Source organism: Anguilla rostrata, chromosome 6, assembly GCF_018555375.3.
Source record: "Anguilla rostrata isolate EN2019 chromosome 6, ASM1855537v3, whole genome shotgun sequence".
NCBI lineage: Eukaryota > Metazoa > Chordata > Actinopteri > Anguilliformes > Anguillidae > Anguilla > Anguilla rostrata.
Window position 1 is genome coordinate 50,787,475 of NC_057938.1, and position 134,477 is coordinate 50,921,951.

The window sequence follows — 134,477 nt, forward strand, 5'->3', positions numbered from 1 at the left end:
ACATCTCACATGCTGTAAAACGTGGATGAGTACAAGAGAGAAGATCACCCACTCTGATTATCTTTAACAAACACAGAACCGGTTTCATGTATGTCTTTAGACGAGGCTTTTTCTGTGTGCTCCCTCAGTGCAATATGATAAATAAACATCAGAGCAATCCACGAGGAAAAAAAAAAAAACAACTTTCCACTGGTCTCCAAGCAACAAGAGCCATTGAAAATGAATACTCTATTCTGGGCCTTTGAAACTGACAGTGTCCTGGTAGCTATCCTGAATGTAATTGCAAGCCTGAAGGTATCAGGGTAAGCTGTATATGGTCCTCCAAATGTTTAGAGTCTGTTCCAAAAAAAAAAAAAAACTTTATTATCAGTATCTCCTCCATCCATTTGACCTTGTGTCCCTTAACTCACAAAAATATATTTTTATAGCCTAAGGCAAAAAAACAATTTAACATACTGCAATGCATTAAGTTGCTAACTTTGAGAAGCATATAGAAGCAGGTTTTTAAATTCTTAGACAACATCCAAAATGCAAATGATGTTGTGTCCAGACAAAAAAATGAGGTACAAAACTATAATTCCTCAAACCATTTTTAAAACTCCCCCCAAATACCCCCCCCCCCGCCCCACACACACACACACCTACAATAACTTTAATTTTGTATTCATGGTTAACCTTTTAAAAGTTTAATCACAGGAAGCATACATATCGCTGAGAAGCAGCCTACATACACGCATACTAAATATCCAGAATTATCTTGGGTTTAGGTGGCCGTATTTCAATATGCAGAAATCTGCATTAGCCACCAGAGAGGGGGGTGGGGGGGGGTGATTTTTTTCAATAATTATTATTTTCATGGACTTGACAAGCGAATCTTAAATTCCATTAACAGAAGTAGGTCAAGGAGCCATGGTATGGGATCATTAGTTGTACTATTCTGTGCACCTGCTCTGCATTTAAAGTTCCTAGCTAATCATTCAGGGATCCAACTTCATGGTGGCGTATAAACAACGAACTACATTTGTGTCGTCGTGTCATGCACCGTTTCTTTTCTACTATTACACATACACACAGTCCTATTTGCGCTTAGCAATTTGATTTGCTTCAGCCAAAAGGCTAACACATTATTTATTTATTAATTCATTGATTTATTTATATTCTTACTAATTTTCCTGCGACTGTGCATTTGAAAGCTTACATCAATTGTACCACCAGACAGAAATGCCAGAAAGCTGTTTGGATAACAAGCTTTGATATTTCCACAGTGTTTAGATACCTAGCTGACGAGAAAACTGACAGTCTAACCAGCAATGCATGAGTCAATCATTCGAGCTTAATTTTGAAATGATTTACAAAGATCCTCAATGCCTATCTCTTTGCCTTACTGGATCAGTGTCGAACTATGCAAAACAAATCTAATGTAATCTAATGCCTTGCCATTTGATGCTATCAAAAACGAATCTAATGCCTTGCATCACATGCTTCTAAAAAAATATTGTTCAAAATCTGAGAAGTGTGGTGCTGAGAAAGGGTGGAGGTAGCCTTTATTATTCAGATACTGAAAACGAACAAGTTCTCTCATCCCATGCGGAGCACTGACTGCAGTCCACTCCATGCCTTCAAACACTAAAAAGAGCATAAGGAATTTGGGCAATGTAGTGATGAGACACGGCAGAGTAAATGGATACAGGACAAGGCAAGTAACATATCGAGTGAACTAGACCATCGAAAACAGATTCCAAATGTCTAAATAAATAAATGAAACATTGGACGTGCTTAGATTAAATTTATGACCACTGTCAGGCAAACCTCAAACTGACATGTAACGCCGTAAAGATGTCATGTTGATTTGTAGGTTTAAAAAATTTCATTCAATTTTGTTTCGTTTTTATTAATTTAGTTGGCAGGCACTGCGTCAATGGCAACTTGCAGCCACCGAACAAAATAGCAGAATATCGACAGCAAACAAACAAATGCAGAGCAATCAGCAAGTCTAACAGAAGATGAGATATACTGTAACTCCCATTATAATCTGTGCTTTGGCATGGAACCCCACATTCATTCCAAAGGTGGCAAACTGGTGAGGTTTGTTTTCAGAGCTGAAAGCCTGTAACTGGGCCACAATGCTCATACAGGACAAGTGAAGCAAATTCCCTTTGCGTCAGCCAGACCTCTTCCAAGCCACTCGTCTGAAGTCCTCACTGATCCTTTCAAAACTTAGCATTTCTGTACTTAGATGCCAATTGCACTTCTATACTTTCATCTCCCCAAATAGCTACAAGGCAATCCATTTTTCTTTCCCTGCATGATGGTGCCCTGCTTGCTTTATCAGTTTTTCCCATTTGTTTTCTCCACTCAGACAACTCGCCCTCCAGTGCACAAATAAATATATAGCTTATTTCTCACAGGGACAAGCCCACAATCCTTTGCATGTTCAGCTCATGGGGAGCACTTCCCACCCGGTATCAAATTACATGAGCCAGCTTAACTTGGACTCCGGACCATCTCAGCCGCGTGCTGAAGTTGGTTTGCAGCGTGGTTTTGGTTTCACATAATGCCACATAATGTTTAATAGGCAAAATTGTATTGTCACCATGTTATATCCAACAAAAAAAAAAAAAGATGAAAAAAAGAATATGTAAAGCCTAGACAATACAAACAATTGTGATGCTGATTCCTAGAGTATATTTAATTTTAAATTATTCAAGTATTCAAATGTTCAATATTAATGAGAAAGAGGCTCAGTGGCAACTGCAGGGTGCCATTTAGAAGTAAAAGACATTTAATGCACATTCATATTGTACATGCATATTTGCTTGGCATATATATTGGTTTGATATGCATATACATTTGATAGTCTGGCTCACACTGGATCATATCCTGTGGAAGCCTATTAATTACTTATCACTCTCCTGGGTCTTAAATCATGCTAAATATGCTATATATTAGGTCATGTCAACCAGAGACATGCAGTGTCTGAAATGGTGTATGTAAATACATTCTAGCTAGATAATTTTATTTATTTATTTAGTTTGATAAAGGAGTAAATTAGTCGCATTATGCCAAAGCTCTTTCAAATATACTCTGATTTCTAGTGATTCTCAAGATACCCAGAACTATAGAGTTGAGAGACTGGAATATTAAATGCCAATTAAAAGAGGGCATCACACATCCAGTTTGTCAGCTGCAAAAATGTATTGAATTATTTTGTGACGGGATACTGCTTTTTTAAATTAAATATAGTTGCTCAGTGAACAGTTCGTATGTTTTAATTGCATTCCCATGAGACATCCCTGGATATTAGGAAATGGCCGTCTAGAATATCCAAGGGAAGCTGAAAGAATGCTCTAGATAGATATCTCCCATTTTGCCCAGTGTTAGTATACATTTGGAATGAAATGCAGAGACCATACATGCTACACGAGACGTTTCTGTAACTTCTTAATATTTAATCTTTGAAAGCATATATCATGCAGTTTGTTATGATGGAGTTCATTCTGTGCACAGGTCTCTGGTAGGTGCTTTGCAACTTTGATGCGTGTCGCTAAGCTCGAGTAAGGAGATTAAAGACTTCTTCTGCTTTAAATTTTACCAGAGCAATAATTAGCTTCATCTCAGCTGCTTGATTAGAGCAGTGTGGGCTGCCCTCTCATACTTACCCCTCGTCTCTCACACGTTGCCAAGCAACTGCAGTAGAACATCATGACAAATGTTTACAGCAACAAAACTTATGGGATGACTCACTTCTCTCTCTCTCTCTCTCTCTCTCTCTCTCACACACATCAAATAACAGGTGAAAGGCATTGCTTTAGGATACTTGAGTTGTTTATACACTGGCCAGTTGTTTATACAATGCCCTTCCTACTTAGGGGCAGTAAATAACTGTGGATTTCTATTGTAGAGGTAAATATGCAGAAGGCACAAAAGTAAATTTGCATCCGACATGCAATTCATTCAAGCAACTAAAATGCGAGCTACCAGACATGCATTCTGCCATTGGATATAACTGCTTAAATATAAGCAGGGTCCAGAGCAGGGTACAAAAATGTATACTGCAAGGGTGAAATCAGATAGTAGCATAATTTCAGCAAATGCTAATGTTTATTCCTATAGTATTATGTTCAGAAAAGAAAGCAGTGTCTGTTTTGATTCATTTGCTTTAATAGCAACATAAACAATTTATACGGGGGTACTATGTGCCCTTTAAATCTGATGAATGTGTCACACTGTACATCCTAACCCAGGCCATGTTTACTGACTGTCTCAGGGGCTATATATAGAAAAACACACAGCTCCTGAAATGTACAAGCCAGCAGGCACGTAGGCCTAGCTCTCACAGATATATCTTTTTTATCGTCTGTGCACACGTGCCAGGGGTTGAAAGGTCAGCCCGCATTTGCAAGGTCAGCAAAACAACTTTTTTTTCATGCTCTGTCGAAATATCGGGAGTAGTTTGAGGAAACAAATGAGTGAAATGGATGTTCAGTCGCGCTGTTGTAGTAATCACGAAGTGTTCCCTCGCAATGTTGTTTGGGCTTATGATAAGTCCGTGTGTAAAGCATGAGCGGGTGGGAATTCTGCAACTGCCAGATGTAGGATAGGGCCTGGGGGAATATTTTAAAAGTTGCATGCTTGTCACTGTGCTTTTTTTTTTGCTCATTCATGAATGGCCATCTTTCATGTTGATCAGGGGTCAAAATTGAATGGAGACATTTTAGAATTCACATTTAAAAAATACAGTTGGCAGTTGAGAGCAGTTAAGGGTTTGCATTCAATGCTGCCTATATAAGAAGTTATGTTATTCTGAAAAGGAAACACTACCATAAAAGTGGACGGCATCTATTTACTTTGGTAACATTACCGTTATTATTATTTGCTGTACATCATTAGTAATTGAATACGGTTACGCAGCACTGCTTGGAATCATTTTAAATGTAATTTGCTTTATTTACATTTATATACAAAACTAAATCATGAAGAATTAATTTATCTATTGACTTTATTGAACAAGGCAACTACTGGCAATGAGCACTCGGTATAAGTCTTCTTTTCAGTCAATTATTTACCATTGGAGTCTACTGGTCATCCATCATGTTTAAAAATGAGGTCTAGTCTAATTAAATCCAATAAAAATTTAAATTAAAGCTATTGATTGAATAAGATGCTATTATGTCTTCAAGAAAAAGATAGTTCCATAGTTATAGATACAGCTCACAGGGTATATAAACCTTTGTGACTTTTCACTGTAATTGAACACTTTAAAAGGAGTCTGACATTAACTCCTTTTGGGCTATTAACAGAGTTGGGTATGGGGTCAAGTGCTAGCAACCACCGAGGTCACAGCTTTTTACCATACCTTCCTCTCAAATCTGTTTCTCCTCAAAATGGCAACAGGCCCCCCCCATCCCCTTCTCTTTTCAGAGTCATTTTGACATCTCAGCATGGCATTCTCACAGTCTCCTTGCAGAAAAAACAGTCCTCAAAGGGGGCTCTTTTTTTTTTTTTTTGTTTGGGTAAGATAGCCCCCCGTGCTCCTGCTGTTCAGACCCATATTTGGAAAGGGCTGTTAATTTGGCAGGATTTTACACCCCCGGACCCAGACAAAGCCCTAAAAAAAGAGGTGCTACACCTTTAACCAGGCCCGGGCAGCTGTCTGGCTCCCGTGCACAGTGCTAAAAGGAAGGGGGGGGGGCAGGGAGCTCTGCTGACTCTTGCGGTTCTCGCTCCAGCGTTTTTCTGGCGGAGGCTGCCCTCGTGTCAATCGCATGCCAGCGTCCGAGGCGAAGATCGGCGGGGATCCTCCTCCAGCCAATAGCGCAACCTTGTTTTCACCGTGGCTTGTTTTTCATTCGCCGGATTTCTCTCTTCTGCATTTTTTGACATTTTTTTGCAAAAAGCCTCTCCTCTTCATAAAAGCAACAGCAGAAACACAAGCATTGAAAAACACGACTACTACCCCCCACCATAGATAGACGCAGATCACGGAGGGACTTGGTGGCATGAAAAAAAAACAAAAAAAAAAACAGCATGCAGGCCCACGTGATGTGTTTATCACCTTTGTACCCTAAAAGGATGTCTGTCTCACGAGGAACAACGCAGCAAAGGTCACTCTGCCCAGTTGCTTCTAGACTTTGGCTCAGGCCAATCCTTGGCAGATGGGTCCACCCTTGTTATGAAACTGGTAATGTTTCCACTCTTCCGATTGGCTTACTGATCTCTGCCCTCGGTCCTGCAAACGCTAATCGCATTTTGAATATTGAATCCGTATGTCCGGTCGCTAGCACACCCATGACCCTGCAATACAAATATTTTTCTGCAGAATTCAAAAACACCCCGCTGCTTAGCGGAGATTAGCTGCTGGAAATGCTAGAGACAGCAAATTACTTCTGTAAATTGGCTTTTGTAAAGTAGACTGGAGCAAATTAGAGGTGATTAATAAATATTTATAAAACTATGATGCCAAATGAGTGTTTAAAAAAACCTTAAAAGATGGAGTACTTAGGCAGTTAATAATTAATAGCTATCCTCCCAGAACTGCGTAGTGTAAGGCAGCTCATCTGTGTATCAGTGAGACAGCACTGGTCTTGATCCCTAGGATTGACTTCTATCATTATCAACTGTGACTTTTGAAGGCACTGCTTCAATAATCTGGACAATCCATACAATTTGAATTCACATTCAAAGAGACTTTTCTGGAAGGTTAAATAAATATTTAGTATGTATTTGTCTTAAGCTGTGTTCATATTTATGCAAACATTCTCTTCTATCGTCAACCTTTGGCCTCTCAGTTGTGTTTTTATTTTACTCTCACTGTGCTCAAATTAATTTGCCAAAAGTAAATTTGCCCTTACAGCAAATTTTTTTTTTTTTACATCATTTGCAAAACTAGTATAATTTAAATGAGTTTTCGTGTGAATAACTGTAAATAGACGAAACCAACAGAATCAGATTAGAATGAAACTACATACAAATTTGCATAATTGCAATGCTTTACATACACTATTTCAGCTTTTCACACAACGTTTAAAATGCAAGCTATATAAACATAAGGGCACCTGTTCAGCTCATATATCAATATAAGATGTAGAGTGATTATAATAAATTTATTTCAGTTGATTAATAAGTATATTATTTGGCTGTGTTACCATATTTCAGTTAGACTTACACGTGCGCCTGTGTTTGCCTATTTGGACATTCGAAACAGCCAGTTCATTCAAACCCTAATAATTCCAGGCGTTTTATACAGAAGAGAGCCATTGAATCGCAGCACGTATTGATCAAACATGATTTAGTTTACCCTGAACAATGACATCAATGCTGCGGCTCAAAAGCTCCAGTAGTGATGCGTATCGTCACTGAGCACTGATCACATAAGACACTGACACACATAAATACAATTTGCAGCATTTGCTTGGAGCTGAGTAAGAGAAAACAAACGGGTAAAGAAGCCTGCCTTCTGCACATGCCATTCTGTCCACTGAGCTATGAAATGTACCGAACAGACAAATGCTCAAAGACTATAACAGCTTTGTTGGCCTTTTTACACTCGGGCGATTGCTTTCGTTACCGTAGAATCCACTCGGTCAGTGAGTGAGCGAGTGAGTGAGTTAGTCAGCGGTCAGTGTCCCAAGTTCCCAGCCCATCATTTGTCTTTCCCTTGGTTATTTTGCCTGGTCTTACACTGATTTTAGGAGCCGGATGTACCATTTTAGTGGGCAATCTTATCCACAGCACTCTGATGAATGGAAGACATGGCAGCCCTCCCAGCCATTTTCTCTCTAACTGAGTCTGTAAAAAAATGTAATGTATCATTACATTACTTGTACTATGCTACTGAGTCTGTAAAAAGTACATAAAATACTTGTTTCTAATATAACAATGACACTGTGAACCAAAAGAAGTTCCCTTAAGATTGTCAGATAGTTGTAGAGATTGTGGAGTAGCATTTCTACAATAAGACATTCTAATCAAGTGCTTGAACACAATAGTTATTTTATATGTCAGGCTAGTTTTAACCAATACTTTGAATGTTTGGTCTTTATATGGTGATAAATATTTAATTTAGCTCTCCCACTTGTTTTTCTCCTCTAACTAGTCCTACTGCCACAAGAGAACAAAAGTAATATGTGTTAATTATTTCAAATTAAAATGCCATTGGATTATTGGTACAGCTTCTCCATTTGTCATTTGTGTGTGTGTGTGTGTGTGTGTGTGCGTGCGTAGGGTTGCATTTGTTTCTTGTGCAACTGGATCTATGTAACCACATAAAAAATAAACTAATAACACGCATACATGCAGACACACACACACACGTACACACACACATTTATATACAAATTCATACTGAGCTCACCACATAAATGTTTGTAAAGAAGAAAAAAAAAGACAGTGAGAAAAGGACTGTATGAAAAACTTTAAAAAGTTGAAATGCAGCATCATACATGATCTAATTGTACCAATTCACAGACCATTTCTTATAGTTTTTTTTACAGGTTTTCTTTTGGTTTTGTTTTTGCACACTTTCTCCTATTGGTGATTTTGGCGGCTTGAAAAAACACTTAGGAGGCTCGTCTAAGACATTTTAATGCAGGAAAGCCCTGGGGAGGTTAAGGAACACTGCAAGTTAAGCGATTTAAGTGATTTTCATATACAAGCCTAAATGATAAAAAAATAAAAAATTCCGTCAACTGTTTCCATGATTTGCATAAGCATCCATGGAATGGAACTTCCTGATGAATACAAGAATACAATTCTGGTGAGTATATCCCAGGCTAAATGCTTTATGCATCATCCTATGCTCACTGCCTAATATAGTCGAGTATGGACTCAGTGATGTCACTAAAATATAACATTAAGTACTGTATGTACTACAATGGTGTAGTAAATGACACAGAAGCATACTGCAATGACTGAAGGGCACTTCAGTTTTAAAAGCTGCATTCAACAATCATAGCTCAAACAAACAATAACAATTATCTCCTGTTAAAACCTACCAGGGAAGAAAAACATGGTTTTCCTACCACTTAATTCCAAACAAAACCACTTCATTTTGTTTTTCCTGTTCCCTGTGTTCTGAACATTTTCTGTCATTTACTGCCAATTTGAACAAAACTGAAATAAGGGTAAATTAAGCAAATTTAACAAATGTGTTCAAACATGATGCCATTTGACAAAAGACACCATGAACAGTGCAGTGCGACATGTAACTTTCCATTACGTGTGCTACTGAGATATCACAACTGAGGCCTTTCCCAATAGCTTTACGTACTTACATTACTTTTGTTGTGCATATAAAGCATTATTCATTTACAAGTGATGCAGAGGACTTGTGTTTTCAATTCACGAGACTGAGAGTCTCTACTACAGGGCTGCCCAACCCTGTTCCTTGAGATCTAGCGTCCTGTAGGTTTTCACTTCAACCCTAATTTGGCACACCTGAATCTACTAATTAGCAGCACGGTGAGATCTCTAGCTGTTGAATGAGGTGTGCTTTGCTTGGGTTTGAGTGATCCTGGTCTACGACAATACATCTTCCTGCTTTAATTGGGCGATAGAACTTGTTCTCTGTCTCAATGTGGAATTCAGCTGATGAAATATTCCTTGTGCCACATGACCACTGTCGCGAGCATAAAATTCCCAGCCGTGTTGTTTGATAAATTAAACTACACTGAAATGGAGGAGGGGCCTGTCTTTGTGATTTTTGAGTAGAGAGAGACAGATCACCTGCAGATATTTCACAGCTCCTCGTACAGTTTGCCTGACTGACTTCAGTGAGGGCTATTGTTTTGCAGGTAAAAATCCTGTTCAGAATCAAAAGATATTTGCCTAGTTCATATGCTAAGGGTTATATTCTACACCTTTAGGTTAGAAATGTGTTAAATTTGAAATGTGTTCTTTCCAGCATCCAGTTTTTGAAAATAATACAGTATAACCATGAGCCTAAGAGTTATGGACTGAACCATCTATAAAACCAAAAATAGCACACACAATTATGCATTATAAACTGCTTTATTATCACTGATGGAAAAGTGCAATTCAAATTAAACAAAAACAAATGCACAATTTCTATTAATAATAAGACCAGAATATCACCAAATTGTACCAAGGGGCATGTTTTTGCACTACTGCTGAAGAATACAATGTGGGAAAGTCAACAGTGCTTGAGGGGGAGAACAAAACGGAGCTGTTTGCAAGAGAGAGACCAAAGACCGCGGGTCACTGAAAATTTACAATCGTATTTGAGAGACACTGTGACACTGAATCTGGACCTACTGAGGCTTCACAAATTTGGATTTGTTAACTCACTGAAAGCATTCTTGGGAGTTTTGGTAATCTGATGGGGATCAAGGGAAGAAATGACTCACTGCTAACAGGCAGACTATCAACACAGATGCGGTAATTTGTAAGGAATTATTTGGACATGAAAGTTCGACTTATTGTTAAGTTGTATTCCATTGTATGAAAATGTATAACTGGGAATATTTTTTATTTATTTTTAAAAAGTCTATGAAAACATCAAGCAGCAATTTGGCAATTTGCCTGAACCAGCTCAAATCCCACTTACAACCAGTTATTTAAAATGTGAATAATTAACATGGCCTCTTATCTTTCATACAATCATCAATATGTATATTGTAAGTCACTCTTGATAAGAGTGGTTGCTCGGTTAGTGTAATGCGATGTAAAAAATAAAAAAAATAAAAAAAATAAAAAAAACTGTATTGACACAATTTAAGAATGATTTCAAAGTTGGCAAAGCGATAGATGTAGGCACTTGAAAAAGCACTGCCATGGCCACTTCTCAGCACTCAGTAGAGTGATCTTGAAGAAACTCAACTTATTTTTCATCACTTCCTCCTGCTGAATATGAGATGTCTCTCTTTGCACTGGAAAAGAAGGAGAAACGAAGTATGATGTGCAGCTTGTTTGATTTAATTCTGCTTCAATGTACACACACACTCAGAAACGCACACAGTGCACACTCGCGGGGTGTCACGAGGGAAGATTTCTACGATGAAATGAAAAATAAACTGTGCTGTGCTGCCTTTCGTTAAGCCTCTTTGCATACTGAAGGGCCCTATTAATAGTTAATTTCGGCTCCTCGTAGCATTGACTTATTGCAACTGAAGCTGAAGTGGGGACACACTCAAGGTTCCCTGTGACGCACAATTCCGCACAACGTGCCAAAAATCTTAAGAGGCAAAATTAAGGAGGGCAGACGAAAGGAGGCTGTATCAATAGAGCGGGCCTTGTGTCTGAAACAGAGAGTCAATTAGCGGTGCAATGAAGGTCATAGCAAGAAGGTGCACTTGTATCTGATTTCTCGGACCAGCCAATGGAAAAGAAACAGATGAAGGGGCCTGTTCTCATTTTTTTATGCCGTGTTCCAAGTTTCTAATGGCTGATTACAGATTGGATGCTTCAGTGGATTTCTCAGGCACCTATTTGCTCTCACCGTAGACTTTTTCCCATCTCGTAGTTACAATATGCGATCTGTAGATCGTGCAATTATGTTTATCAGATGGATCCCTCTTTTGGTCTCGGCATTTGTGTTTGGACTTTACTCCCTAAGCCAAAGCATTTTGTTCCTGACACAACATCGACTTTTTATCTTTTCTCTAAAAGATATCTCTCGATTAAGTGTCAGAAGCAAACAATCTGCGCAATGTGTTATTGATTGTGGGGGAGGGAGTGGGGTGGGCGGGGGGGGGGCCAAATGAAGCACTGTATTATTGCTGGTAAATGGAATCCGGAGAGATGGGCAGACAAGGATGAATGCATGAGAACACGCCAAGCACCAGCAAACCTTCTTGCGTCTCCTTAAAATAGACTGGACTGAATTATTTCTTGAAAACTTTGTCAGCATAAGGACTCCAGGCTTCCTGAGGCAAATGGCGTATTTGTGAAGGGCCGATGCGATGCCAGAATGAAGTGAGCGGCGAATAATCACGCCTGAGAATAATATCGAGAGCTGGCACGGTACCGTGACATCATTGATTTCAGATTGTCACAACAGTCCCCAAAACGACGGCTTTCTGCACCGCTGGAAAGCCACCAGATGGATCGCAACATATCTGCATTGATGTTTCCAAGAGGCGCAACCCCAAATATTCTTCTGTTATGAAAATGATGGTTAAGCAACAGTCAGACTCAAAATCAGTCACCCTTTGAACACCTCATGAAAATGGTAGAAATAAAGTGTGCCAACAGTTAAATGAATTGCATATATTCCCCGTGCAACGACACCTCAATTGTATGTCAGCGTGTCCATTTGCCAGCAAGGCTGAAGATTAGAATGTCTTTGAGTGATGCAGTTTTTTAAATTTGTTGATGAGTCATATATAGATATAAAAATCCAGCCAGAGAAAATATTACTGGCTTCTGGCCTGCTCCTTCAAATGAATGTCAATGAGTTGGATGACACCTGCCGTTTAATGGACAGCATATAAACTAACCTCAGTCGCTTTGGTTGGTCAGCAAAGCATGAAGTCAGCTAATTTCTTTCTTTCATATGAAAAATTCACGTGTTGGGCCTCTGTCTTGAAGCCAACCAAAATGTAACCTGCAGGGAAAACATTTTGAGATGACCAAAACTGAACACTGCCATTATGACCTTTTTGTCATATACCCACAAATTGTTTGTTTTGTGTTGCCTTTTTTCCCCAAAGTTCACACCTTTACAGCATGTTGACAGGTTGTACAGAACGCAAACAAAGTGGAAGAACTCAAGACTGGCTGCTAGTCTATATATATCCACATGTACCAGCCAACACAATTTGGAAGCAGAGTGTGCACTTTTAGGCTGGTATTTTACTAATATAACATTGGATTTCAGGCTTTGTAATTTGGAATTTCTCATCTGAATGTTTATCCACTAGGGGGCCCAGCCTCCAAGACAAATCACAAAAATATATGGAATAACATTTCAAAGCACCAGATGGTGTTTTTGTTGTGAAGCCGACACATGATTATGTTTATCAATCTCTAAAAATGTAGTACAGCACTCACAATCCGGACATCACAGGAGAGCCTGGATTGCACCACTGCACAAAGAACCACAGTCCATGAAAACAATCAACTTTGTTGAGCTCAGATTTTTAGGCCTGGGTACAGGTCTATTTTGGCTTAGCATCATGGTGAAAAATAGAGTCTGAGGGAGAGGGTGAAGCCACTTTGATAGACAGGTAAGGACAGTTGCAACAGATCGCGACATCAACTGCCTATACGTAGCATCATAACTACGTAACCTTGAGTACAAACTTTGTTTTGTTTATAAAACCATTCTTTAGAAAAAAGTAAGGAAAAGAAAAAAAAAAACTCCATCAAAGAGAAAATGAAGGCCCAACAAAACAGGTAATTAGGTGAGTATTGACATTCTGGAACGTCTGGCCGAAAGCTCTAAAAGATTTGCAGTAAAGCCTCATAAAAGCGCAGTTGATATAGCCGCCGTGGTTCTCACTTGCGAGACGCTCCCACTGGAATACTGCAATGATTCTTATCATTTCTTTATTGGAAGATGATTTTGCCTCTGCATGGATGAGTGATTTCATCTGACGACACAACAAATCAACTGGACTGCTATCTGGAGACTGGGAGTTTGGAATGATGAGTGCTGAGATAAAATCCATAAAATCAAAAAGGAAAACATTCGAAAGTACAAATCCTGCAGGATTTTAAATGAAAGGAGGGCTGAATCACCAATTGAATCGCTCCACTACAATGCTTGCTCTTTTGATTGTTCCCTGTTAAATACACAAAGGGAAAATAAAACCTTGAATTTGGATCTTTCGGCTCGTGACATCATCGGCGATGATTACGTCAGCACTGTCTGGAAGCTAGAAGTAGAACATCGCCAAATTTCTTTCCAACTGCCCTTATGCCTTTGATTAATATTCTATCCATTACAGCATTAAGCCGATTATGAAGGAAGTGAGATATCATAAATTCATGGCTCATTGAAATACAGCTTTAATTTTCTTTTCACCTTCATGTAACTTATGTGTGGCCTTCACTTTCGACTGATACCATGGGTGAAATACCCAAGATGCAACAGTGTGACTCCATTAGACAATTATCATTTTTTGTGAATACGGTTTATTATATACTATGTTACCAGCCAGCTTCACTAAATGCTTCCCAAGCTAATTTTCACTCAAATGGTAACATAAAATAGTAACATTATCTAAAAATACATTGTTTTGTGTACATGTTTGCATGCAATGCTATCCCAGTATAAGATTGTGTATCTTCACAAATCAATTTTTATGCCTAATAATGACACATTTCCACAGTATTCCGCATCCCATATGCTACTGATTTTATTTTCATTTCTCCCTCTGTTTTTGCATTAAGCCCAAGTGTTATCTCCTGTGTAGCATTTTCTTAGAGCTGCAGATGCCCAAAAACATACACATTATTGCTTCTACAGGCACTTTGTAACCTGATGCACCCTCATGTGCTCAAGCTGTCTCCTTATCTAGATTGGAGGTGGGGATGGGGTGGGGGGGTGGGGGGAGGTTATAAACAGAGCTGCAGCAGAGCAGCTGGTGGGGGAGGGGCAGTATGTGTTGGGAGAGAGGGGAGGTGTGAAATATCTGAGCCCATCTCTCAGCTGCATGGTAACATGTAATACAATTCTGAACAACAAAAGTATAAAAAAAGAAAGAAAAAAACAGTGAAAGTTCATGTTTTCTTTCTCCAGACAAAATTACATTCCCCTTCAGAAAGTCATTACACCTGGCAGGCCACTCCTGAGTAAACCTGGAAAAAAGACCTTCAGAAGAATAGATTCAAGACATCAAGGTGAGATGTACCTTCTTTATATTATTCTGACTAGCACATCATTTAAAGTACAAGTACACAGAATCTCACCTTTTGTATAGTCTGTACTCTAGCAGTATAGTCATCGATAAAAAAACTAAACATAAAAGTGACAGAAATATTAATGGTAATGTGAAAATACGCTGTTTGAAAAAATTAAGTCAGTGCGAGATTTGTGATACCTTGAATAAGATGGCATCTGGTTCTTACTGTAGGTCAAGCATCTACCTTTAAGCTACAGGAGCTAACTTCACTTTGGTCTCTGCAATAAACTTCCACTTGCTTACCAGATAGGGGGGGCGCATGTTCCAAAAGAAATTCATGAAAAATAAAAAAGAGACCACAAACTCAGCATGATTGTTCCTTAAAATATGGAGAGGAATGCTTGTTCATACATTACAATTATTGTTACCCCCATACAATCAACTGTAAGCCCAATTAATTTTGGTCTTTTTCCTTCCAGATTTGGAATGGCCAATTATGCCACTCAAGTCACTGCTGTTCCTCCCACTCCTGATGACAACCGGTCGCCTGGAAACCTAAGAAACCCTGTTTGATGTAAACCCGCCCTGCTCATAGGGAGAATTTTCCCCGGTAGAGCTGGTCGGGAGTTCAGTGTGAGACTTTTTTTTTTGTTGTTGTAAATTTCCAAGGTTCCTATGCTCTGTTTCTTTACAACAACTGAGGGACTGACAAAAGCCAATGATAAAATAGCCATTCAATAAAAAAATGGTTTTCTGTAAACTGTCAGTGTATCCTGTACGCTCCAAGCTCAAGATGATCTCAGTCAAAACACAAGACGAAAGACATTACCATTACATTACAGGATAGCAGTTACCCAGACATTACCAACACAAGCACTTACATTGTATCCATTTATACAGCTGATATATCTAAAGCAAAGTTATACCTTGCTCAAGACAACGGCATGTCACGGAATCGAATGATCTAAGTGCAGTCTACCAGTGCACACGCCGAAAAAAAGCAAACAGAATTATGAGCAGACAGAAGGTTTTATGTAATCTGTCCGCAAACATCTCCCATCTACCAAACTACCATCCACCAAACAATGGAAACATGATAAGTGGAAAGGAATACCTGGAGAGCTTTATAGACCTTGAGTTTTGCTGTTTTTTAAAAAAAATCTTACATGGCTGCAGCAGAGACAGATTGGTAGCACTACATGGCTTTGAAATTCTTGCCAAGAGGGACACATTGCATCCCCAATCTTATAAGCTGTAGATGATCATTCCTATAAATTTAGATTCCCTAGTTTCATAAATCTTTGACGATTATTCCTATAAATTATGATTTTATATTTGTGTGCCTCAGATTCCATCAGCATATACATAAAACCCCACCATTGTGAAATTAAACCAAGATCATTTTCAGATGAATTTTATATGTGGTTTGTAAAGCTATTGTAGAGAACAATGAATGCTATTAGCTACCAGTGTTACAAATCAGACAAAACTGGCTTCATTCCAGAGAGTGTCTCTCCACAATTGATGAGAAAAGTTGCATAATTATTACCACTTCATCACTACATGTTAAGTAAGCTACAGTGCATAGCTTTAAATAATAGTGTTTCCCTTGTTCTGTTTGTTCATTTTAAATCATTGCTGTTTGTAATTGTTCCATAGATGGTGTTTAAACAAGCAGCAAAATTACATTGCTCAAACTTGCCTTTAAAAAAAAAAAGATGTAGTGTATATCCATCTCAGATGTACCGTTCATGACTATTGGATAAACATCAAAAATGCCTCTGCCTCCAGCTGATAACTTATGTGCCACAGGTTTTCAGTTACATCATTGATTTTCATTTCTCATTTGTGTGTATGAGGCGCTGTTTGTGAGAATTATCGACTCCTTCTCACATTTAAAGACTGCTCAAAAAGAACAGCGCGCATTGGAGAGGGCTTTCCAGGCTGCGTCACATCGAACAAATACACGGCTATTTTGCTCTTTCGCTTACGGAAAAGGAAGGTGCACGCGCACATACACACTTTGCCATGATGACAGGAAGAGAGAGAAAGGGAAAGAGAGAGGGGGGGGGGGTCTGAAACCGGGCCTTTAAGCAATGAAACAAATCCAATAATTCAGTGCAAAGAAGTCCTGCGTTAAGGTGACTGCATTGTTGAGGACGGATAAAAAAAAAAAAATGATTCAGGCGTAGTTTAATTTTCTGTCCATCAGTGGGTGCCGCGGCGTGCTTACGAGCTACCGGGGGCGTCTGGAGCACTGACTACACTTTCAAGGCCGGTGAGCCTGGCGCCAGCAGTACTGGCGACTGAGTGCTGGATCCAACCTTGGCTGGTTCAGTCAGATCCGTGGGGTGAAGGGCTTGTGCTGGGCAGCAGGACCAGAGGAGGTGCCTCAGGGGGGCACTTATGCAGCCCGTCTTGGCTAAGCAGAATATATCTGAATATAAGTGCAGAAAATAAGTGCCGCAGCAAAGTCGTGACTGGGTTATAAATTTTGGGTTTAAATTTAAGCAAGCCTTGTGTTGTCACTTTTTGTTGATTATACCAGTGCATAGAGATAATTTTTTTTGTGTATCTGATGTATTTATTTTGTTTTTCTCACATTCTTTTGACGGCTGACCCTGAAAGAGAGCCATACTGTGAAAAGCGCTTGGACACAAAAGCGCATTCGATGTACTTTTTTATTCAGTTTTTTTTTTTTTAGCAAAAATATACAATGCCTGGAGCTTTCTGGGTTGTTCAAAGGCAGCTGTGAAGAAGGAGCTGTGAAGACGGATCTGGACACCGAAGTTCACCTGGAGAGTGTCTGGAACCGTTAAGAGGCACGGCGATGGAAAAGCCGTTAGGGTGAAATACATGGTAGTAAATAAAGCCTCATAAAAAAAGTAGAAACACATGGTTAAAGTAAACGTGCCCCCTAAAAAAATGTCTGACGCGCGTACTTTGGGATTCCCAGAGAAGTCCTTCCTGAAGAAACCCGTCCTCCTTTGGAATTTTTTCCGTCATTACGCGCTGCTTGCACGCCGCTGCTCCTCCGTGGATGCCACGGGCTCTGGAGTCTTGCTCCATTGAACATTTTCCTCATTCCAAAAAAAATAAATAAAAAAAAACATAAAAAAATAACGGTGTTGGTCTTTCAGTGACAACGTGTGTGATTTGCATTTGATCTCACTGTGAAAACAATGAGATAACTCCATTCTGACTGATGTGGAATCCATGTCATTGATGGTGAAAGGCTATGTTTTCTCTGAGTTTCAGGTATTCTTGGCTTCTGTGCGGTTTGGGAGAGGCTGCTGCGAGAATACCATACTGAATACCATAAAGCTTCTATTAGTGGCCCTAGAATTTAATTGGTTGCAGCCCAAGCAAACCTGGAGTCTTGGAGACCGGCTGTTGTTGGAGACTGGCGCTCTAGTGTTTGTTGTTCACAGCTACACAACGTCATAAAAGTCCTGCTTTTGAAACTACCAACGCTGGTCTTCAGATTTTCACGGTCATGCAGCACAAAATTTTAACTGGGTGATCAAAGTGAGAAAAAGATGAGGAGGACTGAAAATATGTATTGCTAGCCTATGGGCTTCTTATTGAACTACACATATCAGGAGAATCACTGTGAGGCCACAATCATAAAAACCTGCGTATCTCACTTTCAATACTGTTTTAGTTGCTGGAGCTATGGAATATTTTGTAACTTTCATTTTTGCCTTTCTCATTACACATTCACTTGGGGTATATTCAAAAGTAGCCCTGCTGCTACATCTCCAGAATTTTCCTTGAGATACTTGAAATAGCGTCTAATTTGAATTTCATATCAAAATGCCTGTGCCGTACCAGTAATGTATATAAGACATCTAGCCATCGTATGTTAACTGCGCTGCTGTGGGAAATTGGCAAACAGCTTGCCTGTAACCATGGTGATGTGTTTGTGTCCAGATATATAAAAAAAGTGGCCCCTGTTGGAAACTTTGCCTCTAAGAGTTTACAGCAAGTCTTCAAATTAAAGAGAGCTGTGCTACATAACTGCAGGCTTGTCCCGCTCTCCCACATGCCTAAAAATAAACCACCTTTTAATATTTTCCTTTGTGTGTTAATATTAGTTCCTTTATTTGCCACATTTCAGTGATATATATATCTGACTTTTTCTAGGTGAGGCTTACTTCTTCTCTCCTGGAGTTCTCCAGTGCTCGTACGAATGAAGCCGTTTGACACAATAGTGTTGCAATTTTAATGCCTGGCATTTAGCTCTGTCAGCAGGAAGAAGCTGTGTAGGGTTACAACCTTTGAAATGCAAATAGAAGTCTCCCCTCCCCCCACGCCACCAGAAAAAGAGGGATATTTGCTCCAGAGGCTTCCTGACAGAATCTACCCCATCATACGTTATAACACGAGACACGGGCATATTTTATGATTGGGTGTATATCAACGCAGTTTGCCATGCCTGTTTGACTGTTCAACACACCGCCTCGCTCTAAACCCTCCCTCGAATGTAAAATTTCTGCAAGGCTTGTGCTTGAAGGATCTAGACGAGCAGCCATAATAACAGAAATAATGTCCTCTAATGTGTTATTTGGAAAAAAAAAAGAAAAAAAAAACAATTACTGGTTTGGTTAGGAAGTCACTGCACCACTGAGCTGCAATAATGTTGCTGTCCACTGTTAAAACTTTGCTGTAATTGAGACAATTCCAGCTGTTTGGTGAGAAAAAATAATGTGTGGAATGTGGAGATGATAGTTTTTTTTATTTTTTATTTTAAGACCTGGTTGTAAATGCTAAGCTATGGGCTGTCATCTGTCTTTGAAATTCTCAAAGCAAGCAAAATCAGGGCCAGTTGTTAAATCTCATAACACACAATGTGATTTTTGAAAATAATAAGCCAAATACCTGCCACAGAGTACAATTTGGCTATGGATGCATTTCTCGTGGGAATTGCCAGAGATGGGAGTGACATAGCCTATCATAGTCTTGGTGTTCGTCATCGTCTGTAATCAATATTATAGTATGTGTCATGATTTCCTAGCATTGTGGTGTGCTGACCAAAAGAGGTTCCAATAAACTAGGTTTCTCACCACAGACCGCATCAGATTCTCTTCCACATCAGTCCAAGGTGTGGTGCTCATGCATTGTTGTCTCTATGTCTTTTTTCCATTTACTGTTAGGTTGTTTCTTGGTTCTACAGCTCACTCAAAAATGGTTAATTTTCCATTAGCTGTTAGCAGTTGTTGTTCTAACCGCTGTTACTTGAAGTTCAATATCATTCCAGAGAAAGGTTTTTTTGGGGGAGCATTGCAGCTTGTAGGTGATTATAAGTGCAATTACTATTCGCTCAAAAGCACTTGAAAAAGCAGCACAATCTGTGCTGTTAAGGCGGTGCAACGTGTTAGGCGTGTGCATGTTATGTTTCAGCGACAATCATAGCAAACACATTGCTCATTTGTAACAGCTATTGTTTTGCCTGAATTGAGGCTAAAATTGTGTGCCGTGTTCCAGGCTTAAAGGACCAATGACTGAGCAATTGCCAAGACAACAGCCACAGCAGCTGCCCTTGACAATTAGAGGCAGAGTGAAATATTTGTTCAATGAAAGGCAGACACTCCGGGGAGGGTAGCTGTGAAGCACCCAGGAGATTCACAGACAGGGGTCCTTTAGAAGCCTTATCCAGTCCTGAAGATGACATAAACCTATTTATCCGGGCTGATATCTCCTTGTGCAGTAAGACTCACAGAAGATCTGACTGACAAGAAAATGCCCTGCACTGTTGTGGATTCTGAATCAAACAATACAGCAGAGCCTTTGTGATACACTACAAATCCTTGCCCCATAGAGGTTATAGACTGGCAGTGATCTAGCAGGTGGAGTGAGAAATCAACAATGAAGAATTAAATTTGTGCAATTATAACATAAAGAAATGAGGCCTTCAGAAATGTACTACCTAAAACGAATCGCTTAGAAAGTGCGATACCGCGTATACTAGCATGTGCTGTCATAAGAAGATACATAGATACAAAAATATCATAAAATATTATCTTATTTTGCATGTTTTATGTATCTTTCATCTTACTGCTTTTGTAGCTGATATACTTAAATAGTAAACAGATTGTGTCCATAAGATAGTATAAATGTCTTGAATGTTTGATCCTCTAATTTCATTTAATGCATGATGTACCATACAGGGCTCACTTGTAAACGTATAACAACATTAGCCTCAAGGGGTTTCAGGCGGTTATATGATTGCATTAAAATAAGTAACCTAAACTTCATGTGTACCTGATGACCACATTTTATTAGTCTTATGGAGTGCTATCAATAATGGATCGTTGGAATTTTAATGAAAATATATGAAAATATTAGTAGATTTTATTGTAGCGCTCCTTTTTTCAAGCACACCGTAACTTTGATGGGTTTTTCTACTGCCTCTCCTCACATTGAATATAAAAAACATAACATTCTATAATTTGACTTTACCCATGTCGCTCATTATGTGACACATAACCATTTATAACCCTGTTGTGTGGTTGCAAAAATAGTGTAAATAAACTTACCAGGCCTGTTTTCCGAGGCCAATGCTGCACTGTACAATGAAATCTGTACATGAATCAAAAATGCTTTCAGCACTGCAAAAAAATAAATAAATTAAATAAATTAAAACTACAAGAGGGAGTTGGGAACGATTTATGTTTATCCTTGGTTTCCTGCCCATAATGCAGCTTTGTTGGCACATCTAGAAAGGAAGAGGCAAATAGCAATATCTTCTTATAAAATGTGATAAACATGAAATAGTTATCATTTAAATTTGGTCATGCTGCTTTGTGTACTCCAGAAAAAAACAAACCCTGAAGAAAATGAAACCTCTTGTAGTTATGCCGTCAGTAATCGCTGTGCTTTCTTAATTCTGCTGGCCTCCATGGGTACATCTCCAATAGTCTGTTTTAATTTACATGCTATAATGCCCTTGTGCAGATAGCAGTTTGGATTTAATTATAGAATCCTAGTTATAAAAAAAAAATCAAAGCACCAGAAAATGTTACCATTATGTCTGTCAGCCATTATATTGCCTATCAATCCAACATAATGAGTTCAGTATTTCAGTATTTTCATCTCACGCTGTCTTGTTCAGTAGCTGCCATGCCTGCACCAGCTCAATGTGATGCACCAAATGGTCAGCCATTTGACTTCAGGCATGACCAGATCTACCCAGTCCTAATCTGACGAATGATCCTATCAATCCAGCTCCAACCCAACTCCAAAACCAGATTATAAAGAGACCAATGTGTCTCAAAGTCATATAGATGCCATCAGAAAGTTGAAGAAAATGTTTTAAAGATCTGGATGTTGATTAAAAAATATCAATAATCAATCCCTCTCTAAATTTAAGAGTAGATGGGCTTCCTGAAAACTTTATTATGGCATTGGATCCACATGAGCTATCCAGATATCACACAATTGAGAACTCACTAAACATGTTTTGTTCTCCCTGGTTGTTTATAGCTGACCCCAGTGGATGTTCAAAGCCAAAAACTATATAGAAAGAAGGTTACAATAAAAAAACAAACAAAAAAAAAAAACAATGTATCCACATACACCCATTAACTGCCATAATCCACAAGAAACCCAGTAAAGAACAAGTGCAGAAACCCATGAACCCTAAACAGAAAAACTATTTTCTTATACTTTAATGTTTATAATGTAAAATTTACCTTGCTCTGCTCTAGAAGTTGCAATACAATGACACAATGTCACATAAGAGGCCAGCTTTCAGCATTGATGAAATGCCAAAATCAATTCTTTTGATCAGAGCTATTCAATGTCTGAGGCAGCATGTTACATTCGAAAATGATATTTCCACAGCAAGAATAGTTGTTCAATGTGTGTTAAAATGCATCACACGTTCGAAAACTGTAATAACGCAGTATATTTAAAAATAATATTTGCACATTGTTTTGATGTGTGTTTCTTTTTACTAGAAAACAATACCCCGAGGTAGCAATTTAGAATTCACATTGATACGTCGTCTTGAGATATAGAGACAAGTCAATGTGAAAGAAAAATAAAGTTTTCGTCTTGCCACTTCCCCTTCCCACTTTAACATTCGCAGTTTGTTTCTCCTGCGTGAGTATACTGTAGGATATGTATTATGTTCAGGGGACTGATAAATAGATGGACACGTACAAGAGTAGGTGTACTTCCTGCCGTCGCCAACTGTGCTGATGTTGGGACGCCCTCCGTGGGGCCGGTGCATTGGTGTCTCTCCGCTCGTGGCGAGTCTTGAAGCCGCCGCTCCCTTTTCATGTCATTCGGAAGACAGAGCCGCTCAAGTCTCTGTGCACCGTGGAGAAGGCTTGCCTCTAACAAGCTGTTGAACTCCTTTTCCGATGCTGTCAGATTTGACTGTACACCGCAACGGCTGAGGACAACCACCCCAAGAGGAAAGCCTTGTTATCTTCTGACAAAATGGCAAGAGTGCATGTTCCCCATTATTAAATATTATCTTTGTACGCATTCACAGCTGACAAAGATTGACAGGTATGTCAGTTTTCTGTCGCTGTATTAGGTGAGTTTGCTGTTTTAACCCAAGGATGAATGAATGTAGTTTCTGTTGTTGTTGTTGTTGGTGTCTGTGGTGTGGTATTGTTGTGGCATGGTCGGGCTCCTTTTCTTTGAGAGAATGGCAGGAAAACAAGAGAACATTTTGCCCCATTGACTTGGAGAAAAGCACCCCACGAGCCAATGAATGAGGTGATCGACTGGCTCCGGAAAAGACCAGAGGAAATTTTCATTCCCTCGGGCAAGGGACGGTCTATCCAATAATCAGAGCCACAATGCTGCGGAATAAGGTCAAGCTGTGTGGAGGCATTGTGGCAGAAATGAGGTTCGCGCCTTCTTCTCCCCGCCAGAAACCGCCATCCCTCCCAGTGTTCGCGGAAAGCGGAATAATAATATCACACAGCAATCTTCATCAGTCAGTGAAAAATTATCTCTGAGACATGCTGGGCCAATAGGCTATGGCATCGTGCCACCAACAAATAAATACATATCAATTTCATCCCACTTCTGACACAACAAGAGTAATTAGAAAGGGCAAAGCTGAGATAAATTGACAGCTAATTGCTAATTGTTCCTTTGTATGGGCATTACAGATGGCTTGACAAATGTGCACGCCACCCCAGTGAGGAATAATCCATTTCTAGTTTCCTCTTGTCTTTTGCTGAAGTGGCTTCTGACAGATATAAGCGCTGAGCTGAGCGGAAGAGATACAGAGAAATGCCCCAGAGGACCGAGGCAGGACCATACCATCAGTCAGCTGCAGAATTAAGATTATATTGTCATAAAAAATAGTACTGAATGCTATTCTTAGCTGTGCCATTGCTAGCCCAGGATTTGACTGATTGCAGTCTCTGCTCCGAATGCATCATTCATTAAACTGAAGTATACATCTCGAAAGCTGGCAGTTGTTTAATGTTCAGAATTTACAGAAGGCATAACTGTCGGATATGGAATGGGGGGGGGGGGATGCGGAGACATTTGTTTGATGGTACAAGTACGCCTGATGTGAATCTGAACACTTATAGTTAGACATTGACAGACGTTTTATATTTTTGGTAAACAAGTTTTGGTTATTTTTTTACATGATGTTTTAAAATATGATTAAAAACATGTGATTATGATGAATATGTTATCATAATACTGGAATAAGGGATTCAAAGGAAGTATATTTGTGTGGATATATGTGTATGTATGTGTGTGGATGGCAGGCTCTTTAAATACATAAATGAGTCCTACTCTACACAGGGGAATAGGATGTTCATGTTTGACTGGAATAAACATGACTAGAACCTTTTCTGAACACTGAGTATACCTAGTAGGCCCTTTCATTGGTTAAACTCTGAGTTATAGATCTGAGACAGGGGCTCAGATTCTTGTAAACATACAATATGATATGAGACACGTTGAAAAGAATGTATACTAGTAATGTGTTTCTGATCCAAACTGCCTTCTCCAAAGATTAATCACAGGTACAGTTGACATTATCACTCAAGAGAGAGTAATTCAAAAAACCTTTCTGTCCATCACACATTTCAACAATTCACCCAGGAAGAAAGTATCTATTAAACAAGGAATTCACCTGTGAATGAAAAAAATTTGCCAATTTATCACAAGAAAGGTCCAGAGTTGAATCAACTCTGACACAGCACATTTTACAGAGCGCATTCTATTCACATAGAGTACATGTGATCCCCATTGAACTCCCATAAGCTCTGTCAGAGTTTCTTTAACAAGCAACCTTTTACTGTGTTGTCAGGCAACACAGTGTTCATTGCCACTTCAAAGTGTCCTTCCGCAGAAAGGAAAAAAAGCACACAAATAACACATCATACATAAGCAAACCCAACCACTGAATCTGCAAGAAGCAGACAGTTAGCATAGCAGCGCCTTTGGCCTGGTGCTCTGGGGGTTGATCGCAGTCACCGACTGATTCATGCGTAAGAGAAGCATTCCAGAGTCTTGCAGCAGTGCGTTTAAAAAACCCAGGAGCGAGGCTCTCCATAAACAATGCTCCGGCCAACCTTATTGTTGCTCTTCTGAAAACTGGGTCATCGCATGCCAGTTTAAAAAAGATTCTTGGCTGGTTATCCTTGACTGTTTTTTAAAGGCATTACATGAATATATTAAGATCCCCCCCCCCACCTCTCCCACCCCCCCTTGCCTGTTGATAGAGTGGCAGTGGCTGCGTTAAGTCGATTCCCAGGAGCTCAGACCACCGCTGCTGAAAAATCTGCAGGAAGACAGAACATTTTCTGAGCAGATATGGCTGAGGCAGAAAAAAAAAGAAGAAAAAAACTGCTCAGGGCCAACAATATGTGCAAGAACTGCCATGCTATGAGCATTCTGAGAGCAGACACAGTGAGTCAAATCCTTACATGAGTTCACAGCAAGGCATCCATCCTGCTTCTGAAACCAGTCATTCAGTACTGTTGTCAGTGTATTATATGTCCTTAAGTCTTTTCTTAGATCTTAAGTCCATATCAGACTGAATCAGTGTTTTCACAAACATTATACCCCTGAAAAACATAATCAGTATATTCACAAAAAATATATTACCAGTACAAATACACCCATATTTCTTTGTGAATATATACTGATTATATCACTGATTATATTTTAAGTAGTATATTTTTATGTACTGATTGTGTGAACACACAAGTGTATGTATTTTTATACCATTGTCTTTTTGAGGGGTTGCTTTCATAGAGCCTTAAAATGTTCAAACATAAAACTTCTGAATATATTATTTAGACTCTGCCATTTGCTGAAAGAAACCAAAGATTTAAGTGCTGCTGGGTGGTGAAAAAAAGGATTGAATAGAAAGCATTGAATACATTTAGACAATGTACTGCATATTAACATAAAAGTAGATTAAAGGCTTTTCCCTCCGAGAATGTACTTTACTTTCCAAAGCTGAATGTGGGCTACATCTTCAAAAACATCAGTTTTACATCTTAAATTACCATACAGGATTACCAATTAGAACTACTGTTTCATATTAAGCAGTCCACTTTAGGAAAGAAAACAGACTTTAAAAAATAGACTCATATATTATGAAAAATACTGTAATTCATGTATGGAACAGTATTTATATAGTGGGAAACACAATTTGTATCCAAACACAGAGTGTTGTTTTTTCAATCAACAGATTATGTGCGAAAATCAGATGTTTCACATATACTTCCCATGCAGCAGTGCTATTTTATTGGTACTTAAACAGTGTTATTGTTTCTTCCACATAATTATGTGTCTGGAATACAGGTTTTTCCTTACTTCAGGCAACTGTCTGCAATACATTAAAATTCAGTGGAAAACATAAACAGAGATCTCATGGGAGGAGGAACACTAGGCAGATGTCAGTCATTTGTGACTACTTCTACTACTACCTTTTCTGACCAGTTCTAATATGGTATTTAATCCACTGCTGTTTCATTAAATATAATTACACTTACTGCTCTTTAAATATCCATAAATACTCTGTAATTACTATATCTCTACTATATATATCAAAAGTATCTGGACACCCCCTGGTCTGTTTTTCATGGTTTGGGCTAGACCCCTCAGTTCTAGTGGAGGCAAATCATAGTGCAATGACTTGTGCTTCCAACTTTGAGGCAAAAGTCTGGGAACGGCCCTTTCCTGTTTCAGTATGACAATACCTCCAGGAACACAACAACGTCCATATAGAAATAGTCCTGTCTAGATCAGCGTTGAAGAACTTGACTGTCCACCTCACTAAAGCCAATGGCATGTATATATATATTCTGATTTATGACATACTATGAGCTCCAGTCAAGGCAAACTGTCAAACGCCAGCTTTAACTCAAGGTGCTGGGGAATTATGGTGCGTCCAATTCAATTTCGGTAATTTCGGCATACCAAGCATTAGCACAACTATGGCGCAGTTGTAAAAGGGGCCAGTTGAATTGGAATGAATTAGCTGTGGGTGTCATGGGGGTTTGGTTTCATTATTGCCAGTCAGATCGGCCCATTTCTTCCTCTTTAAAAACTGTGTGTTAGTGCCACAACCAACTGCTAATTTCGTCATGGCTGAAGGGCAGGCACATTATGAGAGGCTCCGTTATGAGCCACTCTACGAACCATTACTCGTGATATCAAAACAAAGGTGAGACTGAGTAGTTTAATTTTCATATTTATTTCCCTCAAACAAAATCTATTTTCCATTTATACAAAGTGCGTCTGTTTCTTTACTATCAGTTCTTGCTCAATATCCATCCATCCATCCATCCATTATGTGTTAATGCATTCATATGTGTGCCGCATTAATCACACCACCAAAATATCTAAATCTGGCAGCGTTTGCATTCAAAGCAGTTCTGGTTTTGTTTAAAATGCAAACACATTATTGACCACCAAACTTTCAAAGTGCTGAACTCTTCTGCTGACACGTCTCCTATTGCAGTGCCCGACCCATGTTGGCACAAAAAAAAGTTTACTGCAGACCTCTCAACTACCAAATCTGGCGCGGGCGACAAATATTCGATTCACGAAAACTAGCAACTCCACTAGCGCCCAGGCAAGCTTGTGCTTACGTCGCCATAAAAATAGGGCGCAATGTGTCAAGGGCTAGAGATCTTTACAACTCTACCCTATCTTTAAAGCAATCAAGCATCATTAACAGTGATTACCTTGAAATCATATTTCTAAATAACTGTGTTCTGTCAGCTCGTGTTCATTACCGACCTTTAGAAACACTGGAGGCAGTCTCAAAATCTCAAAAGCCTGTCCTACTTTTTGAGGAAGCCTTGTGTTGGTGCAGACTTCTGCAATTCACTTAGTCTGCAGACACGAGTCCCGGCGCATCTGTCATTATCTGCTGTGCTCTTCTTTCAAACAAAATGCTCATAGAGTCCCTCAAAACCTTTTACAGAACACATCTATTCACAGAACATTAGATTAATGACTGCTGTTTGTCTGCACTCGTTTCTATTGGCGTGTATCATTCTAGCATCTCCAGAAGGCTTCGGTTTATGGAAAGGCACGGGTTGCCCATTGCCTGTCTGCCTTTAATTTGTTAGACTCTTAGAAAAATCAGACCTTGAGTAAACAGCATCAATAATGGATTGCTGATGGCAGGGCCACTCTGTGCTTGTAAGAGCGAGATGAGTGATCCCTATCATCATATTGAAATGCTACTCCTAGCGTTCAGCAGGAAAAGGCTCGCAGGGGGTCAAGCCCATTGAAAATTCTTCCTCGCTCTCCGTAAGCACTTTACAGCAGGGGTGTATGTTTGCTCACAGACGTCACCGTTCGCGGTGTTTCATTACACAGGGGTGCTTAGTTTTCACATGCATATTTTTCAGCCTCTTTAAAATAACAAGCTATTTTTGGCATGTGCACACACACACACACACACGCGCGCGTGTGCATGTGCGCGTGCGCGCATGCTCATGTTAATGCATGCATGTATACATGCACACGGCTGTTCTGCTATCCCCCCCTCTCTCGACTGCAAACATTAATCATTGGATGTTTCTTCACAGGTTTCAATCCCTTTTCCTGTAGGTTAGGGGCTGTTCAATTAGTGCAACTATAGAGTGAATGACTGAGGCACTGTGATTAGCTATTATAAATAATGCTTTGCCCAGAAACAAGGTCTGACGGAGAGCCAAGGACATTAGCCCAATGAGATATGCGTAATCAAATCAAGTATGATCCATTTAAATGTTTCCCAGTAATTTCAGGTTCCTATCTCTGTGTTTCATAACCAGTTTGCTCCAAGGCATGAATACACTGTACCCTCTGCTCATAAGAGTGAATTGCTTTAAGCCATAGAGAACTGGACTAATATCTGATCTTACATTCAAATGCACTGTGCTTCTAGATTCTTTTTATGCCACCTGAGTTATTTAGCTGGATAGGTTGTTCAGAAAATGAACAACAGCTGCAAACAGCAAGATTATAACGTTAAATAAAATGTTGATTCAGCAGATATTTTTATTAATGTTTTAATATATTCATATCGATCATTTCTACTATATTAAACTGTGTGAATTGGTATGTAATGCATATACAAACTTTTACAAACACATATAAAATAAGATTTTCTCATTTGTGTTCTCAGTTATAGCTTACAGCTCATGTAAATAGCTTTGAAACTGAATTATGATAAAGATAAATTACAGTTAAGTTATTGCTAAAATCCTATTATTCAACATTATTCCTGTTACTATTATTTATGCTGTCATAATTTGATTTTATTTGCACTAATCTCGATTACATGAGTCAACTTGGGCTCCGATGTATCCCACAAGCACCAAGCTGGGAATGGAATCCCAGGCAATGTAATCACAAAAGCACAAAGCAACCATTCGCTTGCCAAGCTAACGATCCAAGTCCCAGGAACGAAGAACCAGGCTGGCTTCCTTCCTGAGACACAGAGATGATGTCACCCTCTGCGGCGGCTTCGCATAGCGGTCTGAGCTTGGCCCACGACTGCGTCCGCGGTGAAAAGGCATTTGGGGACTCTCAGCGACAGCTCTGTTCAAATCTGGTCCCGGCGTTCGGTCTCCCTTCACTTTCCTGGAGCTCTCTCGCACATCCAACAAGGCTGCCCACATGCACGGAAGAATCTGGAACACACCTCAGGCAACAAACACCAGTGGGAGAAAAATAATGCCTGGCAGACAGATAGAAAAGCGCTCTAAAAGTTCACATATACATTTTGCTTTTTTATGTTGTTGTTATTCACAGATTTGTAATGTCTGTGACTATTCAATATACACACAAAAAGTAGCTGCCAGTAAATAAATGAAGAAATTAACGAATACGTGCAGGCACACTGTCTTGCATGCGACTCAAGAGTCTTCTTGGATACGATACTGACAAAAGCTCTCTAAGACTAGTCATGACTAAGTGAGTACCAAGTACCAAGTAAACTATTTGTGAGGTTGGTTTACTCTTGAAAGAAAATGTGGAAAAAAAAGAAAAGTATAATTTTTGACAGTTTCTGTTCTGCATATGTGAAAGGCAAACACGTCATCCAAACACAGAATTGGTGCAGTCAATAGCATAATAATGCCATATCCACAACACTCCAACAGGAGCCTCTCCTCATATATCATCATAACATGAAAAGCCACTTTTGATGAGTATTCTCCACATAGACTCTTTCAAGACATTACCCATATGTCCAAAAAGGTCCTAGTATGATTCTGATTCAGCTCTCATAATACACCAGGATATTTGTTGTTTTTCATATTAAGTAGGTGTAAAGAGTGTTATGTAGAGAGCATAACCACCCTTTATTCTGTTTGAAAATAAATAAATAAAAAAACAAGAAAATGACACTGGTATGTTTTTTTTTTTTTTACAGCTATAAACTAATGATAATGCCAATGATGATGATGATGATGATTATACCCACCATAACCATTTCCTAGCCTTCCAGTTACACTCTCCCTCAGATCCAATTTGAACAATTTGATTTGGAAAAACAAATAAAGGAGGAACTGGACAAACACGTTTTTTTCCCTCAGTATTATTAGGATCTTTTACCAAGGGGAAGCATTTATACCATCTCCTTCTGCTGCCCCAAGTGAAAAATGTCTGCATTTTTATCTCTGGCCTATGATATACGACTCAATAGCTGTGATATGTGCTTTGTTGCGGCTATGTTATCCACTAAATATCATAGATGTTGTAAACTCCTGCCTCTGGTTCATTCCCCATTATGTTTGTAATGTATTGCCTTTTATGCGCACATTCTATTGTATTTCAATTTCTGAGGTAGACTTGCTTGCAAGTCCTTTCTGTTCTGCTAAGAGATGCGATTTACCATTTATGAATAGATCCTCAGGTTTTATTTTTTCGCCTCAGCGCACTACAGTTAAATGCAGTTGTCACTATGTGAAAATAATTATCCCAAAACTCTAAAAGACTATTGTTATTTCCTGAACTGAACTCAATGTAGGTTTAAATGTTATAAGCTCTGCCAGGGAGGCTTGGTTCTTGTGCCTTTGGATCACATGGGGGTTGAGCCAACTTGTCCATTAATATGCTTCAAAAACTTGGAGACGGCATCTCTCTAGGTATTCAGTCCTATTAGCAGAACCTGTGGAACTCAGCAAACTGACACTGAGCATCCCCACCCTCCCCTGCTGGAGTCTCTCCCCACTGCTGACCTCCGTGCTACAGACAGGAAACAGGAAGTAATGAGCATTTATCTGCAGCTGCTGATTGTCGAGTCAAGGTGCTCTCCCATGGATAACAGTCCAGTGTAAATTACTTTAAGATTCATTAATTTGAGACTTAATACATTGTTATACATTTAAAAATAATTTAGCTAATAATGGATTTAGGATATTTGATAATAGAATGTTTTTTTGTGAACAGTATATCACTATATGAAGTATAAAAATGAAATGAGAGTATACATATATCATGTGCCCAATTTTAGTATAAATGCAGAATGAGGAATAGTGTGTCTCAAATTTGGTATTTTAATGGAATATATGTAAGATGGCAGGTGACACCTCTGTGATGAGATTTCTTTAAACAAGCAGTTTGACACATCCTTGTTTTGTTCATGTTTGTTGGAGGACAACAGTGCTGTCTACTTTTTTCCTCATGCTCAAATGCTCAAAACTACTTGACCTATCCATACTTCTGAAACAAATACTGAAAACTACAAAAGCCTTTGACAAAAACAAAACACACCGCCGACAGTTGAGAATTGAAATGGGTACAATGCATTGCAGTTGTCCCCTACCAGCCACCCATTCAGCTGCTGATCCCTCTGATAATCTTTTGGACGGATAAAGCTGACCATGAAGAAGGAGTTAAGCAGACCCCAGGATAACTGGAAAGCATGTGTAATTCGCGGACACAGTTCACGCGAGCGCCGACAGAACAAACCATCTTATGGTTCACATAAATGACATCACTCAGTTATGTAATCGCTGGCACACTTGCTACGACAAGAAAAGATAAGGAGGTAAATTGGATCCAAGATCCTCTGCAAGGGATCTTGAAGCTGAAGATAATAATGGCAAGTATCCTGACCATTAGGGAAACAAGACTAGTCATTCTGAAATTTTAAGATTTCAAACAATACTTTTTTCCCATGTTTCTTTTCCCAGTGGGTGCTTAATTCTCATCACAGGCAAATGTTTTTTTTTTCTTTTTTGAATGGCAGACGTTCTCCCCTGGAGCCCACCCATCCACCCACACTCCCTTACAGTACATGCCACTATGCTCTGTAGCATGCAACATTGTGTTTTTTAAACTGATTCCTATGTTCCTTCCCTGTGAGGTTATAAACAGATGCTCAAAATGGACGTTTGCCAAACCGCATATAGGAAGGACATGGGGTGAAAGATGAGGTTATGAGAAATTATCTCAGTTAATGCACATGTATACCAGCATCCTTACTACAGGCCTTGTGGAATTACCATGGGCCATTATGTGGCAGAGCCCTGCTTAGATATAGCCTTGTTTCTTTTTAGATTATTTATCATAGCATATGACATCACATTTACTTTTAGAAATGTAAGGCTTCCTTATGTTCATATATTGTGGTAGACATCATACATATGCAGTATGTACAATGCTTATTTTGTTCCACATCTGTAAACCATTGACAAAATTATGTTAAATGTTAACGTGTAAAACAAATTATTTCTGTGTTGATAAAAATATATACTAGCATATACAAAATACTTATTATTCAGGCATTCCACAGTTTTTAATAGATTTAGTTCACGCCAGCACTTCACTGTATTTTACAAACATAGGCAGCATTTCATTTCGCAGCAACTTTTTACAGAACATAGAACCTATCAACCTATCAAGAAAAAGCAATATATAAAAAATTACATCTGTTATTAAAAATGAAAGAACATATTTGTTCCATTGCATGTCCTTAGTTTATGCAGCATAGTCTATAGCAAAATGGATGTATAACACAACGTGACCTTTAAGGATTAACTTTGATAAGGAAGTAGGTCATTTTAGCAGAACTGTTTAGTCTGTTCCCAATGCTATACCTAATATTATATAACACAATCACAAAATTGCAGAAATGCAAGCATACTCGCCTGGACTAAACTTTTCACATCTCTGGAGACTTTTCAGGCCCATAGTTCATTCAGAAGAAAAATCTTTCTAAGCCTTGCAACATAGGTATATGTTATATCAGTGACAAGTGTTATTGTAAAGCATCTGAAATAACATTACTTGCTGCTGGTTACAACTGAGATCTCTAGTTTGCTTTGTGGAGTGCTAAAAATGTTTATTTTTTCATGGAAATAACATTCAATCCAGATGTTTGTTTAGATTTGCAAGACCAATATGTTCAGGACTGATACGGAGACACCAGCTGTTATCATGCATGAGGTTTAGTGTATCTACATTACCACTGCCTTTTATCAGTTTGCCTAGTGCATACATGATCAGACATACAGTGAAAATTACAGAATGCATATATCTGCCAGCTGACTGTTGAAACATTACGTTACTCACACATACAAAGCACTGCCTATAGGTAATTCATTCAAACTGGCAGAATCTAGGCCTGCCATTAAAATTATTGAGATCAAACAATGTAGGCTATCTTGCCTCACCTAAATTAAAGAAGCTATATTCCAAAGCAATGCTACCCAATGTTTCCTAAATTGCTTCAAGTCACTTGGCCCTGTGTGTACAAGCGTACAGTATGGTAACAGGGCAAACAATGTGTGGATAGGTTTGTAAGAGTCAAGATTGATTTAATACGCCTCAATATGTCCAATTTGTATGTCTATGTATGTATTTAGCTGCCCAGTCTTTCTGTTGTGTGAATGATTGTATGTTGCTTGGTATAAATGTCTATTTGTAAATGTGAATATTACATGCTGCGAGGGAAATATCCCCATGGGGATAATGAAGTATTCTATGAATGTATGTACAATACTTCTTTTACATTCAGTATTTATTGTAAGTATATACGTTGTGTATAATAACGTTACGTTAATGGGGATGATGATACGTTTCAGTTTCACCGAAAACTACAGTTTAACCCATATGGTAAAGTGACTTTGAATAGCTGTTGCTAGAAAGCGCATATCTTTACAACTTTACGACATCTTTCGTTGGCATACGCGAGCAGTTGTCGCACAGACACGATCTCCAGTCGTATAGCTACCCTACTCTCGTCTCCTCCGATCTTCATCGTTTTGATTTAGGCCTATTTGATGAAGGCTGTCCTCGGTGCTTTCTTCCTGATGCCCCGCTTCTGGCTCGAATCGAAAAGGCTGAACAGAAGACATTCAATGCCGCTCAATTGACAACAGCAACAGACCCACGGACTGTAGAATGGACCGGAGACCCCAGCAACCCTTTGACGTCACTACCCAGAGAGCATCGCTAAGGTAACAACAAGGGGGAACTCCGAGTTGAAGGATTTAAAAATGTATTTAAATAACTAAAATCTTTCATGTCGTTTCTATCACATATTTATAGGATTGAAGGCATTTACACCGTATTAAGGCCGACAAACAGGCGGGGTTCCCTTTGAAATAAGAAAAGCGGCTACGTTTGTCATCATCACTTTGGCGAGCGTGTGAGCTAGTGTTTGCTGTCCCCAATCTTGCATAATGAGCACGTTCACCGGGAGAAAATGTTTGTAGGCTATGTATGTACATGCATGATGTTTTTTTTTTTTGTATTTTTAAAAAATTGGGCTGTTTATTTTTCAAGACTGGGCGGGTTCACAATTTTCAACTCTGCCAACATGTCCACTCATCTAAGGCAGCAACCACTTGGTTAATTTAGCCAGCTAGCTCCTCCAGTCGCTGTTGTAATTCGAAGGAGAATTTGTGAACATAAGCACCTATACGATTTTATTATGTTTTTTGACTGAGTAAAACCGTAATGTTTGGGAAATATTTTGAGGTTCTACATGTGTAATCCAACAGTTACAGTTTAAAGTGGTTGGTTAAAGTGTACATTTTTATAGGCTACATTTTGGTTTCACCATGTAGAATTTACAGTGCTTTTTATTCAGGGCACCATAAATTTTGGGGCAGATTACTTCACAGGTGTTTTGGATTAGTCAGGTGCGTTCAGTGAATTCCTTAGTGCAGGTATGTGAGAGCTTTCAGAATTTAGTCTTGATTCTAGGCTTTTGAAGGCCACTGGATTCTGTTATTGCTGTCTGTCAACATAAGGACCAGAGTTGTGCCAATGAAAGCGAAGGAAGCCATTATGAGGCTGAAAAATAAGGAGAAAAAAAGTCAGAGAGATAGGTTTACCAAATTCAGCTGTTTAAAACATCATTAATTCTTGACTGGCCAAGTCATTCATCAGATTTTAATCCAATTGAACATGCATTTACTATGCTGAAGCGAAAACTTTAGGAAAATTACCCCCAAAACAAGCAGGAGCTGATGATGGCTGCAGTAAAGGCCTGGCAGAGCATCACCAGAGAAGAGACTTGTCATGCGCCTTTGCGTAAAACATTGTGGAGCTCATTGTATGTGATCATAAGAGATAGCCTATATACATCTGTGTGCCTGTGCTGATGGTTGACGCAGGGCCAACTGACTTCATTCTAGGTGAGCCGAGGTTTGCTGCTGATGCAAAAAAAAAAAAAAAAAAAAAAGAATGACTGATGAGATATTGTTGAGGAAATGCAATGTGGCATTACTGGGACAACATTGACTACTCAAAGATTAGCAATTAGCAGTTGCTTGACTGGAGCAGAGTGAACAGTGTGCTGGACTTGGTCCACCAATATCCAACAGATGAACAGTCCGGTCATGCTTCCAGGATAATGATGAATGACTGACTGATTTAAATTGAATCAAGATAAAGTTTCTTGCCTGGCAAATCTAGGGTATGCAGGTATTGGTGTGTGGGTTGACTTTCTACATCTACAGTTCAATAGAAAACACAGTGCTAAAGTGGTCAAAATGTCATACTAAGCATTTCAATGCATATACCCTATAGTGATGGGCGGGGCATTGGAAGTGACAGGATGAGAGTCAAATAGTGAGTAATTGCAGCAGCCTGTGTAATTTGAGGTGTAACGGCCCCACTTTGACATTTTTCCACGTAAACAACTGTTAACTGGGGATGACAAATCCCTAGCATGGAGGGGGAGACAGCCTGGAGACACATCCTTTGAGAAAACTCTCTCCTCCTGCAACCAGTGCTGCATATCTAAGCAGGAGCCCTGACATGCACACACAAAAGAGCTGAATTTAACACTTACTCTCACTGTATATACAGTGCAGTCCGTAAGGACTTTTGGTCCCCTAAAACGTGGGGCCTAGGTATAAAAAGGCAAAAAAGAATTTTCCTAACCAGTTCACCCAATATGGATAGAAATATTTCTAATTAAATCTGACATTCTGTGCCATTTATATATATATATATATATATATATATATATCAGATTTTTGGGCCACCAATAGTCTCTTGTCTACACAGGGCAGATTGGGTGGAAAGATGGAAATGGTGATGGAATGAGAAAACATTCTGGCTAAAAACGGTCCATTTGGCGCACCACGGTAATCCCCGGTGTTGGATGCTCCCCCTAACATGTAATCAATACGTCAGTATCTGCCAGTACCTGATAACAGACGGGGGGGGGCTATCCTTCCACACTGCACGGCTCAACACCTCTGGGTAAATTGTGGCATGCCAGTGGTCTCATCCATTTATAGTGGGGATCCAGCAACGGGAAAATCCTCTCGTAGAAAGCGCTGGGACCAAATTAGTCTTGGTTTCTTGTTGTGCTGGGTAACTGCTGCTATTGATCTCCAACATGCAGCAGACTTCATCCCGGTCTTGAGATGCCTTATTGGGTAATGAAATCATGTGACTGCATTGTTGGGTTTGACTTCTTTCACAAGAGCACATTAACTGTAAGTGGCAGTCATGTGCCTGAGAGGATGATCAGCAACTGTGAAACTAATGTTTAAAGTCAATTAACCAGAAGGTTACCAGCATAATCAGGATGAGCATTGTAACTGAGTAAGCTCATTAGGAATGATATTATGTTTGACAACTCTGTAGAACGTCCAGTTGTGTTTTAACAGTAAGACAGTGGTGACAGTGTCTTTTATAGATTAATGAACAGAGCACAGTACAGGTAAAAAAAAAAAATTACATCCTCCATTTGCGGAGATTGAAGTAAATCCAGTTTTGACAACATATCCCCAAGCCAGTAAGTTGCCAGGTCACAAATAACAAATTCAGTGATTCAAAATGATGGGTTGCGTGCAGTGACCAAACTGGGCATACATTGAGAGGTGGGGGTGGTGAGTTAATTTCATCATTGTTTTACTGGCTATTCTCTGTCTTGTCCCTCCTGAAACATCCATTTAATGAAATGAAAATGGATGAAGGGCCTTGTAAGTCACTTTAAATAGGAATGTTTGTTAAATAAACAAATTAGTGAATTAATGGATAAATAAATAAATGGCCACATGAACAGTCTGGGAATTGGTGTCATAAATATGACACAAGGCACAGATTTTCAGGCAAGCACAGGGATATTTGGAAATGTGATGCGCTCGCTATAAACGTAAAAAAAAAGAGTTTTACTGCAGGAAACTGCAGTAACAATACAGTTGTGTCAAGGACTTCAAGGAGAGAGGCCACTTCAAGTCACATTGAACCTCGAGTTGAAAAACTCTGTGAAGTGCTGCCGTAACTGACAACACATGTGACATATGCCACATAAGAGCATGGTTTGTGGCACTCCACCCTGCTCCGTATTCCGTAAGTTCTTAGATGTAACACGACTATTGAGGCATGCAGTTCTGATTACTGCGAGCCTTCCACCCCCCCCCCCCCCTTTTCAGAGATGACTCACGCACAAGAACAGCGCCGAGCCCGGTGCGTGACGTCACACTGCCATGGTAACGGCAAACCATGCCTGAGATATATGTACATGTAGAGTACTGCATGCATTCAAAAAATGTACATGCAGTGTGAGGAGCGAGAAGGTGGTTTGGCTCAGAACCACACTTTCTGTGTCTATTAACTACTAAGTATTTCTTTGTAATTTTTATTTTGTGACAATTGAACATTTATATTTACATTTATATATAAATATTTTAACATACTGTAAAAAATAATATAGAACGAGAATAGGTAGGTGTGTGATGTCATAGATAAAGAAAAGTAAATTAGTCCCTTACTCAAGCCCATTTACACTTTAGATTTAGGTATTTAGCTTCTATTTAGAGACACTTATAAGGTATTTAGAGACACTAGTGTGACTTAAAAAAGGTGAAACTCCAGTATCATACAGCACAATCCGAGTATCCTATTCCAGGATACATATTCATTTACAATGATATTGCCATAATTTGTGGACTTAATTTGTGCTTGTTGGTGCTTATACACAGTGAAATGTTCAGTGTTAAATCAACTCTTACATAGTTCATATGAGTCCGCTATGGCCAGAGTGGACTTACATAAACTCTGTTAGAGTTGAATTAACACTGGACATTTTACTGTGAATTTAAAAACTACTGGACATATTTCAGAACTTACATACAGTCTGTAGATCATCCAGGCTTAGCTCAGACCTCCCTGTAAACTCTGAGCTTTATACTGAATTTTATCATTTACTCCAGGGCTGCCCAACTCTGGTCCTGGAGATCTACTGTCCTCCATGTTTTCATTTCGACCTTAATTTGACACACCTACTAATTTGCAAGCCAATGAGATCTCTAGGTGTTGAATGAGGTGTGCTTTGTTATGGTTTGAGCGAACACCTACAGGAAAGTAGATCCCCAGGAATAGGGTTGGGCAGCCCTGGTCTAATACAAACATTCTTTACAATATAAAAAAACTTGGTCAGATGCACCATGTCATAGTTGCCAGTCTACCTCCTTAAAAAGCTGGAGGGTGTCTTTTCCTTCTTGGCTCACGCACGATGCAGAAATAAATGATAACCCTCTCAATGTTAGACTTTTATAGAGATAGGACATTTAAACTGCATTCCTCTGGGACACTCAGACAATTATCAGCCAGTCCTCTATATTTGAAACATGTCACACTCTTGAGTTTAATCTGGAAGTGTCTGTACATGTTTGCTATCGATAATCCATCTAGTTCAAAGCGCAAGAGATTAATAATAGGACGAGTGAGTGAACTATACAGAAATAGTGAGACAGAAAGTGAAAGCTAAAATGCAAAACAGTGAACCTTATCAATGAGTACAAAACGTAATATTTCTATATTATTTGTATATTATCGTAGCATATTTATTTGTCCCTACAGCTTTGCAAATATCCTACAGTAGAGCACTGTTCACTCTGGCATATGTTACATAACAGGATATATAAAATGTACACACAGCATTGAACATGAAGGAAAAAAAAACAACTGCCTTTGTTTGACTATCTTAAAATGTGAGGGAAAAAAAAAGCAAGTCAACAGAGAAGCACGCGTGCGTTACATCACACGCTCCAGTGGCCCAACGGTGTATGCAGTGCACTATTATGGTACATAATGAAGTGAATAGGAACAGAATGTCTTTTAGTAGGTAGGGGGGTGCATGGTCTTATAGCAGCAAATCTTTGACATTCAAAGGGCACCAGTGGCCTGTGATGCGGCTCTAAAAAGACTGCGGATCAAGGGGGCCTTTGAAACGGCAGGGACTCCAAGATGGATAAATTGAGCGGGAGCATGTTTCCCAAACATTTGGGTAAAAGGAAAAAGAGGGCACCTTCATAAATTGTATTTTTGATTTAATGTTTATGCATAAAGAAATGTCAGATGAATAAATAATAAATAAAAAAATTGAGTACTGACCTTTCCATTAGCCTGTTTGATCAAAATCATGGGAAACAGAATGGAGAATTTATTTAAAGATGTGGTGGAAGCGTTTATCCTAATTCGCATTTGTCATCCTGTGTGACTCTATGTATCTAGACCTCAGTTTTTTTACATGGTATGATTGCAGCAAGAAAAGGGTTCTTGGTATCCAGTCTGCGTTTGCTTGTTGCTTTATAAGGTTGCCATAAGCTAGTAATTCGGAAATGCAATTTCAACTAGCCTATTCTTCCTCTAAGGACTACTTTTCAGCTTTTTAACCTCTGGATCTCGGTTCATTTGTCCCCAACTTAAGAAAACATTTTTGTGGCCCTGCTGACACAATTATGTTAATGAACTGTAAGACAATAGAAAAGTCTCCCTCAATTGCCGCAACATGCCAACCTTTACAGTATCCTGCTGTGGTCAAATTAACATGTTTATAATTCATACAGTTTGCCCATGTAAATTTAAATACATAAAATCATTTGCAAATATAATTGTTGGTGATTGTTGGCACTTTCTACTGATGACTACAATCATCAGGAGGAAATCAGTTGTACTTTCTGTATATTATAAAATGTAATGTTTAGTTCTGCAAAACACCTGCAACACACACCCACGTTAAAACAATTGACCCATTATTAGCTTTTTGATTGCTAGCTCACTGCTCATGATAGCTACTTATTTTCATTGAAATTGTTGCAAATTGTTGCTAACATTAACTTTCCAATTGTTAGTTAAATTCTAATTTAAAAAAATGCTGAAACGGTGCACATGGAACATTTGTAAGTGTGGCTACAGGTATGCTTACAGCTTAATTAAATGTTATATCTCAGCTGTCTGGGGGAACTGCAGTTTAAAGCTTTGAAATAAATGTGTACACTGGAAAAAGGAAAAAACAAATGTCTCCACTTTGTAATCAGGCTTGCTTGCTGTTCAAAGAAATATATTGCGCATCAGATAAGAAATCTATTGGAATGATTGCAAGAAAACCCTCTATATCAATCCTATACCTCACCATCTCAATGTGACCTTTCTTGGCAATGAGTCAAGACTAGATATCTCCGTCCACACAACTGGAAGGCTTCCAATTGATTTCTACAGATCAATTAAACTAATCAACGAAAAGACCAACTGATTAAGCTAAAATGCAAATAAACTACATTAATTAACCATTTGTCGATGTATCACTATACTCTGCCCTACTGTTTCTTATTCGTTTGTCATTTAAAAAAAAAAAACTCTTTATGCTTGAAATTGAGTATGAGTGTGAGCTTACAGAAAGAAAGAATATGCATAAATCTATCCATCCATCTTTTGAAAAGATGCAAACTATTCATCTACTGATTGATTTCGGTTATTTTTCATTGATTCTGAGTGAATGCTTCAAAATCCTAAAAAGCAGGTATCTATGGGAAAAATTGTCTGCAATGAAAGCACTAAATGGAGAAAATTTACTTATTTACTTTATTTACTTACTACATTACTTATTCGCTCAGTGGTGAGCACATTTAGTCACATATGTTTGGTATTGAAGTGAGCTTTTTTATTATTTGTCTGTAGAAATATGGTTACATCAACTACCTTAATGGCATTACTGACTGGCAGGTGGCAGGAATGGAATTGCAGGACTACATAGGGGTCGGGGTTCATGAGATTTCTGACCAGTGATTTTAATCTGATATGTCCCTCCAGTACATTTATTTATTTATTTATTTTTTATTATTGTGACCGTTGCCAGTAATTCTGCTGCAAACTGTTGTAACAAACTGGTGACCACAAATATAATATGGATCTGGAATGAATCAATATGTGACCTTAACATAGAGTCACGAGAAAATGCAATTATAACCTGTTATCGTCAAATTTTGAAGCAGATATTCAACTACAAGGTAACAGTACTGCTCTTTTGTAATGTGCTTATCATCCAGTATGAGTCTTATGCCTTAAAGATAAAATGCAGCATTGATTTCACTCAGGACTTCTTAAAATGCTTGTTTGCTTTTATTGTAGTGATTTTATGGTTTTTATGACCATCCTCATAAATCCTTAGATTACTTAAATTATCACCCATTTCACCCAGTAAATATGTTTTTAAAAGCGAATAAGTCAAAAGATAAAATTCTAATAGAATAAGCCAAAAAATATAAGTAAGTAGTGTTTTAATAAGGGTTTTGTTAAATGCTTTGGACTACTTTATCGTCATAATTTAGTAATTTACTCATCCTGAAATATACTACCCCTTTTATCGCTACTGATAACTTAAATAAATGCTTTCAACAAAACCGAGGTTTATAGAACCATAAAGCTTATGTGTGTGTTTTCATTCTGCACTGCAGTAAGACCGTCATTAATACAACAAGCAATGTGCACATACTAAATACTTTGCATGTGCACATTTAAAAATGCATTTCAATGAACATATATGCAATTGAAAAAAAAAAAAAAATATATATATATCTTATGGTTCTAGGTATCTGTCACTATCCATACCTAACCCAGAAATACAAATGCCTTGTAGTCCATAGGCCATTCGTCACAACTGTTCAGCAAGCATCAAAATACTTGCTCATTATTGTATGCAATTGCAGTATTTCTGGTTTCCAGGTCATGTTCTCTTTATCTTCCAGATGCAGATTTGTTGAGCAGAAGCCATGATAAGTGTACATTTCAGAAGCGCTACTACAGTAATGGCAGGTACTACTGTAGTATTAAAACATCCAGTACATTTTCCAGAAGCATTAAGACCTATACCGCCAGTCTCAAACCCCACAAATGGCAGAGAAGCCCGGAAATGTATGACTGTCATAACAGAAATGGTAGGACTATTACATCGGTGAGAAGTGTTCATTTTCAAAATGGCATCCTCCATATCTTTTATTTCCTACACCCCGAGATGCCGCGTGATGCCTTTTTTTTTTTTTTTTTTTTTGTAGAGCTGTGTTGAAACTTGCGCAGGGAACACGACTACATTAAGTGACATTAATCTCATGGCAGAGATGCATTGGTAATCTTAATAGTCTGTGAAGAGGGAGCTGACAAAAAATGCACACGGGGGTAATGACATGGCAATCATCTGCCTATCGGGCGTTCGGAGGGAGGAGGACGCTCAAAATGGCCACCGGCGTTGGCTGTGAAAAGGCCCTTTCCCGCTCACGGCAGCATAATTACACTGGTCGCCTTGACACTAATTATTGCGCTATTTATCAATGCGGCAATTACTGTGGAAATTGTACTTCAAACAAGCAAGAGTCGTAGCAGGTGTCCCAAGAAGAGATGTCACCAGCGCTTTGTGTTCTCCGCGCTCCTCAGAGGCGGGCTACCTCCTCGTTCATCCAGAGTGCAAACAGTGATGAGTTAATGGGCTCAGTTTTTTAATGAGACGTCAGACAGTCACATTTGTTATATCGCTATGTATACAGCGAAAGATAGCGTGATGGAGCCGACCGTGCGAGTGATTTTTGAACACTGCGGCAACGGCGTCCCTCCCTCCTCTGTGAACCTTGGTTCCAGGCGCCGTCGAGCTTTACAAGGCACCTTGAAGGTTTTCTTTTTCTGAGAGGAAATGATTGGATGTTTTCAGTTGAATATATCAGGTGTATAAATCAACAGTGAAAGGGTCACATACTGTTGTGTGTGCTTGTGATGTCTAAACAAACACGTTCCTGGTTTTTTAAAAAAACTTTTTAATTTATTAACTTTCATTTGCAGAAATGTCTGTGTTGAGAGATTCATATAGTGAATGATATTTAGGACTTTGCAATTTCAATTAAATCTTCTTATTTTTGTTACAATTTAAACCATTAAAATCATTTTATTTCCAAGTTTACATTTTTGTTCATCTTTATTATATACTTTATTGTTTTATTATAGGTTTATAGTCTCAACAAAGGATAAGGTTAAATAATTAGTCTACCAAGCTGCAAATGTGCATGGTTATTTAAAAACTTTAATCCGTCTAGATATTTGACATTAAGAAATGGAAATGGGTAGAAATCTCCCTGTACAGTTCTTGCTAGCTGTATTTTAAAATAATAATTTACAATGTTTCTGCCCACTCTGGGGTATTCTCGTCCAAGACTCCTCATGCATAACTCTCGATATTTTGTAGAACTATCAATTTCCACGTTTTTCCTCAGATGCAGTTCTGTTACTATCTATTTTAAATGTATTATGGATCAGCATCCACACACTTGAACAGTCGCTTAACAGAATGAGCCACCAGGGCCCTCACTATTATTTTCCAAAATAATATTCTGGGGTAAGTCAGAATTCATTTGTTCTCTTATCGTAAATTTCTCGAAAATAGTTTCAAGATGAATGCTACTTTAGTTTATGTCACCTGTCATTAAGTGTAAATACCTCTGCTTGTTATTATTATTATTATTATTATTTTTCTAACATGAATCTTTAAGACCATGGCCAAATTCCAAAATGCTTATATGCAGTGGCATTGTGGTACTGATTTATTTTTCTCACATTTTCAAGCCAAACCAATCAGAGACCTTTGTGCAGAGAAAATAAGTTGTTTGGCTTTCTGGCAGAGAGAGCGACTGACTTCCAGCAATGCAGAGAGAGAGAGAGAGAGTGCAGTGACATCGTCAGGGCTGGGAGCCAACGTTGCATTTCCTGCATCCGAGTAATGACTTTATAAATATCCATATATCCACGCACGCCATAAATCACAGGGTCACCAGAGTACCCCTTTAATTACTGCAGTGCTTTGGCTTCATTTGGATCAGTAGATTTATGGGAGATATGGCAACAAAAAATGTCTAATAAAGAATATGAGGAGCTGACTAACTGGCTTTGGCAATAAGATATTGTCAGTTTGTTCTTTACGGCTGCAGCCCCCTGCCAAACCCTCAACCCAGATGGGTAAACACATAACCCTCCCAAAAGGCTTTGTCACGCCTTTCTTCATCCCTGCAGCGGTTTTCTATAGCACTAAGCCTCAAAGGTTTCCCAAGGGTCAGAGCTGTGAGAAAGTGCCCAATAATGGGGTGACCGGATTGCCCTGCGGCCAGTGCTCAATAGCACCTCTGCTGGATATATTGGGGAACTTCAGCAACGTGATATCGTTATGTTGCTATCGCACTGTAAAATGTTCATTGTCAGTCCTGCTCTAAAACAGTTTGTATGAGTCCAACAGGGATCATGTTTACTCTGTTGAAGGTAAACACGCTCTCCCAGTGTTGACTTAACAGTAACCCGGTAACTGAGAAATTTGGCCACATTAGCTTCATTGGGCCTGAATGTGCTTGAAAAATAACATTTTCTGTGTTATTTACCTGAAAGTGCAAATTAAGTTACGGTTCTTTGAAAAGACACGAGGCCATGTAAAGACATGCTTATGAATTGAATCGATTTCATTTGATTTCATTTGATTTTAATGCTATAAACAAACAATTAAGAAGAGTCATTCAGTTTTTCCCCTGAGAAAAAACAGTGAACAGTTTGCACATTTATGTTTTCCACTTTGTGAGATGACCAATCTCTGGCATTTGAAGTGCAATAGGTTTTCCAGTGGGTGAACGCTCGACTGCATCCTTGCAAAGTAAAGCATTCATTATTCTAAAATGACTTTGTGATTTATCTTCAGCATGACTAACCATCTGGTTTAAACGCTTTGATTTAATATGCATTTTCATGTTCTTGTTACTCGGAAGAGAACAAAACTTGCTAGCTAACATCTGTCCTTTAAATAATACTGTCTGCTGTTCACACAGGTCACAAAGTAATTGGACTTTTAAATAATGCAGCAGCTACATTGTATGTTTTAGGGGTAGAAATACATTAACAAAAAAAACAGGCCCATATTCTCCCAGTCAATTTTCCAGTCTCAAATGACTAAATCAATAAAAGCAGTGTTTAGCACATTGTGCATGCTTCTGTATGTCATTATGGCCATTAGATTTTGCTTTGAAAAGCACATTAGTGGAATGGATGGCAGAACAGAAAGTTTCAGTATAATCCATGTATTGCATTACATTCATTTGTCAGATGCTCTTATCCAGAGTGATTTACAGTGTAAGAGAATGTAAGTGCATTCAAAGTAACACAAGCAACAGTGCCAGATCTGGCTACCAACATTCCCAGACCAGCGAGTGAATAATATAACATTGCTTATGGGCTAAGGCAAGTTACCTATGCTAACTATGCTATTCATACAGTATTTGATTCAGAATAATTATTCAGGGACCAGTCAGACAATATAAGTTAAAAAAAGTTATATTTTGACTAATTAAGCAGTTGCATATAATTAAGACTTTTTGGTATTTGCTTTTGAATCTACATTTTAATGTATCATGGATTGTTAGTCAAATCTAATTTTTTTTTGTAATGCCTTACATGGACAATTCCCACTGTGGGCTGGACAGCAGAGACAGTGGCCATCTTCAGACTAAAGACCGACCCGCCTCAGATTGTATTTTGCTTCTTTCCCCAACCCCAACCTAACCCTCCTACCTCTTGTAATTAGTTCGGGCTGTATTGTTATTTATTTATTTATTTATTTATTTATTTTTTTTTATTATGGCTTGCTATGGACAGATGTTATCTGTTTGTGTTGGCAATGTGTGTTCTGGTGCAAAGTGAGCACTGTTAGCATACATTTAGTGGATTAGCGATGTTGCATACTCACTCACTGGTCTGAGAATTATGTTAGCCAAGTCCAGCACTACTGCTCACTGTCACTCTGGATAGCAGCATCTGCTAAATGAATTCAATGTAATATGGTTCCATTCATCATCCAAAATGTTGATTCGTACTCTTGCTATTTCTGCCAGTTTTAGTATATTGACCTGTCCACCTGATCAGCACTAATCATCACTGTAGAAAGACATCCTGTTTAAATTCTACATACTGCACCAGGGGTGTAGCTAGGAATTCTGGGCCCCCTGAAAGAATATTTCTCTGGGCCCCTCCCTTTTTTAATGAAAAAAATTGATTTGTTTTTAGCTGTGGGGCCCCCCGAGCTGTGCCCCACCCCAAACTGTGGGCCCCTATAATCATCAAGAGCTTTCACTCCACTAGCGACAGCCCTGGCTACACTGCATGCTGAAAATGTAGCAAGGTGTACTACCCCCAACAAACATACTGTGTCACAACTGGCCTAGAACCACCTCACTGCTTCACATAATGAAAATATTGTGAATTGGCTTATCCAAAATTATTCATTCAATTTATGTAAAATGTAACTCTTTATTAATTATCGTCTGTTTAATACATATTTAGTGTAAATATAAATTATGTGCCTTGCCCTAAATTGAGCAACATATGGTAAATTCACACGCACAACAAATGGTGAAGAACCTCATTAACACATTTCTAAAATAGTACTGAGAACTTGTCCAGCTATATGTACCCAAAGTACACAGAGAGCAACTTCCATAGGTCTGAACAGAGTTTCAATTTAAAGCAAGAAGAAAGCTGCTGGTGTACATATTTAAATCTATTTTAGCCTGAGAGCTATTTTCTTTGGAGAATGAAAGATGAAGATCATTTCAAAAATACATCCCAATCTGCATTCAGACGCAAAGAATTGAGCTCGCTAGTCTCAAACAATTCTCACCAAGACAGATAATTTTAGCATTTATACATTTTTTATAGGGAGAAGAAATGAGGTCCCAGTGAAGTCAGCGGAGGTGAGACCTTTGACAACAACATGTGACGATATGGGGGCTGTTCCAGGGAACTGCATGAACTCAAAGATCAAAGAAAAGCCGTAAGTACTCGAAATAAAGCGTGCTGCTGTCTGGGAAGGTGTGCATTTTGAAAACCTAAGACTGAATGATGGAAATGTGTATGTTGTTTGGGGGGGTGTGGGGGTGGGAAGGGGGAGTTGTGGAAAATTGGGGATAACTTGAAAGATATTTTAAATGTCCAAATATCTATACTGCTTGCTTGCAAATGTCCAGTATGTTTTATAATCATAAAAAAAAATAGATATAGCATCATGACTGGTTATATCTACTGCCGCTTCTGTGGAATCACAAGAAATCTGAGAGGGTGAGACTTGCCATGTATACATTTTCAAGGACCAGACATAAGTGCATTTTTATGCAGTGAACCACTGACAGTTCAGGGTGCTGTGAAGATGTGAAAAAGACTGGAAATATTTCTGTTTGACACAAATTTCCAACAAATTTCCAGCTCTATTTTAATAAAGAAGGGGAAAGTGGAATGATATCGTTAGAATATTTCCTTGATTTTCATTTGAACAGAGAACCAACCACAGTGAAGAAAGGTAGCCATTTTTGTAAATCCTTCTTTGTATTTATATACCAACCGAGATGACATCTTTACAGATGGAAAAATTATACTTCCAAATTTCAGTACCCAAACATATGGAGGCTTAAGGGAGTATTGAAAGAGGGAGCAAATTGCGAATGTATGATGCGTTGTATACAATGCAGAATATACGAGAGAATATAATGCATGTTCTGGCAAACAAATGTACACATTTCTCCATGGCTGTGCATCCAATTCCCAGTAAAATGTCGTCAGCTGCCTGTCACAAGAGAGGGCACTTGATGGTAATTTCAGAGGCAAAATGTAATCTTTGTTCATGAAAACTTGGCCGCTGTGCTATATTTGAACTCGGTAATTGACCAGTAATGACATTTTGTGTGTGTGTGTGTGTGTGTGTGTGTGTGTGTGTGTGTGTGCAAACGTGCATAGTGGGGGGAAGGGAGTATGCAGTGCATAAATATGTTAGGAATGCGGCAGTTGTGAGGAGTCAGCTGAATTCAATAGTGCTCTTCCTCTGGCTTTTTTATTCTCGTGTTTTGCATCTCAGAGTAAATATAAGAAAGAAAAAAAAGAAAAAAAGATATGTGTAGAGACTTTCCTGTAAGGAGACCAAGGGTTCCTTTCACTAGTGTCGAAAAATATGGCACCTTTTGCGGACTGCTTCTATGTTTAATGCAGCTGAGTCATCTGTTCTGCATGGAGAGTTATGACATCACTAGGGAGTCTTCCAGTGAATTATCTATCACGTTCAAGCAACGAAGGGGAATTCAGTTTCTACATCAGATATAATGAATATAAGCTCATATTGTCATACAACAGCATATAGAAAGCTACAGAGGCTAATCTTATGAACAGGCAAGGCGGGCAGCAGCTTGGGGCCCATTGGAGGACCCCCCCAGGGCTGAGTTTTAGGAGTTTTGGGTAACATGATGTCAGTGGAAGTTGGCCAGAAGGGTCCCTTGGGATTTTCTACCGAGGGCCACCCAGTCTGTGGAAACGCCTCTGGAAAATGACTAGGCATGCACAATGATTTGCACATTGAACATCTGAGCAATTGATTATTTGCTCGGCCTACATCAGGTTCCATCCATATGAGGTATAATGGATGGTGTACAATGTATGAAAATAAGTCTAAAATGTAAATTTTTGGTCCAAGAATGGTGGCTATTTATGTACCTGTGTGTCAATATAGAGGAAGTACTGTTAGCACATTATATATCTGGAATGATGTTATGGGATGATGGTTGGAATTAAGTTATTCTTTATATATTCTGTGCTTGTTTAATACTCCAAATGAAGTGATTCATAATCTGTAATATCTGGCATCAGTGTAATTGTTTCTCCTGGCTTCGAGTCTCCCCTTGCATGTCAAGTATTAGATTTCTTGGGCGAGTGAAGAGCGGAGAGAAGGTAATGAACACATTAAAGCATCATCTTTCCCCCGACGGCGGAGCGGCAATTCAGCATCTGCTTCCCGGGGGCTCTCCGCCTCGCGCTTGCCTGGGGAGTCCTTTTCCCCGCGAGGGGCGCTTCCCTCCGCGGCATTCCCTTCGCGAATCCCCCCCCCCCCGCGACCCGCGGTTCCTCCCGCGCGACGCTACGCTAACGAGGCAGCTCCGTTAAGTCGGGGGTCGCAAACCGCGAGACGATCTGCATTTTCAAATTGCGGGCGCCGAAAAAGTTGCGCGTGGCGCCCTGGACGAGATCTGATCGAGGCGTAATGGCTCCCGTGCCTCGTTTGCGCCGATTACCGAGGAGCGAGAATGAAAAGATAATAAAGGCGTAAATCCGAGAATTGAATCGTACCAGACAGTCGCTAACGGCGCGCGGCCTGCCCACACCGCGCTCCTCGGGAGAATTATCGGCCTAATGAAGTGACGGAACAAAACCTCCAGCCCTGGAAAGCTCACAGTGTGTGTGGAAAAACACCACGATTTAAAGGTTGCCTGATTTCAACCTCATAATCAGGCGTTGGTATGAACAGGTCACGTCCCTGATACTGAGATTAACCACCCATCGCTTAATTGCTTCCATTTGTTTTTGTACTCAAAACCTGTTAGCATTCTGAATGAACTGCTTTTTTTCATTGAATGGTATATGCACTGCCCGGTCATTGTCCCAAGAGGTTAAGGTTTAAGGGTTAAATGAAAAAGCATTTTTAAGAAGAAGAGCCATTCAGGCCAGAAACAAATTGTACAGCTTCAAATGCGAAATGGAGCCCTGCGTTGCATGAAATTTCATCAGTCGAGAGGAGGTTTGAAGTCAAATCTCTGATAATATGAATAATTCCAGCCTCTCATTCATAATGAATTGATTTTGAGACTCGCAGCGGCCCAATAGATTGTCGCCTAAGAAATGTCAGCGCGTTATCTGTCGCGGCGCTCTGTATACGTAGCAGCACACGCAGGATGTGAGTGTGTTTATTCGACGGCGGGGGAGAGGCGATATCTCGCGAGCGCGTTGAAAATGCGCACGTCCTTCACGCGAGGGCCGCGTGCCTTTGAGGCCGATATCCGCGGGGTAGCCGGCCCCTCGCCTGCTTTCCGCCGGCGTTCGCTCTCGGGCATGACCGCCTCGAAATGGGTCGGGCTTCGGACCGCTTCCCCCCTCCCTCCTCCCTCTGCGGAATCGGCGCCCGCGGGCGAGGGCAACACCCCTCGGGGGTCGCCGCCCTCTGCCCCGGCGAACGCTGTTAGAGCGTTCAGCCGCCATTAACACTTTCACATCTGCCTATTTAACGGATGCCAGGACCCGCACACTCTGAGCCTCTATCTGTCAGGCGTCACCAAAAAAACAAGAGCCGCGCTCAAGTGCCACGTCCTGTACGCTATACTGTTCCCCAAAACCTAAAAAAAAGAAAGGAAAACGGTGGTCACATCATTTTTTAATTACTGCGTAGATGAGATACAGTTATTTTTGAGTTTATGTTGTAACAAAAACTGTAGAGGCAAGTTTTTTATTCTATCTGAAAATAAATATAATTTAGCTTATAATGCAAAAAACAGGCAGCACATCACAGATGTAGTGTTTTTAGACCTGTGTTTGTGCTCCTCAATGATTAAAACAATAAACAATAGCTATAACTATAATTCTAACGGTGTCCTTTTTTTTTGAATATGAAAAATATGAAGTGAACATTGACAGATTTATTACAGTTGCCAGGGATATGTTGTATTTTACGTCAGCCAGTTTCATTAAAGTCTGTCTCATCATGCCAGCAGGGCAATGACTCTCATGGAATAAAATAATTACCACAACAGAAAGGTACAAAACTAAATAATCGCCTCTGCGACATGAATTATGAGAGTCACATAAGCTGTGAGATGTAAATGAACATGAGCAGCTTCCCCGAGGCATTGCTCATTTGCTTTATGCTCCATTCTAAAAATGAGTTTGACCCTACAGCCTTATGTTTATCTGCGTTATCGACATAAAACAGCACACAAAATGTTATTCACTAAACTTGTTTACTACAATTTGCATGACTCATACCAATGTAATGCATGTGTCATGTGTCTATATATATATATATATATATATGCAGTGAGTGCCATCATGTTCATAGATTTGTCATCAAACAATTCACATTCTCAGCTTTTATTTAAGGGATTTTTTTATACATATTGGTTTCACCATGTAGAAAGTACTTTTTAAATATAGTCCCCTCATTTCAGGGCATCACAGTGTTTGGGATGAATGGCCTCACAGGTGTTTCTGACTAGTCAGGTGTGTTCAGTTGTTTCCGTAGTGCCATTAAAAGAGAGCTTTCAGTGTCTAGTTTTGATTCTAGCCTTTTGATTGCCGCTGGAGTCTGTTATTGGCGTTTGTCAACATGAGGACCAGAGTTCTAACGAAAGTCAAGGAAGCCAATTAGAGACACAGGCCAAACCGTAGCCTAACCAAAATCAACTGTTTGGAACATCATTAAGAAGAAAGAGAGCACCGGTGAGCTCAGAAATTACAAAGAGGTGACAATAATAGGCTCACTGAATAATGGGCAAAAATATTCCAAATCTTTCTCTGAATTTTATCTCATGTTCTCGTGTTTTCTTCTCATTATGTTACAGAATGTAATTTATTTTATAACAGTACTTTGTCAAAATGATTTATACATTAGAAATCATTTACAAATGAAAACCTCTAAGTGTCTCAAACCAGTGTTGAGTGCAACGCATAATTCAGGCTAGAAAACCAATTTATGAAAATCTGTGCTGTGCAGAATATCCATATGATATATTGACATTTTGTCATTTTATGTCATCACAAATGTGAATATAGGAAATAGCCTACTGTACAAGTTTATGAAGCAAAGAACAATCGTGCTACCTCAAAATAAATTGGCCTTCATCAGTTATTCAGTGAATCAATTGTCTGTTTTAATCAGGCAAAGTAAACAGAAACAAGTTGAAAGTAATCTTAAGGTAAAAGGTAAGGTTACAGAAAGCGTGTTCTCGATCCCAGCTGGAGACCTAAAAAATCGGAAATCTTCTTGGAAAATTCTCTTTACACCCCAACGTTTTTGCCATGTTTTTGTGACAAGGTAACATAAACTGAGTAGGCTACTGTGAATCTTGGCTGTGGAGAAGAATCCGGAAGAGCTAGATGCACAACTGTTTATAAACATTTAAATTTCATCTTATGTGGTGCTGCCTCCAGTTTTTTTTCAAATGCCCCTCATGACTTTCTGGCACTGGGCTTGTGATGTTCACAGGTTAAATATAGGCGTTCCATTATACAAAATAGGGGTCATTTCGTGGGATTTGAAGAGCTGACTGGATTTGTACATCACTAATAAAAAGCGAACCAAAAATGTACTTAAATCAGGTGCCTACATTTGACTGTCCCAGTGGTTATATTACCATCAAAATTCTTAAGAAAGTATAGTAATATAATTTTTGGTCCCAATCCAATTAAAAAAATCATGTGAATTGCACTAATTATGTCTCAATAAAGACCCAATGGGATGCCCAAATATACGCCTGATCAGATTGAGATGCAGTGCAGGTGTAAAGGGTGCCTGTGGTTAGGCCACCTGTGGTTTTTTTTTATTATTTTAATTTCAGGTAGAGAAGAGTTCAATTAATTTAAGCACATTTATTGGATAGCAGACCAAAGTACAAACATTTATATTCAAGTTCATTTATATTCAATATATTCAAATAAGATGCTATGGTTACATGCTAATGGTATTCAACTTTCCTGAAACAAAAATCTCAACTGTTTTTATGTTCATCATCTGTTAATTACAATAACCCCACGTAATTTAAGGATGCACGCTATGTGGCCTATCGATCAGTGAATTCTAACACGGCTATTTCATCCTCATCTTCCTAAGAGGCTGGCTTATGACCCAGTGCTAGAGGCACTTAAGAGATCACTCCGATCCAAAGCATTAACCGTCTCCGTCTCCTTTTTTTATTTATTTTTTATTTGCGCTTTTTTAAACAAGGTTAACAGTTTGTTATGTTCTGTAGTACATTATTTGTCGATCGTGGGCTGCAAAGATGAAACAAATGCGTGGCTCAGACAGCCCGAGCCGCCCACCCTTCCTCCTCGTCCTCAGCCAGCTGGCAGCTGAGAGAGCTGGTCACGGGGTACTCACCCGTGATGTCTGCCGGTCCGAGATCCAACCGACATTCAGACCGAGCCGCAATTTGGAGCGCGTCCAGAAATAGCTCGCAACAGCAGAGAGATTGTAAAAATTTATCTCCCTTTTTTTTTTCGTGACCGTCATGATAAGCGTGCATTTGCAGTGTACATCTGACCAGGTGCTGCCGTGGATGTAATGTTGCCTTTCCTGGCTCCTTTTTAAGGGGAATGGGGTGTATGTTTCCTGAGGATACACAGTATAATGTTTTTTTTTTTGTGGGGTTTATACAGTTGTACACTAAATTCCTTACATGAATCTAGTTTTATGTATCAATTTGTGTGCCATTTGTGTTGTGCACAGCACAGTCTTGATGATAACTCTACATGTCTACATGTACCTTCTCCCTGTCGCGATCAGTTTCCAATGTGTTACCCTTTGCTGGCCATTCAGCATGAAGCGTGTTGGGTGTTCAGCATGTAGTTCAGGGTCTTATTCTTATTGATGCCGCAGACAAACCTTCCAACTCTTGCTTATTTGCCTTGCCTAGTTTAAAAAAAAAACCTGATTCAAACAGGATGTTAGACACTTCCCTTACCACACCCCTACCTCACACCATAGCAGAATCTCCAAGGATCTGAAATCCCATATTCAAAAGGAAGGACTGCAATTGTGCTGTAGGTTTGCTACATACCATGGGCTATTGGATGGGGATCCAATACAGGATGCAAGCAGAAGTTAAAATGACCTCCAAGAATAAAGTTATGCTGATTTGAGTCTGGGAGAGATTACAAGATTCTGTCTCTAGCTCTTCTTCTTTTGGTTGGAATTTCCCTCCATTTTTTTTGGTAAATGCAGAACATATTCTCCAGTACTCTTCTTCTTCAACTGACTTCTTAAGTGAAACAGTACAGTATATTGACTGTAGGAAACCATAGTAGGCTGGACGGTAATGGGATAGGAGCTCAGGAAATCGAAAGCTCTTTTCATCTTTAAATCAGTAGCGAGAACTGTTTGAAGTTTCGCTAACTGAAAAAAATGTCTGCCATGTTTAATGGCTTCAGCTCTGTGCCTTGTGGGTAAGAGAGACAGACCCTGCCTCCTTCCCAGCTGTTGGAGGGCACTTTGTCATAGTCTTAGTCATTTTCTGTGGTAGCCAAGGTGAAGTGCTCAATATGTGCATTTCTAACTGAAAAAGGCAGGATTTAAAGCTAAATTAATTGAACTGAAACACGTGGGAGCAGGCAGCCCACACATCAATTCCATTTTCCTGCCCACTTGAAGTCCAATTTGTATAATTTTTATAATTATGTTGTCTTAATATAGCATGATTTCCCACCCAGTAGTTAATATAGGCAGACCAACATTCAGGTGTTTCACAGAGAGTATGCTGATTTTGAAGTTTGTTTGCAATGTCCGGTATTTCTGAATTTTTTGTTGATATCTCGAATAATGTTGCTGTGGAAATTACAGTCACATTGCCAGTAAAAGTTACTGTAGATTGAATTACAGTGGCATTACTGTAATGTCAAATACGGTAACCATTACTTTACTGTAAATAGAAATGCTGTATGAAACTAATTTCTAACATTACTTTAAAACATAACTTCAAAGTAGCCTTCTATTGTCAATGCAAAATGACACCAGGACAATGTATTAACCTGTGAATGAAGTTATATTCATTGTTCTACAGCTTTGCAAAAGGAAACATTTTTCTCATTGACAACAGACCATTGTATTTTGAACAAGATTGTGTTACATAACTGGGTATTAAATACTAGCAGTAAGAAAAAAAACTGGGATCCAATTTGGTGTGAAACTTAGCTAAATTAGGTCTTTAGCTCCCTTTCTCACTTTTACTTTCACCAACATTTGATATCAATCTGAACCCCTGCACAAGCAGAGGTAGCTTAATTGAGAAAGAACCTGAAATGTGTACAATATGTTTCTGAGCCACTGGCATTCTCAATATGTGAAACTGTTTAGCTACAGGGAGTTTGGTAGAATACTGAACACTGGAGCATAATGAATCATCTTGACATATAAACCTACAAGGCATGTCAAGGGTATTTTTTCTCTTTTTTGGGGGGTAATGTGCTATTGTGTGGGTTGGCAAGACATCAACAGTATTTTAATCAATAGACACTATAGAGTGTTTTTGCAATTTGAGAGACCTACTCTAAAATGTGCATTGCACTGAAGAAAGAAGAAAATGTGACTGTGAGCATGCAAATATTTGCTCGAAACTCCATTGTTGCTGCACATTTTGGTTTGAATAGAACAATGCGCAATCTGTACCATCAACAATATATGAACACATGGTTATTTAGCTGGATAATATAACAAAGTGTCATTATTTCACCCCATCTGCTTCGGGATTTTTTTTGCCATCGAAGTGTGACAGCCAAAAATAGCAGGTACAAATTACTTCCTGTTGCTGTAGGCCACAAGCGCCTCATTTCCAGTGATGTGGAAGTATTTGTTCTTCTTGATATGCCTCAAGGCCCAGGAAAGGCACATCTCCTAATCTTGTTGGCATGTCTAGTACCATGTAAATCCAGCTGCCTCCCCACCTCCTCAATCCCCACCCTCAACCCTGCAGTGCCTGCAGTATTGATGCATTTCCTAACTTCAGCATCATCTGAACCTTGTTTCAGACTGTAAAGGGAACTGAATAGTCAATTATTGCTGCCTGATTCTGTATCATAAGCTGTATTATTTGTTTAAATATTGTTGTCAAAACTTTTCAGTGCTATTTTGTATAACATGTTCAATAAAGCACTATAAGCACACAAACCATGTGATATACTTCATAATTAGCTTGGAGTATATGTATTGTGAACTAATGTGAAATAGAAATATATAGAAATAGTATAGTTATGAACATCTCCCAAATTATGTTTTTACTGGCATGTGCGCTATACATGTAATATACTCAGAGTTACATTTATGTGCTTGTTTTCAGTAACACAAAGGTAAGAGTGCAGCTTTGATTTTGAATCCTTTGAAAGCCTCCATTTTTCTTTTCAGGCTTGTTTTTTCCAGGAAGGCCCTAATAGCACTGATAGACATCAAATTAATAAATCACATGGATTATCACCTCTAGAAAATGTAACCTCAAGAAGTTGTGATTCAGATCAAAACATATCATACAAATGCATTTGCACAAAGAAAGTGTCTGTTTGAGTCAAATTCATGGCAGTTCTCTTCACCCTATTTCAAAAGGTTATCTTGGAAAATACTTTTTAAATAATTTCTTAACATGGAATACCAAAAAGGCTTAGTCAATATCAAAATGTGTGTTGAATTAATCTGATGATTATGCTTGTCAGATGACAGAATATACCTTGGGGGAGGGGGTAACGAAACCTTTGGGACTGTTATCAAAAAAAGAAATTACAGAAAAAACAAACAAAACAAAAGAAATGAAGCTTCAAAAATGTAATTACATTTATGTAACCTATTTGTGTAATTCAGTGGCAACAACAATGTCTTTGGGGTTTTTGCATCTTAAGTGGATTGATTATAATTGTTTGGTTGTATATTCTGAGTTTGTGAAGCCTAGAAAATTGTGCTTTTTTGTGATTCTTTAAGCCTTCATATTGAAAATCTTCTGGGAAAGCTAACATTAAATATACATGAGTCACAATTGACAAAATAATATTACCATTGCAAACAATATAAGGTTCAAGTATTATAAGCAAAGATTTTGATACTGCTTAATTTTTGATACTGCTTAATATCCTCTTTGCATAATGACACATCTACCCATAATGCACCAAGGCTGGCTGGGTCTCCCCTACTCAGGTCCAACCATCAATTCGAGCCCTGTGTTCTCTCTGCTGGAGCCAAGGATGCCGCATGCAATGTTTAATTAATTCCTACTTTAATTCATGTGAGAAGAAGAGCTAGCTAAATAAAGAGAATACTGCGAGCAGTGAACCAACACCAACATTTTGTGGTATAAAATAAAAGCCAGTCATTTAAAAAAAATATATAAATCATTGTATAACTGATCTACAGGCAGATCCCTGGCTGTAGGATCTACTGTAGAATCACTGCTTTCCCTATCCGCAGAGCTCTCAGGCGAATGTCCTTGTGCACATTCTCTGTAGCTGGTGTTGGTGTTCTGCCTCTCCCAGCATCCTCCCCCCCCCCGTCCCCGGTCCCCCTCCCTGTCCCCCTCCCCCCTCCCCCTTTAGGCCTGGGATTAGAATTGGAATAACAAATGGCTCCTGAGGAATGTGTTTTTGTTGCAGTTGTGGCCACAACGCGGTCAGGTGATCTCCTGCCGAGGGTCCCCCGGGCTCCGGAGCGCCTTCTTCTCTTTCGCAGAAATTTACTGGAGCAATAAATCTAGTGCACTCATGGAGAAAAATTAAAGTGGAGACTCCCGTGAGGAGGAGGAGGAGGAGGAGAGAGAGAGGGAGAGGGAGAGGGAGAGAGAGAGAGAGAGAGAGAGGGAGGGAGAGAGAGGGAGAGAGGGAGAAGGAGAGAGGGAGAGGGAGGGAGGGAGAGGGAAGGAGGGGGAGAGAGAGGGAGAAAGAGAGAGGGAGAGAGAGGGAGAGAGAAGGGGGGGGTTAAACAATCTGAGAGGTAGAAAAACCAGAATTATACAACTGTAACCTCTCTGGAGGTTATTACAACTTTGACTACTTAAAGAACAGAGCCAAGACGATCTCAACTCCTCACCTTGGGGGGTAGAAATTCTTATTTTTGTCCCCAGAGCGCTGGTGTTTTTTCTGCAGGTGTGACAATTATACAATCTCGTTGGGAGTTTAGCAGGTTTCATTTCATTTCGGTATCAAACGTGGCATACACAAATACAAAGATAATTTGACACATATTCTGCGAAAAGGTGTTGCATATCCCTGTTGTGTTTAAACCACAAAATGAACAGGACTCAACCATGTTTAAACCTGTACAATGTGAGATCCTTTATAAAAAAAGAAAGAAAAATTGTATTGCTGTGAAAACGACAGCAATGCAGCTTTACAATTTTTAAAAATATATTAATCTCAGCCCTTTTAAAAATTGGTACTGCTACTGTTTCTATGACTACACCACTAATAATGTTGATAGAATGTTTATACATGGAAGATGGAATGATAGTAGCTCAATTAAATTATATTTTTGTCAGTCCTTCATTAACAGAAGCCAAACTAAAGTGTGCATGAAAAGGTAATGAACTGTTTTCAGCAAATATGCAAATGACTCATTAATAACAGGTAGCCATATTGCTACATATCAACTGAGACTGCCTCATGAATGCTAACCATATGTACCACCCACTGTTTGGGTCTGGCTGTAGTAAAAAATATAGGTTTTAACCCATAAAATAGGAACTTTATTCAGACGAGAAATACAAGCGTTACATAGCTTCCATTGTTATCCGGTGGCTGGTCCACAGTGTCTGAAATACTGCACGAACTGAAGGCAGCAAAGAATGTGTATTTATTTGCGTTTTGTATTATAACAAGGCGCCAATTATGCAGCCTTTTCTGTTCGCTGTATTTTATTCAAATTTATGAGTCACATGTTTACCACTGAACATGCGTTATATTGCATCTGCTATAAAGCAATTATTTGAAAACAAGTCATTTTATTCACGGTTGTGAGTGGCCATAAAATACTCTGCATAATTTGTAAACATGCAACATGCAATGGTACAGTACTGATATTTCTGAAATATTATCATACTGGATAGGTTATTTAACTTCATGGATATGATATGAGATCCTTCCTGTAAATGGTGGTGGTTATATATAAATGCACATTTATATATTCAAATTAAGTTGTTGGACACACATTAAATTTGATCATCAATACACTGTTCAGTGCAGAATAAACTCTAATAATGCATATCTTACTCTGATACAGAGGGCCTACATAATTTTGGACTCATAAACTCTAGAGTTACCACTGTGCATTTGTTAGCAGTTTTATGGTTGGATTTTAACCCCCCCCCCCTCTACTGAATAGTTAGTGAGTAAAAAAGATGTACTACTACCTTCCTAAAAAAAAAAAAAAAAAAATAGCCCAGAGGCTGCTGGTGTTGGATTCTACTACATTGGGCTTGTGAACTTGCTGTGATGACTAAATAATCTTAAGTGGGTGAGAAATATGCTGAACTTCCTTTAATGTTTGAGTAATCCCCTAGCAACATCTGTTCACAGATGAATAAAATGTATGTGCCCAGTGCAACTGGTGCAGAATCTAATTATTTAATACTTCTGCATTTTAAGGTGGAAAATGCTGCCTTTTCTTTTCGATTCTGTTGTCTTTTGTTATCTGTCTCACGAAACGGCAGCCCATGGCAATTCGAGCTCTCAGCTTTTTTCTATTGTGCTGCCATGGGATTTCCTTAGGGAATGCCCCCCCCACCCCCCTCCAGTGATAACTGTTGTTCATGTAGAGTCTGGCACACTTTTCTCCACGGCCCAAACATTCCTTTGATTACTTTGCTCTCCTCTCACTTCCAAGACATTCTTTGAGTGGGTAACTGAGCGGACTCACAAAACCAGCTCATTATACTTTGCTCTGTAACTTTGAGACTATTTGAGGGGTGGAAAGGGGGGGAGGTGGCTGTGACCACCAAAGAGAAGCTGTGCCCCCTATGTGCCAGCTTGCAGGCTGGGAAACACTTAGGACTCTAATTTTAATTAGACATTGCACTCGTCATAATGGAGTTGATTAGGGCAACATTGGTATTTTGAATCAAGCAGGCTATAAAAATGTCATTTTCCTCATTACTTACCACTTCGCATCAAGTGAGTGTTGGGAGGGGTTGTATCACTTTTCTGGAGGATGGATTGTCATGAGGCACTGTAGCTACTTCCAGTTTTCTGCCGTGTTAGTAGTGCACAATGTGTTGGGTGCACAGAACACCGGATGTGCCGATTATATAAAGATAAAATTGCCATGATTATGTTGGAGAGGCATTCATACAAAAACATATTTCAGTAACACTATCATACAATACAACAATACAACACATTTGTAGAACAGTTATCATAATGTCATAATAATAATTCTTAGTGTTTAATATTATATTTGAAACTATATGGCCACACATCCAGTATAGCATACTGTCAGCTTTTTTTGAGTTTAATAAAACCTTTTTTATAGTTCAGTGGAATACAACGTCCCAGAACACAACAAGCAACATCTCTCTTAATTAACCTGACAGTGACTAAATGTAGGAACAAGCTACAACTCCCTTAGCATAACCACACATTATAAATTAGAGAATTGGTAAATGGTAACTGAAAAAATAAGATGTACTGTATTAACAAGCTGGAACAAAAACAGAGATGTTTTCAGCATTAATTTAACTTTTCCAACGCTGTCCACGTGTGCCTTAAATGAACGTTAAGGCATTATTTTACCTAACGTGTGGTGCAGCGGGAAAACAACAGCTCTGTAGTTTTCTCAGTGAAGGACCATCAATCAAGACTTACTGTGATCACCATCTGTACTGCTGCCTTCAGCATCGCTTCTCAAACTGATCTGATTGTGCAGCACAACATGGATGCCACCCCCCCCCCCCACCCCCCATGTTAGCAATACGCTCTCTGCTTGTCATGCTGTAACAGATTGCCCCGTGCCATGTCTCAGTAAGTTATGATTGGCCAGTTTCAGCCATAATGCCAATGGGATAGTTATTCAGAACCGAGCCAGTTTGTGTGGCAGCTCCTGTGGGATCTCATCCGGTCGCGGGGGAATCTACGGGGGGATGTAATACTTTGAGATGCAGGGAAATGACGGTTCAGGAGAGGCCTGGATTGCATGTGGCAATTCTGTCGGGGGCTGGTGATGCGTATGGCTGCCCTGGCCGTTATCGGTCAGCAGTGTGAATACATTTCACCGCAGACGCTGTTGACTGGGCCACAGCGAAATGTTTGCAGACCTCGGGCATTTGCATTCCTACCCTTCGGCCACACTCTCCCCCGGTTCCTCGAGGAAGGTGGGGGCGCGCCTTTTTCAGTCGTAGGTGTAACTGCTGCAAGTTTCTGCTGGTCGTGTGTACCCACAGTCAGAGGTGCCGAAAAAAAATAACCTTGGCAGACTACCACATCCATATCTGAACCTCTGAATCCACATTTGGACAATTCAGGTAGTTTTATTGAACATTTTAAAAGATATACACTGAGTAAGAATTAGTTTGGTGTTGTTATGTTGTTATATGATGGAGTGAGTGCATACAAAGAGAGGGGAGGGAGCGTGTGTGTGTGTGTGTGTGTGTGTGTGTGTGTGTGCGTGTGTGAACAAAAACATCTAGAACAGGACAAAAATGAATGCAATAACAATCATGCAAGCAGACGCAGCTCATTAAATGTTTAGAATGAGACAGAATTGCGGGCTACCTTTAAATAACAGTTTTGTCCGTTGACTGTTAGTTGCAGTGTGAATTTGAAACACCCATCCCATAAATGCCTCCGTAGGCACGGTAGCAGTTTTCCCATGTGATCAAAAGTCTTCACCCATTACTTCCATATGAAAGAGAAATTAGGAGATCACCAGGAGCAACATATGAATAGCTTGGATTGCAATCAACAAACATGTTAGACTTGGGGAGAGGGGTAATGTAGTGGTAAATGTAGCATTACATCCCACGAGTGAAATTGTTTCTTAATGGCATTAGTTATAGACACCCTATTAATATTGAATGCTACCTGGTATGTTAAGTTTCTTGTGCAATTTCTGTGGTTTAGGAGACTGAGGCATAACATAACTGTTTCTAAAGTCCCGTGTACTCCCCGGCAAGAAATTCTGGCACACAGTTTTATCAGAACCACTGAAGCAAAACAGGATTATATTTTTTTCACTGCAGAGTTTTGACGTACAGAACTTGTTTTCTAACAGCACTGAAATGCTGAATAAGTGGCCATATTATATAAAACCAGCAATATTCTGGCATTATATTTTTGGAGGATTTGCATTAAGTCTATCTTCATAAAGCACTCATTATGCATTCATGAGCATTCCAAAGGCATTACGTTATAAATATCATGTTCAGCAAGTATGCTGTCTGCTTATTATTAGGCAGCATGAGGCATAACAAAAACTTCCCTTCATTGTCGCCTTATATAGAGCGCGAACCGCGCTACCTAATATTAAACATATGGCATGTTTGTTTCACCCAACGTGGGCTGTTTGCTTTTTGTAGGGGTTCATACCTCTGTGGTGCAATGAACATGCACCCCTACCCTTTTGAATTTACTCACCTATCATCATAATTCTGTAAAAATATGCTGTACCCATTCATAAGACTAATATAAGTTTAATTTATTCCTCCAATTAACACTTCTAAAATGGTACATAATGAGACGGCTACATTGACTACTGTATTGTAAAGTACCACCACTTGTGTGGCCTAAATCTGCCTGAGGTTTATAGGCCTTTGAATGACACACATAATGCATTCATAATACATTCATAAGCAGTCAAAAAGGTCATTTCAGGTGTATAACCTTCAATTCAGATTGCTCATGATGTGAATGTTATAGTTACTGATTGTGTAATTAACAAAAGTGCAAAGGTGATAGTTTAAACTGATCAAATCAAACACAGAGAACCAATAAAATGCTTCTGAATAGAGACAAATTTTGGTCCTGCTAATTTCACAAATCTCAAGTTTAAACAAAACGCAAATATGGACTGATACTGATTTTGAGTACACAGTATACCTGCTTTTATATAACGTACATGCCTGTCCACAAGTTGCGTGGAATCTGCATCTCGAATTCATTTATTCAGAACGCTTGGCCAGCATGTAAAAATAGTCAGCGTAAATGGTTTTTATTGCGGCCGACATAACGATGCGGAGTCGAGCCTCGACGCTGGCGCAGCGCTGAGTGATTGTCTGATGGCCGTGGTTTCACATCCACTGCTGCAATTTCCTCCCGTTCGGCTCTTACGTTCTCCTGCCGCAAGCCGTCAATTTTATTTTCTTCCTTATGAACTGAAATAGGCCCCCCAGTACACTAAGTAAAGTGCAGGCATGTCCATGATGAGTTGAAACGTGTTTCTTGGATGTTTTTTTTTGTTTTCTACGCTTGGCCTCATTTGAAGATAGACTGAAAGCAGTGTTCAAGCATCATAAGATGTTATCAGATACATCTATATTTTATTTATTCCACCTGAATACCAGGGAAAACATATTATTAACTTGTATAGGATTTTATAGAATATGGATGTATATATGATTATTATTTGATTCGGTACTGGATATGCATAGGCAGCATAGAACCTATTTTAACATTGACGATCATTATGTAATATAGCCTTTATCGAAAAGAACCACTCTGCCTATGCATAGTATTTCTCCAAATCAAAGCAGTTATCTGAGTCCTTTCAGATACTGTTGCCATTGGGTGTGGACAGCAATGCATCGTACTCGCGCAGCTATGTTAATGACTGATAACCCCTTCCTTTCTCTTGACCCTGAAACTCCACGTATGTCTAGTGTGATTGATAGGGGAGAGAATGAAAAAATGAGTCCTCACTGCGGCAGTTTCTTTGACTCCATTTATGATATGACAGATATTAGATGCCCCCCTGTCTAAGGGAAGTCAATCTGAATGTTAATACCCAGCGCTGGATGGGTAGATTCTGCAGAGGTGCAATGTTAGCCTCTTGGTCAAAGTTCTCTATTGGGAGAATTGAAAAGGACAACGAGATCAGACACATGAAATTAGATCAGTTTCTGACAGGTTTGAGCAATGCAGTATTAAAATGCACTGCATTGCTGATACATTGCAGCCATTTATACTGTAAAGCAGGAATATTCAAGCACTCCATTTTAGACATTATTATCAATCTGTACAATTACAAATTTATTGATGAAATTTAGATCAAGCACCATGAGCAAACAACAGTTATGAAGATATGGCACATGATTATGGATGATAATTTGTTTGGTATATTATTTTAAAGCAGTTAATGGTGAAACTTGTTATTTTTCATTCAGCTTGCTTCAATTTTCTTCAAATTTGCATTGAGTACAACTTTTATTTCTAAAATGCATCCATTTTGTCATACATAATTAACTAACTGAAATGCAAACAGACGCAAATAATTACTGGAGAGAAAAGTTTGTGTTGACAAAATGTGCTAAATACATAATCCTCGATAATCAAATGTCTTGAGTTTGAGCGCTCATGTAAACAGTCTCGTCTGAGTCAGAAGACACTGCAGAAGAGCGGAAAACAGGAACGGAAAGACCAACACGACAGAGAGGTGGAAATTAACCAAACAAAGGGCTGGAAATAATGTTTTCCATCTCAATGAAAGGCAATTAAAAGTAAAAGCACAAACAAGTGCCCGGTTTCTTTTTTTCGTGTGCTTGGGGATTAGTAAAATAAATCACCTGATGCTCAGCAGCTCATTGCATTCTGAAAATGGCTGCTGTAGAAATGCTAACATATTTTAACACATAGGCCCGATTATACGTAGCCTAGCTGGAATAATATTTTCATTATGTTGAATTGATTTTAGTTCACGGTGGTTTCAATAATGTAGATCGTTCGAAACAAGTCAAAATGGCAGTTTTTCTCATTAAAAGTTTAAACAAGCCCACTCAGTGTTTATAAAGAATATTGATTGTGCTTGGCAGCGGTGTAATTGCCCGCTGCAAAAATACATGCAAATAGAAATAGCACATTTTTATCTTGATTCCCACTGAACTACCCCAGCGCTACAGTTCCAAAATGCCTGATCTCAACACAACCTGAATCCATCCCTCCAAGGAGTCCCAATTGTTAATAAAATCCAATACAAACACACGCTCGGCAGCCAGGAGTACTTCAGCAATCAATCACTCACAGTCATGCTGCATTTCCACGCCCCCCCCCCCCCCCCCCCCGTTGCCACTGTGTAGATACAAGTACATTTTGCTGTGCTTGACAATGCTCATGAAATGGTTAGCTGGATTCCAATCGATCACAGTGATTACACAGCTATTTCACTGTCACGAGAGGAATGTTATGGACTGAATCACTGGTCTGCGGCTCTGAAGCTATGGTGTGAATGGGTCTAGTTTAACTGCGCGGTATCAACATGCATATCATTCTTTTAGATGGATTGTTTTGTTTAAGCATTTTTATCTGCTAACCCGGTTATAGGATTAACTGGTGGTTTTGGTGGCCATTTCAAATAACCTGTCAGTCAAGGCCGCGTGAAGCTCACTGGCACAGAAATGATAGGTTTGATGTTTCTGACTGAAGGGATCATTCTGCCATTTTGTCGTTTTCTTGGTTGAGCAGCTCATCTTGTGCTCACGGATTTGACAAGGTCACAAATATTTTTCAACCCTTCTTCTTCCCCCAACCCATCAGAAGTCATTCGGTCCATGCCTCTCAACCATAAATTTGAATGGATTAAGCACCTAGCTATTCATAGCACATCAATTGCTCTAACTTGAATCCTACTGAAAGAGAGCTTTAGATAGAGAGATACTATGTGGTGCCACTTAGGGGAAAAAAAAATCAATTTTGTATATATAAACATATTGGCTTGTCATTGACACATCTATGGTTTGTCATTTGTACATACCGTATTGACTTGTCACTGACACATCTATTGGCTTGTCATTAATGCACACATTGGTTTGTCATTGATGCTTCTATTGGTTTCGTTGTCACGTATTGTATACTGGTTTGCTTCACATACATATGGGTTCGACATGTGCTAATTGTGCGTTGGAGCTTCCAACCACAGTCGGCAGTCTGGATTCAATACAATACCATAGAGGCCATCCATGCACTAGAGCAACGCCTTAACAGGACGAACCAGCCCAACAGAAATGAATGATAATTCATAGTCATAGGGGTAGAAACTTGGGTTTGTACTTCTAGTGCCATTAGTAATAAAGCTTCTATTGGAACATTTTAGTGTCTAGGTATAAAGCAGTGCGTAGTGCACAAGCACCTGATCTACATATACAGCATGCTTTCAGAACAGAATGTGGAGGCTTTCTTGTGCTCCTTGGACTATTATCTGGCAATGGGAAAGTGGTTCTTTTTCAACTGTTTTGGATGCAGGGACATAAAGGCCCAGGAGGTGCCACAGTCAGTGTTGTGCATGGGAGTCATCGTGTATTAGCATCAACGACAGCTGACGGACAGTTTTATTTATTTTTATTTTATCTTGAGTGCAGATGTGATATAGTCAGGCAGTTTATACCCTTTACGGACCCTGGATATTGAAACTTTGCTGTATCACATTGGAAATGGGTTTCTCCCCTCCGTGCTGATCATCTTTTCAACCATAACTAATTCATACTTTATCCAGTCTTGAAGACCCATAGTCAGAGGTGTGGAAACATGCTAACATTTATATGGCAGAGGCCATGTTTTCTGCATCTGCAAGCATTTGTATGAAATATGGCAAGCCGCAAATATGCACATAGCTAAGATGATTAAGCAATCAATTTTAAGCTTAAAAGTTTAAGCAATGAATTTCTGAGAATAATAGGAATTAATTTATTTTCCCTATTTCTTTGCAAGTGTGTACTTGTGGGAAAATATGGGAGCCAAAATTAATTTGTTTTGTAATTAATTCATTTCAGTACAGAGGGTTGCCTTTATTCTGATATATTGCCTCCATTATATTGGAAATATTTTTGGCTTGCTCTCAATAAACACTCAGTTGGATCAGATGGTTGTTCTCTGCTCCAGAGATGACTCAGCCTGTCCGACAGCCAGTTATTTATGAACTCGAGGCTTTAAGGCATGCGGTTTCTCCCCGCCTCTGAAACAAAATTGTGCAGCCATTTTGGTAGCCATATAAATGGTCTAGAAGACCAATGACAAGCTTTAATTTGCAATGCTAATTGCCTAACAGAATCATTCTGGTCTTGTGGGTCATGTTCTTAGGGAAGGGCTGCCCTAACATGTTTTTGGAGATCTACCGTCCTGTAGGTTTTCACTCCAACCCTAAGAAAGCACGCCTCATACAACAGCCAGAGATCTCGTTGACCTGCTGTCTAGTTGAATCAGGTGTGCTAAATTAGGGTTGAAATAAAAACCTACGGGACAGTAGATCGCCAGGAACAGGATTGGGCAGCCCTGTCTTAGGGCATTGGTGGTAGATGTGCTCATAATGGGAATCTTACCCTCTCTGGGCTGTTTCTTCCATTGTAGTTTATATAGCTGTGTTCACTCGCTTGTCCTGCGGCACCCTTGTTCATTACAAAGCAACCTGCCCATAGAATCTCAATGAGGCATTTCTACATTAGCCATGGCATACCTGCCACAGGTTCATGTCAGTTCTTCTGTAAATCTAACATAAAATGCCATCCTGCACTTTAAATGTGAGTGTTTGGATTTGCCTGACAAGAACTTTCTGGCATATGGTCTAATATTTGTCTTCGCCCCCCCACTGTGGTTTACACACTTTGATAAATAACTTCAAAATAGCTTGCAGTCTCTCACACACAGTTTTACACAGCATTTCCCTCAGGGCGTCTTTGTAGTGGATTTGTTTGGATATATCAGTAGAAGTACATGTGGGAGCTTTAGTATAGTATCCCAAATATTGGTTTCAGTTGGAGTCTGTATGAAAAATATGTGAAAGATCAGGGAGATGTATTTTAACTTTGGTGGGGTTAATGCTGCAAATTACATTGCAAATTAATTGTGAACGTTGATTACTGAAACAGATGCATGTTCCAGTAATGCCACTGTATGACTCACAGTATGCTATTAACTTGACTTGAGCTAAAAAAGCTTTGCCCCTTCTCTGTGGCTGGGAAACAATGAAGGTAAAACACGTAAATCAATAAATAAATAAATATAGTGCAAATATTATTCTCTGGTATGGCAGAAAAAGAAAACACACGCGTGCACACATCTCTGGCGTCACTGCCTGATCACCTTTTTTTAATGGAAAGGAACATTCTCAAGATTGTTGCTAATTTATGGGATTTCTTCCTTGATGATGGATACATTAGATACTGACTTTCAATTTAGCTGAAATAAGGCACCTTAATACATTAGATACTGACTTTCAATTTAGCTGAAATAAGGCACCTTAAAAAGATTCATGTTTGATTATTCCTGTTGAGGATCAGCCTTGAAAGGACTTTGACAAATTCCCGCTTAAAATTCTGCATTTACAGACAGATGGCTTGCGATTGAACACACAACCCCAAAATATTTTTTTGAATTTGAATTTGATGGTCGTGAGTGTGGCCCTGGTTGCTCTTCCACTCCTGCAGTGTTTCTTTCCGGTCTGTGGCCTGGTGATGTCTGCAAAGATTTTCATTTTATTGAAGAGAGCCTGGAGTTTATAATCATCTCATGCCTCTAGTGAAACTGGAGACTATTCATGATTACCAGCACCATGTCCTTTTTCTTCTGAAGAGAAGTTGAGCTATTCTTTTCTTTCTTTATAGACTCCCTTGCTTCACAGATTTTAAAGGACGCAGCTCTAAGTCTGTCAAATTGTTCCCGTTATACTGCAGTCTGTACCAACACAAGAATGTGGCTTTTGTTTGCTTTAGATGATGACACCCACATTAAATTAAACTTGCACAAAAGGCAACTTTTATTGGCAGGCTTTAATTATACTAAGATCTCAATTGAAGGGTGCCATTAATTTCAAATAAATAAAAAAATCTTTAGAATTTGAGGACAGGTTGACTTCAAGCTTACTTTAGTTGAGTTACTTTAAATTCTTTGGAAGATAACTTCCAACTTTATTGGCAATATTATTTTAGGTTTAGCTGCCTTTATATCAGAGTGATAACTTTTTTTTGTTTTTATCCATCTATAGTTGTATGTTTTGTTCTTAATACTCATACTGTACCATAACCAGTGCCAGTGACAGAACCAGAGTTCCTATCCTGTGTGTCCCAAAATACAGTATTGGTGGGTGGACTGGGGGGGGACTGTGGCTTGGGCGGTCAAACATCTGATTTTTGGTTGTACCAAAACTGGGTGCGCTTAGAACACCATCCAGGACACAGTGGGCTGTCTCCAGGGACCAGTGGACCATGAATTTGCCATTATCTTGCTCTGTAGCTGTACTTTGGTGCATTTAATTTAGCCTCATTCCACAACCCAATCACTGCAAATGCCAGATGTAACTGATCAAACCAATAGTGAAATTAGACAGACGTAAGAATGCCATCTCCTTACTATTACAATTCCAAGTACAAGCAGTGTGTTGAGTCTGTTAAAACAGTAACCTTTCTAATCGCAAGAGGTAAATCAGGCCAATTCAAAACATTTATGTAACAAACAACTACCCGGTATGTAAGAACTACATGTAGTCGTGGATGATTTTAAACTGGAGAGCAGAAGTGTAGCATCTAATGGCGTGTTCACTAACCATCGTGAAATGCACAATTGAAGATGCACTTTATTGTGAAATGCATTTTTGTGAGCTCATTCATCTGTAAGCGTCTGCCACAGGACTCAGTTTTAAATTGACCGGACTGTATTTCAAAAAAAAAAAAAAACTAAACTGCACTAAAATGGCATAGAAACCAGTGCATTTTGTGCTATAGAGAAAAATGTAGTGACACTACCAAAGCTTGGCCACATACGATGAAAAAAATACTCACAATCAGAATGACTATATTTCATATCTCTGCGCTATTATGATGTGCACCGAGGAACTTTACTGGAATTACAATGTGCATCAAGCGGGAGAAACTGCATTTCTGCTCCGTTTTCGGCGAGCTGATGACTGATGACATTGTGACCGAGGTATCGATTCAATCAATACCTGCCTGAAGGTTTGACTCAGTTAAATGCAAGAGTTTTTATTTCAAACACACTGATGTACTGTTTCACTACTTAAACTGCCCTCACCAATTAATCATTTGTAGTAAAGGAACGTTCGTGGTCAAAATATGATTATTCGCCCAACAGTGCATAAACCGTAAACACCACGCTTGTGTGTCCCCACTGAGCGATACCACAGAACTGGTTCAGAAAGCACAAGCGAGCCTCACCCTGTTCTTGGAAACATACTTACGTGCAATTTTTCGATCAGGTATGATCGTTCGCATGTTTTGTGAATGAGGCCCAACGATCCCACACATACAAAAGAGTTTTTCAACGCTAAAATTCTTGACTGGCTAGTCACCAGATCTGAATCCAATTGAACAAGTATTCCACAAGCTGATGAGAAAAATTCAGGGAACTACCCCCCGAAACAAGCTTGAAGATGGCTGCAGTACAGGCCTGGCAGAGCATAATCAGAGAAGATTCTTGGCACCCTGTGATCTTTATGGGTCACAGAGTTCAAGCAGTTATTGAAAGCAAAGACTATGCAACAAAGTACTAAACATGACTGCTTTCATTTACATAACATTAATATATTCCAAGCATTGTGGAGTGCACTTTTGCCGCATGTGAATTATTTGATTACAAATCTAAAATCATGGAGTACAGAGCAAAATCAAGAACAATATGCCTTTGTCCAAAACATTATGGAGCTAACTGTACATATTTCTTTGATTTTTAATGTAAGATGAAAGCTACTGCATTATATTGTTAAAACATTTGGGTGAAATATTGCATGATGATGGATGCTTCCTGAATGCCTTTGTGATAATTGTAATCATACCTACTGTAGGATATTGCTTTGTTGCACTTGTTACAATGTGATGTCACCAACGGTAAATAACTTTAGAAGTTAGAAGACTTTGAAGAACAGATGATAACGAGGACGCTAAGAATATGTGCACTAAAAATATAATATGAAGGGGAATCATAAAGTGGAGAGAAAAACAGAAGGATGTGTTCATTTTGTTGAAGAGAATCAAGACAAAAGTTATATAACTAGTGAAATAAAGTCATAATAAGAGTTTTGTGCAGCTGCATTGCAAGATAATATTCATTCTGTCACATAATTGTCTTCAAGCCCATCGCCCAAGCCAATAATCTCTTGGAAATGAAACCTCTATCTCCAGGGAATTCATGTGGATAAACAGAGGTGGCAAAAGGAAGAAATTCCACCCAGCATGTTATGTAAATTTGTTAAGAAAACAAGGACATCTGCTGTTTACTAATAAACATCCTTAGGATAGAACAGCATTAATGGAAAATTCAAATTTAGCATGCTTTTTGAACGCTGTTGAACTAATTTGGTTTTGTGGAAAGGTTAACCACAGATGTTTACTCAAACCGTGCATGGACCTACGTGATTTATACAATGATTTATAGTCTTACTTAAGTTATATATTGTTTATGGTATGGTACGATATGACTGCAAGATATGTCCATGTTTAATTCTGAATATTTTCTGTTCAAGGAAGTGATAAACGCACTGTTGTTATTTAATGTGAGGTACTCGTTTTTCATTTAACAAAACACTGCGGAACTTGCACATTTTGAGTGTATTAGTTTACACATACAAAAATGATCAGAAAATATTAACATGTTCCACACTACATCAACATATCTTAGCAATTAAAATGCCTCATTAGTTATAACGACTAATGGGCTATTACATATAAAATCTATTTTTTCCACCTGGTCCCTTCTGGGTGTTCAAACATGCATAACAGTGAATGTATTCATATTTGGACCCTCAATATTATAAAGCTTCTTGATGTTCATTATAGTTAATGTGCAACATAAAAAATAAAAATATATGCAGTTAGGTGGGAAGCACTAGTTGATTAGTTATAGAATGAGCCAATTATTTTTATCACCCTGTTCAGCTGTTCACATACTTACTTAACAGGTTTTAATCAATTTTGTTTGCTTCATATTATCATATCTTGCTCTTCCCTGTTCCTACCACAACCACCAGATCCTCATAATAACCAGAAGGTATATCCCATATATGCACTTCAGTGCCCTTTTTAAGGTAACCCGGTGAAAGTGAGTTTGAATAACTGCTAAGTAGAGCAAATTATAATTTACATTTGGCTCTCATTAAATTCCCCCACTACCTGTAAAGGGCTTTGATATGAGTCGATTTAACTAAGCGGCTTGAACCAAGCTCACCGTTGGAAAAATTTCACTTTTCTGGAGGAACTCCATTTGTTGCACTTAAATGCGGCAAAGGTCACTTAAATTGTGGCTTTCCTTATTATGTGCTTTATGGAGAGAGTGAACGCCAACTAAGTCCTGTGTTCCAGCTGTTATTCTTTTGCATGAAGCAATAAATGCAGTAGGACATTGTAGGAATGGACGGCATTAGGAACATTTAGTACTTAAAGAAAAAAAATCTTTTTAATTTGGTATCTTTCCAGTGGGACATGCTGGTCTGGGGAAGAATCCAAATAATTTGGTGAAACATCAAGGGTAATAATTTTTCACAGCAAGAAAAAGAAAACTAATCTCTTGCATGGGCTTACATTTTTAAATAAATTATGGTAAACTGCTAAATAATGTATTACTACTTGCTTGGAAAGCAAACAGTGAACCCTTGAGTGTACAAGATTGAAGACACTTCACAGAAGAGGAAAAAATCCTACACAACTGCATTCCTAATAAACAATACTTTTCATCATTCAACCAATAATTCACTATATATTCTCTGAACAATGCAAGAGAACCACATGCAAGAGGACTATGCACGTGTTCTACTTTGTCATTGCATTAATGGTAAAAATAGAAGATTTACATGAAGTGAACTGAGATAAGCACAAACAAGTTATTACTTGGTGGTCATATTTGTTAGAAATGTTTTAGCTACATGTATAAATCAACAATTGCATTCATATATTCTTTATTCCTTGTTCATGTTTTTCTAAAGCATAACCAAAATAGGTAAATGATCATTGATTTTATCATGCGTACAGAGGACAAGTTATTTTAAGTGCTCTGCGGAAGCATGATTTAATTTAAATGTTGTGTCTTGGGTCAAAAACAATGTGTGTGTGTCTGCGCGTGCGTGCCTACGTGTGTTTGTGCATGTGTGTTTTGGTATATAATAAGTTTGCTTCCAATGTATAAACTCAGGTGTGAAGAAGGGATTAACTTGATTTAATTAACCAATGACAGATAGATACAGATACTTTTTTCATAGTCCGAGCCGCCTGACAGTGTCGGGTCAATTTCAGTTGAATTCAATTCAAATCAGCCATTGTTATGACATTAGTCAAATCAGAGAGTTGTGACATTCATCGCTGAATTTTTCAGCCTTCCAGCAATAGGTGAAGTTAGTAAAAATTGTGTGCGTGTGTGTGTGTGTGTGTATGTGTGAAACGTAACTTTATAATTGTTGAGACATTTCGAGGATCTACTTCCAATAAATGTTATGTTGTGCAGTTATTAAGCCTAGGACTCCTGTATATCATGTGAATATATTTCCTTGACAGTCATATACCCCTTTCATTCCACCATTAGAGCTCATCTTGTGGTACTGCAGATAGCCTTTGGCTAACTATATAATTCTAAAACCATATTGTAAACTACAGCACAATAGCAAAAGCCCTTCCAAACCTGGGGCTTTTAAAAAAAAGAAAAGCAAAGTGTAGGTAAAAGATGCACTTTATCACAGGTTGTGCGGGGTCTTCAGGAAAGGACTCTCCATTGTGTTCCATTTGAATAGAATTTAATAGATTGTCCTTTTCTGGGAACCCTCTCTATTTAATTTCTCGTGACAGAGAATAGAGCAGGTTGGCTGGCTGGTTGCCATGTATTTTCAGAGAGAAGAGCGCGGCTTCTGTGGCCTGGAGGAAGTTTTCCTTCGTTCATGAGCCGTTAATGATTTATTAAGAAACCATGACACAGGGCGCCGCGGAGAGCTAACAAACCCGACATCTTTCTCAAGGTGACTTAGGAGAGAGTGCCAGCAAGCTGCAGTTGCTGGGAAATTAGTGAGCAAGAGAAATAGGCATGAGCTTTGAGCCAGATATAATGTCTCACCCCCCCCCCTTTTTTTTTCTAATTCAGTAATGGGGGGGGGGGTCACATATTGCAAATATTCTCAAGAGTAATATGTCTAAATACTGAAAGAAAGCAAGAGCAGTTCATTCACAAAAAAAAATTTCAATGGATTATCAAAATTAAAAATGAATAGCTTTAAAGCTGAAATTTTACATATAAAAATTTAAATACATAAAATGTAACTATTTTGTTAAAATTATTCTATTACAGAAAGCCTGTTTTTCAACAATGTTTTTATTGCAGGTTGACATTCATGCTTGGGTTTAGATTTGCTGTACAAGGTTGCCCAATAACTAGTAACTAGCCATTGAATAGTTATTTCATTATAAATGTCTTCATTATAGGATTTCTTTAAACTAAAGCCAATTAAAACATTTAACTTTCACACTGCTTCATTCCCAACCCATGCAAGCAACTGATCTCCATCAGATGAGCTCATTTTTCCTTTCCAGCATCATATGAACCCGAAGATGATTTTTAAAACTGGGGGTCAGTTAGGAATACCCGTGTAGTAAGAATAGGCCTGGAGTGCCCAAACACATAAAATACACCTTCACTTTATAGATGGCAAGAATATGTATATGATAGTTTGTTTTAATTAAAAGCATAATTAAAGCTTCACTGCTTCACTTGATACCTACACTCCATGTTCTCCGTATGTTAGCGCATGAGTGAAAATGTAATTGTATCCTTCTATGAAAAAGACACAGTTTGGAATCGTAGCTTCCACATCTAATTTAGGAAACATTAACAGTCGTCATCTGTGTTAATTAGCAAATGAAAAGCAGGTCGGGCTGACAAGAATGTCCATTAAAATTCTTCCAGCGTTACGGAAGAATCCTCTGAGCGGATACAAATAAAACTAGAACAAAATGGACAAAATGTTCCAATACACCACCTGACCGACTTGAGAGAAAATAACTTGTACGTAATCAAAATTTGTTTTAACTTTCACCAACTTTCATTGACACGCTCGAGGTTCGGCCGTGTACGTTCTACACGTAGAAAACTTTCTTTGTTATTTTATTTATCTTTGAATTGCCAACAAGGTTTTTTTTAGATACAGAATTTATTTTGGTTAAAGCTAAGCTCACCAGACTGTGTGACGAAAATAAAAAATAAATTCAATAAAATTTTGGAAATAAAATTTAAGAGGCAGTGTTAACAGTCCATCTAATTCAGTTGCCAAGCAAAAAGATGAGTATGCAGCTATGGGGCATGTAAAATATAATATACTTGATGTAAATGGTTTTTTTATTATTTCTTTTTTTACTGTTGTCAAACTACGAATTAGTGCTGTTATGAAGTTACATTAACACTCAATCCATTGTCAGGCTTCCACAGTAATGTTTTGACCTCAAATATTTATCTAAAATCATATCAAATTTGTATATATTCTAAATAAATCCATATGGTATTTTTATTATGAGACAAACCAGATTAAAAGAAATAAGAGTAGCTAAACGGGTGCAAAATTAAAGATTATCATGCCCATTTCAGTTGCATTGTTCGTTATATTTTTTAACGGTTTTGAATGATCAGCAGTGCGCTAAGGGTTAATAAGCTAACAGTCATTTAAACAGAGGGATGCGATCACCCCTCACTTGGATGGGTGATCTGATTCTGAGCTTGTTTCAGGTACCTACCCTTATGCTGTATTGATGACACCAGTTATAATTGAAATGAGAGTCATAGGTGCCCATTGGAGAACTACCCTAGATTTAAGTCTCAGAGGAAGCCAATAATATATTCATTCCTCATTAAAAAAATGTCTACTGTAACAGTTTCACAGTCAACTTGCTATTACATTCTCGCTCCCTACTGCATAATATCCCATTAAAAATCATTGTCATTAGATTTTGCATCCCAAAACAGCTATTAAAGTACTTGTCATTCAATAATGCATGATAAGTATTGAAGCATGATTGCAGTATTGCTCAACCATCCTTGTATAGTGCCTCATTAATTTACTTAAGATTTATGCTCACATTTTATTTTACCACCAAAGCCCCAAATTTCTCTCGACTTACTTATGCATACTTTAAAGAATTTTAACAGATTTCAAGATTTTTTTCCACTTACTTTTGCTGTTGTTCAAATATTTTGATAGCAGAAAAAATGATACTGAATGATATAGTGCCATGAAAAATTATTTGCGCCATTTCTGATTTCCTCTATTATTGCGTATTTATCAAATCGGTAGGTTTTCTAGCATTAACTGATATTTTCAGGGCCTGCAATAGCATCTCTATTGTGTTCAAGTGAGGACTTACAGGTCACTCCAAAACTTTAATTGTGTTGCTTTACAGCCATTCAGATGTGGATTTGCCGTTGTGTTTTGGATCATTGTCTTGTTGCATAATCCAATTACACTTCGTCTTCAGCTTGTGGACAGATGACCGGTTTTTCCTCTTAAATAATGGCAAGTCATCCAGGTCTTGAGGCAGCAATGCATTCCCACACCATCACAGTACCATGGCCATGTTTGGCTGTCGGTTTTGTTCCTACTGTGAGAAGCTTTATTTGCTTGACGCCAGACATAATGGGACCTGTGCTGTCCAAGAAGTTCCACTGTTGACTCATCTGCCATTAGGTCATACACAAAAAAAAAAAAAAAAAAGAAGCTGATTCTAGGCATGGGATTTGCATCTAGGGACTGTTGCTGTTGTCTCTCAACATGAGCACCAAAGAATTTTCAATGCCGGTAAAGCAGCTCATCATGGGGTCTAAAACTTTGAATAGCTTGATCAGAGACATAGCCAAAACCTTGGGTGTGACAAAATCAACTGTTTGGTACATTGTTAGAAAGCAGCCAAGAACGCTCTGGTGAGCTTCACAATCGTAAACAAACTGGCAGTCCACGGAAGACCGTTGTAGTGGATGACCATAGAATACTTTCAGTTGTGAAGAAAAACCATTTTCAACTGTCGAACAGATCAAGATATCCAATACTATATTCCATTTTTATTTTTATTTATTCTTATGATGAGGAAGGCATATTGTTTTAAGATGTGAATTTCTGGTATCCAACAAATGGACCCTTCAGTTTATATGCTGTGCACAAACAGTCATATTAAGAAATGGAAACAAAGCAAAATGCACCAATTCTTTCACATTCCCTTGTATAGTTCCTTTCTGTTCAGAATTGCCATCTCTTGCCATTGCAAACCGCAGGCCATATAACTGAAGTATCCCTATAATCTTATTGCAGCGATATGTGTATTTAGGATGGGATGGTGATAGTTCTCAGTTCTGTCAGCACTTAAGTTACAAAAACCTATTTCACAGTATTGGATTCAACTGGCTTGTCATTGCATTTTCTTTTTGTTTGAAAAAAAGGTAAGGTTACCTTATCTTACCATACACACACACACACACACACACACACGCACAATGTATATCAGTGGTGAAATGTGTGGTTTAGTGAGTTCTCAAGCTTTTTCAGGCTTTCCACTATGCTCTCACACACACAGACACACATGCACATGCATACACACACACACACACACACACACACACACACACAATGCATATCAGTGTTGAAATGAGTGGTTTATGGAGATCTCTGGCTTTTGCAGGCTTTCCACTATCCTCACACACACACACACGCACACACATTTCAACACACACATTTTCAACACCACTTACCAATACAGATTGCCCTTGGTTGTCACCTTTTTTCCCCAGAATGGTTTGTTGTTCATCACAACAAAGAGCAAAGCATATGATCTGCACTGGTAGAACCATATTGTAAAGAGCTTGGCCTGGTAAATAAATTGGTATGAATTATGTGGACAGAAGGACAGAGAACATTGTATTGTATTACCTGTCACTTTGGCAAACAAAATTCAGTTTGATTTGCTGCAAAAAGAACCCCAGATTTCACTGCGAGAACACTCTATATTGGATGGTAAACAAAAAACAAAACACAGTGTCAAAATCCATTAATTGTGGCTGAAACTGTAAACAGAACTCATTTGAGTGTACATTTCAGACATATTGTGAAATAAACATAATATGTTTAATTGCTCATGGCAATTTTAATGGTGCACATTCCTGGTGGATGGGAACTACCATTGAACACTAAAATATGCTTATATTTTGAAATAAATATTCCCCCATCCAAAACATCATTTTAAAAATGCATCTTCTGAAGTTATTTTACACAGTCAAATGTTCACCTACTATAGCACACAACGCTTTGGTTTTTTTTATTGCTCGGACGAGCCCCACACTGGATTGTAAAATTAAATCTGAGGCTCTTTTGCAATATCGCAGATGATCCAGCATGGTGTCCCGAGGCGTAATAACTTTGCTTCATTAGCTTGGTCTTGCTCGAAAAATTGTGGTGTAACTTTGCAACGCTAACGAGCAAAATATTTCGCGGTGTGTCTCAGGGAAGAGGGCTGCTGACATTCGAAGCCCTAAACACAACCGAGTCCTTGTCAGCGTTGAGCAATATCTTCAAAATCTAACGGCAGGCTCTGACGCTATTATGTTCGATCGCGAGTGAGGTACTGGCTGCTTACTGTCACGGTCTGCATGTCTGGCTGGAAAGAAACAGCTCATAAACGGTGCAGAGTCCCCTCTGCTCTGTTTACAGAATCGTCTTTTTAGATTGTGTTTCAGAATTTTTCTGAGCCAGTGGCAATTTACAAGTGTATGTTGATTTCCATTGTGTGACCCTGCGGAGCTTTGTGCTGAAGCTCGTGAAATCGATGCATAAGAAAGTAGGCTGACTAACACATTTATGAAGGTTAATAAAATGATTAAGGAAATTGCATAGGTCTACGGGTGTAATGTACACTGGTGATTTAAATCCATTAAAATGTAAATAAAAGTACAGTATGCAGGCATGACCTTCAGAACAATTTTGGTGGGAACTGCCTGTCTGATCTATTTCCATGGTAACTATTCTCCGGAGCTGTTGACAAGTGTATGAAAATGTGAAGAGCAAAACTGTCGATGCTGAGGGTGTTTTTCAACATGTTCAGATTGAATTTAGGGGTTACTGTAGTCTGGAATACTTCTTCAGCTATTCAAACTCTTTGTACAGGTGTAAAACATATTTATGACATGGCATTAATCCTTGCTCAATAATAGTGAGTTGTATTATACATGGTGGTAAAACCACATGGAATGGTTTCCAGTGTCTGCATATGAGTGATTGCGATAACTACCCCAAATATTCCTGTGCAGAATATATGATGAACGTATGTGTCAGTACTGAATATACAGAAATGCTGAGTGTCTGACAGTTGCTACCGCAACAACTTCAAAATTGGAGCTGTATCTTTAATGTTTCATTAATATCAAGCTGGTAATTAACATGTTAGCTGAGCAGTGACTGCCGACCTCCAGGAATTTAAACTGACAATGGGGTCAGCGAACTGGCTCTAATTAAATGTGTGTTGGCAACGTACATTTGAGTTCCATAATCAATTTTCATCTTGAATGCAAATAGTTCAGTGCTCATGGTGTTTAATGAATGAATGTGTTTCCTGGTGTCATAATCCCCTTGAATACTAATCCATACTTGCAAAAATCAGTTCTTTGGTTCAGCATTAAAATTTTGCCTCTATGTTATTACATACGAAAAAGTATTTCATAATTATTATTAATTGGTTAATCCGGTTAAATTCACATTAGAGCAAACATATTCTGCACGAAAAAAATGCAATCAAGCAACAATGTGCCTTGTTTCTCCCTTCAGCATTTTAGGGAAAATATATTGCTATATGACCTGCGGTGTGGTATTTGTTGTCAGTGGAAATATTCTGACAAAGCATAACAACAAATAATGATGAAGCCAAATCTTCTCCTGAACAATTGTCAGTTAAGCTGACAGTGCTTTGCAAAATTCAGTCTATTGTAACACAATAGTGGCTATAAACAAAAGGTGCAGCAAAAGCATTAATAACAGCAGGTATTAACCAGAGACCAAGACAGCTTTAAAATGCAATTATTTATTCTTACAACATCTTGATTAAAGTGGGAATGACAACAGTACCTCTGTCCAAAACAAAACAAGGAAGATATTGTCTAATTCCAAGGGAAATGTGTGTGTGTGTGTGTGTGCGTGCGTGGGTGTCTGTGTGTGTGATTATGCTCAGTACAGTATCCAGATTGCATTCAATTTAATAGATAAAATTTTCATATCTTAACATCAATTTAAGAGTAAAAACAACAACATGCAAGCTTTTAACTCCCGTTGTCAAAGAGAATACCAATATCTTCATGAAAATTTCATGATTCCTGCATCAAATATCCCCAAACCCGCATTCTCTTCAGGTAGAAAGAGTTTTCAGTCTCTGTCAAAAGACAGAGGAAAGAAGTAACCGAGTTGAATTGATGCAATTTTTCCACCTATGGGTTATACAAAGATGAATCATTTCTGGTTCTATTGCTTCTCTGGCCCCTCTTAATTTACCAGTGATAACCTCCCTACCTCGCTCATCTTCCTGACAGCGTGATATCAGACATGATAAAATCATGCCCATCATGTGTCTGGAGCCGAATCTCCATCTAATGAAGGTTATGATGCCACCGGGATTGCGAACATCAATAATTCACAGTTAACCAACCTGACTGCAGGAGTTGTTGTGGCATCACCGCCACCCCTCCCCTGCCCCAACGTGGCGCCTGCCCTTCAGCCAATGGCTAGGCTTCGGCTAGCCTGCCTATAGCCTGTGCACCAAACACTGCATACAAGCATGGGGGACCTTAGGCTCGGCTAATGATGAATCTCTCCCATCAGCGAGACCTAACCTGAGAAGCCTCTGCTTGCGCAGTGTTAGGAATAAACCAGCAGTCATGCAGCTCTGGAGAATCCCCCCGAGGGGGTTAGCATTGAAATGCTGCTCTCAGGGAAAAGCACCTGTCTCCTGTGAAAATAATTACACAGAGTCAGTGCCCGTGATGCATCGGGTGTTACAGATGATTCTACGAGAGGCAGAGGAGCAAATGAGAATGTCCTTGATGTGTGCTGTCTTTCACCTTTAAGCTGTGCAGAAACGAATCCGCAGTGAATCAGGGGCATTACTCCACGCCTAATGAAAAATCAAAAGAATCCCTCTCTCTCTCTCTTTTTTTTTTGGACAAACAGTAGCCATCATTAAAACAGGACAAATGCTCATGGAAACATCACATATGTAAGAATTTATAAGAAATGATTTAATGAGCATCTGCATGTATAGAAATAAATAAACCAGACTGTTATTAAACTGTAAGTTCATGGCAGCTAGTTTTTAAGCCATAAAAGAATGAGCCTGGGAAGTTCTTTTTTTTTCTTTTGTTTTAAATCTATCACTTGGTGTGTTTTCTGAGGTGCATAAATTCAATATCATCAGTGTTACAGGAATAGAATTAGTATTAAATTGATATTCTGTCGCTACAGTAAGGTGCCCTCTCGCAATTTAGTGAGTTTACAGCTTGAACCCAATGGTGCTCTGGGATAGAGCCCACCGTCACCGCGGAAACGTCATGCAGGCCAATCCCACGGGGAAATGAAGTAATGGTCACAACTCATAGACTCATAGATTGCGGTGGCATTAGTGGACAATGCTGTTTACCTTTTCGTAATTCCCTTTATTAAATTAATGCGTGCTGTTATTTCCAGATAATTGCACATACACATATTGCTTCGTACAGAGATTTCGTTCGGATGTCGCGATAAAGCACCTTCGGAAAGCAACGACGTTTTCACGCGGCCAGTTTGCAGCGCTTTGAAATTTGCCTGCGTATGATGGCACGGGTCCCACAGGAGACTGTTACTAAGTGACATCATCATGTCAGATTTACCCTGGGCCTGGGGAATAATGTGATCATTTACACTAACCGCCTCCGTGGCGTGGGTTACCCGAGTATTCAGCAAGTGGTCAGAATACAAATAAATACAAAAACGAACTGACACTGTATTCCAGTAGCCATGAGCATGCCATCAGATGTGAATTAGCTGGTCCTTACACAGAGGATTAAATACATAAACCAAGAAGCAAGAGACCCTCTATTATCCACTACAGTTAGCACTTTTTTCTAAGAATTCCTCCATGCATATATTGAAAGTGTGGATATTAATAAAACATGCAGTCTTCTCATGTATAAAACTCATTATTAAATCCATATATCCATTTAAATTACACCATCAAAGGCTTTACTGTACGTTCGTTCCAGTTATGTGTTTAAGACTTAATAATCTTTCTCTGCCGCCAGTACAAAGCCTGTCCATAATGACAATCAGCGACAGCGGAATTATCTTAATTTGGATCCCTCGCCACTGATAATAAAACCCATAAACAATATTTCTCTTCTCTCTGGTCATGTTCATTTTTGTTAGAAATGACATGTATTTTGGGAAATAGAAAAAAAAAACTTTAATCAAATAAGAATTATTGTCCTATTCTGACTGGTGAAATTGAAGATGAACCGAAAGCAGTCTTTTACTGCTTATTACATGCATCATTTTTATGCTCCATGTTCTACGACTGCTGAACATAATGAGGTCCACATTAGCTATAACACATAATCAATAGCGCACAATATTTCCTATAATCAATAGATCCCTTCACTTTTAGAACCTATTTTATAAGCATCGCTAGAACGTGACATTGTTGCGAAAGGTGATTATAGATGTTTTGACTGTATTGAAGCACACATTGCTTGAAGAACATCAGCAGCCATTGTCTCAAGTAAAACATTTTCATTAATTTTTTTATTGTTTCCTGTTGCCAAAGCTGGTCTAAGATGGAGCTAAACTCAGGCATCTGCTACAATTTGCTTTCCAGAAAATGAACGTTCAGAGCCAGGGAAATTACAAGGGTCAAGGATATGTTTACTTCTGTCGAATGACTCACTATGGCTTTATTTCAGTACACCGTCCATCACACTGAGAGCAGCAGGTTTACTAGGCTAAGTGATAACATGTAGTTCCTCTCATTTCAGGGAGAATAACTAAATAAATAAATAGATGTTTCAACAGCATCCCAGCGACGTGTGTCTAAGGTAAACAAATAAACGCATTGCCTGCCTTGTGACAATCCAGCAAAGTATGTGTGATTATTCGCTTGCCTTCATTGTCACAGCAGATTTTCTGCATTGTGAAAATGATTTTTTTTTCAGCCCATAAATATAATATTTGCAGCCAATCGCCCTTGGGACAAGAGAGACTGCAGTGCGCTCTGTCTTTCCCTGCCATTGTGCTCTCAGTTAAAGCCACACTGCTCGGTTACACAGGCGCATTTCAATTTTTATAGTTTCCGTTACGGGAGAAGAAAAAAAAACCACAGGGTGCCTTCACTATGTCACCTGACTTCACACATTCGACATGCACAAATAATATTGATGCGTGTGATACCAGCTGAAGCTGTGCAAGGTGCTGATGAAGGCACAGGCCTGCTTTGATTTTCGGGGCATGTCCCTGTGTTACCTCTCTTCAAGAAATATTTAGCCAGCCAAGCAAAGCTTGCAAATTTAACCTTAAATGAACCGAACACGGTTTGCCGTATTACAGCTGATGGGCTCTCAAAAACGGAATATTGTCCACCTGCACTGGAAAACCTACATAAAAGAAAATGTCAAATATTATCGCAATTGTTTCAAATTGACTGGCAATGTGTCAAAAAAGTGGTTACAAGGCTGTACATTAGGAATGGAGGGAGGTGCCACTATTTGCATTTGTTTCTGTATTTGTTCAGCCAGCAAAACTATTTTGTATTTGTATTCAGATAAAAACAGATGTGGGTGCGATGTAAACCAGAAGTGGGTGGAGTTTAACTTGGAAGCTGTATAAACTGCCAAAGATTCTTGATTTTTAACGATTATAATCACTGACACTGCAATTGTTGTGATAACAACAGGTAATTTCCTTTTTAAACCTGTATTTAACAAACAATGACCTATATATTAGATACCCATTTCAGGCTTTAATAACACTGAGGTAAACAAACAGTCAAATCAAGTTTCAAGCATAGGCAAAATGTTCTTATAAATCAAAAGGTAGTTTCTCATTTTTACTCTGAACTGCATGGTATGAACTGCATGAACTCCACCCCCAACCCCTACCTGAGGGACACTGAGGTCAATTATAAACTGAAAAAAAATGCTTTTAAAATTCAAAATCATTATGAACAGCTGTGTGCTATACATTTATAATGAAATAAAAACCTACAGATTGTAAGGCTTACATGTTGTTTTTCATTTGTTAATACTTTTCTCCCCTCTCTTTGTTGAAGCCTGTATGTTTGATTTGCATAAGCTTGGATAAATTAAAGAAAATATCTAAAATCTTTCCTGGATGGAATACATCTACAGCTATTATGCTCTTACTCACACTTCCCCAAGTTGTATTTTGTGGAGACAAGCTCCTGTACATGAGCTGGGACCAGTCTATAGTTATGGGGAGACACAACATCCCTGCTATACTGAAAAGTTGCTTGGATGAACCCAACAGTAAAATATTCAGTGTTGTATCAACTCTTACATATGTGGTCACTAATGGACTCATATGTATTCTGCCAGTGTTGAATTAACCCTGAGAATTTTACTGTGTATGGTATTAACTGTGGATTTAGCCATTCAGTTGAAAACACTAATGCAAATTCAATTAGTGTCAATGTTTTATAGTACCCTCTTTCATGGACAATAATAACTCCAAATTTGACAGTAAGGTCAAATAATAAAACAGGCACTGAAATAACGGTCCCAAGAGTCATCCGTCGGTGGAATTATGTAATTACATAGGGACTTTCATGGAGTTGTGTTAATTAGTCCATCTCCCAATACTGTCCAACTCTATAAGATGCAGTCTGTTAGTAAACTTGGATGTGAGAATAGCCAGTACAGACCCAGCTGCCATATATGGAGATTCTGGTGATTGAGGGTGACATAAGGGTGATATAAATCTGGCATGGCCAAATTTTTTAAAACCACAGAAGCATGGCCACAAATGTCCAAAGAGTCATGTGTTTCAGTTTAACATCAAGAGCACAATGGAAATGTGAGTTTAGTGTTTATTAATTTAACCTGTCTCGTTTCTATGGCTCAATTTTTTTTGTTTGTTTTAGATACTTCTTAAACTAAATACTTTTTTAAGCTAATCTTGACTGACAGATTTAATCCCTTTAGTACACTGCGGCATTGTGTATCATAAAATACATATTTAAAAAAATATGTTGGGATTCTGTGAGTGGCAGTGTTCTTTTTGAGGCAAACTGTCGCTGACTTTTATTTTTTAAAAATGCAGATGTAGATGTTGGGAATGGGTATATTTCACTTCTAGGAATAGCTCAAGGAATCAATATGTGCTCTCAAAAGTAGTATGCAAGCCTTATATTGAGTATTGATTTGGCAAACTTCTTTCCAAATATCGCCTGAATGGAGCAGAACTAGGTGTCTGATATATTTGCAGATCAACACAGCATGTATTGTCAAAGAAGTCTCCCCCAGCAAAGGATCAAAATGGCAGTGGTTGCTTTTCTGAGCACCAGCAAAAAGTGCGGAATCATGGTTATAGGTGGAATAGGTTTCACTTGTCAATCAACCCTCTCGAAGATGCTCTAAACATGAAAAGCACGTCATTAAGAAAAATTAAGGGCTTGTTAAAATTCTGGGATAGCAATTGTGCTTGGAAAGAAAGCCAAGCACAAAAGTCCCCATGACTGAGGTTGAGAACCATTGGATTACTGGGTCAGTTTTACTGTTTTTGTGTCCACAGATATTTTTCAAATATGTACATACACCTTCCTTTTTTGATTCACATACAATGAACTTGATTCTTGAACTTAAACCATAGTTTTAAAAATACTATCCGCTTCTTTGATGGTTAAAGCAGGCAGGGAATATTACTGCATTTTCAGAAATAAAAACGAGAAAATATCTTTGAGAAAATGTATTAAGTACGCTGTCAAGATGTCACGGGGTGCCACTAAATTTCGAATTCCATTTTTCACAACACATGAAGGAGGTTAATAATTAAAATATGGCACATTCAATTCACACTTTGTAATTATGCTTATGGCCTACATTGTTATTGATGACATGATGTTATTGTTTAACAGATGAGATCCCATCTGTTTTTTTCTCTGCTGTTTACTATTATCCATAGTACCCGCTCAATGTTTACTCTAAAAATGGCAAACATTACAAATGTAGCCATGGGGTGCATTCAGAATGGGGTGGTCTGCTGGAAGATCCCTTTAGCTCGCTAAGCAATTTTGCACCAAGAAATCATTTCTCAAGGACACAATTTTGTGTCTTTGTGACGAGCTTGAGGGCAGGTAGAGCTTAAGCCCTTGTCTCGGTGAAGTCTTAGTCGAATTCCCGCACATCACTGGTTTGGGTTAGGGCGGGGCCACCCCTCTGCAACCAGTTGCGTGTAACAGTTCCCCAGTGAACTTTTTTATGGTGAAAAGTCGGTGAAATGGCGTCTAGGCGTTCGGGTGAAAACCCAGCTACAATTGGTTGAGAAGTGAAAGTTGTCTGTCTGACTAGGAAGTAGCCAGGCTATATCTGGGTAAAACCTGAGCTCTGTTGGGGTTATCTTAGTCCGTTTCTGTCAAAACATCTCTCAACTTTGATTTTCTAGATTCATCCTTTGGCTCACAGGGTCATCTCATTTTTCAGATCTCAAAGAGCAATACAAGAAAAATGTGATTTTTAAAAATGGCAGGTTTCCCTTAAGTACTTGACGCTATTGATTGCACCCCATTCCCGCGATTGCATCAAGAACAGTGAGGCTGAGCTGAGAAAAATTCCCATTCCATCAATGTACGAGTCACCGCCAATGCAAATGACTTTATCACTGATGGCTGTGCAAACTATTATTGCCACAATTCATTCTGCTGCAGTCAGGCTTATACAAACTCCTTGACAGCTGAGATATTACCGGGAGCTGGTTGTTTGGAATATTTATTTGCGCAAGTTTGTTATTTCCAGTTATTTATTTATTTATTTATTTTTTTCAAACTATAGAAATGAATTAAATTAGTTCCATTAATATTTCTGAAATACGGTTCGGGTTTTGGATTACTGTGTCTGTGGCTTCTAGCCCAAATCTGAATGAGGTGTGAACGGAGATAAGTCATAGTCCAGTGCTCCATATGCATCAGTTTACATTGCATTTCACATTAAAGGGGCGTTTAGCAGAGTGATTTACACAGCGTACAGTCTTTTATGGCCGGGTATCTACTGAAGCAATTCAGGTGAAGTTCCTTTCTCAGGGGTGTAACAACAGTGCTGTGCCTGTGAATTAAACCCACAACCTTGATGTTTCAAGCCCAGCTCTTACTCGGGGTATCTAAGAGGCGTGTGACACGGCGACGCGTTGCGTCCTCCTTAATTTGGCGATGTGTGATTGGCATTCCGCTCAAAGAGTAGAGCTGCGATGAGGATGTAGAGTGAGGGTCCAGGCACCAGCAAGACAAGGAGCAGGGGTGGCAGATATGCCAAAGGCCATTGAAGATCATTTGGCAGATGCTTATGGCCAAAGCCAATAGTACATTCCACGTGGCATTCACGCATTCAGGGGTTTCGATCTGGCTCAGAAAGCCGTGTAAAGAGGAGATCTTCTTTCCAAAGCATTCTGAGCTGGAGCTGCAAGGTGCGTCTGACATGTATGTGGGCTTTTGGTGAGCCGCGGCTCAGATATCACATAAAGAAGCCTCCCTTGGAGAAGCGCAGTGGGTAGCGCCGGCTTGTAATTTGATCCACTCAGTGTTGAGACACCTGTGGAAAGCACTAAAATGCGTTTCTTGGAGGAGAGGTTTTCACCGAGCAGACCCCGGTAGGAAACAGACGAGGCTCTTGATTTATTGCAGGGATTATCTCAGCTGTGTTTTTAATACAGAATGGAAGACCTATGTGCACTGTGTCAACCAGTCCGCAGACATTATAATTTAAATTGAATGAATAACTTTGGAAAGTAGACATACGATAAAAAATTATGTCAGATATCAGATTGTTGGCAGTACCTTAAAGGAGTACTGCATTCTTCTCATTTGAGTCTGCTCTCTTGTGGTTTATGTCATATTGGTTTGGTCTGTCATGTGGTTTATCGGAAAAGTGCCAACGAGATATTTCAAAACTATAGCAGGAAACGCTATAATTTAGCAGTGTCTTAAGTCTTCATCAGTTTAATATACTGGAAAATGTATCCTTTGTTGAAAAATAATCATCCTAAAATACATGATCAATCATAGGCCATAATATGTTTTTGGCTAAAATGAATGAATAAATAAAGAAATAAATAAATGATGTTTATTTGCTGAAAATGGTTTTACCAGACTATGTGAAGTACAACGCAAAGAGGATGGGTGGTGTTTAAATAGCACCATTGATTTGGTTTGCCTGCAGAGATAAGGAAAAAAAAGCTATCAACTGCTCTTGCTACAGGATTACATTTGAAAGATGTATTCACTGATCTAGAGGTTATCTCGTTGAAGGGGGGGGGGGGGGGGGTGTACACAGATAGATGCCTTCACCTAACGCTCAGTAACCCTGACATACAGTTAGTCTCTCAGTGTCAAAATCAAAAGCAAAGTCATCAATAAGCTTGGCTGGACAATAACTGACAAAAGAAAGCAATCTTTCCAGCTCAAGGCCAATCAATTCCTGCAAAACCCACCTTAATGATATTATTAGGCTGAAATTGAGGGTAGACACATTGTTATCTAGATGTCACTGATATCAAGGTGGTGGCGTCGGGTTATGAGATTTTTGTCAGATGGCATTTCGACCGTTTTCATTTTACGTCTCCTGTAAAGAACGGAATGAAACACACCAGTACCATGTTCATAAATGGTTTCCCCCTCTTTGTAATTTAGGTCAAATATAAATATGGAACTGATTGCTGTATGTTTATTATATGATGTTATTTTACAACAGCGTGACCCCTGCGATATTCAACAGGACCACACCGTTTCATGAGGATAACGAGTAGTTTAGTCATACTGTCAATTTCTTTTGTATTGTCATTGTTAGTTTTATACCGCCTTTCAAAAAAATGGATTGGAACCCAGAGCCGTCTCAACATTTTAAATGGAGGTATAAGAACCATATACACAATGTTGCATGTACATACTGTATAATATTCGCATTGGCAGAGAAGAGATAAAGAGGGGAGGTATTGTAATATTTATGGAAAAGCAAGATAGTCTGAGGGGAAAATGGTTAAAATATATATAAACATGAGGTATTCCTGTTGTGCTCAGCCATGCATCAATATGATGGTTTCTTATGCGTTTGGGAGCATGAGACACACAGTGTTCATATCACTAAACTGTTACTGAATTATATTAATGCATCTGCACAAACCAGTCACTTATTTCTCTAACAAAGCTCAATGACAAAACCGAGGAAGTGTTGCCATTGTCAGTAAGTGTAAGAAAAATAATAGCAGTTTTGTTAATCAGTTCCAGGATATTTGTCAAGAAATATGGCAGTCCTGTTCTTCACATCTTACTTCAAATTAATATTTAGGAATGCGTTTGGATCACTGAAGTCCAAATTGAGTATGGAGCTGTATACTGCATCTAAGAACCAGAAAAGCTGCATACACAGGAGAACAACCTGACCTTTGTGCCAAGTAGAGTCCACCTGCTAAAATTACTGATGTTAAAGCAAACTCAATTGCAATCAGTAGCAACAGCAAGAGCACTTCCATTTAGCTACAGTAATACTGGGTAATTGCCTCTGATTATGTATGTTAACCTCAGTGTCCTGGGAGGGTATTTCACAAAAGCGGGATGAATGAGTTATCTCGCTAACTTTTAAAAATATAGCGTGCCTACTCAGGCTGTCTGATTTTGCGAAACAAATCTTGCGTCTAGTCAGAATTATTTCCATGGCAACACGTCCTCCACCTGCTCCACAGAAAGAAAACCTGAGTTACGGCTGAAGGTTTAAATCAGTGTCAATGAAGGATCCTATTCATTTTCAAAAACTGACATCTGGTGCACAGTTTTTAGGATATGACATCATCTGTACACCCTGCAGAGTCTAGGTGAACGTGTAAACACAGCCTGAGAAAACTCTCAGACTTCACTTCTAGTCTGTGCTGCACATCGCGTGCTTTATATCATGCTCATCTTGGCACTATTTGCATTTCCAAGACCACATAATTACAATCAAAGTGTTACAGTATACAGATAACCTCAATCCTCTGAATGACAGTCAACACATCACAAGGACGGGTTACGACCCTATCAGCCAATAGGAAATGAGTACAGTTGCAGTTAAGAGCACTAAGTGGGGCAATGAATGATTGTATATCATGCTGCCTGTATTGTCTCATCCTCCATACACCTCTGAATTTCACCATAAGCGGACAGCTACATATCTTTTATTGGTTAAAAATTTTGCAAAAAAAACAAGACCAGGTTAAAACCTAGTATATGGCTGGACCTATCACACGTGATCCAGCCGACCAATGGTGTAACTTCATAACTCGGCCGACCAATCACTTCATCACTCAGCCACTCAGTCACTCAGTCACAGACATTCGCATTTGTAGGGCTGACCCCGCTGTTGCGGTCCAGCCAAAAAAACTGGATTTGTAAGTATGCTTATATAAAATGTGCATGTCTATCAGCTGTACCTGAGACCTAACAATGAAAACTAGGACACATATAAAAGTTGAACCCGCATGCGTATCTGACTTGTACTCAACTATAAAGCGTGACCCACATCCATGTACATTGGGTTCTCAGTAGTGCATTTCACTGACCTGGATCAACATTCATGCTTAGCTGTGACTCATAAATTCCAAATTTTACTCCACGAGGAGTGTGGTCCATTCCTCTTGGGAACATTGCAGGCCTATTGGGATGTTCACTTGTTTTGGTATTGCTAAAGCCCTGTTAATATGGCACTTGTTTGGCAACATTACAGTTCCTTGTTGCTCAATTAAAGATGGAATATCTGGATTTGTTTTGCACCCTTACTTGCCTCCCAATTGAGCTACATTCTGTATTGCAAGTCTGCTTGGAAAATGTAAACAGTATTGCATACTAGCCCTGGTTGAAGCTTCTAGGGTAAGCCATGAATTGTATATTCTTTGAGGATGTCCCAGCTATGAAATCATTTTACATTAATTGTGCAACCTTAATAATTTTGCCCTTAATATAATAGTATAGCTATGGCAATTTAATGTGAAAATATATAATATATATTAGAAGAAGAAGAATATCCCACAAGAAAAGAAGTGATATTTTAGTTGATAATATTGTTTTAAAAATCACTGATGGATAAACTGATGTATATTACTTATAATTTCTGAATCACTTTGCAATGGCAGACAGCAGCCATTATTTAATTTTAGCTGAGCAGGGATTGAGCTGAACGAGAGAGGCTAATGCATGTTAATGTCCAGTTAACCTGTTTGTTGAAATAAAATTGTTTCAGGCAATTAATTAATTTTTTTTTTTTTCCTGGCAGATTACTGTTGCAATTTACAGGTCAACCATCGCTCGACAATAAGGCGCATATATCATTGAGGAGGTTGAATTAGCATTTTACTACGTGATTATTATACCCATGTGGACCAAAACAAATCATCCCACACCAATGCACTAGAGCAATGAAAAGCATAATTTATCTGTATGATCTCTAAAAAATAAAATAATTTCTTTTTCTATTTTTTAACAAAAATTCTCAGAGCCCACCAAATGTTGTTCAATTTCACTTGCTGTGCCTTCACCAATCTCTATAAATACTTCGCCAATCATAAAAAATGAAATGCTCATTTTGTTTCAAACTTGAACTAATAAATAGCCTTAATAAAGGGTAAATGAGTAGATGATAAATTCTGTTGTGATATAATTTTAAACTTGATTGCTCAATTATTCATCTCATTAAACAATAATTACCTCAAATTACCATGAGGCATTTTGATTCTTAATGAGAAAGTAAAGAAATTGTGTGGTCACCCAATGTGAGCAGTCACCCCGCCCACCCAAAAAAAAGGAACCCTTCCAAATCGGAACTAAGGATATGTACCACATCAACTCAACTCCAAATGAACAAAAAATCTTCAGCCTGTGTACAAGTTTCAAACGTGATTTATGTCAGTTCCCATTCAGATCTTCTTAAATCAGTGGTTCTGGAGGATTTCTGGAGTTCTGGAGTGATTTGCATTAAATTGAAGATTAAAACATTTAATAATTATTATATTACAATAAACATTGGGGTTGAAATTATTATAACTCAGAGTACTTCACTATGAAATTTTATGTTCACAATTAAAGACAGCTCTGGTGTGGGTGATTTGTATACTCTACACATGATTTCACCCACCCTGTGTTCTATGTTGAAATATAGCCAATGCAGGCCAATGGACGGTCTGTATGTCACAATATTGCCCATTCGAAGGGACCTTTGTGTTTGCGTATAGCTGAAACGATAGAGCCCTGGCTTCCTTTCTAAAACTCGGCTGAGAGTTTGAGGCTGAGGGTGCGCGAGTAATTAATGGGAGAGGCACAGACTGTTCCAGCGTTGGGACTCACAAAGCCGGCGTCACCTGACTCGGCGAGGCGGCATTAAGATTCACACGAGAGCGAGAGCAAATTAACCACCCAGCCATTAGAGCTGAAGCTGTAAATGTCTCCGAAAAAAAAAGAAAAAAGACAAAAAGGATAAATGCAGTTGTGGAATAAAACGAGGCTGGCCTTGAAGAAGAACAAATGGAGCATGGCCTTCAGGCCAATAAAATTAATATGTGCAGAACTAAGACAGTGTGGAAGACATAAAAATGCAGTAGCCAGTAAAATACAAAGGGCACATCATTGTTAAAAGAAGCTAACCCTGTTAACGTGGGCCAACTAGCTGCCTAAAACTTTAGATGGCACAAGAAACAAGTGGACAGTGACTAGCTATATATTTAGTATACTTTTTTATTATACGTCTTTCATGAATTTTCCATTCTGATTGGCCACTTCAGGCATTCTGTGGTCAAATGTTTCCATGTTTTTTTAATAGCTGGCCATCTTGTCTTGGATTCTCCCTCACATATTTAGCTTGAATGCTAGCCAACCCTTGTCATCATTTCCATTTAGCTAACAAATGCTGGGTGTGTTTCAGAAGCCGGCTGGCTACCTTGTTAACATTAGGTACAACACTACATTATAACTGGCTAATGGCAATAAACCCAGTAAATAAATAAATAAATTAATTAATTAATCAATACCTTGGATCAGTATATGGAAATGAACCCTTCAGGACTATAATCATGCTTTACATATTTCATTTCACACTTCATACCCATTCTAATAGTTAAATAGGATAATTAGTCACATGTCTCGGTCGTAGCTGACCCTGATCTCTGTTCCTGTTGTCTAGCTGATAAAGACCAACAGCACTCATTCAAAGGAAAGCAATGACAGGGACAAATGTCAAGCACTGCCTTGTCTTGTTATACCCTTTAAAGAACTGGGCTAAAAAAATAAAAAACTCAGTTTCATTACAGACACCGTTATCATATATACTTCTTTATCTACTTTAGCACACATTTATAATTTCAGGTGGTTTTTAGTGAAAATGCAATTTTCATTTCCCTTTAGGGATTAGACGTTAATTGGAAGCTGTGGTCGTAAAATTACATCAAAATTCCTCTCAGGTGAAAGTATGGCTGCTTCAGAGCCCATTTAATTCAATCCATTCAAGTAAACCCCCACTGTCTAGAAAATACTTGAGTGAAAGTAAAAAAAAAAAGAAGAAAAACAAGTGTCTAGTCCACAAGTGGAATACAAACAATGTATTTATGAACAGAAAGTGTAGCGCACTCTAGTTTGCATGCTACTTCATGCATGAATGTGCATATGTATGCAGCTGTGTATGTATGTTCCATGACTATAATGATATGTATGAATGTATTTATACATTGCTTATTCAATAATCCAGTCGCAGTAAGGTGCAGGCTATACAGTACCCTGTTTATTATTAAGTTATTTTATATAAATGTACAATTGCACATTGACCTATTTAAAATAAACATGCAGAAACACATTGTGCACACACACCTAGCGAGCTAAGGGATTCCTTGGCTGTTATGCATGCAGCACATTATTCCCCAATGAACATCCACTTTGAAGGTTCAGATTTGTTTAACACTGTGTATAACACTCTTACGCAATTATTATCAGTTTCTAATACATACAGCACTACAGCTACATGACTGTACACCACACTGAAAATGAACAATAAATAGCCACATTAATATGGACCGTGTTTTCAATATGGGAATATGGTGCCCTCCAAAATTAGTCACACCATTGATAGATATGAGCAAAGAAGCGAAAAATATTTTGTTTAACAAGTAATATTTTATTTTATATTCAGCATTTGTCACCAAGTTATTTTGGTCCAAAAACCTACAGCAATATCCCAATGCCAGGCGACAAATGGATTTTTCAGCAAGCCAATGATCCCAGCGATATCTCAGATTATAACAAGAAATGCTTAACTGACCAAAAAATGACTGTTTTACAATGGGCATCTCAGCCTCCAGATAAGGACCCTGAAAAAAACAGTCCTCAAGCACAGACCTAAGGATCTTAAAAGATTCTGTTTTGAGTAAAGATCCCCCCCCACCCACCCACCCATCTCATAAAATACCATACAGGACTACTCATTAGTAGTATTCTTGTAAAGGAAGAGTGCACAAATGACTGAAAACAGGGGTGTGAATTATTTTTTGAAATCTCTTTTATATGTTTGAGCAATAACTAGACACACCCAGACACATTTTTTTAACAGATCAATAAAAAAGATTACATTGCAGATGACTATTTCATGAACACTGTGCGTCACCAGTTGCAGTCGATTAAGTGTATGCCATTCACTGTATTGTTTGAAGAAAAAAGATGCAGATAACTTATGTTTTCATAAATTAACAAGTATGCATAAATAATAACTTAATAATAAATAAAAAAGACGCCATTCAGCGATGGTTAGTTCGGTTTATCATCATTAATGTATCACACTGACAGAAGGTCACCGATTCATCACTATTCTACGCTGAGATATAATGTGCATTAGAGATTCCCATTGAAAACTCTGTGTGGTAAGAGAAGGGACGCGTGCATATATTAACGTTGTCAGGAAGAAGACGGCATCCCAAAATGTGCACTGCATAACGTTCCCTTCCCTGCATCAGCAGAGAAATTAATGAATGTCTATCTGTGATTGATACTTCTTCTTCTTCTTCCTTTCAGCGAAAGCTGTTTTTAATGTGGTGGTTCTACAGGAAGCAGCTGGGCAGCCCATCCCCCACTGAATGCAATCGCTGAGAGAAGGCCACATGCTGTTAGCCCTAGCACATTTTTTTTTTTTTTTTCTAAAGGAAGATTGCCTCGGTGTAGAATTTAAAGGGGAAAACATTTTCAGCGGGTCCCGGACTGCCTCGACTAGCAAGAAGCGCATTTGCCATTGTCAGCAAGGTTATTAAAATATGTGAAGGATTGAGGCTTTCATTTCGGAACATAAATCCAAATAACAATGAAACAGAATAAACAAGACAAATGAGGTTTTTTTTTTTCTCCCCACCTCCAAATTTAATAGATGGCCGGTGTGATGTCTGCAGATGTTCCTGCTGTGTGAAAATAATGCTGATTATTCTGTCAGTGCGTCACCTGAGGTTGGAGTCTGTGGGACTGAGACTGTCATTTTTTCTATTGTCCATGAACTGCAAATGCACAGACACTGATGGCCCAAACCAGGAATATACTTTGTGCTTATCTTTGAGCAACAATCACATGACTAATCACTGCCCAGGGAGTGGGGGTTTCTGTCCTCAGGTTAATCAATACCTTATTGCTAAGTAACAGGGCTCCTCTGGTTTATTGGATGCATATAAGCGCACTGACATCACCCCTGGTGTCCGGTCCAGTGTAGCAACTTCCGTTGCATGGCTGCTTGACAGCATCTTTAAATGCAATGGTTGCCTCACAACATGTATCAGTGGCTAATTCACAACCTGAAAAATGAAGATAGCTGCATCCATGGAATGGGGGTAATTGTTATGACGGGGAAAATGTATCAATATTTTGGTTTATCTAAGCCACAGTTAAACTGTTAATAGGAGTACTCGTGGTGTAGTCATGTTTGATAAGGACATTCAGCATGACTAAATGGGGAGGTTCAATTACCATTAATTTCTCTACTTTATGGTCAGGATATCATTAGGATGTCAGATATTGAAGAACAGCCCTCACAAGGAAATCTGAGAAAATGAAAGGAAATGAGTTGTAACTTTTTAACTGCAAAACGGACATTGACCTAAAAGCAACAGGTCTAGTCCGTTTTTTTTTTTTTTTTTTTTTGGCTGAATCTACTTAAATAAAGTGGAGACCGGGAAGGGGCCAGCATTTATTTCTTCATGCATTTTACCTTGTAGTGTAGCAAAGATACCAAAGAGATGAATGGTATACCTGCACAAAGGCAATGACAGGCAGAATACCTAGAAACTGGTCAACTTCCTTCCTGGGTTATCTCCTAACATGATGGTTTTTTTCGGTCGTAATATTTTATGTGAGTAGTATGCTAAATTAGCTTTTTTTTAAAAGAACTGTTATCAAAATGAACAGTTTCATACCTCTGCATTAGGTTTGTGCAGTTGATTTATTCAAATACATGACATGTGTAAGGGAATTTTTTAAGGGCCAAGTGCTACATACACATTGTGTGTGTGCAAAGTGGGTACAATAATTGGGTATTAGGTGCTGGTATTAAAACCACTTAATGTAGAGAGGGATTAAAACTAAAACATGTGTAATGTTAAATACGGGAAACAGAGGTTCAAAGTGCCTTTCTTAAGTTCTTGAATGTTTTGTTTTTATAATAAGAGAAATGAATATATTTGTTCATGTATTGCAACTCCTGAATCAAAGTTCACCCGCATTAAGGCTATTGTTACATGAAAGCCTTTTTAGTCTGCACAAGATTTGAGGCCACATTAAAGCAAAGACATTTTGGGGCATGATTTGTTTGGTCCACAAGTCTTTCAAAACTAGCATCATGAAAATATGCAAATGATGCAAAAGAAATAAGCCAAGCCATTCATAATCAATATGTGAAACATTAAATGACATTATATAATGGGAAACAATCTAATCAATCCTAAACTCATGCCCACAGTCAATTTTTTAAAATGACCTGTTGTCACAGTAATTGCACAAAAGTTGAAGGTTTTTATTTCTTAAACATTTTTCGAGAGATTGCATAAACAATTGAACAACCAAATTTGCTTTTTAATGTTTTCATGAGGACCATAAGCATACTGTTGTGTCCCTCTGGCATTCTCTTCTATGCAAAGTAAGTAAGAAAATGTACATACTTCCCAAAATAAATATGAATTATGCATGTTATAATCTTGCTCCTTTTCCCATCCCCATCAAAAGATGAAAGGGGTAAATGAACTTTCGCTGTTGAGATCCATACAAATAAAGGTATTTTGTCTTATTAAGATTCATATCAGGTAGCTTGTGTTGTAGATGTTGAAAGGAGTACAAGGGACCAATTCTTGTTAGTCTAACAGGGAAGGATATTAAGGTACCAAGTGCACTTTCATGATAATTAAACCGTATGAAAAAAATGCTAAATCATTGAAAGGTTTAGTATGCGGTATAGGTTGTTCGATATCTTAATCGACTCAGAAAAGAGTAGGGTAATAATCATATTGATTTCTGGGATGCTATCAGTTGAAAAATACAAAAAGTTTTCACTGGTGTAGAGTGAATTATGGAATCTGTTTTAAAAAACAAATTTCATTGACTGTATACAGTGCAAATAAAAGTCTTCAATTTAGTAAATTGCTGGGTTTAAAAAAAATATTTTTATGATGCACTTAAATCACACTTAAAAACATAATTTTTCTGTGGTATTACCATTCATTATCAGTTGTAATCAGCTCACTTTGTCTTAAACTAAGCAGTGTATTTATAAATATTCATGCAAAGAATTAGGGATAATTTTGTTTCCCTCTGATAAATGGCGAAGGCAGTTTGAAAATAATAATAAAACAACAAATGATGGCGAAGGATTATTATTTGTTTTGTACTGGAGGAATTGTTTTACATCCGCAGATCTGCAATGATGATTATTGTCTGTGCATCATTAACTGCGATTCTATCAATGTATTATATCGACCTGTCATTTTGTACCGCTCCTGCATTTGGACTGGATTTAAATCTTTAAATCCTTGCCCTTTGCACATTGCACATTTCATGAATTTTATAAATATGTGTGCATGCAAAGTGTGTAATCATTAAATGAAGGAATCCGTATCCAGCTTTCATAATGGATCTCTATACTTGCTGATTTACAGACATTGCACATCAAATTCTGGACACCTGCAATAAAAATAGATATGTCCTGCACTATAATAGAAAAATGTGGCTAATGTATTGCATGAGGTTGAGCTGTAGCACATCTCCATCGTGGTTATGCCATTATATGACATGTATATTTTACGAAACAGCTGGAGAATTGCTTGTAAATGTGGTTTTCACAAAATCACAATTCATCGATTCAGTTCAATGCTAGGATCTGTATAAAAAGTGACACAATTTTTGTTGTTTTGGTTTTACGATTAACCCTAACCTTATACATTTTCCTAACCCTAACCATAACTGTTTTCCATAAGTTTAACCCGAAACCGTAACTTCGGGTGCATAGTATAAATGGTATAGCAGTAGAAATATGTGGTACGATTTGAATTTGGCTATATCATCTACACGGGTAGAGAATGGGTCTCAGAAGTCTGACGTAGCACAGAGCAAAACATTTTGTGGTGTAGAAGAACTTGACTGTCCTGCACAGAGCCCTGACCTCAACCCTATCCAACACCTTTGGGATGAGTTGGAAAGCCAACCTAAAGCCAGGCCTAATCGCCCCAATCAGTGCCCAATCTCACTAATGGTCTTCTAGCTGAATGAAAGCAAATCCCTGCTGCAATGCTCCAACATCCAGTATAAAGCCTTCCCAGAAGAGTGGACGTTGTTATAGCAGCAAAGGGTGGACCAACTCCATATTAATGCCCATAATTGTGGATGAGATGTTGGATGTCTGGTGTCTACATACTTTTGGCCATGTAGTGTATATTGTTACCATACAAAATTCAATATGGTAATATTCCAAATATATATATAATATATGAAATAAAATTTAGGCTATATCGTCCAGCCATACCATAACCTTTGCCCTTAGACTTTCCCTCACTGTTGAACGTAACCCTGAACTTGCCTCAGCCCTAAGACTTACCATTTTTCGAACCCTAAATACGTATGAAATACGTAGGGCTGTAATTCCTACACAGATCACTCAATATGGATGCAAATACCCTGTCTCTGTCCATATCATTAGGCACTGCACTGTATGTTTGAGCGTGTGTTGTTGAATGCCCCTTGACTATACATTACAAGCATATGCTCTTTCCAGTTGATGTGAAAATTGAATCACTGAGTACTGCTAACATTCGATTCTCCCACTGCTGTCAATTCTGTGAAGGATAACCAAGTCATTTTTGAGATCCCTTGTATACAACCATTCAAAAACCTTTGTCTTATTTCCCCCTGTAAGCACTCCAAGGTTGATTATAGTGGGAGTGGAGATGTGCATGAATTTAGTCCTACATATATAGAGAGACATTTTTTATAGCTGTAATAAAAGACCATTCAGTCATTATGCTCATGCTGGTCTTGCTGTGGTGGTGAAGAATCAATATGAAACCTGGGGGAAGATAATTGGTATTATTATTTGAATTCCCCCCTCAGCTCGTCGGTGCTCAAAGGAGGTTAAAAGCCTGTGAAGTTTAGTCAGAGCGTGCCGAGCTGTGCGAGAGAGAGGCAGAGAACATTCTGTTACCAGGAATGCAGACCGGGGCGTTTATGTAAGTATTTCAGCCCTTCCACGCTGTTTTGAGCAGCGGTAGTTGATCAGGTCATTTTAACTCCCGGGGGGAAGAGCCAGCCAGGCCGAAATGCAAATAGCCTGAACAATCCTCCCTAACAGCAGAGAACATAACAAGCTTTGCTAATAAACCAGAAGTCTGCCAAGGACAAGGAAGACGAATTTCCTTTTTTTTTTTTTTTTTTTTCGGTCACGATGAAGTTGCCTGAGCTCACTGTTTCCTTGTCGGCCTTATTAATAAATAAAAGTACACGTACACCAAAAATAAACATTTTGAAACATCTGCTCTTTCACAATTTTTTTTTTTCTGGAAACTTCTACCCAGAAATAATTTCTGCTCATTTTAGTGTTGCAAGTTTGTTTATTTATAACAGATTGTTTCCTGCAAAGCATTTCCTAGCTTGTGCTTGTACCAACAAAAAAAGCAAACAGATGTTTAGATGACTCATTCCTATGTTCCTTTTAACATATATTTTCAGATTTTGGACCAATATCATCCAACAGCATTATTAGACTTAAGTACATGTTTTACAAGTATACTCAAGTGATTATTTCCTTTTTTCACTGTCTTTCAGTGATTGATACTAGCTTAAAACAAGCACACTTTGATTCCAAGAGTAGTACTAATCTTCTTTAAACGTGTTTGTGACATCTTCAAATTATTGAGTGGAGCAAGGGTTTTAGCATACATGAGGGAGGAATTATTTCCCTCAAAATACAGATGAAAAAGGGAAAAAAGCTTTCTGAATAGATATTTGTTTGCTTATATTTGTCGTCTTAACATTGTCTCTATAAGTCCACAGACATTGAAGTCCATACACTTGCAAAGAAGATTAGAGAGAAAAACATACAAGATAATCGCAAGAAGGATTACATTAATCTCCCAAATATTTAGACTTTGGCAGATTATTATATTTCATCTGGTCCTGACTATTCTTGCCTAGGCATTGTCTCATTTTAGGCCATTCACTTTAGAAATGTGATGCAATGCTGTATACTCACATTAACCTTCATTCTGACAGGAAAATGAGACATAAAAAGGGGGGGGGGGGGTGTGACAATGAATAAACTCCCACTTTTTTTTTTTTAACTACAGTAAATGCATCTCAACCCTAAAGCCGACCATAATGCATTAAGGATCTTTCAGCTAAAAAGGAAAATGCCTGAGCAAGGTTACACTAAAACCAATTATAACATTCATTTTGCGCTTCACTTATTTAAAAAGTCATGCATTAATTACGCAATGGAAAATATGGCTCATTATTTCCAGTTTGTCGTGATGACTTCTCTCTTAAAGCTACAGGGGATTATGAATCCCACTTTTTTCATTAGTAACTTTTCCTAAATGAGCTTTGCAGTTATTATTAATTTCAAAAGTTTAGACACAGTTCCAGCATTGCACAGAGCTTATCATAAATGACTGTCTTTGTAATAATTTAATAATTTGGGGAAATACTTTGTTCAGCTACTCAACGACAAATGAGTCATTACTGTCAGATGGTTGGCAAGTCTTTTGAAACAAAGTGACTCCAAACTGATTGCCATTTTCAATTAAAGGCAGTTTATTACTTCAGATGAAAGATATTCAAACTTTCTATGTCAGTCAACGTAATATAATAATCATTAGGCTAATAAATATATAATGACACTTATATAATGACACTAACACATTGAACAGAACCAGAATTAAGATTAATGAAAGATGACAGTGTTATTAATAAACATACTGTGAAATCAACTGCTGTTTATAATAATGTTTGCTATGATATGCAAATTAAGTGCTTCAGAGTGGTATGTGCATGCTATTCAGCCGCAATAGAATAAACTCAGAAGCACAGCGGCCATTATATGCTGCTCATTGTTATGTGTCTGCTGTGATTGGTTCCCTGGTCTATATATATATATATATATATATATATATGTATATATATATATAGTACAGTATTAGGCCACCTGTAGGTTTTTTTTAATTTTTTAAATTATTATTTATTTATTCTAATTATTTTATGAATTGAGTCTTCTGGAGGCACAATTTTGCCAAATTTGTCTAATCTATTGCTGGTTAACTGGTTAGAATCGGCATACATATAGTATGAGGGATGTTTTTCATTTTTGCCTATACCAGAGAAACAGTTCTTACTGATATAAAGCAACAGTCTTTCTGTATTTTTATAAAGCTAGATTGCCATCATTAAACAACATCAACTGACGGGTGGCATTGCAGGAATAGGGTTTTGCAACTTTGCGGTTTCAGGTTTGATGCCCCTGGTGGGGCACTTTGTACCCTTGAGCCAAGATGCTCAACTTGAATTGCTTCAGTAAATGTCCAGCTGCATATAAATGGATTTTTATGTAAAAGAATGGGAGCTGTGCTAAGTCACTCTCGATAAGAGCATCTGCTAAATGCCCGCAATGTAGCGTAATGAAATGTAATGATACAGCGTACGCAATGATTGCGGTTCTCATAGTCTCCTGATGATAACGCATTAAATGAAGTTTATGTAATGAATCCATAAATGACAGCAGGGAGATTCTCCTCAGTGCATTATGATCTGGAGTCACTGGGAACGGGGCGTGATAGTTCTTCTGAGGCGACGTGATTACTTAACCCGCTCTTTAAATATATATCGTACCGAGAAAGCTCTAATACGTTCTGGATCTCACAGATGAAGCGCAAAAGGTAACCATGGCGTTGGGTTAGACTGTAAATGAAAATAAATAAATGATGACTTGGAAGGTGGCGGATATCACCCCGAACCCCACAAATGGATTTATGAAATAATAAACAGGAAAAAGAAGCATCGCTGAGCTATTATACAAAGAGGATGTCTGATATTTCATGCTTTGGAAATAAGTCAAGGGGAGTCGAGATATGGGAAACAAGAGATCCAGGTGGGACGAGGTATGCAGGTCTGGAGGTGTTTCTTGTTGAAGAATGCGAAGTGCAGGCAGCTGTGAGGGCTAAAACAGGGCCCAACACAGGAAATGGAAGGGAATAGCGCAACAGTACAGAGGTATTAGAATGCGGTTGATTTAACTGAATACATCCATAAAATAATATATCAGAACAACAGTGTGTGTGTGTGTGATGTTAATAATAATGTGCATACATAGCAAAAGGCTAATAATATCTGTGTGATTCCTGTTGTTCCAGCATACCTTTTCCTGAACAAATAACTGGGAGAGAGGCAAACTAGCTAAAAGGGAAGAAATGTGTGTTTATCTTATATAACTGAGTGTTTCAGAAACACACTCTTTATATTTATTCAAGAATTACAGTGCAATAATCAGGTCACTTAACTTGCTACTTTATCAAATTTAATTATTCCTCTGTTCCTCTGCAATATAATGCTGGCTACAGCTGAGTGCAAAATAATAACATTGCAATATTAACATTGTATAAAAACCCCAAACATATTTCTTCATAACAGCATCTCGAATGCTCTGGCTATTTTTAAAGACAAAAGTTTTTGAATGTTGAAGTGTTATAATCAGTCTCTTCAATGTAACACCAATTATTGGAAAGAACAATGAATCATTGTATTTTAATGCATCTTTGAGGCAGATGGAGTTAAGCATACTTTCGAAATGTGGCAACGTGACACCTAATTGACTAGCAGACTATTTTCCACACACGTTCTCCCCCCCCCCCCCACCCCCACCCCGCTATTGGTATGAGCAAGTCAAGACAGGGTGCGTTTTGCATAATTCCTTACAAGGTCCTAAAGGAGCGTAAGACCCAGGGAACACTTCGGCAGTGTGAACCAGCAGGCAGCACCAAGGCCTCGTGCTAATATGTTTGGAATTTAGCAAGACTGTAGTCAAGGCCAAGAATTTACAAGAGAACTGCTGTCTGCTACATCTCCCCCCTAACAACCCAAACCCCCCCCCCCACCCCCACCCCCCCACCCCAGCTAGCTGATACTTGCTGATAAGAAAAGATTCTGCAATAAAAAGAGGTGTCATGTCTGCAATGCCATCTGAATATTGATTTCATTGATTTTTGTTTTCATTTATGTTTGGCTTAAAGATTAATTTGTAATGCTTTTCTTTTTTAATTTTATTAGCAATATTTTTTGGGACTGACATCTTTACGCTGCTCTTACGTTTTGGGAGCCTGCTCTAGTGAAAGATTGATTGATTTGACACATTTCATAGGCTAATATGTTTGTGCATGTACTGCATGTCTGCTTGGTTCTCCACCGTGGCTCTTATATTTGAAAAAAGAGATCATTTTTTTCAGACACCAACTGTGTACACTACAAAATAGGTCATGGTGATTACCTTGACCGATGTTTGGAATCCAAAACTCTGGAAGAATCAGAGCAAAGAATGTGTCCTCCCACAGACGCTAGTAGAAACCTTGGAGCTCCAGCTCTAGATAATTTGTAATACTCCTTATATAATATGTAATGCAATCAGACAGTCCAATCTACCATTTTGGTGGCTGTAGACAGAATTTCATGTTTGCAACAAGTAGCAGACCATTTATTAAATTCAGTAACATTACTAAAATAATGGATGTGGGTATTTAAATGGTTGGGGAAAGGCTTTTGGTGCGGGGGTGCTGGTCATATTTCTGGTCATATGTGGCTTTTTCACATGATAAATATATCATTAATATATTTGGCATTCTACTCCACATAGTCTCCACAGACTATGGTATGGTATTAACTATTCTTTTTGTTTGATTTTTAATCAAATAAAATACTGAGTGTTTGGCTTCTGCACAGTAAATGGGCCCCTGTTAATTCAACTCTAACAGAGCACATATGAGTCCAATTGGGACCGCATGTAGTTTATGTACTCTGTGAGAGTTCATTTAACACTGAACATTTTATTGTGTAGCACTGTGACCTGCTCACTCAGAAAAGCTGTATGCTGAAATGCGACCTGGAAAAGCTGGCTGAACAGAGACAGATATTGAAAATGAAGTGATGTGAATCTGGGGTGGGTCACCCTTTCAGTGAGACCTGAATGCAGTTGACCCAAAAAGAGGAGATCTGGCTCTAGGATTTATTGATTATTGGGGGGAGGGACGAACTACACATTTCTCATGGTACTCTGGTATGCCTATGCTTGCCAAACCGGCAAGCCAGCCAGTATGATGTAAAGAATGAACTTGAGTGCTCATAGTTGTATTTTTCCCTCTATTTTAGCTTCTCGCATGCCAGCCAGTTAATGGTAGCTTTAATGTGGCAGAAATGGAACTTCATTCATCATTCTACATGAACCCTTTTTTTTGGTTCTGGCCCCCAAAAAAATTATTTTGGGACAAACAGATTAGCTACTAAAATTTGGAATTTGGAATTTTTCATAGCAATGCATGCTCTTGATAAAATTGCGAACTAAAAACATGACCTCTTCAACATTTCTCTTTTAAAAGACATCACTTCAATGTGAGTTTAGGTCTACATTCTTTTGGCACCAAATCAAAATAAAAGTCTGGTTGGAAGAAGACAGGAATAATTAGAGAGCACACACATATAAATTAGCTCCAGAAAACAGCAAGCTAATAGTGTCTAATTAAAACTACCATCTGGTGTAAAGGTCATCTGTTGCATAAGCACTACAACATGCCCGACTGGAGATACCTTTTTTGTAAGTAATACCCACAATGCTTTGCTTAAATAAACAATCCGGCAGGTCCTCAGTTAAAAGGATTGTGATGGATGAGATGTCACGGGAGTGGCATCTCCCTTGACATCTCATCTATGTTCTTTTAGCGTACAATAAAACAAACAAAAAGTACGACAAAAAAAAAATTAAATTGCTTTTAAGAAAGTTTGTATTCACAGAACAAGGGATGTGATAAATTGTCATTACCAGTGCCCATATGCTTCCTGGTTCAAGTGGAAGGTCTCTGTAAAGTGTTCCTATACATCTCAATTTCTGGGACACATTCATTTGTTCATAGGGGAATTATTATTGTTCTGTGATGTCATTTTGTGAAGGCATTTGTCAAAAAATGTGCCCGTGTGTCAGATGAAACTTCAGAACATTTTATTTATTGCCACAATCTCGGGGTAGCAGTAAACTATTTATTGGATTGTATCAAGCCTAGTCTCAACTGTCATATTATCTTAAAAGTCCAAATTTAAGATGCTGAGTCAATCTCAGAATTAAATTAATTCTGTTGTTTGGACAAAGCCACGCATGTTTTCTGTATCGCCGTACTGTATATTGTTTTGCATAAATGCAGCTGTTATAAATTATTGCAATTTAACTAGTGAACATTTTCCTGTGATACTTTGCTTATTAAACAGCATATCACATGCAATGTAATTATGGTATTATGTGTGACTTGTGTAACTTGTGTAACAATGATAGGCCAAAATTGAGATCTGAAGCATAATAGTACTGAAGTAACTGTATGTTGCAGGCTGGCTGGATCCCTTATCAGCTAATCCCCCAGGACTAAAACAAACTATTTTTATAAAATGATTTAGCAAAACTACACTGCAATTGGGATGTACAGTTACTTTCTGGTGGCCATTACCTTCTAAGTTGCTGTAATGTTTACTGTTATAATTATGATAGTACTTAGATGTACTACAAATTTGGATTATTGGATTAGGATTCATTGGTCTATATGTGAAATTATGATCTTTTTTTCAACAATTGCAATTCAGTTTATTTATTTATTTATTTATTTTATTATCATTACAATAATTAAATGTGAGCTACATTGCTAAATATTGATTGAATTGATGACAGAAACTTTGGAAAACACAATCAGTGTTGAAAATAGCCCAAATTTTAAGGACAGCAATGTTACATAGCCTTTGTGTGCCTGGAAAACTTTGGAAGTCACACAGGCCTGTTACTGAATTAAGATTTACAGCAAAAATCTATTTACTGTACATTTCACTTGCCATCAAATTTTGACCAGAATGCTTTGCACATCTTCAGCTGCACACTGCATACAGGTTCTACAGTAAGGATTTAATCATTATACAGTCATTTTGATGTGTAAACTACAGAAATAATTTGCAGTGTAGGCCTTCATTATGCAACAAATATTTGGCCATGTTTCCTCTAAACTATCTATTCATAAAAAAGTGAATGTTCTCATTTCCATCATTCTGTGAAAATGCATCGCTTAAATTTTTTGAAATCACCTCAGTCACATGAGTAATTGTAACTCCCCATTTATGGTGTAAGGATTTGCAGACATGAAAGTGTGGATGAGATCATGGATATTTTGCATATTTCTGGATCTCATACCAGGGATAGCCGATGCTGGTTAAAAATATGGAATATTTATCCTTGAAAAGCAATGGGGCGATTACCATAAGGTTGATGGAAATGGGCATTGCAATTTTAAGGACAGGGATATCAAAGTCCAGGGTCTCCAGACATGGGTGTGCTCTGGCTGGAAAAAGCAACGCTCGCATGGCAAATAAAATTTTTAATGAAAAATAAAAACCACATGTTCTAGCACTCACTGCCAGTGCATTTAGGTATCCTCTATGTGCAATACAGATCTCGTGAATTTTATTTATTTTTTAATTCCTTCAAAAAAACAGAGATTTAGGGCACATGGTTACTCCAGCCATGGTAGCTCCAGTTCATGAGGTTATGTTCTCCATCACCAGTAAAATCTGAGATAAATGTTACCCTGGGCAAGAGTGTGCAGATTAAGTAAAGACTTCTTTTGTTTCTATAATGTACATGTATATGTATTCACAAGTCGCACATACAATTTGTGAATTTATCAACTGCTGTGTTTTACCCCTCTCAAGTATAGTCAATGTGTGTTTCCACTAATTTTTCAAATATGGATTGCAACAAAGCAACAGGCAGAACTACAGAAAAATACCCAAAATGCACTGGCATGACATACAACTTCATCACCGTTTTCATGTGAAACGTACAGCACTGCAAGTGGCCTAATTGCGAGGAAATTGCATATCAGGCTATGTTTGGATTTAGATCAGAGAAAGTAAAGTTCAATCCTCAGTGGAGTTGAAGAAGTCAGGATTTGTTTCAGTTCAGAGTTAGTTATTTATAGAAAGACTCTCATTGAAAGAGGGAATTTGTACATAATGTACATAATATTGTAGAACTTTTGCAGGCAAATGTTTGAATTGTTAAACTGATGTTATAATTAATATAAATTATATATGTAATATAATAGTAGTTTCAATATAAAGCATAATATACTCTATTTTAGCAGGAGGGGTTTGCTTGTGCACAATGACACATACAGGTAGCCTTCACGATGATTGAAACCCTCCCCCGATCCTTGGTACACAGTACTGAACTATGCACCACTCTCTAATCATAAATTGTATGAGGGCCATACTAATGCATTCTTGCTTTCTTAGCTGTGCACAAGCCCCAGAGCACAAATACTAGTCTTACACTTATCAATTTATCAAGTTCCTAGTGAGTAAAATTGCATTTGTTTTCAATCTATCCAAATGAACAACAGACTGTTGGAAATGCAGAATATCGCACATTAACAACAACAAAAAAACTAGTCACAGTTCACAGTTTGACTTTGAAAATACTTTGCTGCTTGAAAGCAGTTACAAGTGGCAAACAAGCTAAATACTTTGTTGAAGTGCTCGTGGCAATTATACACAGGCCTTTGACTGTGCCAGTGCTGGCTGTGGCCTGGAGGTTACATGTGGTGTTGCATAATTGCCCAGGGAGGGAGGGTTTCAACTGACAGTGCATTCACCCTATCATCACCCTGTAAGGACAGCTCCGGCCAATCAGGTGTCTGTGATCTGTCTGTTGAAGTCACATAGCCGTACATGGCAGTAGCTGCGCAGCTCAGTGGGTGGACTGCAGAGATAAGTACAACTGCCAATTGGCTGGGCTCACTTAGGTGTATGCCCTCCAGAACTGACAGCCACCGTAGCGGTGACAGGGTGATCCTACAGTCACAATGGGTATTTCAAACAAGAGAAGACAAAGAACAAATTGGGGAAAAGTCGTTAAATAACAAAGATCACATGAATCTTTTATGAAAGTGGCCTCAATCATCAGCTTAATTTCCCTAGGGATGTTATGTGACTAATAACCATACTTAATTCACATCTTACAGAATGACTATCACAATTTAATTTTATTTGTAAGTTAACAGAATTATAGTTGCATCCATTGCGGGTAACATGTGGCTTTACCACAAAGCAAAGGTATGATCACTGATTTTCAGTATAGTACAGTCTATAACCACACCAAGAAGCTTACTTTTTTGCATAATTTTTGTTTCCATCTTGAACAGGGTCATTGGCCGTGAAAGTGTAGACATGAACTATGAATAAAATCTTTGGAAAAAAAAACGTTTTTTTCCTCTTCCTCTCGTCTGGTCTCAGAGCATGCTCCACATACCTTTCAGGCCCTGAGGGCAAGCTACCATCGCTAACACTTAAATTATTTAAAGGATATACTATTTAAAGAGACTACTTCTTTCCAGGTTTCCTTTCATGGCTTGTTCCTTCTTTTTCATTTTTATGTGGCATTGTGCTTTTTAATCCTTTTCTTCGCGAAACCATAGTATAACTTGAAGCATTGGGATTAGACGTAAAAATGGGCCATTACACGTCTTACATAATGATTACATCAGATGCTATAATGGTAATACGTCCTCAGGTAAAATGCCATGCGTGGTCTTTGCAGTACACTTTGCAGCCGGTCCTGAGCTCAGCATGTTTGCGGGGGGAAACAGTACCAGGCGTACTGTAACATCCTCTGTGAGGTGTCATGTTTTGTCATGTATGACAAAGTATTGTCTCCCAACTGACCTTCTTATTTGTACATAAATAGAATAAATGTGAGGTACCAGCTTTAGATTCAAGCAATTCCACTCCTGTCACATTTGCTATAACCTAATGTGTCTTAACCCATACACACACACGCACACGCACGCACACACAAGTGATCGAAAGTGAAACATTATTACCAAGTTAATGTAATTCTGTGTAATGCAATCAAACATGTATAATAATATTATTTAGGAGTAGACAAAGAAGAAGGATAAAAAGAAGAAGAAGAAAAAGAAAAAGATGAAAAGCACATTTGTTTGAAAGCCAAAACAAACGCATTTGAGAAGAAAACATCATACAAAATTGTCATTGATTCTTTACCCTATGTACCAAAGGCAATAACCCTGACAATTCTGACGTTCTATATTCCTAAGACCTGGGTTTTTATAAAGATTCCCAGGGGTCTCAGGCAAACCAAAACTAATTCACATGTCTGAGGAAAGTCAGCTTAGAAATCAGCACAGCTATATATATATATATATATATATATATATATATATATATATATAGTGTTTTATCACAATGCCATCCCAGAAGGAGTCCAACCGCTGCAAATGAGAGAACATTGCTTTTGGCATGTACAGTGAATTCCTATTTGGCAGCTAGCACACATTTGATTGATACCTTACAGTTGCTCAGTGCAGTTTCCTTTTCGTTTTTCAATTGACCATCTTACAGCTGGACTCATTTTAGGCCCCAGCAAACATTGTGTAGCATAACCAGGTTCACTGTGGGACCGGTCAAATCGCATAGCAAATTGATTTGTTCTATACCACATTTAATACGCGGCTTATTACCAACACATGGGGGAATTGCATTTGTTTCATTGCATGGCATTGATTGTACTCTACTGAGAGGAAAGGGGTAATTGGAGGTTTAAATTGGGTGGTTCTACTGTCAGGGATGAACTCAGACATCAGTGTTAAGTTATCAAATTTTTACGAGTGAAAAGGATTTTGAGGCAAAATGTGGGAAGAGAGGAATAGGCTGAGTGCATTGTGGAGGTTCAAAGTACCCAGCCAAGTTCCTTCCTTGTGTCTCATATGCTGTCTTTCAAGGAGAGATGCAGAAAGATCACTCACTAACTACCATTAAGTAGTGTCCTGTTATTTTCATCCTTTCTTACTGGTTGTGCTGAGTGTAATAGGGACTGAATCATTCATTTTCTGGGTTCCCTAGTCTTCAGATACCAATAATTAAATCAAATGTATGCCGTCCTGTAGACATAATACTAAGACAAGTGTAATGCAGTGTTACACATTCATATAGAGAATCATGATGCACAATCACACTGAGATATTCCCCTTGTGTAGATTCTGAGACCCTTACATGCAGTACAGAAAAATAACAAAGCTATTTTAGTTTTACAAACGCTTCCACTTTTCAGTCTGCAATATGTGTTGGCTGTAGAGAACCAAGAACATCAGACAGCATCTGAGGGCTGTGATTTATGCATAAATCTATGATTTAAGTTCTCGTATTTAAGCAGGACGGAGAGAGCGAACAAAGGAATGAGCTCCACGTCCCTGGACGAGCGTTTTTTGTAGATCCATCGCTTCTGTCGCGTTTAGCAACTCTTGAAGCCTCTCTGCCTCGTCTCTCTTGTTACTTGTTGCTTTGAGGCAGTTGCATCACTCAGCAGTGCCATTTGTGTGAACCCTAAGGGGATCCATTATAGAAACGTCCCGGCGGTTTTGATGTAAAATACCGCGTAACACGTATGTTCGCCATTTTTAATCATAACGCGTGTAAAACTCCCGAGAACTCCATCCGCTCTACAGCTTATCGGCGAGACCACCGTGTAATAAGTATCTGTGAGGAGGCAATTGCAAAAACATGTTCGGGATGCTGTGATGCATTGATCTATATGCATGGATCACAGTTCTCTGATGCTGTCTGTGATGCTTTCGATTCAGTGCAGCCAGCATACATTACAGTCGGTGAAAAGAGAATAACACTGAAGTTACCCACTTTTCATCTGAGACAAGCATTGATGTTCTCCACTTTCATAAGGTGCTCTGGGTAAGAGCATCTGTTAAGTGGTTGTAAAGTAATGTAATGTAATGTACCTACAACTGTGAAACAGCAAGCTTTCAATCATTGGCAGTCAGAGCCATGTTGTGTTATTAAATGGAAATTTAACAGGCTCAATATGTTTTAAATGCTTGGGCAGATTTGTGGTGCATGCAATAGAGATCTCTTGCATTGAAAGTCTGTAATTGCCAGTGCTACCCATTCAATATTCTAAGGACCTTTTTGAATTCAAAAACCATACCCAGTGCAGTGAAAGGCTTATCACTGACATTAACATTTTATAAAAGGTAATGACATTGTGTTATAATCAATAATATTCAGCATATATTTTCAATTGAACATTTAAATACAGAGTTTGACTTTAAGGAATTCTGAAGCATTTGAAAGGCCAGTAATGATGATGACTGACATTTAGAAACTTGCACAATTTTTATAATAGCATTTACATTGCATCCATTTATACAGTTGGATATGTACTGAAGCAATGCAGGTTAAGTTCCTTGCTCAAGGGTACAACGGCAGTGTCCTACCTGGGAATCAAACCTGTGATCTTTAAGTTACAAGGCTTGCTCTTTACCCATTATACAACACTGCCGCCCCATTATTATTACATTAATAACAATAAATATGCGTTGCACCAACATATGTGGTAAAATAACAACAGACTTTGGTACAGCCCTAAACATTAATTCACAGTGAAAAGCTTCCTATTTGGCCAGTGCATAGCCACATCTTTGCCACGTATCCGTCTCATTGCAGTTTTTAATTGCCAGCATGTGAGTTATGCCCCATGTGCACTGGCACCCTTAAATTACCGAATGTAATTTGGGCATTCCTTCCTTGTCCTGCATGAGTTGTTTATGCCACGCGTCTGCCAGCTGTGTTTGTACCCGCAACACGGGGGCCTGCCACTGTTTAGAGACAGTCTAGTACTAGCAGGCCATGAGGAGATATTTTTTGCTGCCTTATTTTAGGACGAATCAAAGATAAATAATTCACACTGTTTTCTACTCAAGGAGAGATATATCTTCATGGAGACCATCATGTTGCAGGAATTTGAAACCTGTCTCCCCTAATTGGCTGCTGGTGGTGGGGAGGCAAAGGAAACAGGCTGCCATGACTCTGTGAAAGGAAATGCAGTTGAAATTGGACCAGGAACCCTGCCAGCTTTACTTCTCATAGTTCCTGGTTCTTTCTTGCAGTCTTTTTGTATCAGAATCTGATAGTGAAAACGCCAGTATAATGGTATATTTAACATTTAATTATCCCAGCTTTGTCTCTACCTCTCACAGCATTTGTTAAGATATCCTCCTGTTTAAGTTTTAAGAGAGATTGAAGTGATGAGATTTGGTTTGTATTACATCTTCCACCAAATTAACTATTTAATTTTTAAGATTCAGGTTAGGGTTGTTTCACGTGCTTTACACTTCAAAGGTAGACTTCAACAAGGAACAGATGGCTCGACAGCAACCGTTGAAACCGTAGACACCTACCAAGCAAGACTCTTTATTTGAGAACAGTAGCACCATTTAGTTTGTTATTTTAAAATCCTTTAACAGATAAAATTCCATTCATATCCCTGTGGTTAGATTCATGTGTATTTGCATCACTATAAAAACATTTGATAAAGAAAGTAAATAAGGATAATATGGCTGTGATCATACATACATACATACATATATAAATGAACACTGACCAAATAAGTCCACATGAAGACACACACAGACACACACACCCACACACATTGATTTGTGTATATAAGGTATGGGAGGGTGCAGGTGGGGCTGTAACTGAATTTTCGTTTGTTCAGATCTGTGGGACCAGTGGAATGTTGGATGGTATTTTTCCACCACTGCTGATATTTCTGAAGGATATTCTGCATGAGGAAGCAGAACTGTAAAGCCTGAAGTGTTTTAAAACAGAGTACAGAGGTGACTTTGAAATTAAAAAGTGGTTAGCTGGAACATATAATAAAAAAAATCATTTTTATCGTTATTTTCATGATAGCAAAGATTTCCATCATCAGTGTATTAACTAATTAGAATAGTGACTGCAAAAACATGCATCACAGCCCTCCATGATTTTGAATTTGAGTTTAAGGCTAGAAAAAACAGTCATGAGTACAACACTGCATTTCTGGCTGGCTCCATTCCATGCAATCCGTCAGAAATTACAGGCCATGTTTTCCAGTCAGCCGGAGATAGTAAATCGGCAGGCAACGTTCTCATTAGTGCCCTATTTAAACCTCACAGGCTCTACCACTGGTTATGAAACAGCATTTAGGAGAAAACGAAAATGTTCATGCTAAGAGCAATAGGTTACAGGGTGCTATAGCTGTAAATTATGGAGTTATATTAGCTAAATTGCCTAATTTGTGCTCCAAACATAGTGCTGGATGAGTAAATGATTAATTCCTGGACTTGTTTTTTTTTTTCCCCTGACACTCACTTTGCCAGCCACTTAGAAGCAGTGACCACCACTGAATCACGAGGTGCGTTGTGATTCAACTGTGATTAAAGAAATATGGTGCCATGTTGCATCTCCCTGCAGTGTTTCTTGATTTTGTTAATAAGCCCCCGCCCCCCCGTACTCACATAAAGACCCCCCCCGCCACCCCTACCAACACTTGGTTGTTTGTGTGATAATGAAAAGGGGGGTTTTATTTGTTCGATGATGACAGGGTTAAAAATAATTTATTGGCTATGCTTGCTGTGCACACGATAACTTGTATAAGTAATAGTGTTCACTCGCCTATTTCTGGTTCACTACCAGTGATCAATGCTGATCATTCTTGACAAAATAAATAAATAAATCTCATGCTGTCCTGTCAGCATGACATAGTAATTTGCAATACCTGCAAATTTGTGACGCCCACTTCCCCCTCAACACCCCACCTCCGCAGCAATAAAACATACTAAATAATACTATTTTCCAGTGCTTAATTACTGTACAAAGAACCCTGTTGGGAGTTCTAAATAATATTTTAATATGTTACAAATCAATCTCCTTCCATGTGCGTTTTTCTTAAAACATGCAACAAAAAATGTGGTAACCTTGACACATAGCCATTTTATTTAAAGAAATGGCATCACATCATGAACATCGCAGGGTATTATTACTTATTCCAAATTAAGCAAATCACATTGTTTATACTGCTGTCGTAAATGGGAAAACTGGGTGAATATATCACAGGCCTGACACTTTCTCAGCCTTGTAATTTCATGGTTGAAAGGCTAACAGCTGATTTGAATAAATGAATCAATTACCACAGAGTGTAAAGTGTTTGATTAAACTGGATAATTGTCGCCATTATTTGCACAAGGATTTTTCTTTCAATTTATTTCCTTTGCTATTCTTTGGTGTGAAAAATGAAAGACTTCATAGTGCTGCACAGTGACAGGACATTCAAAGTATATCCCTTTTGGTAGCCCATGAGCATGAACCTAATTTAAAAAAACGGGATGTAATGTATTTGCACACCATTCAGTGGGAATAAAGACATTAAAGAGCCATTTCACTTTGTTCTGTATAATTCTTGCGGCACAGCAGGACTAGTAGTGGAGGATGTTTTTGAGCAAATTAGCTGGTTAAGGCAGGGAACTCCCTGGATTTACTGGCTCTTTTTTTGTAGGAAACTGCCTTCCTGTCAGGCCTTTTTTGTCATGCATAAATAAGTTGACTCCATTTATCAGTTCTTTCATTTGATTCTAAATGTAAGTTGACATGGAGCTGCAATTATGTGTATGTTCAAAAACAGTACATTCGTCATGCATAATATTGCAAAATTTATTTGACACGAGGTTTCGCTTGATGCACAGTAAATAGTCCAGTGTTAATTCAACTCCAACAGTGTTAATTCGACTCTTAACAGATAGCATTTGGCCCCACATTCCAGAGCGGGACCAAATGTTTCTGCTAAGAGTTGAATTAACATTGTTAGGGTTTAATTAAAACTGGGCATTCTACTGTGTGCAGTGGTCATTGCGACTGCTTTACTACTTGGTACTTGCAAGTCTTGAGAAACAGTAATTGAAGTAATAGCAATTATTTTGTTGATGGCCGAAATATAATTGTGTCGAAAGTAGACTGTGAAAATAATTCAACCCATGTTTAGCAGCAGCTGAAAGAGAGTGGAAGGGGGAAGGAGGGAGGAGAGAGGGGTGCTAAAGGTCATGTAAGTACACAGCATCTGACTAATTATTAATAGTGACAGAGCTTGCTCTGTGCAACCTCACAGGCAGCCTCTCCCAAAATAAATTATCAAGGAAATAAGATAAGTAATCTGATGGTAGCCTCTGCCCAGCCCTTCAAGATTTCTTAGGAGCTTGCCAACGTAATATAATATAATCTCTCATGTAAGGTAAATTGAATTTGGGTGTCCTAACCAAACGGGAACAGCCCTGGGCATGTGGACATATCCGCATGTAGATAACAGCACTGCTGCAGCAAACGTCCAAACAGACAACATTTCGAAGTGATGTTTAGGAGTCAGCTTTATCTGCACACTCTCAGTGTAATTAGTTCACAAATATATACATTTTTTTAGAGGATAGAAATTGTGTGGTGCCAAATGGCATCCTATTCCAAATTCTCATTTAAATCATGGGGTGCTCAGGCCCATTGGGATGGCAGGCATGCCATCCGCCAAGTTAAGGCTTTGTTTGGGCATGCCCCATACCTATACAGCACCTAGAGTCTGTCTGCTGGTGAAAAATGACACTTCAGAAAAGATATGTTTATACTTGGTCTTATTTTGATATCAATACTTTTAACAACAGGCCTAGATTTAGCAAGTTTTAATTAATGAAATCGGTATTTTTGCATATTAAAAATGCAAAAGCTTGTTGAGATACAAGCTAAGTGTCAATAGAGTTCCCTGAGGGGAGTATTTACTGCTAATGACATTATTGCATCTTATTGATATAAGTGATATCTACTTGTCCATATATTTTTGTACAGTATATCACTCATTGTGATTCTGAGTGGTATTAGATGGTTCTACAGCACTGTATTATATGAGCTGTCATAGTAACAGACAAATAATTCCTTTCTCTTGCAGGGGCACTAAAGGCGGTTACATAACCGAAAAAAAAACACTCAGAAGCTGGAGAAATGGGCATTGGAAGGGACGGCACTGCACAAAGTCTGTTAAGAGCAAGAGGACAGGATGCCAGGTAAAACGGTGTAACAGAAACAGAATGCATGTGTGTGTGCCAAATGTTCGAGGTGTCTGTGGTAAATGTAGAACTCTGTCATTCGCATATAGCATTTTTCAAAAATAAAAACTTTTCTCAGTAAAAAAAAAAATACAGAATACAGAATAAACATATCTTATGATGCTTGAGTCCATATATGGACTCAGGCTGTACCTTCACAGTGAAATGTCTGGTGTTAATTCAACTCTAGCAGTGTTCATTCAACTCTCAACAGATCCAGAGTGAGACCATGTTATCTTTCAAGAGTTGAATTGACAAGACATTTTACTGTGTGCAATCCACAAGGTTATGAAGATCCATATTTTTTTTATTGAAATAGAGCAGCTTTTTAAAAACAATATGAGCCATTTTACAAAGGCATGTATTGGTTGATAAAATAAAATGTTTTGTCAGATTCCACTGCAGTGTTAGCAGCAAAGGATTATTTGCAGTATAAGGTCGCTGGCTCAGTTGCATCATGGAATTGAACTGGCAAGCCCACATTAGCACCGTTTGTCCTAGGGTCCTCCATGAAACATGCCTCATTGCTCCTGCCCCCTTAATTGCACTTCCTAATGACGAACAAATCGACAAGTCCTCAAAGCTTTCCACAGATTCTCCACCGCAGTCATGTTCTTCTTTGCGCTATGCTCACCACGTCCAAACTCACCATGGTACAGTTATTTAAATTATATCTTAATTCGCCATCACACTCTCAGCCGCGCATAATCAACTGTATTGTAAATGTGGATTCAAGGAACGGCAGTACATGTGGAGGGTGTGTGCTAAAGCACGGAATCAAATATGAAGTCACTTTTTATAATAATTTGAAAAATAATAATAAATCAGTTTTTATAATACATGAAGCTGAAGTGATTCTCTTGGCTCAAGGTCACCTTCCGATGCAATCAGCACTTTCCCATTCTAAACAGGACAGCTGGCAAAACTGAAGGAGGTAAGGGGTTGGATGTTGGCTTTTCAGTTTCCTGTGTTGTTTTGTTTTTTGCCTTGATCGTAAGATAAAGGATATTTCTCAAACCATTTTGTGTAAACATACTGCCATGGCATTTTTTTTTTTTTTTAAATGCTCTAAATATTCAAACATGGTTTCCTAGAACGTCATGTAGAATTAACACACAGCATAATAACCATTCGTGGTGATCTCATGAGCATACTAAATCAAGGACTTCGAAAAGACCTGAGTAGGTTTAAAGATTTATTTCATGCCCACAAACTTTCTTGCAGCAATGGCACTCCCTTCTAATTAATTCCAGTATTTTTCCTCAAAAGGTCCGCTGAATACAAATTGAATGGAGGAAGCAGCCCTCACAAGACATTATTTAATGCAAATTTAATGATCAAGATATAATCATATTAATACTATGCACATATTTAAGGACAGGAATTATGGCTTCATCTCATTAGAAATACTGCATGAAAACCTGTGTGTGATTTGGCAGTGCTGAGAAAGGCCAAACTTGTCATTTTTAATTTGTGTTCTATAGACAGAAGCGAACGTGATTACGTATCCTTCCTGGCCTGGTCTGCTTAAAAGGAGAGCGTTCATGTGAAATGGATAGGCTGGTGAAACAACGTAAATTAAAACAATGAGAGAGAGAAAAAAAACCATCCATAATCAGTCATCCTTTTAATTGCCTTAATCTAGTGGGATAAAGGTGCTTACACTGCAGTTTCAGATATGTATCACTTGAATTAATTCACTGGCAGAATAGCAAAGGAAAATAAATATATGCATATATATATATATATATATATATATATATATTATCACTGTGATATTTTGATCATATTTATACATTAGTGTTTTAATCACAGTGTATATAATTGCAGCCCAGAAGACAGTGTAATCATATAGTTTAGTCCATAAAGTGTACGTGAGCCTGATGTCCTAATGCAGTTGATCCCGTGAAATGGAGTGGCGTCGGTGTCCCTTCGCTCGATGCGAACGCTATAATCTCTGTAGCCGCCCCGCTGGTCTGACGGCCACCTCGTGGCTCCGCTCTTCGGCTCGGCTCGGCTTGGCTTGGCTGCCGTGGTTACGTTGATGATATCGGTCCAGAACTCCTGCGGCAGCTCCTGCTCAGATGGCGGGGAGGGGAGGGGAGGGGGGGGGACGCTCTGCTAGCCCAGGCACATGCTGATCTGCTGAAAATGCTTATTGGACGCTCTTTATTGCTGTTCCGTTTATGCCGAGGCCCATTCAGTGATCCCCCTTTCATTTTCATGAATTAACTAACCAAGCCGGTGCAGGGAACACAGTCGTCCGTTTTTACAACATCCGGTGCGTGCTTTGATGTCCCAGTCAGTCCCCCTGCAGGGTTCTCATGAAAGGATTTTAACAAAAAGACAAACTTGGATTTACTTGATTTTACAATCGTAAAAGCTTTTAATTTAGGATTTAAAATAAAAAATAATTCATTATTACTCCATGCACGTCTGTGTGCGTGTGTGTATGCTTATAGACCAGACAGTTTTTGAAAAATAATAACAGCTACAGTCATTCAATCGACAGTAGACTAAAATATTTTATCACCCACTCGATGTAATTCGTTCCATTGTCAGTTTATTCCTTCATATTGCTTTCCTGTTTATGCCCAGTGTGGTCATGTTTGCTCAGCACAGAAATGTATCATGCTTGATGGAAATGATAAAACATACTCAAGCAAATACCATGAAATAAAAGCTGATTGTCTGTACTTTTGTTTCATATTCATCTTTTGATCTCAATTTCACTCCATCAGGTAAATACCAAGAACGATGCTTGTTTGTTACTTCTCTAAATAGCCTGGCCCTTGTTCTATGTAACCTTGAGTGCACATGTGCAATTGCCCATTCCGCAAAGGACTGCACTCACAGATCTGCAAATTTCTTCAAACGTGCAAATTTGGATTGAAAAGCCTGTCATTCGTTCAGGGAACCAGGGTAATTAGCTAACCTTGCATTCTTTATAGTATAGAGTGTGCCTTTGGGCTACATAACAAAGGTAAACACACTGTATGATCCCGCAGGGGATGTCCAGAGCTCTCTTTTGCCAGCCAACATGCGGTCAGTCTGTCAGGGTTAAAAAGAAACACAGAATTAGAAACCAGGGATGGCTTAAGGGTGTTGCTGGCATGGGTGGAAAGACTTGTTATTGGCCAAATCTAGGCTGACCACACGTCCTCTTTTTCCCAGACATTTCTTCTTTTTGGAACCAAAAAACATCCATGCCGGTGGGATTTCTGAAATTCCAAAAAATGTAAAGATATGCTATGCGGATTCCATAGACTGTATATAGACAGATAGAGTAGTATTCTATTCCTGAAGCCCACCCACCTGCGTCTTCTTTTTTTGAAGTCCAATATATGGTCTCCCTTACCAAAATACCACACAGATCCATGTGACCATCGGCCCTGTAATTCTAACAATGATTCTTACGTACAGAACGATTAATCATCCTCTTCGGTAAATTGATGTTGAAGCCTACACTCAGCTTGAACTTTGGCTGTTGCGCAAAAAAAGATTGGAAAAAGACTGAACAATTTATCAGGAATGGAGAAGATTCTGCTACTTGATAAATAGAAACCAGCCAACCAAATGTTCTCACAATGTTACTGGAATGGGTTATCAGTGTTCGAACATTGCCACTACATGGCAGATCACACTCAAAATAATTTCATAGAAGATTTGAATTTGTGGGACCAATTCCCACTCGTCATACAACTGCATGCCATATAAACAATGGCACTGATAAACACTGAAACCTGAATGCACTATTTTCTCTTTAAAACATATGGAAATCCACTGTTTGAGCTGCCCCATGCCAGCGTCTACGGACGTCGAAATCTTGCAGTCAACAGGCTATAATATAAATTAATTATCTCCTACATTATTCAATCTCGACGGAGGCTGTATCAGCTGCAAACTGGCTAATGGCTTTGTTATAATCTACTTTCAATGCATTTTCGATGGAAATGAAAGCAGGAACAGCAGGCCTCCTGGGACACTGTTGATCGTATGAAGTTTTTAATTAAGGGCAACATGTCGAATGTGTGCTCGGTGCTAGCGACCTCCGCGGGGGAATGTTAGCTAGCGTTCCTGTCAGGGCGCACAGCCATGTTATTAAAGATATACATTTCAAATAATTACTCAGATTATTAATGGATGCTGGCAGTATGCATTCTTAGTCTCGTCATGCCGCACCCTCGTCAAAAAAAAAAAAAAAAAAAACATTCTGTAGTATTTGACAGGATATTTAAAAGGGAAGTCAATCTTAAACAGACTCAGTCCCAAAGTGTATTTCAGCAATCCCCCCCCCACCCCCACCTCCCCCCCATCCACCTCTGGGTCACGTGATATTCACACCTCTTGCACTCTCCTAAACCCTGGCGCTGTAAGGAAACAGTTATGCAGGGTTTCTGGGACTAAACAGAACCGTTTTAGCCGCACAGCAACAGATGATGATGCAGCTCTGGCTATTAACACACTTACAGAAACGGTACCATGAAAGAGCTCATGATTCACGTGGCAGTGGACACTGTGGCTCTGCTGAATATTAAATGCATTACTGTTTCATGTCAATTCAAGCACATGGTGGTCAGAAGTGAAAAATATGAAAGTTCTGTAGTTTCTTAATGTGTAAAAGTTTCTCACTGTCAGAGGGGGGTCACATACAGTGCATGTTTAAATGGAATGCACACTGCATTTCATATTTACTTAAATCCCATTGGGGCCTGAATGATTTATGCCCCGGATTTATGACAATAACTTTTGCATAATTTAATTTATTGCAATGTGTGGGGGTCATCTGTCAATTTTGGTGGGCTATTTCAAGAATATTTAGTAATGGCTAGATCAAATCCTTTATAGTTTAAGCTTAATTATTTTTAATTACTGCCTTCTAATTACTGGGCAATAACCATATAAATGTGGCAACAAATCCAAATGAGGCAATTATCTTAAGAAAACATACGCATGCTGCTACCCTCTTCCTTAAATCATGTCTTCAGGCTCAAGCTTTCTTCGAAGGGACAAACATATGCTTAACTAGTAATATAAGGCATTCTCATGGCTATTCAGGAAATACTAATCAACCTCATTCATTAGTTTAACAGGAAATATAGCATTGCTGTAATACCACATTTATGGTTTAACTGTACAGTTCAATGCTCTCAAATGGCAGCAAACACCATTTTAAGCGTGATCAGATTTCCAAACCATAATCTGGTATGCTAATCCCAGGATCCAAGTAACCAAGGGATGAAGTTACTGCAGAAGACTCATATGGGTATCCAACAAATTTACAAATAGTTAGTGTAATCCCCCTGTAACCTAAATGCTCAACCATGACTCTTCAGCCATCTGTGTTAGCCATCTCAGCATAACCTGTAAACCAAAGAAAGACAGATGCTGTTTAATTCATTTTCTGAGTAAAGCTTGTACATTTTATTTCCAGGCACATTACTCTCTGTGTACATTCCGCATTTGCGATTAAACCAGCCACATACAATTACCAGATACCATGCCAGATACATTACCACTGTACTGGGATGTCTTCTTGGGATGTCAAACCACACGATGGATTCAAATTGAACATACTGAAGTAATGAGACTCATTTCAAATGATAACAAATGTTTATGTATACAGCACTATTAAGTCTAAGGTTGATCATTTGTATGAGCTTTGGCTCCTGTGCACTATGATGCAAATAATAATGGTCTATGATGTGCTGCAAATTAACTTGGACAGAAACAGAGTTTGGTTGCGTGCGTCATATGCAGCATTTCTAAGGCTTTGATATAAAGCCATTTTAAAGGGTTATTTATGATAGAACCCCCAGGGGTGCTATTTATGCACTGTACATGTTACATGTTACATAATATTTTTTTTATCAATTGAATTTTAGAGTACAGACCATTTAAATACCAGTGTTGATGCCTTTGCACAAAGAATGTTGTTATAGTGCCCAATGCATCCAAATGTTCCACAGGCTACTCAATTTTCTTTAGACTCTCCTTCAGACAGCGCTTGATCTACTGTTGAACTGGGTGGTCCCTGTTGGGTAAAACAAGGCCTAGCTCACCACTGACTGCCATAGATGATTGCATACACTCTAGCTGCTTGGCCCCTGTGGTGTTACAGCAAGTGACTTAGCAATGACCAATGACTTGCAATCGGGGTAAAAAATTGGAATAAGTTTATTTGAAAAATGTATATCACGAGAATGGAGAAGTTATTGTGACTAATGGTAAAAACATAAAAAAGGGGCATTTGTTTGCAATGAAGCTGGCTTACGCAAGTCTACCTTGTCATTTCAGCTGAGTGCTTTTGAAATATCGGTTTCCTTACTCGTTGAATGTCAGCATGGAGAACCCTACAACTGTGATTTATTTAATTCCTCTAGTGAGAAAGGGGGTGGTTGAATTCTTTTAACACTGTGCGGCCAGATGTGCCCGAACAAACATGATTATAATATACAATTAAGAAAATTCACAACGTAAGATAAACGATTACTAAAATAAATGACCGAGCAGCTAATCTAAACCTATAACAAACAATTCATGGCAACTAGACAATTCCTGCAGATATTGTGAAGTGTGGTTGCCGCCAATGCAAAGTTGACTTTGTGCTGAACAGAGTGAGCAGTGTCTGTAGTATGAGCAGAAACAGAGTATTGTGTATGTGCTATAATATCATGGCAACGAGGCAATTTGCGATGCATATAGTTGCTAAGGTGTTTTACGTGGTTGCTATGGTATCCTAGGTGGCAGCTAGGGCATTGCTAGGTGGTTGCTATGGAGTTCTAGGCGGTTGCTAAGGTGTTCTAGGTGGTTCCTAGGGTATTCTAGGTGGTTGCTAGGGTGTTGCTAGGTGGTTGCTATGGAGTTCTAGGTGGTTGCTAGGGTGTTGCTAGATGGTTGCTATGGAGTTCTTGGTTGTTGCTAGGGTGTAGCTAGGTGGTTGCTATGGAGTTGTAGGCGGTTGCTAGGGTGTTGCTAGGTAGTTGATATGGAGATCTAGGGTGTTGCTAGGGTGTTGTATGCGGTTGCTAGGGTGTTCTAGGTGGCTAGGGTTACGGTTACAGCTAGGTTTAGGGTTAGGGTTACAGCTAGGGTTAGGGCTTGGGTTATGGCTAGGGTTAGGACTAGGTTTACAGCTAGGGTTAAGGTTAGGTTTACAGATACCATTAGGGTTACAGTTAGGGTTACAGCTAGGGTTAGGGTTAGGGTTACAGCTAGGGTTAGGGTTAGTTAGGGTTACAGCTCGGGTTAGGGTTAGGGTTACGGTTTCGGTTACAGCTAGGGTTAGGGGTAGGGTTACAGTTACAGCTAGGCTAAGGGTTACAGGTATGGTTAGGGTTAGGGTTAGAGCTATGGTTAGGGTTAGATCTACAGCTAGGGTTAGCGTTAGGGTTACAGCAAGGGTTAGGGTTACAGCTAGGGTTAGGGTTAGGTTTATAGCCAGGGTTTCGGTTAAAGAAAGGTTGGGACATTGGTTCTTTTTCGATTTTGGACGAGCCAAAAATTTTGTATATACTAGTATAGGTACCTATGACCATAACAAGCTATGGAATATATACATTTTTTTTCAGGGAAAACATTTTTTTTTAAGGCCTCAAATATATTTTTTTGCATTTGTACTATGGAATTCACAGTCTTGACTTAGTTTTTCCACAATTTTAAATGAGTAATCACATGTTTTCAGAAGTTCCTATGGCTTCAATTACGTTTTAGGGCTCAACTTAGGGTTAGGGTTATGAAAACGATAAGTCTGAGGGTCGAGGCAAGTTCACGGCTGTGTTCAGCAGGTTAAAGAAAGGTTGGGACATTGGTTCTTTTTCGATTTTGGACGAGCCAAAAATTTTGTATATACTAGTATAGGTACCTATGACCATTACAAGCTATGGAATATATACATATTTTTTCTGGGAAAACATTTTTTTTTTTTAAGGCCTCAAATATATTTTTTAGCATTGGTACTATGGAATTCACAGTCTTGACTTAGTTTTTCCACAATTTTAAATGAGTAATCACATGTTTTCAGAAGTTCCTATGGCTTCAATTACGTTTTAGGGCTCAACTTAGGGTTAGGGTTATGAAAACGATAAGTCTGAGGGTCGAGGCAAGTTCACGGCTGTGTTCAGCAGTTTAAAGAAGGTTGGGACATTGGTTCTTTTTCGATTTTGGACGAGCCAAAATTTTGTATATACTAGTATAGGTACCTATGACCATAACAAGCTATGGAATATATACTTTTTTTCAGGGAAACATTTTTTTTTAAGGCCTCAATATATTTTTTTGCATTGGTACTATGGAATTCACAGTCTTGACTTAGTTTTTCCACAATTTTAAATGAGTAATCACATGTTTTCAGAAGTTCCTATGCTTCAATTACGTTTAGGGCTCAACTTAGGGTTAGGGTTATGAAACGATAAGTCTGAGGGTCGAGGCAAGTTCACGCTGTGTTCAGCAGGTTAAAGAAAGGTTGGACATTGGTTCTTTTTCGATTTTGGACGAGCCAAAAATTTTGTATATACTAGTATAGGTACCTATGACCATAACAAGCTATGGAATATATACTATTTTTTCTGGAAAACATTTTTTTTTTTAAGCCTCAAATATATTTTTTAGCATTGTACTATGGAATTCACAGTCTTGACTTAGTTTTTCCACAATTTTAAATGAGTAATCACATGTTTTCAGAAGTTCCTATGGCTTCAATTACGTTTTAGGGCTCAACTTAGGGTTAGGGTTATGAAACGATAAGTCTGAGGTCGAGGCAAGTTCACGGCTGTGTTCAGCAGGTTAAGAAAGGTTGGGACATTGGTTCTTTTTCGATTTTGGACGAGCCAAAATTTTGTATATACTAGTATAGGTACCTATGACCATAACAAGCTATGGAATATATACATATTTTTTTCTGGGAAAACATTTTTTTTTTTAAGGCCTCAATATATTTTTAGCATTGGTACTATGGAATTCACAGTCTTGACTTAGTTTTTTCCACAATTTTAATGAGTAATCACATGTTTCAGAAGTTCCTATGGCTTCAATTACGTTTAGGGCTCAACTTAGGGTTAGGGTTATGAAAACGATAAGTCTGAGGGTCGAGGCAAGTCACGGCTGTGTTCAGCAGGTTAAAGAAAGGTTGGGACATTGGTTCTTTTCGATTTTGGACGAGCCAAAAATTTGTATATACTAGTATAGGTACCTATGACCATAACAAGCTATGGAATTACAATTTTTTTCGGGAAAACATTTTTTTTTAAGGCCTCAAATATATTTTTTAGCATTGGTACTATGGAATTCACAGTCTTGACTTAGTTTTTCCACAATTTTAAATGAGTAATCACATGTTTTCAGAAGTTCCTATGGCTTCAATTACGTTTTAGGGCTCAACTTAGGGTTAGGGTTATGAAACGATAAGTCTGAGGTCGAGGCAAGTTCACGGTGTGTTCAGCAGGTTAAAGAAAGGTTGGGACATTGTTCTTTTTCGATTTTGGACGAGCCAAAATTTTGTATATACTAGTATAGGTACCTATGACCATAACAAGCTATGGAATATATACATTTTTTTCTGGAAAACATTTTTTTTTAAGGCCTCAAATATTTTTTAGCATTTGTACTATGGAATTCACAGTCTTGACTTAGTTTTTCCACAATTTAATGAGTAATCACATGTTTCAGAAGTTCCTATGGCTTCAATTACGTTTTAGGGCTCAACTTAGGGTTAGGGTTATGAAACGATAAGTCTGAGGGTCGAGGCAAGTTCACGGTGTGTTCAGCAGGTTAAAGAAGGTTGGGACATTGGTTCTTTTTCGATTTTGGACGAGCCAAAAATTTTGTATATACTAGTATAGGTACCTATGACCATACAAGCTATGGAATATACATTTTTTTTCGGGAAAACATTTTTTTTTTAAGGCCTCAAATATATTTTTTTGCATTGTGTACTATGGAATTCACAGTCTTGAAAAAAAAAAAAAAAAAAAAAAAAAAAAAAAAAAAAAAAAAAAAAAAAAAAAAAAAAAAAAAAAAAAAAAAAAAAAAAAAAAAATTTACAGATTCCATTAATGGTTACAGTTAGGTTACTAGGCTAACGTTGGTTAGGGTTAGGGTTACAACGAAGTAAGGGTAGGGTTACGCTGGTGTTAGAGGTTACAGTCGGGTTAGGGTAGTGGTTACTGTTTCGGTTTACAGCAATGGGTTAGGGTAGGGTTACAGTTACAGCTAGGATAACGGTTTTACGGTATGTTAGGTTAGGTTTAGAGCTATGGTTAGGGTTAGTCTACAGCAGGTTAGATTAGGGTTACAGCAAGGGTTAGAGGTTATCAGCTAGGGTTAGGGTTAGGTTTATAGCCAGGGTTTAGGTTAAAGAAAGGTTGGGACATTGGTTCTTTTTCGATTTTGGACGAGCCAAAAATTTTGTATATACTAGTATAGGTACCTATGACCATAACAAGCTATGGAATATATACATTTTTTTTCAGGGAAAACATTTTTTTTAAGGCCTCAAATATATTTTTTTGCATTGGTACTATGGAATTCACAGTCTTGACTTAGTTTTTCCACAATTTTAAATGAGTAATCACATGTTTTCAGAAGTTCCTATGGCTTCAATTACGTTTTAGGGCTCAACTTAGGGTTAGGGTTATGAAAACGATAAGTCTGAGGGTCGAGGCAAGTTCACGGCTGTGTTCAGCAGGTTAAAGAAAGGTTGGGACATTGGTTCTTTTTCGATTTTGGACGAGCCAAAAATTTTGTATATACTAGTATAGGTACCTATGACCATAACAAGCTATGGAATATATACATATTTTTTCTGGGAAAACATTTTTTTTTAAGGCCTCAAATATATTTTTTTGCATTTGTACTATGGAATTCACAGTCTTGACTTAGTTTTTCCACAATTTTAAATGAGTAATCACATGTTTTCAGAAGTTCCTATGGCTTCAATTACGTTTTAGGGCTCAACTTAGGGTTAGGGTTATGAAAACGATAAGTCTGAGGGTCGAGGCAAGTTCACGGCTGTGTTCAGCAGGTTAAAGAAAGGTTGGGACATTGGTTCTTTTTCGATTTTGGACGAGCCAAAAATTTTGTATATACTAGTATAGGTACCTATGACCATAACAAGCTATGGAATATATACATATTTTTTCTGGGAAAACATTTTTTTTTTAAGGCCTCAAATATATTTTTTAGCATTGGTACTATGGAATTCACAGTCTTGACTTAGTTTTTCCACAATTTTAAATGAGTAATCACATGTTTTCAGAAGTTCCTATGGCTTCAATTACGTTTTAGGGCTCAACTTAGGGTTAGGGTTATGAAAACGATAAGTCTGAGGGTCGAGGCAAGTTCACGGCTGTGTTCAGCAGGTTAAAGAAAGGTTGGGACATTGGTTCTTTTTCGATTTTGGACGAGCCAAAAATTTTGTATATACTAGTATAGGTACCTATGACCATAACAAGCTATGGAATATATACATATTTTTTCTGGGAAAACATTTTTTTTTTAAGGCCTCAAATATATTTTTTAGCATTGGTACTATGGAATTCACAGTCTTGACTTAGTTTTTCCACAATTTAAATGAGTAATCACTGTTTTCAGAAGTTCCTATGGCTTCAATTACGTTTTAGGGCTCAACTTAGGGTTAGGGTTATGAAAACGATAAGTCTGAGGTCGAGGCAAGTTCACGGCTGTGTTCAGCAGGTTAAAGAAAGGTTGGGACATTGGTTCTTTTTCGATTTTGGACGAGCCAAAAATTTTGTATATACTAGTATAGGTACCTATGACCATAACAAGCTATGGAATATATACATATTTTTTCTGGGAAAACATTTTTTTTTTTAAGGCCTCAAATATATTTTTTAGCATTGGTACTATGGAATTCACAGTCTTGACTTAGTTTTTCCACAATTTTAAATGAGTAATCACGTTTTCAGAAGTTCCTATGGCTTCAATTACGTTTTAGGGCTCAACTTAGGGTTAGGGTTATGAAAACGATAAGTCTGAGGGTCGAGGCAAGTTCACGGCTGTGTTCAGCAGGTTAAAGAAAGGTTGGGACATTGGTTCTTTTCGATTTGGACGAGCCAAAAATTTTGTATATACTAGTATAGGTACCTATGACCATAACAAGCTATGGAATATATACATATTTTTTCTGGGAAACATTTTTTTTTTTTAAGGCCTCAATATATTTTTTAGCATTGGTACTATGGAATTCACAGTCTTGACTTAGTTTTTCCACAATTTTAAATGAGTAATCACATGTTTTCAGAAGTTCCTATGGCTTCAATTACGTTTTAGGGCTCAACTTAGGTTAGGGTTATGAAAACGATAAGTCTGAGGGTCGAGGCAAGTTCACGGCTGTGTTCAGCAGGTTAAAGAAAGGTTGGGACATTGGTTCTTTTTCGATTTTGGACGAGCCAAAAATTTTGTATATACTAGTATAGGTACCTATGACCATAACAAGCTATGGAATATATACATATTTTTTCTGGGAAAACATTTTTTTTTTTAAGGCCTCAAATATATTTTTTAGCATTGGTACTATGGAATTCACAGTCTTGACTTAGTTTTTCCACAATTTTAAATGAGTAATCACATGTTTTCAGAAGTTCCTATGGCTTCAATTACGTTTTAGGGCTCAACTTAGGGTTAGGGTTATGAAAACGATAAGTCTGAGGGTCGAGGCAAGTTCACGGCTGTGTTCAGCAGGTTAAAGAAAGGTTGGGACATTGGTTCTTTTTCGATTTTGGACGAGCCAAAAATTTTGTATATACTAGTATAGGTACCTATGACCATAACAAGCTATGGAATATATACATTTTTTTTCAGGGAAAACATTTTTTTTTAAGGCCTCAAATATATTTTTTTGCATTTGTACTATGGAATTCACAGTCTTGACTTAGTTTTTCCACAATTTTAAATGAGTAATCACATGTTTTCAGAAGTTCCTATGGCTTCAATTACGTTTTAGGGCTCAACTTAGGGTTAGGGTTATGAAAACGATAAGTCTGAGGGTCGAGGCAAGTTCACGGCTGTGTTCAGCAGGTTAAAGAAAGGTTGGGACATTGGTTCTTTTTCGATTTTGGACGAGCCAAAAATTTTGTATATACTAGTATAGGTACCTATGACCATAACAAGCTATGGAATATATACATATTTTTTCTGGGAAAACATTTTTTTTTTAAGGCCTCAAATATATTTTTTAGCATTGGTACTATGGAATTCACAGTCTTGACTTAGTTTTTCCACAATTTTAAATGAGTAATCACATGTTTTCAGAAGTTCCTATGGCTTCAATTACGTTTTAGGGCTCAACTTAGGGTTAGGGTTATGAAAACGATAAGTCTGAGGTCGAGGCAAGTTCACGGCTGTGTTCAGCAGGTTAAAGAAAGGTTGGGACATTGGTTCTTTTTCGATTTTGGACGAGCCAAAAATTTTGTATATACTAGTATGGGTACCTATGACCATAACAAGCTATGGAATATATACATATTTTTTCTGGGAAAACATTTTTTTTTTAAGGCCTCAAATATATTTTTTAGCATTTGTACTATGGAATTCACAGTCTTGACTTAGTTTTTCCACAATTTTAAATGAGTAATCACATGTTTTCAGAAGTTCCTATGGCTTCAATTACGTTTTAGGGCTCAACTTAGGGTTAGGGTTATGAAAACGATAAGTCTGAGGGTCGAGGCAAGTTCACGGCTGTGTTCAGCAGGTTAAAGAATGGTTGGGACATTGGTTCTTTTTCGATTTTGGACGAGCCAAAAATTTTGTATATACTAGTATAGGTACCTATGACCATAACAAGCTATGGAATATTACATATTTTTTTCAGGGAAAACATTTTTTTTTAAGGCCTCAAATATATTTTTTGCATTTGTACTATGGAATTCACAGTCTTGACTTAGTTTTTCCACAATTTTAAATGAGTAATCACATGTTTTCAGAAGTTCCTATGGCTTCAATTACGTTTTAGGGCTCAACTTAGGGTTAGGGTTATGAAAACGATAAGTCTGAGGGTCGAGGCAAGTTCACGGCTGTGTTCAGCAGGTTAAAGAAAGGTTGGGACATTGGTTCTTTTTCGATTTTGGACGAGCCAAAAATTTTGTATATACTAGTATAGGTACCTATGACCATAACAAGCTATGGAATATATACATATTTTTTCAGGGAAAAATTTTTTTTTTAAGGCCTCAAATATATTTTTTAGCATTTGTACTATGGAATTCACAGTCTTGACTTAGTTTTTCCACAATTTTAAATGAGTAATCACATGTTTTCAGAAGTTCCTATGGCTTCAATTACGTTTTAGGGCTCAACTTAGGGTTAGGGTTATGAAAACGATAAGTCTGAGGGTCGAGGCAAGTTCACGATAAGTCTGAGGGTCGAGGCAAGTTCACGGCTGTGTTCAGCAGGTTAAAGAAGGTTGGGAATTGGTTCTTTTGATTTTGGACGAGCAAAAATTTTGTATATACTAGTAGGTACCTATGACCATAACAAGCTATGGATATATACATATTTTTTCAGGGAAAACATTTTTTTTTAGGCCTCAAATATTTTTTAGCATTGTACTATGGAATTCACAGTCTTGACTTAGTTTTCCACATTTTAATGAGTATCACATGTTTTCAGAAGTTCTATGGCTTCAATTACGTTTTAGGGCTCAAATTAGGGTTAGGGTTATGAAAACGATAAGTCTGAGGGTCGAGGCAAGTTCACGGCTGTGTTCAGCAGGTTAAAGAAAGGTTGGGACATTGGTTCTTTTTCGATTTTGGACGAGCCAAAAATTTTGTATACTAGTATGGTACCTATGACCATAACAGCTATGGAATATATACATATTTTTCGGGAAAATTTTTTTTTTAAGGCCTCAAATATTTTTTTGCATTTGTACTATGGATTCACAGTCTGACTTAGTTTTTCCACAATTTAATGAGTAATCACATGTTTTCAGAAGTTCTATGGCTTCAATTACGTTTTAGGGCTCAACTTAGGGTTAGGGTTATGAAAACGATAAGTCTGAGGGTCGAGGAAGTTCACGCTGTGTTCAGCAGGTTAAAGAAAGGTTGGGAATTGGTTCTTTTTGATTTTGGACGAGCCAAAATTTGTATATACTAGTATAGGTACCTATGACCATAACAAGTATGGAATATATACATTTTTTCGGGAAACATTTTTTTTTAAGGCCTCAATAATTTTTTAGCATTTACTATGGAATTCACAGTCTTGACTTATTTTTCCACAATTTTAAATGAGTAATCCATGTTTCAGAAGTCCTATGGCTTCAATTACGTTTAGGGCTCACTTAGGGTTAGGGTTATGAAACGATAGTTGAGGGCGAGCAAGTTCACGGCTGTGTCAGCAGGTTAAGAAAGGTGGAATGGTCTTTTTGATTTTGACGGCCAAAATTTGTATAACTATTAGGTCCTAGACCATAAAGTATGGAATATATACATTTTTTCGGGAAAACATTTTTTTTTAAGGCCTCAAATATATTTTTTAGCATTTGTACTATGGAATTCACAGTCTTGACTTAGTTTTTCCACAATTTTAATGAGTAATCACATGTTTTCAGAAGTTCCTATGGCTTCAATTACGTTTTAGGGCTCAACTTAGGGTTAGGGTTATGAAACGTAAGTCTGAGGGTCGAGGCAAGTTCACGGCTGTGTTCACAGTTAAAGAAGGTTGGGAATTGGTTCTTTTTCGATTTTGGACGGCCAAAATTTTGTATATACTAGTATAGGTACCTATGACCATAACAGCTATGGAATATATAATTTTTTTCAGGAAACATTTTTTTTTTAGGCCTAAATATATTTTGCATTTGTACTATGAATTCACAGTCTTGACTTAGTTTTTCCACAATTTTAAATGAGTAATCACATGTTTTCAGAAGTTCCTATGCTTCAATTACGTTTTAGGGCTCACTTAGGGTTAGGGTTATGAAAACGATAAGTCTAGGTCGAGGCAGTTCAAAAAAAAAAAAAAAAAAAAAAACAAGCTATGGAATATATACATATTTTTTCTGGGAAAACATTTTTTTTTTAAGGCCTCAAATATATTTTTTAGCATTTGTACTATGGAATTCACAGTCTTGACTTAGTTTTTTCCACAATTTTAAATGAGTAATCACATGTTTTCAGAAGTTCCTATGGCTTCAATTACGTTTTAGGGCTCAACTTAGGGTTAGGGTTATGAAAACGATAAGTCTGAGGGTTCGAGGCAAGTTCACGGCTGTGTTCAGCAGGTTAAAGAAAGGTTGGGACATTGGTTCTTTTTCGATTTTGGACGACTGCCAAAATTTTGTATATACTAGTATAGGTACCTATGACCATAACAAGCTATGGAATATATACATTTTTTTCTGGGAAACATTTTTTTTAAGGCCTCAAATATATTTTTTTAGCATTTGTACTATGGAATTCACAGTCTTGGACTTAGTTTTTTCCACAATTTTAAATGAGTAATCACATGTTTTCAGAAGTTCCTATGGCTTCAATTACGTTTTAGGGCTCAACTTAGGGTTAGGGTTATGAAAACGATAAGTCTGAGGGTCGAGGCAAGTTCACGGCTGTGTTCAGCAGGTTAAAGAAAGGTTGGACATTGGTTCTTTTTTCGATTTTGGACGAGCCAAAAATTTTGTATATACTAGTATAGGTACCTATGACCATAACAAGCTATGGAATATATACATATTTTTTCGGGAAAATTTTTTTTTAAGGCCTCAAATATATTTTTTTGCA

The 134,477-nt window shown here is 38.4% G+C and overlaps 2 long non-coding RNA genes across 2 annotated transcripts; both read left to right on the plus strand.

Annotated features, from left to right (window-relative positions):
- The first annotated feature begins 14,561 nt into the window (after positions 1 to 14,561).
- Positions 14,562 to 15,564, plus strand: LOC135258026 (uncharacterized). The gene is made up of 2 exons (XR_010330852.1): positions 14,562 to 14,802; positions 15,284 to 15,564. It is a non-coding gene; the product is annotated as an uncharacterized LOC135258026 (long non-coding RNA).
- Positions 15,565 to 34,429: 18,865 nt separating this feature from the next.
- Positions 34,430 to 118,677, plus strand: LOC135257561 (uncharacterized). Its single transcript, XR_010330670.1, has 4 exons — positions 34,430 to 34,714; positions 47,733 to 47,847; positions 117,585 to 117,699; positions 118,612 to 118,677. It is a non-coding gene; the product is annotated as an uncharacterized LOC135257561 (long non-coding RNA).
- Positions 118,678 to 134,477: the final 15,800 nt, after the last annotated feature.